The sequence below is a fragment of the Acanthaster planci genome, linkage group LG01 (assembly GCF_054643075.1).
Source record: "Acanthaster planci isolate LZ-2023a linkage group LG01, COTS_SCS, whole genome shotgun sequence".
Lineage (NCBI taxonomy): Eukaryota > Metazoa > Echinodermata > Asteroidea > Valvatida > Acanthasteridae > Acanthaster > Acanthaster planci.
In genome coordinates, this window is record NC_141777.1 from 1,647,481 (window position 1) to 1,791,659 (window position 144,179).

At 41.0% G+C, this 144,179-nt stretch overlaps 4 protein-coding genes across 6 annotated transcripts in view; 2 read left to right on the forward strand and 2 right to left on the reverse strand.

Moving 5' to 3' along the window:
- Nucleotides 1-450: 450 nt before the first annotated feature.
- On the reverse strand, nucleotides 451-67,191 carry LOC110977639 (uncharacterized). Its single transcript, XM_087133548.1, has 73 exons — nucleotides 65,534-67,191; nucleotides 64,233-64,312; nucleotides 62,142-62,276; nucleotides 60,862-61,005; nucleotides 59,062-59,295; nucleotides 58,613-58,756; nucleotides 56,317-56,463; nucleotides 55,529-55,765; nucleotides 54,637-54,780; nucleotides 53,991-54,128; nucleotides 53,313-53,531; nucleotides 52,332-52,604; nucleotides 51,568-51,840; nucleotides 50,977-51,249; nucleotides 49,982-50,254; nucleotides 49,388-49,660; nucleotides 48,396-48,668; nucleotides 47,810-48,082; nucleotides 46,815-47,087; nucleotides 46,221-46,493; nucleotides 45,226-45,498; nucleotides 44,632-44,904; nucleotides 43,637-43,909; nucleotides 43,051-43,323; nucleotides 42,056-42,328; nucleotides 41,064-41,336; nucleotides 40,471-40,743; nucleotides 39,477-39,749; nucleotides 38,365-38,637; nucleotides 35,674-35,922; nucleotides 35,150-35,404; nucleotides 34,071-34,319; nucleotides 33,392-33,634; nucleotides 32,764-33,006; nucleotides 31,218-31,460; nucleotides 30,199-30,438; nucleotides 29,390-29,632; nucleotides 28,371-28,613; nucleotides 27,969-28,208; nucleotides 27,040-27,279; nucleotides 26,317-26,556; nucleotides 24,619-24,867; nucleotides 23,975-24,217; nucleotides 23,300-23,545; nucleotides 22,595-22,837; nucleotides 21,777-22,016; nucleotides 20,918-21,163; nucleotides 20,128-20,370; nucleotides 19,337-19,573; nucleotides 18,369-18,611; nucleotides 18,001-18,237; nucleotides 17,469-17,714; nucleotides 16,791-17,027; nucleotides 16,272-16,514; nucleotides 15,757-16,005; nucleotides 14,969-15,211; nucleotides 14,346-14,591; nucleotides 13,393-13,629; nucleotides 12,748-12,990; nucleotides 11,709-11,951; nucleotides 10,718-10,975; nucleotides 9,833-10,078; nucleotides 9,021-9,263; nucleotides 8,488-8,736; nucleotides 7,947-8,053; nucleotides 6,948-7,179; nucleotides 5,579-5,692; nucleotides 5,311-5,430; nucleotides 4,958-5,085; nucleotides 4,337-4,556; nucleotides 3,983-4,058; nucleotides 2,330-2,690; nucleotides 451-1,641 (listed from the first exon to the last, which is right to left on the reverse strand). Exons 2-73 carry the CDS (start codon nucleotides 64,291-64,293, stop codon nucleotides 1,543-1,545), a joined length of 16,512 nt encoding a protein of 5,503 aa, XP_086989674.1. The 5' UTR covers nucleotides 64,294-64,312; nucleotides 65,534-67,191; the 3' UTR covers nucleotides 451-1,542.
- A 76-nt stretch (nucleotides 67,192-67,267) lies between these two features.
- On the forward strand, nucleotides 67,268-74,718 carry tbcb (tubulin folding cofactor B). Its single transcript, XM_022231960.2, has 6 exons — nucleotides 67,268-67,482; nucleotides 69,681-69,824; nucleotides 70,297-70,396; nucleotides 71,632-71,835; nucleotides 72,961-73,033; nucleotides 73,270-74,718. Exons 1-6 carry the CDS (start codon nucleotides 67,363-67,365, stop codon nucleotides 73,388-73,390), a joined length of 762 nt encoding a protein of 253 aa, XP_022087652.2. The 5' UTR covers nucleotides 67,268-67,362; the 3' UTR covers nucleotides 73,391-74,718.
- Nucleotides 74,069-81,815, reverse strand: LOC110977661 (uncharacterized). 3 transcript variants are annotated; one of them, XM_087133554.1, is made up of 8 exons: nucleotides 81,177-81,815; nucleotides 78,641-78,848; nucleotides 77,669-77,775; nucleotides 77,390-77,427; nucleotides 77,125-77,185; nucleotides 76,611-76,708; nucleotides 76,068-76,188; nucleotides 74,069-75,239 (listed from the first exon to the last, which is right to left on the reverse strand). In XM_087133554.1, the coding sequence occupies exons 1-8, from the start codon at nucleotides 81,490-81,492 to the stop codon at nucleotides 75,136-75,138; spliced, it is 1,053 nt and encodes a 350-aa protein (XP_086989680.1). In that variant the 5' UTR covers nucleotides 81,493-81,815; the 3' UTR covers nucleotides 74,069-75,135. The 3 variants fall into 3 exon arrangements, with proteins under 3 accessions (XP_086989680.1, XP_086989684.1, XP_022087651.2); XM_087133558.1 differs by having other exon boundaries at nucleotides 78,641-78,776; nucleotides 81,177-81,814; XM_022231959.2 differs by having other exon boundaries at nucleotides 78,641-78,815; nucleotides 81,177-81,813.
- Nucleotides 81,816-84,979: 3,164 nt separating this feature from the next.
- LOC110990385 (uncharacterized) overlaps nucleotides 84,980-144,179 on the forward strand; it is a 63,253-nt gene continuing 4,053 nt past the window's right edge. The window contains 58 exon segments of the mRNA XM_087136912.1: nucleotides 84,980-85,297; nucleotides 88,060-88,148; nucleotides 91,024-91,158; nucleotides 91,711-91,854; nucleotides 92,338-92,571; nucleotides 93,109-93,252; nucleotides 94,479-94,625; nucleotides 95,114-95,350; nucleotides 95,847-95,990; nucleotides 96,499-96,636; nucleotides 97,078-97,296; nucleotides 98,051-98,323; nucleotides 98,643-98,915; nucleotides 99,235-99,507; nucleotides 99,915-100,187; nucleotides 100,879-101,127; nucleotides 101,400-101,654; nucleotides 102,576-102,824; nucleotides 103,265-103,507; nucleotides 104,433-104,675; nucleotides 105,381-105,623; nucleotides 106,422-106,661; nucleotides 107,249-107,491; nucleotides 107,853-108,095; nucleotides 108,512-108,751; nucleotides 109,384-109,623; nucleotides 110,110-110,349; nucleotides 111,823-112,071; nucleotides 112,475-112,717; nucleotides 113,135-113,380; nucleotides 113,838-114,080; nucleotides 114,679-114,918; nucleotides 115,529-115,774; nucleotides 116,021-116,263; nucleotides 116,770-117,006; nucleotides 118,885-119,127; nucleotides 119,259-119,495; nucleotides 119,778-119,870; nucleotides 129,043-129,195; nucleotides 129,631-129,867; nucleotides 130,145-130,387; nucleotides 130,648-130,896; nucleotides 131,441-131,683; nucleotides 132,061-132,306; nucleotides 132,805-133,047; nucleotides 133,497-133,699; nucleotides 133,701-133,734; nucleotides 134,139-134,381; nucleotides 135,131-135,373; nucleotides 137,185-137,442; nucleotides 138,213-138,458; nucleotides 139,047-139,289; nucleotides 139,833-140,081; nucleotides 140,494-140,600; nucleotides 141,382-141,613; nucleotides 143,049-143,162; nucleotides 143,323-143,442; nucleotides 143,669-143,796. Coding sequence (XP_086993038.1) covers nucleotides 88,088-88,148; nucleotides 91,024-91,158; nucleotides 91,711-91,854; nucleotides 92,338-92,571; nucleotides 93,109-93,252; nucleotides 94,479-94,625; nucleotides 95,114-95,350; nucleotides 95,847-95,990; nucleotides 96,499-96,636; nucleotides 97,078-97,296; nucleotides 98,051-98,323; nucleotides 98,643-98,915; nucleotides 99,235-99,507; nucleotides 99,915-100,187; nucleotides 100,879-101,127; nucleotides 101,400-101,654; nucleotides 102,576-102,824; nucleotides 103,265-103,507; nucleotides 104,433-104,675; nucleotides 105,381-105,623; nucleotides 106,422-106,661; nucleotides 107,249-107,491; nucleotides 107,853-108,095; nucleotides 108,512-108,751; nucleotides 109,384-109,623; nucleotides 110,110-110,349; nucleotides 111,823-112,071; nucleotides 112,475-112,717; nucleotides 113,135-113,380; nucleotides 113,838-114,080; nucleotides 114,679-114,918; nucleotides 115,529-115,774; nucleotides 116,021-116,263; nucleotides 116,770-117,006; nucleotides 118,885-119,127; nucleotides 119,259-119,495; nucleotides 119,778-119,870; nucleotides 129,043-129,195; nucleotides 129,631-129,867; nucleotides 130,145-130,387; nucleotides 130,648-130,896; nucleotides 131,441-131,683; nucleotides 132,061-132,306; nucleotides 132,805-133,047; nucleotides 133,497-133,699; nucleotides 133,701-133,734; nucleotides 134,139-134,381; nucleotides 135,131-135,373; nucleotides 137,185-137,442; nucleotides 138,213-138,458; nucleotides 139,047-139,289; nucleotides 139,833-140,081; nucleotides 140,494-140,600; nucleotides 141,382-141,613; nucleotides 143,049-143,162; nucleotides 143,323-143,442; nucleotides 143,669-143,796 — 12,177 coding nt within the window. The 5' untranslated portion in view covers nucleotides 84,980-85,297; nucleotides 88,060-88,087.

Sequence of the window (144,179 nt, forward strand, 5' to 3'; positions counted from 1 at the left end):
TTTGACACAAGTAAAAAAGTGTGAGTCTCCATTTTCATATTCAACGTTTTAAAAATCGATTTTTAAAAACTTCGGCTTGTACACTTGTTTGCCGGTCTTGGTCTTTCTCACTAAACAAAAGCCGAGTCTTTGGTTTTGCACGTCCAGCTTTGCCTGCGCAATTAAATCTCGTTGCAATTCGCAACCATTAGCGATTAACCACGCTGTGTGTGCAGCGACTAATTTAGTGTATTCAAATTGAGTGGCGAAAGTTAGAGTCATTTGATATTAGGAAAATGTTGAAAAATTTATCTAATTTCTCCCCTGGCGCCTCCAGTATTTTCCCGGTGGTGAAAAGTCCCGGGGAAAAGTCCCGCTTTTGTGTGTTCGGGGCTCCGCGAGGGCTGGGTTGGGAAGTTGGGTCACGGGGTGTAATACCATAATTATTTCAAACACTCAGAGAGAGTAAGCTTTAGGTATTGCAATGCGTATTATCCCCTTTTATTTCTTTCATTTCTAAACAAGGTTGAAGCTTTCCTTCTTCATTTTCTTATTTCAAAAATTCAAAAACTAAATCAAATTATGTGCTTTGAATTTGATTTTAGTTTTCAAGTGTTTTTATACATTCTTAAACTTCCATGATGATGATCTGAAGCATACACCTTTGTTAGCTCAATAACCTATAAAACAATTCATATATACAAACCATTTAGCGAGCAGGATATGTGGAATACAATGTGAAGAGTTTGATAGTAATTAAAAATATGTTATCCTAAAACAGACAAACAAAACAAAATAAAACAACAAAACGTTCGTCTCTGCACAACATTTCGGAGATACTTTTTCGGTTTACATGTCTAGATGGCGTTATCCCAACATCTATTACTTATCACCAAATGTAAACCCTAACTTATTAGAAGTTATCGATATCAAAATGCCTCAGCTTGGAGGACTCTACCAAGAGTTCTAAAAAACAACATCAAAGAAAGTGAACTTCAGCTATGTCCTTTAGAGAGACAGTATTAAAGCAAAATTCTGTTAGAAATTAGTTTTACATCTCAGATATTAAACATACTCAACCAGAAATCATTAACGTTAACAATTAAAACACATCTACTCAAAATGCTGCCAGGACAGTTCAAACAAATGTTTAGAGACATGGAGTAATGCCAGGGATACCTTTTCGAATACAAAATAAGTTAACTGACACGTTTTAGCATGTGTCAAAAAGCTGGCTTCATCTACATTGCTAGAAACTGACGGAAGACGAATGTTAAAATACTTTTGAGTGCTAATGAAATGAATGGAATGCTAAGTTATTTTTTGACATGTTCGAAACCATTGTAAGATTTAAGCAATAAATCAACTTGTTCTGTACTTTTGTAATCAAAGTGAAGTCAAGTTGGATTTGACTCAAATTTAGCATAGTTAAAATCAAAACTCTGAAAAATGGTCAAACATTTGTGCTAGAATGAATTTTGTTCAGCTACAGCCCCCATGAGCATATCTTGACAATAATATCAGACATCAAATCATCATGAATATTAAAAAGGTTGGTTTCATCTACAAGTTATTCAGGACCGTGGTTGAACTCATGGCAGCTTCTTGGCCCGTTACTACGTAAGGTCTGATGAACATGGAGGATTGTTGGCCATTTGGAACCTGAAGGTGTAATGAATGACAAATGTAAATGCAATCATCCCTCTAGGCTGCTTGTACTTATGCTGTGTTCTAATCTTGTGTTAGCAGATTCAACAACTTGTTAACGTAGCTGTGTATGTACAAGGCGGGGAATTTTACGTAACCAGTGACCAAATTTTGAAGTGGATATCAACGCTTTCGATCAAATTTTTTTATGTGCTGCACAGAACTAGCTGCTGAAAACAGTTGCAGCACCAGACGTGTGGAACAAAACAACAAAAAGAATCAACAAAAGGAAATAGAAACTGCAAAGTGCAGCAATACCATTGCTTGTTAACTGATGCAATGGTTTTTATGTTAATCCCAAACTTTTAAGGTACGGATTTAAATGAGTAGTGGCCCGCACTATGAAAATGAGTCACAAGTCATGAAAGCCACTTTTGAGTAACAGCCCTTTAAAGAATCTTGTATAATGGAAATCAATAGAAAATGTCAACGTTTTTCACCGATAAAGTTTCCTCAGGATGCCCAAAACAAGTCGGACATCTGAACAAAGACATGTGGTTGCTCTTTGTAATGCAAGCTGACACCGAGATTCTGAAAAGTGGCTTTTTGACTCGAAGTGGATCATATATATCTGCCAATTTTTCACTGAGGTTATAATTTATCCCTCTGAACGCAAACTTTATTCTAAAACTTTTCTACTTACATCATCTCTACTGCGTCTGTAGCAACCAGCACCAGCATCCAAACGGGTGGACTGCAAGGCAAAGCTTGTGGAGACATGACTACCTCTAGGGTGATGGGGTGGCTCATCAGTGGAGGGTGACGAGGATCTCCAGGGAAGCACAGGCTGAGACACTTTGAGAAATGAGTCCCGTCCCTCCACATCACCTGCGTGCTTGGGCCCCTTCGTCTCCTCTAGGTGTTTGTGGAAGAAGATGCAGCAGGAGATGAACACACCAACCAGGATCAGGAGGAGTATCCCGGCAACCGTTACCATGGCAATGACCAATGGTGACCAAGCATTGTGAATCTCACAGCGGCTGCCAGAGTACACACTCTCACATCTACATTGGAATAAAAAGGTGAGACATTGCCTGTAGCCAGGGTACATCTCTACATGCATCTCAGACTTCATGTCATTTATGTCGGGTGACTTATCAAACTAAAGGCTTGCCTAAGCTTAGTATCCAAAATTCATCCAAACCAAAATGCTACTGCTATCTAAAAAATCAGCCAAAGCCCTTGTTCAACTAACTGGACACCTAATGGGAGCCAAATGGACACCCAATGGACACCAGATGGACACCCTATGGTAACCAAATGGACACCTAATGGAAACCAAAGGACACTCAGTGGAAACCAAATTGTACGGTGGCAGATCTCCACCAGGAATACACTTTTTATTTTACGGCATTATAACGCCCTAATACGGCGTTATGACGCCCTAGTTTATGCCGTATAGGGCATAGTAACGCCCTAATTTAGGGCTTAATAACACCCTAATTTTAGGCGTAATAATGCCCTATTAAGTCGATATAACGCCCTATTATAAAACGTAATAACACCCTAGTATAGCGTTATAACGCCCTATTTTAAGGTGTAATAACACCCTATCATGGCATTACAATGCCCAATTGGGGCGTAATAGCGTTCTGCTCCCTGCAGACAAAGGTGCTTTTATCACATACCTTGCAAGATTCGAACTGTCCAAGGATGGCCACAGTAACTACAAATACTAGGCGCCATAAGCAGAGCCACATGTGTTATTGCATGGACGCCGTAGAGCGTTATTACATCGTAATAGGGCGTTATAATGCCACAATAGGGCGTTATTAGAGCTTAAAATAGTGCGTTATTACGCCATAAAATAAAAAAGCGTACTGGCGGAGATCAGCCACCGTAAAATGAACACCCAATGAAAACCAAATGGACACCCAATGGAAACCAAATGTGTGCATTCGAGCCAGCTAGTCGTGTTAGCACGAGTATACTCCTAAGCACTCGAATGGCTGGAGTACGACCCAAAGGTTAGGGCGAGCATAGTCTCGCTATAGGGAGAGTACACTCCTGCACTCGAGTGTAATGGACACACATCCTACTTGTGTTAACAAGTGTAACTGCGCAAACACACTGAAGGAGTATACTAGTGTTAACGAGTAGCTCGCTTGAACGTACCCTACGGAAACCAAAAGAAAACTGCCAACCAGTTTGGGCTCAACATACGAATACAAATTCGAATTAAGCAAACGTCCAAGGCAATGTCATTTGCCAAATTTATTCTACCAAAACCCAACCAAATCTAACTTTGCCCTTCCTTCCTCATCAATGCTCAACAATATAAAACCCACAGCCTTACATGCACGTGCTCTCATATGTCACAGGATCTGGTGAACAGGTGCCGCCATTCTTACAATAACCAGCTGGACATACATCTAGAACATCAAAGAAAAGACATTCAGTGAATTTCCTCCATGGTATAGGTAGATTTTTCCGCTGCGTGAAAATCCGTTTCAGAATTTATCTGGAAATAAATGGAGGGGAAGTAGTGAGATTGTTCTCACCTGGGTTTGAGATGGAATCGGGATCATCATAATTTCTCCTACCTGTTTACATTGCAAAGAAAAGGTCCCGCCCTCCATTACTCTCTCTTAACCTGTGAAATTCACAATATGGACACGCTATGACTATGATCTAACACAATGTGACTTACGCCTAGCAACAGACAGGGACGACAGTCTGATATAGAGGGTGCTGCTTGCAATCTCGCCGTCTGCAGCAATACTCGCTCTCATTTGGTTGGTAACCACATCTTCGGTCACGTTGGTGTCCTCAGTGAAGACAAGGACGTATTGGACCCTGATACTACCACTGGACATGCTAACAACATGAGATTCGATGTAGGAGCTCTCGTCTGCAAAGATACTGTCCAGCTACGGTGGAGAAAAATACAAGTAAATTATTGGAAGGATGAAGTCATATAGTGTATATCATTTAGTGGAAGGGGCCAGTGAAAAGCCCAGAAAATGTGGACTTCTAACTCATTGTTAGGTGGTTCCTGATTTCTGAGGGAATGATTTCAGGATACAAATTTTCTATATTGTTTATATTTTTACATTATTATACTTTTGATATTCCTAGAGGGAAGTGTTTGGTAAAGACAAGCCATGTGCAGTAAAGAAATGGCTTTCGTTTTCGCTACATGCGAAAATTTTATTCTGATTCTCTGATATTTTCTGAGCAGACGTTTTAGAAAATTACGACTTAAACTCAATAATATCATTTTCCGTCCACTGTGGAAGAAATAAAAACAAGGCACAACTCTCTGCCTTACCACACCGATGACATCTCCAGCTATTCTCTGGTACTGGTCCGATGTTGGGTCTTCAAGATCCCGGGTAAATATAGCCTCTGAACTACCAATGCGCGTGATGGCAAATGACCCACTGAATTCCGATGTGGCTGAATAATAAATTACGGTGGAAAATCATTGGCAAATGAATATCCGACGGAGGAGATCCATTCTACTGATGCAAAGAGAGACTGAGGGATTTAACAGCAGAATCGTACAAATATCCAATGGCATCATTGATAGGAAAATCACTCCAGAAGGTCAGATCTTTGAGAACAGATCACAATTAGACAATTGTTTATTGCATGACACTTGGCCATCAAGCACATGCTCACCTAGGCAGGTGTCTCCAACAAGAAAGAAGCCGGCTTGACATCCACACAAGTAGCTTCCTTGCAAGTTGATACAGATGCGGTCAGCAGCACACGGGTTGTTCTCCACACATTCATTGATGTCTAGCAATGCGATAATTTAAGGATTTTGATTAGGAAAGAAACCTGGCACAGCAAATTTTGCCAGTCTACATTGCCTCCCTCGTGTGTGCCCTCAATAATCAAAACTTAACAACGCTGACTAGCTATTGACACCAAGGATTATGCATACCTGTTTCACAGTAGTCTCCTGTCCAGAATAACGTACACATGCAAACGAAGGAGTTTTCTTGCGGGACACAACTGCCTCCATTCTGACAAGACGTCTGCTGACATGTGGTCAAACCTGATGCAGTAAATAAAAGTGAGAATATACTAAAATAATTCCGGAGTCATAAACCATCATTCAGCACTTGGGTTGAAAATGAAGCTTGTTAGCTGATATAACTTTTCTTGCATTAAAATGGCAGTTTTGATTAAAAACAAAGGCTTAGATAATACTTTGGCCCTTTTTTGGTATTTAAGACTTTTTTCAGTCAAAACCAGTCACTTCCTGTCCATTTTTATCGTTATCTTATCTAAAAAGAATCTGCTGTACGTGTTATACATTGAACGTAACAAAGTGTGCAAAAACAGTATGGCGATTCTTGGTTTATAATGATATCATCCAGCAATATTGCACCACAGACTGTTCACATCTACAGGTATATGGTTAGCCTGTATACCAGCACTGCTCATTCTTGCAGTTATACGCCAGCTCAGCCATTCAGCATGAAATCAGAGGACATTAATAAAATGGTTCTAGCTACAGCACTGCTCATTCTTGCAGTACTTCACCAGCTCAGCCATCCAGCATGAAATCAGAGGACATTAAAATGGTTCAAGCTACAGCACTGCTCATTCTTGCAGTACTTCACCAGCTCAGCCATCCAGCATGAAATCAGAGGACATTAAAATGGTTCAAGCTACAGCACTGCTCATTCTTGCAGTACTTCACCAGCTCAGTCATCCAGCGTGAAATCAGAGGACATTAAAATGGTTCAAGCTACAGCACTGCTCTTTCTGGCAGTACTTTACCAGCTCGGCCATCCAGCATGAAATCAGAGGACATTAAAATGGTTCAAGCTACAGCACTGCTCATTCTTGCAGTACTTCACCAGCTCAGCCATCCAGCATGAAATTAGAGGACATTAAAAGTGTTTCTAGCTTAACACTGCAGGTTGACAACTACCTCATGAACGGGGCTGCTTTAACTTTGCATGTTCTGTAAAATAAGGACAGAGAAGGACTAATCATACAAACCTGAGATAGTTTACCCATTCCTGTGTTGGTCAACAGCCCATCAGGTGGCTTATATTAAATGGCTGATAAAACACCAACCAGCTTCCAAAGGCCCAACCAGTCTTATATATACTTGAGACCAGTCAAACACACGTCTATTACCTTTAATATAGTGTTCCTTTCTGCGTCTAATATCCACATTTTAAAACTGAAAAAAAAACTTCGCAATTGAGACAGACCTAGAATCTGAAAAAATATGAATTGTGAAAATTTACACAAGAATTGTAATTCCTATTTGATAGAAACTGGACGGTACTTACTCAGCATGAATGTGCCTGGATCAATCTGGTTACCGGTATCAAACTGGTTCTCAAGTGGTCCAAGAGCAGCATAAAAAGCATCTGATATTTGGGTATCATTTGGCGCAGGGGAGCCAGCGAAGTAAATAACAAACTCTATGAGAGCTTTGTCACTGGTTTCAACCGAGCTGCCGGTGACAGTTATGCCGACAAAGTCATCGCTGACTGAACTGGTCCTGAAAAGTCTATCCATCTGATGAAAGAATGAGGGGCATTTTGAAACTCCAAATCACCTCAAAGAAAGCTATGGGGACTCAAATCCTTCTTACTCAGATGCAGCATATAGTAAATAAAATCAACTTCCATGAGCAAGATATCATCAATTTCGTCATTACATTAATGATGCAAGGGGCAGACAACTTCAAAACTCCATTTTTCATTTTCGCAAAGATAAACCGAAACGACTACAACTTGGACACGTACAAAACGCACTGACGGGAAAGGCATATATAACTAGGTCAATTAATTTTGCATTTTTGAAAAGCGACAGACATCTTTTCAGCTCGAAAACCCTTGAACAAAGGGACATACATGTATAGGAAAACCTGAATTTTCGTTTTCACAAAGAGGGTCTTACCAGTAATAAATACTGGCCAATTAAACATTGTTTTATTCTAATTATTGGACTCAAAAGTTTACCTTCCAAAAATTATGTGGAATTCTTTACTATATCGAGTTGTTACAAATAACTTTTTTAACATTGAAACTCTTCCTGTGATCATCAAAAATTATTTTTTGTCGAAATCCATGTCCCCCCCAGAAAATTATTTGACGATCCGGGTGTTTGTCCATGAGCATCTGGAGCAGAATAATAGACCACTACTCGTCATGAGTATTTTGCTAATCTGTTTCCACGTGCACCGGGAGCACAGCCTCAAAATGATGTCTACATCTCCTTTATTTCTTTTTTTGTCATTGGTGAGGTGGTATTTTCCGTTCAGAGCTCTATCTGATACTAACATCACTTCTGAGCCCAGGTAGTGTAGTCTGGACATCGTTAGCCATAAATGGGCTGGTCATGGAGCCAATCCTTATCAATGCTACACTACCCGTGGTCTCATATGTTGCTGTCAAGAAAACAAAAAAAGATAATACAGTCATTAACAGCAAATTTCAGCGCACAGAAGGGAGGCAGAGCTGTTTCAGTTTCAAACATATATTGAACATTCCCAGGTTTTCATCACTTGAAGTTTACCACATCTATATCAAGTCCCCTAATCTTGTTTTCAATTTATCACTTGAAATTGAATTGGCTAAATGGCCGATGATCTAATAACAAATTTTCACAGCACGTCGGGTAGATTTTTATTTGAAAATTGATGGAAAAATGTGATGTTTTATGAAAACATTAGTAAAACTTCATTCAGTTATCCTGTAGGGGATTTAAATTCTGGTTAATGATTCACTGACACAATGTCTGCAGACCATAAAACTTATATCACCTGGAAATCTTTTACCAAATGAAACAAAATTTCTCGCCAAGATAAAACGGTCAACTTACGGAGTGTTTCTTGCACGACCACGGAGAATGAGCACGTGTCTGTGTTCCCAGACATGTCTGTTGCTGTATATGTGACTTGAGTTGAACCAGTTTCAAACTCATCGCCCGGATTTCGGTTAGATGTCAGAGTAAAGTTATTGGTATCGTTTGCCGTTGGTGACGTCCAGTAGACAGCAGCTACGTCACTGGTGGACAGGACGTAGACAGTTTGGCCAGATGGACAGTCCATAATGACTGGGTCCCCACGATCTGTAAATAAACAGGATTATCTCAACAGAATGCAAATTCGTGTTTATCTTTCGTTTAAGAAACAGCAGTATCCGAAGACTGCATCATCAAAATCAGTAAAGCAGAAATTTGAAATTTGGAGTTGTTTGTGACCGTGGAAACCTCACTATCTAAGATACAGTTAATATTACATACAAGCACAATGCAATAGTGCCAACAGCAATGAACCATCCAATTTAAATGTGCCCTACACTCCAGGAGGATCCGAGGTTAAAATATCTTAGGGCTCAGATAAAAACATTTACCTTCCACAGTAATGACAAAGACACACTGGGCAGACTGACTGGCCGAGTCGTAGGCTGTGAAGGTGACAGTGGTGTCACCGATTGGGAACTGAGTGCCAGGACCGTGACTACCAAACAGCATTGGGCTGCTGCGGTCATCAGTGGGGTTTGGATAAGAGAAGCTGACTGTGGCGTAGGACTGACCAGGATCAGTCGGCACCACAGTGCTGGAGGGGCAAGAGATGAACTCTGGAGGGGCATCATCTGAAGATTTCAACCAAACAAAAGCTACATGAAGACACCCATCTGTATTTCAGGCCATCAATGTTTGGGATTTGATTGGCCATCCAACAGCTGGTTTTTTATGTATACGTGTCTACATCCACGTAACACACTGCTTGCTAAAACAAAAGCCATATACCACGCCAAAATAAAGCCTGAAGTAAATCGACCAGACCAACCAAATCATTTCTCAATTTTCTACTGCACACACTTTGTCCCTGTCCTGGGGCAAAAGTTCAACAAGTCAGGTCTCTTTCTTGTTTTATAGAAAACACAACATGAGAGCTACAACCTTAGCAGCTATCACCCTGTTAAAAATTGGAAATGTGCCAAAACGCTCCATCCGTGGTGGTGGTGATATGTCATTTTTACACCCTAGAAATCAGTGAACGCTACAGTTCTCTCTCTTCAAAACTTCTCATTTGTCAAAATTTAAAGATCTTTGAATTGTTTGATTGTCATTTGCCAGTAATCATCAAAAGTCTAGTTACAAAAAACACGACAGAGACACACATGCAGCCAAAAATATAAATAAATGAAGAATTTCATACTCTCAATGGTAATTTGAAATTCGCAATTAGCCGTGTTTCCGCTGGGATCCGTGGCAGTGTAGATGACGTCATACATCCCCACATTCAGCATTTCTCCCGGGGCATGGTTATCATTGGCTTGCAAGGTGAACTCCCTTGAATTATCTGAGGCTGTGGGCGGAGTCCAACTGACAACTATGGGGGCATTATTTATGGTGACCCCATTAATGTTTGCAGGGCACCCTACAATCACCGGATCTTCTTGATCTACGAAAAGAACAGAAAGAGACACACGTTTTCTTTCATCAGAAACCTTGTAACATATTCGGCCCAGCGAATCTATGGACAAAATGCTGTGATGGTACCAATACAGAAGAATATACCTACAGCTGTCAATACAAGCTGATATGCCATGAGGGCATTTACAGCATAAAATTCAGTGGCAACATTTCAGAAATCTATTATTGTGAAGTGTGCCTAATTCACAAATACCTGTTAATTTTTGCTTCTGTAGGAAGAACAAACTAGTCTATTAGCGTGGTTTCCCCTTCTTATAAGGAGTTGGTTGGTTAACAATTCACGTCAGGCAAATTAGCTGTCAAAACAGAGCCCACTTATGTCCGTTGTTTTAATCCTAAAATTTGGACTTTTTCAAACTAAGCTAGCTGTTTCATGACTGAACTTTTCCAAACATGATCGTATGACATGTTGAAAAAACTCTTCCAAGCTTGGTCAGAATACGAAATAAAGTTTGGCAATATCATAAAAACTAATGTCACAGGATCTTCCCTTTCCAGGTTCTTTAAGGATTACTGATTGCATAATAATAACTGAAATAGTTAACAGCTACGTCTGAGAAAACGGAAATTAAATTAAGAATACAGAATGAAATATTAGGTCAAATACCTAGCACAGTAATGTTGAATTCACAGAATGCTGTCTGCCCAATGGAGTCCGTTGCTACATATATCACCATCCACATTCCAATAGCGAACTGTCTGCCTGGCATATAGCCACTCTGCTCAATGACAATAGGTGTACTGCGGTCATCTTGGGCCTGAGGCACAGCCCATGTCACCAGAGCGTAGGACTGTGTCATGACGGTGCTGACCACAATGTTGGATGGGCAAGATGTGAAGAGTGGGGGAGAGTCTCCTGAATTGGCTAGGGGTTTGCATCGTAAAGAATTTTAGAATGCGAACTGTGTTACCAAATAAAAATGGGAAAATTAGGAAAAATTTAAGACATCTGATAAATAAAATTAGACTGGCTAAACACTGCGTAAGAAATAAATAAAAGTGCATTCTATGTCCATGATTTCTGTATAATATAATAGACTTAAACAGATAACCAGTGCACAAAATGGACTATTTTTTAAGTTGCAATCTCACTTGGCAGTGAGTTCCGGAATAAATTCAGTTAATTTCAAAGATCATTTATGAAAACAGATTCAACTGCCTCAGCCATGTTGGTTGGCATATAAACACACAGGGATTTCCTCTCTTTTAACGCAGAAGGACATTTAGACATGATCTGATGATTTCTGTTTCCAACGCCAAGTGACGTCTACACTCATCCCTATGCTTGAGTTTTCCCACTGAGTTCATACACATACAAGTTTAAACTAGAATGTGGAAGTTGAGCTTGTATACATGGTTGTAGCAAATTGTTCTGCAAAACTGCGGTTTAAGTTTCAAAACGGTGAATTAAAGATGTCATTTGAAAGGATGTGTTGGCGATATCTTGACATTTCAAACAGTGTTTTTCAGGGGGGGAGCGAAAATAATACTGTGCCTAAGACAAATTTGTTGTTGAATAAGACCATCATCAAGACATTAAAGTCGAAGGCCGTCAGTTTCGTTGTCCCCTCGATAGAGGGAAACATGGTCACACTCACCAATGACAGTGATATTGACATTGCAAGTGGCCATGTTTTCAGCGTCATCCATGGCGGTGAATGCAACAAGGGTTGTGGATCCAACATCGAGCATTGCCAAGTTGTAATTAGTTGATACAGACGGTGGGCCATCATTATCGGTGGCGATTGGCATGCCACTGGTTGGCACAATGACGTTACCAAATGCGTCAGCCATGAATTCCAAAGTGACAGGGCAAAACGTGAACACAGGATCCTCATTATCTGAAAAATGAACCAAAACAGTAGAGTGTTGTAAAAACCAAGCCTGTGAAAGGGTCTAATGATTGTCCTAAACGTAATGCCATGTTTTCATTAATAACAAAATCGACTCATAACAAAGGCTAGTTCTGTAACGATTCTTGGGGGTATTCTTCATCCAGATGCCCAACAGTAGAATGGAAAATACTGAAATCCATGAATGTCCTTGAATGCTACACAAACACTTATGGGAGATAGTACTTACAAAATCATGGACTTGCCCACAAAGGGGAGATTGCAAAGCCTGTGATATGTTGCCACAAAGGACTGGCAACATGGTGTTATGGCCTTGTATCAAATTGAATTGACAAGGCTTTTCTATACTAAATGAAACCGAATCACTGATGGCTATTTATAGTGTTGCAGACATCTAGTGGACTAGATATGCTTGCAGGTGGCCAGTAGTGACGAGTTCTAATCTAATCATGATCGGATTCAGATGAACCAGACGTAGGACAATTTCAGATTTTTTTTATAAATTCTTGCAATAACAGGCAGCTGCTTCTCTGAAGAGCTTTCTCGACACTAAAATCAGATATTTACAGGAAAATGACTGGATCAATTCTGCAAGGTGTGACACCCATTTAAAACTAGAATAAGTATCTGGCATTAGGATATGAAATTAACAACTGGTATAGATACACTATCTGGTACTCGAGGTCAGAGTGGGAAAAATACAAAATACAATTTCTCATGAAAAAGTACCTTTTAAGATTAAAAAAATCCAGCTAACTGTTTATTACTTAAACTGAGAAATTACCGACAACAATTGCACTGAATGAGCAGTTGGCCCTGTTGCCTGCAGCGTCAATGGCCATGTAGGTTACCACAGTGCTTCCTATGGGCAGGACAGCCATGGGTTCGTAGTTGGAGGTTAGGTTGGTCACTCCAACGTTGTCTGAGGCTGTTGGGGCCACCCAGAAGGCAGTACCAGTGGCCATACTCGGTGAGGCAGAGCTAACAACGTTGGAGGAACATCTGCTGAAAACTGGGCTCTCATTATCTGAACAAGAGAAGTTTAATGCAGCGATTAACCCTGACCTCCAAGGTGCTGTGTGAATGATATGAAGCTGCATGTGACATGGTTTCACAAACATGCAACTTTTTACAGTTTTGAATACCTACACTTTAGCTTTAATAACTTTTTAAATTTTGAGGTAAGAGCTGACTTTTGATTTATGAACTTGAGTACCATCAATAATTATAATGACAGACATACACTAACATGTAACAGAGATTAACAATAACTGCTACCTTCAGCAACTGGAACACTTAAACGATTGCTACAAATTTGTGCACATTTAAACGAAAAGTGAATCGATCCGAAGACCACATAATGAGTAACCCAAAACCCGGAACCCCCACAAGTTCAGGGTGCACTGAACACGGGCCTTCATGTCCATACCTATGACAGTTACAAAGAAGTCACAGCTTGCGTTCCTTCCGTCTTTGCCTGTGATGGTATAGATAACCACAGTATGGCCCACCTCAAACCGACTGTTGTTAGCATGGGAAGAGTTGACCGCCACCACAATGCTGCTGTTAAACACAGGCGCAGGCCACGATGCCGTGCTGCTGTTCACACTGGGATCAGTGAACAGGGTCAAATCGGCTGGGCAGGCTATCATCAGCATGTCACTGGCTGAGGTTGGAACAAGAAAGAGATCAATAGAAGGGGCCAATGAGATCAATGATGAACACTATATGAGGAAAGAAGAGGATTAGGGTGTGATGAGGAAAGCAGACAAGATAGATGGAAGTGGATATAACACCATTCCAGTCGGCTAATGCTGCATTCTCACCTCCCATCAACATCACTTCCAGGTCTGAGGGACAGTTAGTGAACTCAGGGAGTTCACTGTCTACCAAGAAATGGAACTTTGCATTTATCATCGGATAATACCTGAAAATGGTGCAGTTTAAACCCTGTCAAATATTACATTTGAAAACGACGCAAAGTTTCTAGAGGCAACTTTTCTGTTTTAATGCAAGCATCAGGATACCTTACATTTCTACACATTAGCCCACAAGCATCACCGCAAGGTTAAACCTTTTAATGATGCATTTTAATGTGTCGTGCCTGAGGCAAAATTTCTTGTAAGAGTTAAGCCCCCGTTAGCGTTATTATAAAGGTTTGCTTTTGTACACTCCACCTGATCAAAAGTAGATGCTAACACTTAAAAAAATCGAGTCAGCTAAAAGTGCCACTAACAGTGTCTGCATCATGTAAATAATGTTGTAAAATCTGTTCTGGAAAGTCTTGCTCCGGACACTCTCAGCTCAGTGCAAAAATAGATGAGCCTTACTGGAAGTAGTCTGTTGGACTACAGAACTTCAAGAGACTGGTAGTTTACTCACCAATGACTATTACTTCAAACTCGCAACGCCCAATGTTATTGTTGGGATCCAAAGCGATGTACAACACTGTTGTTGAGCCAATGGCAAATGAATCACCTGACCGACTGTTGCTGGTTGGCGTGATCACTGCACCGCTGTTGTCAATGGCAACTAGTGTATTCCAGGTGGCAATAGCCATGTCACTTCCTGGATCTGTCGCTACAGTGACATTGTCGGGGCAGTTTTGAAAGACAGGACCCTCTTCATCTAATCAAAGATAAAAAGAACAGCCTCGCAAATTTATGTTTTGCAAGTCTGACAATCTAGATTGTTTTGAAAAGTAACATTTTTGTTACAGTCAGTGAGTCTTCAGAGCACTTTAAAGTAAAAAGGTACCTTTCTACTCAAAAAGCACGAAAAAGTTAAATGAATAAAGATCAACTGTAGAGGAGGTGATATTTCACAACAGTTTGGCTCGTCTGCAAACACCCCTTCAGTGAGGAAAATCTACTGTATAAAGCATTAATGTCGAACCAAGTCACCTTTTCAAGTTACAAAAAAATTATGAATGGGTCAAGTAGAGTTTTCTGGAGTACTGCTTGAGTGATTTGTTCTCCTGGCAATTTAGAGCCTGCGCTCCTCACCGTTAATTGTAATGATAAAAGAGCATGTGTTATTATTGCCGGCGCTGTCAGCAATCCTGTAGGTCACTTCTGTCGGTCCCAGCGAGAAATTGTTCCCAGGCCGGTGAGATGCTTCAAAGAAGGTCACATTTACATTGTCAGTGGCCATTGGAACTGTCCAGCTGACAGTGGCTTCACCAACACCGACGCCCGTAGAAAACATCATGTGACTGGGACAATTTACAAACATCGGAGCCTCATTATCTGTGAAGACATAGCAGATGGGGACTACAATTTGGCGATGTTACTTAAAAAGACAACATGGCTCCAAACAAGCTTACTAATATTAAATAAATGTTACTACTTATCATATGACTCTGATATGCATGAAGCTAATAAGACAGAAATTTATTCTGGTTTCTCAGGTTAAATCAACCTCTTTCATCACCAAACAAAATACTGCAACAGTTGCACTAAGTCCACAAACTGACTACATGAGGGAAAGGTTGCAAAGCAAAGAAATATGGTGGTCAACAGGAGTTGCACAACGATTAACACGAGGTTACTCCCTTACCAATAATGATAACTACAACTTGCCTTCTGATATATCTGGAAAACTACAATGAAATTATCTAACATGACCAGAATCAAAGTTTTGAAAGAATGCAAAGTGGATAGATTTGTAAAAGGAATATATCAAATGTCAGGGGTTCAGAAGATTCCGGGGGGGAAATTTCATTAATAACCCTCTGGAGTAAAAGGTCGCCTTGCTGCAAGCAGAGATATTCTGAGATATTGATGATGATTACCTGATACGTAGATGTAGAATCTGCAATCGTTCTGATCGGTGTTCCCCGAGGAGTCTGTAGCAGTATAAGTCACCAGGGTGGTTCCAATAGGAAAGGCAGTGCCTGGTTCCTGGGTCACAATGACAGAGGCCACCTCAACGTTGTCAAGTACCTGGGCTAGTGGCCATGACACATTGGCTGTTGGCTTATTGGGATCGGTGTTGGTGCTCATATTGCCTGGGCAACTGACTATAACAGGAGGCGACAAATCTAAAAGGAGGGACACGTGTAAGCACGACACAAGTTTCTGTGGTTGCCAACATTTTGAAAATGCAAAAATATTATCAAATCTTAACTACTTCTTTCCATATTGGTTGCTCAATTTCTCAGTAGGTCAGATTTTCAAGAAACTGCAAGTAGTCCTTCAGACATTTTGCATTTATTACTGTACTATGAAAAACAAGCCAACACAGTGACCTTCAACTCAAATTGACAGATGGTTCGTGCATCTTGTATATCAAACCAGCCTAACTCACCAATAACGGTGACATTAAAAACACAGGCCACCATGTTGCCTGCCTCATCAGTAGCACTGATCACAATTTCATTGACGCCAACTGGAAACTGGTCTCCAGGAAAAAACTCCTGATCCACCATGAAGACGCCAGAATTGTCAGAGAACATTGGTTCAGTCCAGTTGGCTGTTGCATTAGCACTGTCATTATATAGGTACAGGTCAATGTTGGAGGAACAGTTCAGCAGCACAGGAGCCTCGGAATCTGTTCGGTAACACAAAGAAAATTGTTGTGATAATATTGATACTTTATTGGTAGGCTGTCACAAACTAGGTCTATATAATGTGGAAAATACAAATGGGTCCTATATAGACCAACACATAACTTATTCCGTGCTTCACTGCTATTACCTGGAGTGGGTGAAAAAATGACTTTAAAATTGGAGAAATACAAACTACGAGGGTTGACATAATACAGTCCCAAGTTCGAATTTGAGTTTAATGATTCAATGGATTTGCAGTGTACAATGTCATTGCTAACCATCAACAGATACTGTGAAATTGCAGGTGGCCCTGTTTCCACTCTTGTCCTCAGCGGTGAATATAACAATTGTGTCACTGAAAGGGAACTGGGTTCCAGACAGGTAGTTGCTGGTGACATTCACCGGTCCCCCGGAATTGTCTGTGACTTCTGGCTGGGTGAAGTTGACAACTCGGGACTCGTTATTCATGATAAAGACATCAGAGGGACAATCCAAGAACACTGGCTTTTCTGCATCTGAATGCAATTAATGAGAACGACTTTGTGGTTAAGTTGCATATTGGAAGATGCACAATGTGATTCCTGGACACAGACACATGCATTTGGATCAAAACATTTTCTCAACACGTTTTCTTCGTATTTAAATAGCCTTGTGCCTCTGCATGTGATGTTGGTAGTGAATCGAATGTACCAAGCCTCAAAACAATGAGATGAAAAGTAATGCCTTTGTATGTAAAGACTCGGTTCCTTGCAAAAGACTTGTGGTAATTTTATTACAACAGTGGCAGTCTTAAGGCCATAATTTGTAAGCCTTCGCTGAGGAACTTAATATCCATTCAAGCACAAAACATTTCGGAAATATGTTTTGCTGGAGCGTCCGGGTAGAATATATATTTCAACTGTTGGATGCTTTAGGACGATTATGATTTTGACAGGTTTGTCGTTTTGTTGGCTCACCTACGACTGTCACATTGAAAGAGCAAGAGGCATTGTTTCCTGCACGATCAGCAATGAAGTAGGTAACCACGGTGGTACCAATGGTGAAACGACTGCCATTTTGATGACTGACATTAAACACAACAATCTCCTGATTATCTCGATACTGGGGGACTATCCACGTCAGGTTGGTTGAATTCATCCATTGGTCAGTCAGCCCAGAGACATCTGGAGGACATATGATCATCGGCATCTCAACGTCGGTTGCTGGATGTAGAAGAAACATAACCAACACCTGCTACAATCGTACATTGAAATCTTTGGAAGGGAAGGAATGCAACTTTTTTTTCTGAATCTTAATTTTTTATCTTTTCAATCTAAAATCTCTTAAAGATGAGCGAGACATGATTTTATTCTCTTCCGATGTAATTCTAGAAAGATTTGCCATGAATTCACTCTAAACACGTTTACTGATATAAACCCAAATAAAATTCTCGTTCAGCGCATTTCTGAACCAGAGCACCAAGTTAACCACTGAATAAATCAAACTTACGATAGACAATGGCAGTGAATGTGCAGCTTGCTGAATTTCCAGACAGGTCAGACGCTGTGGCAGTGATATAAGTGGTACCCAGAGGAAACTCCGAGTTAAGCTGATGGGTGAAGTTCAGAGTAACCATGCCTGAGTTATCAGTGGCCGTTGGCATTGTCCAGTTGAGGCGAACATTTGTGCCGTTGTCTGCAAAGGCCTCAATGTTTGGTGGACAGGTGACTTGTGGATCTTCAAAGTCTGAAAATGAAGCAATGCACTCTTATTTTCCAGTGTAACCTACTAACTTTTCATCATGGAAATCTATACCAAAATTATATTGTGGTAAAGTAATGGCAGAACAAAAACACATAATATCAAATATCACATACCACTGACATAAACAGTGAACTGGCAAGTCTCCAAATTGCCTGATGAGTCCGAAGCATTGTACTTGATGACAGTGGAACCGATTGGGTACATGCTGTTGTCATTACTGTCATTGGTCAGTGTCACCATGCCAGAATTATCCACTGCCACTGGTTTAGTCCACTCCACAAATGCCATATTGGAACCCTGACTGGTATTGGTATAAATATCTGATGAACAGTTGATGATCTGGGGGTTCTCTTCGTCTGCAAAGTGGAAAAAGAAAGTGTTCACTTGTGGCAGAGACTGAAGTGACAATTATCTGTACTCTAAGAACACTAAAGGCTGCAGAATCTCCCACATGTAAATGTAAAGTTCAAACGAAAAAATGTGGAAAGTCTCGAGGGTACACTGGAGCAGCCACCTCATACGTTTCAGGCCAACAGCTGAATTCTTTTCTGATTTTAGCTGCAAACTATAATTCATTGAAGGAGTGTAATGTTTTCAGAGCGAACCCAAAGGTTTATATTTGACACTTCGTTGTTCAACACTTCTCTTTGAAAATTCTTACCCATCCTCTTAGACATTGGACAGCCCAGGTCCAGCGTTTAGTCCATCTCAAGTTCTCACGCACATTATACATATATCTCCTACCTTCCACTCTCAAGTTAAGTCACAAGGTATTCAAGTAAACCATGACGAAGGTGATACTTTCTTAACATCCTTTATCTCTTTTGTAGTATGATTTGATTTCTCATGGGGTCAGTTGAACACTGCCACTGTTTTCTGGATATCATTTACATCCATAAACTGATTTCATACACGTCTTCTTTTATTTGGTCTTGATTGCATTATTGCATGAATTATCGCAGAATGGCTGCCGCTTATAAGCAATTTCTTATTCACTAAATGTCACAACAAACCACTGGACAACCTACATTACTGTTTTAAAAACTGAATTATTAAGGCATAGAGTGCCTGACTTTCATACCTTCAATGGTGACAGTGAATTGGCAGACAGCTTCATTGCCAGCTGCATCTCGAGCATAGAACTCAATAGTGGTGTTACCCACATCAAGTTCATCACCGGGCTGGAGGGTAGAGTTGCTGTACGTCACTTTGACGTTATCAGTAGCCACAGGAGTAATGAAGAAGGTGCCCACGTACCGGCCGGGCAAAGTGGAATTGGTGACATTCAAAGGACAATCAAACACTGGGCTCTCGTCATCTGGAATAAATATGAACACAGGAAAGCATTATCAGAAGGTAAATTATCAAACAATCATCGGTAAAGGAACTGGCACAGCAGTTTAACTGCGTACTTCCTGAGAAGGAAGTAGCCTACATATAAATAACACCAAGCATTTTACCATTTTTGGTAGTAAATCTACACAGACACCCCCAAACCTCAGAAATCTGCAAGACATCCCTTTTATAGCAACTTAGCAATTTTAACAATGCTCATTTTCACTTTCAATTCAAATGGTCTTCTGAATCAGCTTTTAAGCCCTTTCCATCAAGACTGTAAGACCCCAGTCCCTTCATGTTCAGATAGGTCAATTTTGCAACTGTAAATTTAACCACCGGGTTACTGCGCCATCAACATTTGACCACATTTTGAAAATGTTTTCACAAAAATGTCAACTAATGTTTACCACTGCATTTTTTTATATCTCAACAAATATGAAATTATGACATGCCTCTTAAAAGTAAATCATCTAGAAATTTCATTTAAACATTTGCTCTAGGTAGAAAAAATACTGCTATTAAATGGATGCCTACCAGTGACTGTTACATTGAAGGCACACATGGCAAAATTCGATGAACTGTCGTTAACAAGGTAGACTACTTTGGTTGGTCCAACCGGAAATATCGAGGGGGGAGAGTGAGACTGGTCAATGTTGAAAGACCCAGAATTGTCAGACACTGTGGGCTCAGTCCAAGAAATATTGGCAGTGGGCTGGCCTGGAGCTGTCGTCTCGTTGACATCACCAGGGCAATTCATAATTATAGGCACTTGCGTGTCTGTTGGGTGAGGAAATAAATGTCCAAATGTTCTCATTATGTCAGCTCGATTGTCAAAGATGAGGACGGAAGGCAGTATCTTGCATGCAAAATAGGCAAACCTTTCCTTTCAGTAACATACGTGTAATGGAACACAACATACAGGTAAAGTTATTTATTTGGCAAACACACTGTCCACTTCAACCAATAACTCCTTCAATAGTTATAACACTCCGTCTCCAGCAGGAACAGTAGCTATAGAGTACCGAAGTGAATACGTCACACGCACAATTAGTGTGTAAAAGGCATTAGCGCGAGAACCTGCGCGTGAACCAACACGCACGCGTACTCCATTTGTTTGCACTGCACTTTCTGATTCACAGTGACGTCACACTTTGGTACTCTATTCCAATTTACAAATTTGGAGTGTGACAATGATCTTATCAAGTAAAATAACCTCAAGTTTAGGATTTAAGGAGACAAACACCCTGATGCTCACGTCGGGATGTATATGTGCTAAAGATATGCAGGATGTATTCAATAAAGTCTAAATCAACTTTATATTTACCTAGAACCGTGACATTGAAGCTACAGGAATCATTGTTTCCAGCAACATCATAGACTGTGTAAACCACCACTTTGGTTCCAAGGTAGAACAAACTGCCATTTGCCTTAGATACGTTCACTGATACCACTCTCTGATTGTCCATGTATGGTGGTGGGGGCCATGTTACAGTGGTGGAATTGGTGCCATTATCGGCGGGAACCATTACATCTGAAGGGCAGGAGATCATTGGTGGGTTGGTATCCGTAGCTGAAATATTCACAGACAGAGAAAAAATGATTAAATAGATGTATGACCAGTAGAACTGGGTCTCTGCATATTCAACTGAACCAAAGACTCATAAAACAAACTGAACTATTTGGTCCACACAAATACTTCCATCCACATAAGATAACAGCAATGCAGGATGACTTGCAGTCTTGAGTACTCTTTCTGATAGCCGAGAGGCATGAACCTGTCTGAGCAAGCTTTCTGGACACATTCTTCTGAACAGATGGGACAGTTTGAAGACAAAGCCAACAGGAGAATTTAGTAGAATGGACTGGCTGAACTGATTTATTGATTAATATGAATCAGTGATCATATAAACAGCGCCATTGTAGAAGACTTTTCTCTGCTTGCTGAGCACTGTCGGAACTAAACAAGGAGACCATCTTGTTTAATGTGAATTCAACCGTTTGATGTGTCTTTAAGCAGAAAATGGAAGTACACTGAAATTGAGGTGGGGGTGTGAATCTCGAGACCAAATTCGTAAAAAGTGAACCTTTGTTAGGGCAACAAAGTGGCATTCTGCAGTCTGTATACCTAGAAATAAATTTTCCACATTAAACCCAATATTTATTTTAAAAAACTGTTCACTTACAATTCACTTGGATGATAAAAGAACAGTTATCAGAATTGCCAGACGGATCCACAGCTGTGTAGATCACAAGGTACGTGCCATTTGCAAACTTATCCCCAGGGTTGAAGTTTGAGGAGAGAGTTACATCACCGGAATTGTCTAAAACTTTTGGTTGTGTCCACTTGACAGATATGTTTGTGCCCTGGGGTGTGTAGATGTCAATGTCTGTTGGGCACATCGTCAGCATAGGATCTTCCACATCTACAAGAAAAAATAACATATTTACTACTGTAAATGTTCCACATATTACCAGCCAAAATACAGGAGTAGTTAAAACCTAGTTTCCTTGTATTTGTAATGACTGCAAACGGCACTTGTGATGTGAAAACACAGACAGTCGCAGATGTAGTTTGATAAGACGCCATTGTCCCAAACAAAACAAATTGTTATCTAAAGGTTCTAAGCGAAGGCAATTCAGAGAGATATCATTACTTGCCAATAATGTGCAATTTGTGTTTGTTTATACACGCTTGGTCTGACAACTGAATGCTGTCAGGAAAGCTGAACATGATCTGACCTTGCTGACTACCTGTGCCTAAGACTACACAATTGGGTAATGTTGCATGTCTTTATCTCTTTGCTCAGGGAAACTAACCTTAAGACAGAGAGTTACGTTGTGACTGCCAGCCACCTGGCAGGTTATCACAGGATCTTTGAGAGCCTGAAATGTAGATTTCTTTTAATAAATGACAGAATGCCACTCTCGCCAACAGGCTTCCCTTTGTGAAGTAGGCATATCAACGGAGGCTACATTAGAAAAGCTCAGACTGAATACCAACCCCGGACAACGATCTGGAATGTACACTGGTCCGTGTTACCAGCCTCATCTAAAGCAATGTAGGTGGTGGTCATTTTTCCTATGTCGAATACATTGCCTGGTCTGATGGCTGCGGTTAGTGTCACAGTGCCAGAGTTGTCTGTGGCTGTGGGTTCGTCCCAGAAAGCTTGAGCACTGGATGTACCAGCCGTTGCATTGACGATGACATCAGCAGGACAGCTTTTAATGTCTGGGTCTTCTTCATCTACCAGTAATTAAGAAAAGCAAAGTGGTACAAACAGATGACTGACACTTTCACATCATAAAGATTCACAAACTTCCAACTTCAGAGACAGTCCTCAATCCTTCACCTGTTGGAGGACTGTTAGGGTTAAACTACCTTTAAACTTTTAAAACTTGGGACAAGCCATGAACAAGAAAGGATTGTTTGTTTTAAGGCAGGTTCACAATCTATCTGGGCTTTTCATTTGACTGGTATGACGTAAACTGATTAATTAGATGAATGATTTATACAGCCTTTGCATACTGCAGACATCTCTTGGATGTTCTTATTACTCAATGCGGTACTAGTGAATGCAACAATTAAAGCACATTAACCCATTTGTACTCCTGCGGAGTAACTAACAGGCACCTCCAAGATGCCTGCCAAGCTCAGACTGAAAACTGGATTTTAATGTGATGTAATAGTTCTTATCCGTGTACCAACCTACAACAGTGATCTCAAACCGACAAGTGTCATTAAACCCAGCAGCGTCGTACGCAATGTACACAACCTGAAGGGTATCACCAAGACCCACAACTGTCCCAGGGGCAGAACTGTTAGTGACACTGATGACAGCAACATTGTCGTTAGCATCAGGTTCAGTCCAGACAACCGTAGCATTGGCAGCACCAGCATCGGTGGGACTCTCAATATCAGAGGGACAACTGCTGAACATTGGAGGTTGGTTGTCTGGAAAAAAACATGCCGGTCGGAACATCTCGAAATGGGATTTCAAGCATCTCGCCAAATTTTGTATGAATGACAAGGAAGATACTGTATTTCAGGCCTCATTCACATATTAAGACAATATACTTATTGTAACTGCACAATTCCGTGGTCACAGCTAAGCCAAGAAATTGGTTCAGATCTTTAAGAGATGCTGACACTGCATGAGGCGAAGTTTGATGCGCAAGGTAAGAGTTGATTTGAAACCAACATATAATGGTTAGCACTTCTATTTAACTGAATATAAATGCTGGGTTTTTATAGGTACACTTATTTCCTGGATTATATCTGTCACATTGATGGAGTATACAACTGAAAGTTGAACAGATCATTAATGAGAAACCATTACTAAATTACATAATACCCCCCAAATAGGCCGACATCTTTGCTTACCCAGGACTGTGACGAGGAACTCGCAGGTGTCATTCAGTCCACTGCTATCCTCGACAAAGTAAGTGACGGTTGTATTTCCCACCGAGTAAAAATGACCAGGGGAAGGAGTTTGTGTGACAGAATAGACGTCATTTTCCATGACAACGGGATCATCCCAGCTGACATTCATGGTTCCATTTGAATTCAGTTCAGTGAACGTTACTATGTCGCCAGAGCAGTTGGTGAGAACAGGTGCCTCAGTATCTAAGCATTATCAGAAATTTTCAGATGTTACTGCATGTTTATTTCATGTTGAGACAAGAAAGAAAAATGCAAGCAACTAGTTCTGAAAAAAGAGGCTCAGTATTTTCACAGTTTCAAATTGAAAGGATGCTGCAGTCTAATGCTATAGATACAGAAAATGGTTTGAAATTGACTTCACTTACTGGGCAAATTATTGAGTTTGTTGAAAACAATACCTAAACCTTATGGATTGAACACAGTTTCTCATCAATCTCTGAGTGCGGTTTTTGGCATGAAAGTCACTGACAATGGGAGAGGAAAAGACCTTGCAATACTACAATATTCACTGTCCTCAGCCTGGTAAAGTCATGCAAACACCTGCCTACACTATTTACCTGTATAATCGCACCCATAAATCTTACCTACAACAGTCACCGTGAAGTTACAACTTCCTTTGTTACCAGCAAGATCTGAAGCTCTGTAACTGACAGTGACAGAACCGATGTAGAATACCGACCCATTTGGATGTGACATATCAAGAGCTGTCACGCCAACATTGTCGTTGATGACAATGGGCGGCCACGTGACAACAGTAAAGTTCACACCAGGGTCAGCTGACACTGTGGTGTCATTGGGACACTGGACAACCATCGGGGACACTCTGTCGCTAGCTGCGGGAAAACAGAATGATTAAACTTTAGTTTTGCAACAATCCATCGAGACGAGAAGTATGCAGCACAAAATCTACACTATCATAGGTCAATTGACACAGACAAGTAGTAACAGGAGGCGTTAACAGACATTCATAAAATAATACCAAAGACAGTTAAGCCAGTCCTACTGGCTGAGAGCCCATCATGGTTTATATAGTACTGGCTGGCTGATCTTAAACACTTTTCTGACACTACATAAAAAATTATATTCTTATGAAACCTGGTCCCTTGTATTGGTTGAACGTTCACAATTTTCAATTATGTATGCACAATCCTACCAATGTGTCCACACTTTCGGAGTACCGACTTCACACTGCGTTAGCTTATTGCAATCTATGCCACCCCGTGCAGTACTTGCCACACGCACCTATCTCCATATACTTTCCATCTTGTACTCACAAGAGCATTGTACAAAATGGGTCCGTGCCAAGTACCCAGGTACTCGAAACCCCACCGTTGATTACAGGTACCTGATTCCATTTTGTCCAACTTATTACCCAAAACTACTTTGGTGAAATTTTGATCAAGAAGGTTAGAAAGGCATGCACTCTTTTCTACGCATTACTTGCAGGAAAACTATTGGGAGAAATTTAAATAAAACATCTTTGAGATCGCGCACCAACAGTTCCCCATCATCTGCATTTGAGATGGCGATCTTTACACTATTATGACACTCAGGGAAAGAGATGCCCTTTGTTTAATACCAACAATTCCCACAGCAGCTTCGTAGTGAAAAGTGGGCGTGGACGAGTTGCAAAAACTTACTTCCAGCTTTTGCTCTGATCTTTACAATAACTATGGGTACCCCGATACCTGCCAGTTATGGGAATCGGGTACCTAGTTCCCAAACTGCACACTACTAGTACAAAACCATGTCTGGTGGGGGATGAGTTGACAAAAATTAAAGTATGACAAAATTGTAGAACACTTACAAGTTTCATTTTACAAACAACAAATACAATTCTCAGATTTATTTGTTTTTCTTTAATTTTTAAATATTGACCAAGGAAAGGTTGAGGAGGTCATTTAAATACAGAGGTGGGTCTCCTCACAGTTTGATCGGGCAGTAAAACCCTGAGCTGTACAACATTTGAGCATTTGTTTCGGTGTCGGTGTAAGCATTCTCATGAAATATTAATCTTTCTTACTACATGGAATTCTGCTAATACCACAAGTCTGCGTAAATGTACGTGCCCAAGGAGTGGCTCATGGTATTGAAAAAGACCTCGTCACTAACTATGAATACTATAGTGGAAAGAGGATTTTTTTTAATGTATACAAAAACAGGGATTGTTTCAAGGTACTGGTACTCATTTTGTGATTTGCTATAAACTAAAAAGTGACGTTTTTAACCTAAAACGTTTACAAGTAGCTTTTAAAAGACCACCCAAAGCATTCGTTACTTACGATATACAGTGATACTGAAGTTACAGCTGACCATGTTTCCAGATGGATCCTTCGCTGTGTAAATCACAGTGTGAGTGCCATTCATGAATCCATCCCCTGGTCTGTGAGTGGATGTGACTGTTACCGACCCAGAGTTGTCTTCGGCCGTGGGTGGAGTCCAGGTGATACTTACATTCATACCTGGATCTGCGAAGGCTTCCACGTTGGTAGGGCACATCAGCAGTCGAGGAGACTCTACATCTATGGTGCCAACAAAGGGATTTATGAAGATGAAATTACTTGAGCAATCTAGTTGCCAAAGTTACACCAAAGTGATGAAAGTTCAATCCAGCTGTGCTAGAAATCAAGCCAGTTTGATTAGGATTTTCTAAATACATTTGGCACAGTTGCTCCTCTTAATTTGACCTCCTTTGTTAGCTCTTAACTTCTTTGCAATAGAGGAGGCCTGACCAGATTAAGTCCTGCCCACCTTAGATGAGACTGTTCAGTTTTTATTCAGTTTTTAATCAGCTAGGGTTAAGGAGCTTCGACATGATCAAAGCTGCCTGGAGCTATCAATCAAGTCAGCGGGGAAAATGGCCCGTATCAGAGCAGAGAATGATCTAACTATTCTGAGTGGCCCACTGGTTTCGATTGACTGCAGGTATCTTTGGCTTTCCTTACTAAATTTGTAATATGGACACAACTTCCTGCTGGTAAGGAGACTGTTTTCATAAAATGTACCTTGGACGGTTACAGTGAAAGTGCAAGTGTCAGTGTTCCCTGTCTCGTCCAAGCAGGCTATGATCACTGTGGTGTCGTCAATGCTGTATTCATCATCCAACTTGGACGTGGTAACAGTCACAGATCCGGCGTTGTCTATGCAGACAGGTGTGGGTAAACTGTAGGTTGCTACTGGTCTACCTCTAGTTGTGTTTAGAGTGACATCCATGGGGCAGTTTGTGATGTTAGGCATCTCATTGTCTGCAGAAGAGAAAAAGGGGGGAAAAGACTTTTTACTGACACCTTCAACTGTGGAAAGGGACACTGGGGTTTCATTTTGGCTTGAGAAAACAGTTGTGGCAAAACAGAAATAGTGGCAAACAGAATTTTTGACAGTTAGTTGAAGTTTCTGCTCTGCCCAAATTTAACTGTGATAACTTGTGGAAGGTATTATTTTTGGCTCATACTTTAGACATTCAAACAAGAAGGCTAGTACACTGGAAAACTTTTGATATAGAGCCAAGCTCCACAAAGTCCAAGCCCAAGAGTCACTTATAAAGTGCTTGTATGATATTTCTTAATGAAAGTTTGGAATCCTTAAACAGTCTGTACTTTTTGACAATTCAGGACATGCAGCTACGGCAGGGCATACACAAGAAGCAAAGTTCAACACAGTCCAATTCCTTCACTGACTTCTTGCACTCTCTATGATGTGCACAAAAGAATGAGGTACTGGTGAGTAAAGGCACATCCGCTAGAGGCAAGTTGAGGTGCATTTGACATCTAATCCTGTTAGCCATGCCTATGCTTAAAGATAACCACACTGTAACATGCTACGCTTCATCCAAAGCAACGTGTTGAAAACATTCCAAATACTACTACCACAGTCACATTTGTATCAGAGGTGACTCACGTAAGATTTCAATCATAGATTGGACTGCATTGATTACCTTCAACAATGATCTCAAACACACAGGTGTTATTATTTCCAGCAGCATCGTAAACAACGTATGTCACTTCATGAACCCCTAGGGATAGACTGCCACCTCGTTGCTGGGTGGAACTGTTCCTTGTCACGGCCACGTTATCTGTAGCAACAGGAAACATCCACTCCTGCATGGACGTGGCTTGTCCGGGATCTACCTCAATTGTCACGCTTGAACAGGTGCTGAACATTGGGGCCTCAGTGTCTGAAAAAAAATGGAATGTAGGATATGTTCACATTAATGATACGGTGAATATACCATCTCAAGATAGGGTCTGATCAACAGATATCAAAGGTTACGTGACTGCCAGGTTTCTCAAGCTTGATCACTTGGCAAAAGCGAGCATTTGGTTACCGTACATCATACCTTTGACAGTGACAATAAACGAGCAGTTGACAGTGTTTCCAGAGCTGTCGCTGACAGAGTAGATTACGGTAGTGTTGCCCACAGGGAACACGTCTCCTGGGTTGAGGTTACTTTCATTAATGGCAATGGCCACATTGTCAGAGAAAGTTGGTTCTTGCCAGTAGACAACAGAAGAAGGCAGGCTTGGATCAGTACCATTGACAAGGTCTGCTGGACAGTTTGACACGGTAGGGGCTTCGTTGTCTGAAAAGAAACCAATTTTACAGACAAGTTGACAGTTGATGGCAGTTACTTTGGCTGTCAAAGAAACGTCAAGAAAAGTCAAAGGTCAAGCAGTAAGCAATCATTCTGATGCCTATCACATTAAACACCCCCAATGTTTAATATTATCACATAGGGTGCTTAAACTTGTTATCGCCTATTCAAACCAAACGTATTAATATTAAATGTTTTTGTACAGCGCTTCTAGTTTAGATCAAAGTGCTTTCCATTGTTATTACCCCTGCTCACTGGGCCAATTAAACATTCCAACTACCATCTCAGCTTCCTGGGCAGTATACTGTTCGATGCTGCCATTTTGGCGCAAAGCGGCTAAATCAACCACAATAACCATCTCTACCCAATTACTCCTGGGCAATGATTTTAAAAGTGCTTTGGCCAAGGGCACACGGACCATGATCGAAGGCTGGATTTGAGCCCACCACCTGCAGCTTTACCCGCGGACTATGAATCTGATGCTGTTAACCACCAGGCCACAGGCACTCCACAAGATCATGGACACTCCAAATGTGTGCTTTGGGGAGTAAAATAGTTTTCATGTAACCTGTAATCACCTTTCTGTGAGCTGAGTATAAATGTTTCAAGCTTTTCACACACTTCTGGAGAAAAAGAACTGAAATATAGCAAACAAATTTGTCTTTCTGAGATTTTGTAGAAAGGGGGGGGCATGGCCCTGTTGGCCCCCTAGATCTGTCAGCTTGTGAGCCTTTGCCTCACAGATTCAATCCAACTTTAATTACCTTGAACAGTTACAATGAAAGAGCAGTTCCTGACATTCCCGGCAGCATCACTGGCAGTATAGGTTACGGTAGTGTTACCAAATGGGAAAACATCCCCTGGACTGTGAGAATTGCCACGGCTGACCACGCCCACGTTGTCAGAGAAGGACGGTTCCCGCCAGTAAACAAAAGCCGAACTCTGGTTGGCCATGGTACTATTGACCACATCAGCTGGGCAATTCATGACATTTGGGGCTTCGTTATCTGAGAAGACAGAGGAAATATTAAACAGAAACATTTCTCTGAATTCCAAGATTCAGCTCTGGTGGATCCAAAACTTGCCAAGAAACCCCGCTGCATGAATTAGCATAAACACGCTTCAGAAAGTGCAGTAAAAGGAAAATTCGAATATTGCAACTGACTATGTGCCTCTGAGACAGATTGATACAACTATGAAGTATACGACATTCTACTTTCACGTGACAATTTTTAACACCTCACCTTCTAAAGGAATAAGGACTGAAATTACTGACATCATTTGTTTCTGACGTAACAACATTAACAACATCTTCCACTGCACAGTAATTCCTCTAATATTTTAAACTGTCATTCTCATGTACATTTTATTCATGCACGAAGCAGAAGCTTAAACATCTCAAACAACACACCAGAAATTTCAGATCATCATGACAATGCTGGTCATGATGAAACTACGAAGTATAGTAAAGACATCTTCCTGCTCCACTTTGTGGCAGATAAGTCTACACAGCCCGATCCCCACCCTTCCATTGAATTAATTTGCTCGAGCGACGAACTAGCTAGCGGCTCACCTTCAACACTGACAATAAACGAGCAGTTGGCCACATTCCCAGCTTTGTCACTGACTGAGTAGGTAACCGTGATGTTACCAAGGGGAAAAACATCCCCTGGACGGTGGGAGCTTTCATTACTGACGATGCCAACATTGTCAGTGAATATAGGTTCTTGCCAGAAGACATTGGAAGAATTCTGATGAGCATCGGTGCTGTTGACAACATAAACAGGGCATAATAACTCTGGAGGTTCATCATCTGGGAAAAAAAAATTCACACAGCACTAATATTGTGGCTGAATAAAGAGAGAATTACCGTACGTGTCTTGAACAAGATGTTTTGACAAGCTCTTGATTTGAATGGAATATGAGCGTACATATGCAGCATACAATCTTTAAAAGTAGTCCATCATGAGTCCAGTCACAAGTCCCTTCACCATGCCAGTCATAAGTATAACAGGCCAAAAGAATATTTTTGTCACAGCTCATGTGAATAGCTTGTGAATTGGCTGTAGGGTGAATGGCTTACATGGACTTGTGATGGGAGAGGGACTTGCATGGACTTCTGATGAACTCAAATACAACACCGGTATTTATCACTTTGACCTGGAAACTTAGCAATCACTTTGAACCTTTGATGAAAGTAGCCCAACTGGACTTTAAATCGACAGATGAATATCTCAGTATAACAAGGCAACAGAATGCAGCTTGTGTGGAATAGTGGAATTTAATCACAGATAAATAACAAACTGGAAAAACCAAATCTTTTGAAAAAAATCGTTTTAACAGACACAAATCAGAATATAACATCACTTGGTGGTTGCAAACACGTAAATTTCAAGTGGAAAAGGGTTTGGCATTGATGTTATGAACCTTAATCTCGATACTGGCTCAAGTAAACAAATCATGTGTAAAAGAGAAACAAAACATTTACAATCGGCTCTTGGTCTAATATGAGCTTACATAGGACCTGACTCCAGTTTTATCCCTGCTTTTAGACAACTATCGAAGTACCAATGGGACATATGCAGACCTCACCTTCCACAGTGACACTAAATAAGCAGTTGTTGGTGTTACCAGCACTGTCACTGGCAATGTAGATTACTGTGGTGTTCCCCACAGGAAAGACATCGCCTGGGCTGTGGGAGCTATAGTTAGCAACCACCCCAACATTGTCTGTGATCGTTGGCTCTTGCCAGTAGACAACAGATGAATTCAGTCCAGCGTCGGTACTGTTGATGATATCAGCAGGACAGGCTTTAAAACTTGGAGGTTCATCATCTGCAGAGACCAATGCACAGACACAATAAACAGAATGAAAAAATGTAAGATTTACACGTACGTTTCTAGGAACACATGGAATATCCAAACCAAACCTAAAAATTACGGGGCAACAGTGTGAAGTCGAGCCTCGTTAATAAGAACACTGTTAATACAAGATTCTGTAAATAACTAGGAACTGTTGGGGTCCTAATCCTTTGTTTTGTTCACTGTTTTCATTCCTCATACTACAAGGTTCCTGTTAAAACAAAGTAATTTGCCAAGTTCAAAGGACCCTTTTATTAACGAGGTTTGACTGTACATACTTCCCATGTTTCTGCATGTCTCGAGGAATAGGTCATAATTTGCAGCTGAAATGTCCTAACGAACTAAGTTTTGAGAGTTTCTTCTATTTTAAACCCTGACATGCTGTGAACGCAACATGGTCATTACACAGTGATGATTTTGAATTACACGTTCAAAACGCCGTATCAATTTCTACCAGTGTAGAAGCGATTAACAGTACTACTCGACCATCAGCACAGAGTACAATCAACAAGTGCTTCTATTTGTAGCTAGTCATGTTTTATCGTCTTAAACTAATACACTCCTTCTGATCTTGTCGGTGCATAGGATGCCACCATAATTCAGAACCCTCCCTCTGTTTATGGACTCACTGATGCCGAGTCCATCAACCCTCAATTCGGTCAAACATTTAATTATTCGATTGTACCAAAACGGAAAATTGAACGGAAAAAGGTGGCATTTTGTTGGGAAAATACATGCAACTGCCTTTGCTCCAGTCATTTTTAGTGTATTTTAGAATGTAATTTTTCGACAAAACAACAAGTTTTGTTTTTATTAGTTCATTGGCTTTAGCCCTCAACATCCAATTTCAATATAAATGTTCCCAGTTATATTCAAGAAAAAATCAATTATTTAAATATTGCAATAATCAGCACAACCCTCAAATCAATCTCATTCACTTTATTCCCAATATCTTCATCTCACTGCAGCTGTTACAGCTGAAAATAAATTGGTTATAATTTATTGCCTTGGGGTTGCTTAGTACATGTACTCAAAGCTTTGAATTGAAACTGGTGCTAAATGCACAGTTGAGGTCAAAGATGGGGGCAAGGTTTGCAAAATTAGCAGCTGTGAGTCTGAGTTTCAAGATTTTGGTAAAGCTACAAAAGAACAAAAAATGGCGGCTCTCTTATTAAGGGCATCAAGGTTAACTTGTTATATTTAATGACATCGATTAATAGTCTTCTCAAAGTAACTTTTGACATGGAATTTAACATTTAGCTTCAAGTCAACTCACCAATGACAGTGACAACAAACGAGCAGTTGGCGGTGTTCTGTGCTTCATCACTGACTGAGATGGTCACAGTGACGTTCCCCAGGCCAAAAGTGTCACCCGAGTTGTGGCTGCTGACTATGTTATCAATACCAACATTGTCCCTGTAATCCAGTGTGGCCCATGTGACATTTTTGGTGGCTTTGCCAGGAGCTGTTCCAGTACGGATCACTTCGGTACAATTTACAAATGTTGGCACCTCATTGTCTGAAAAAAGCAAGATGAAACTGATCTTCAAGATCACTAAACTTGATTGCTATAATTGGCAAGAGGTTCTGACATGAATCAAGAATTTCATTAGCTCCATCTAGAATGGGTGTTGTTGGTACGTTTGTTCACATTGGGTCTGCTGTTAAAAAGCAAAACTTAAAAATCAACCTCCTGGACATGACCTTTTAGCTCTTAAGGCTTCCCCCCAGGTGCATCTCTTGAATTAACTGGGCCAAAGAATGGATGCTTCTGTTCAGTTATAGGAGTGTCATGAACAGCTGAAAGCATGGGAGACAAATTGAATGCTTGCAAATGATGGTATGACCAGGTATACGTGTGATGAAGTGTATATGAACTAAATATTGTGAAATGTTAGGCTTACCTTCAATAGTTACCAGGAATGAGCAGTGTGCTACATTACCAGATATGTCGGTGACATTGTATGTGACGGTGGTGTTTCCTACTCCAAAAGGGTCCCCTGGGCTATGTGTACTTGTGTTAAAAGACAATCCATCATTGTCCCTGAATGTAGGCTCTTGCCAGTACACTGTGGCGTTACTCAAGCCAGGGTCAGTTGAATTGATGATATCAGCTGGACAACGGGACACAGTGGGGGGTTCCACGTCTTTGAAAATTAAAAAAACCAAGATTTCCATTTTTTGTCAAGTTTTTTTTTATGACATTTATCCTCGAAAAGATATAAATTATGCACATTACAAGCCGTAACTACTGTCCAAACGTTAATGATTAAGCAAGCAAGTGGCTAAGGGCTTAGCTTCATCTGACTCAAATTAAGCTTTTGAAATGTTCTGCCACATGCTCTCAGAAAACCGCATGTACCATGCTTAACTTCAGTCAATGCAACCGTAAAATGAAAAACAGTGGTTTATTTGTACTTTGTTTTTAATCGTTATTACATCTCAAGAATGGTGGGGAGAGCTAGCAAATATCACCTATGTTTATTATCACCCCCACTTTTATCTACAGAAATGTACCAATATTGAGGCCTTGATGCCATAATCAAGCTAATTCGAGCTTAGGGTTTCGACTTTTGCACTGACCAATGATAGTAACGTAGAATTCACAAATTCCAGTATTTCCAGCAGGGTCGGTAGCTGTGTAAGTGATGGTATTATTCCTGATTGGAAGTGCAGCTGGACTTGTGTGGGAGGAGTCCACTGACATGACTGCCACATTGTCTGTCGCCTTAGGGGCCACCCAACTATAGTTGGCCGTGTTGCTGTTAGGGTCCGTGGTGATGGGGCTTACAGGGGACTGAGGGCAGACAGTGAATTTGGGATCTTCTTCATCTGGAAGACAAACATACCAAAACACAAAGATACGCAGTCGAATGTTGATCTGATGTATTTTTTTTCTGGGAGAGAGCAACAATTTTTTTTTGGGGGGGGGAGGAAATGTGACCTTTCTTTTTAGTAACCTCTGAGGACTATTTGGAAGGGTAATGATAAACGCTAGGAATGAATTATTAAAACTATTAAAACAACTTCTTTTCATCATCTATCCGAAAATGCCAGGGCGTTGCCTCTGTTATGCCCCCATCCTCCAATGAACATGATGCAAAATTACATACAATTAATGTGCCGTTAACACCCCTGGTATCTGTATAAAATCAGAGTACATGGACCCTTCTTGTCTGACACATACAGAAACTGTGAAGGTAGTTGAATTTTATACCACGATATTTGCAATGAACAAGCTTATTGAGGTTTGAGATGTTCGTCCATTTTTTCCATACATTTTAACATCCGTCGCATATACTAAATAACAATTGGGTCAAAATAGGGAACTTTTAGACACGTCGTCCCTCTTGAAAGTTATTCCATAAGAAATACCTCAAACTTGCAATTTGACTAGACACCGTATGCTGATTAGATGGTTGGGCAGAATTTTGTCTCAAAACCGAGCAGTCTATTATTGAATATTTTAAGTGATGATTAAATATCTAATTCTCAATCCATTTCAAATTTTGCAATGCGTAAAAGAACGTAAAATTGCGGGACTTTCCTCAGTAGGGAGAATAAGCATTTCATCCTTATTTTCAGAGATATTTGATTTTGTAAAAAAATAAAGCACGCGTTATCTGCAGCACAATGTACAACATCAACTTGTATTGACCTACCATGAACAACCACTGTGAAGACGCAGGGCACTGCACGATTTCCTGAAGAATCCGTTGCATTGTAGCGGATAGACGTCTCACCATAAGAAAAGTCGGTAGGAAGCATCAGTTGTGGATCAGAGACAGGGACAATTACCTCACCAGAATTATCCTCAACAATTGGTATGGCAAAGTTGACAAGAATTCTATCTTGTCCTTGTGCAAGTGTAAACACCAGTCTGTCCGGGCAAGTGAGAAACACAGGATCACCGATGTCTGCCAACCCCAAAAGACAAGGAGACAAACTGTAAGCCCTGACTTTCAATTCAAATTTGTTGTCATAATAACACTGAAAACTGAAGAACTAGAGAGGAAAAATTTAATGTCTGTTTGAATGGAAAGAAAAAGCTTTGTGGGGGGTAGTAGCTTTACACACATCCAATTGTCGCTGGTAAAAAGGTACATGTATATCTAAAGCTTAAAATATAGCCACAACATATCTTAAAATCAACGATTGAATTGTAAAAAAGGAAACCTTTACTCACCATTGACTGTCACATTGAAGATGCACACGGCAGAATTGTTTGAGGTATCAATGAATATATATTTGACTTCAGTAATTGTACCCGCAGTGAAGTTATCACCCGGGTTATGTGATGCTAATATTGTTATATTTTCGGCGGGATCACTGTTGTCAGTTGCATTTGGTGGAGTCCATGTCGAGCTGAATGTTGCCTCAGTTGTCTCATTCACTACATTTTGTGGGCAAAACTCAATAACAGGAGCCTCGGCATCTATGAAGTAGGAAAATAGCATATACATGTACTAGATCAAGGCTCAATTAGCATGGTGTGGCAAATAAGCTTGATAATGTGGGCTACTGAAGTCAAGTGAGCACTACATAATTAAAACAGCAATGTAACAATTTTCGGTAGACTTGCCATTATGACTTGGAGGCTTCGTTGCGGATATTGTTATTCCCAAGATCCTGAGCAAATTTTTCACCTTTTGTCAACAATATACCCACTGATGTTTCAGCACTTGTAAAAAGTGAAAAACGGTTGTGCGCATGTTCCACTTTTGCAGCCAGGTCAAACAAAATACATAATTCATTAGTAATGACCCAGTTAAGGAGGGCCTCAAAAATATATGATTTTTTTTTAAATATTTACATTTGGGGTGGTTACTTTTGCAGAAGATCAATCATAAGAGTTCTTCTGATGCAAGGGATTTCGAAACAGAAAAATATTGGTATGACAGGCGCGAAATTTGAGCTACATGATTAATTAAAGTAAGTTTTCATAAACTCAAGCACCAAGTCAAGTTAAAGATCAAGTTCCACTGTATGACCTTTTCAAATCATGTATCTTCATAATGACAAACCTCACACAGAGGAAAAAACACGTACTAGAATAATTTACGTTTTGTAGCCGAAGGGGGCGAACTCTGCTGTTTATTGGCCCATTTGGCCATACGCGATTCTAGACCGCAGCTCAAGGAATATACGCAATGACCTAAGTATACCCTCTATTAAAGTAACTGATAACTTCCGAAAGAAATTGTTTCAAACAGAACAGCATCAATCATAGAGTGCAATCATAGATTACAACACATAATACCAAGAAAAAATCTAAATTACCAAACATTTCAGAAATATTTTGTTTGATAACTGGGCTCCGTTTCTATTCCCCTCTGAAACTATGAAAAGATATCAGTTAAACTATATGTTGTAACTGCGCATATTATTTATCTAGAGAGTTATGTATTTATCCACAAATAGCCAATAAAGGCAATGTTTACAAGCATCTCGTTCACTTTAATCATGGTCAAGCCTACTGTTCTGATAGAGTGTATAATAAATAATTTTTTGTTTACTTCTGACTTCGTGGAATATACAATAGCTGTAGCGCAACAATCTGCAAGTGTCCACTGCTACAGCGTGTGGTCATGCCGTAGAATGTCCGATTTGTATTACACAGAGCGAAAACAAGTGTAGGTTTGTCAATACACACTCAACGGTGCATGAGCTAAAGGACCATTCTTCACCATGCATGACACTGGGATTTCCTCGGGAAAACTTATTTCCTATCAGTTTGAGGCTCATAAAAATCACCTTGAAACTGATCACAAAGTGTAAGAAATAAAAAAAATACCCCCTACCTTTTTGGAGGGCCGCTCACACAACAGGACAGGTCAATATGTTCGATTCGACCACCGTGTCCCTTCTCTTATTTTATGTATTTTTGAGTCAAAACCCTCGCCTTTTCTAAACATTTTAGTCATCCAGTCCATCAAAAGATGGCTTATACGCACAACCGTATAAGCTTTGGAAACAGCGGTGATACCGTACCGATTGTTGAGAAAATCTGTAACAGTTATTTTTATGTGCAACTAATTGGTACATGCCATGGAGTCAATTGATCAGTGTTTCATCTGTACAAATTTGATAAACAATAGTAGCAGAATCTTTGTCACGGTGAAGCTTGTAACCCGTGTCAATAAATTGCCATTTCTTGGGATTTTTTGGACAAATGTTTAAAGCTACGATTGTAATACCTCTGTTTTGAGAACTGAAGTTTCACTGGTACAAAAGGATTACATGATTGAGCATAGAAAAACAATATTACACTCACACTTGGATAGGACCAATTTATATCACACGGTAATATTGCAGACTAGTCCCTGCCAACAAACGCAGGGACCACTGACAATAATTCAAGAATGATTTTCAAAGTAGGGGAGCCTGTTAAATCATCAGGCATCAGCCATTAGAGGACCTGCCAAAAGTGGGAGGACGACCTCTGAGTTGAAAAAGTGGAAGTAAGGGAAGTGCTGACACCAACGTCTACTAACCAGACACTAGAATTTCTGCTGTTTTTACCAATATAAAATTGATTATAACTTGGAGGAATGAAATAGTAAAGTCTAGTGAGAGCAGCCAACTGGAACATGATACCATGCTGTCTGTAGGATACATTTCTGACAGCAGCTGCAGTCCACCTGAAGTCTGTTAGAATACTGCACAGACCGAGACACCCATCTTTTCTGTTAAATTTCAAACCTTCAGAAGACGACACTATTGTAAGGATTTTGGGGAGAGTAATTTGCTGTAACGACGGACATGATGTTTTCACACTTGAGAATGTATTTTTCTCACAGGGGTTTCAAGCTGATTCAAGCTGATTTCGCCAACCAACGGGAAAAATATGAAATTAAATAAATTAAGAAATACCAACCTATTATTGTGATTGAAAAGTTACAAATGCCCTGATTTCCTGCCATATCGGTAGCATTGCATGTCACTGTTGTTGGACCAAGGGCATATGTTCCATTGGATTCCACAACATTGCCTGAATTATCCTTGCATGTGATGTTGCTGGAATCAAACACGTCCACGTTATCAGTGGCTGATGGCAGTGGCGACCAAATGACCATGGCAGTTGACAGTCCCGCGTCGGTAGTCATGGAGGGGATGCTGCTAGGACAGGTGACATTGGGCGCTTCAGTATCTGCGAATACATACAAAAGTCAAACTATCTTTAATGTTGACAATCTGAGCAATCCTTTGATTACACCTATGAATCTCTTCAGAACTAAGAAAAGGGCGATGCTTCAAAAACTTCAGACGTAACACACGTTCATATAATTCCATTTAATTATATCAATAAATGCGGAACCACGGATTTGAGGCACAAATGCCTTTGTTGAAAGCAAAATGGCGGCATTCTTGTAGCTAGGTATTACCAATGTACAATACCAGGGATGATAATAAACGTTAATAACTTTCGCCAATTCGTACCTTCAGACATGCACTTTCGCATAAACCTACCTATTATTGTGATTGAAAAGTTACAAAAGCCCTGATTTCCTGCCATATCGGTAGCATTGCATGTCACTGTTGTTGGACCAAGACCTCTTGTGAGATATCACACAAGGGAGATGCTATTGCTGAGTTGTTCCTGCACCTCAGTGCCATTGGAATCTCTTCTGTTTTGATTTGTATAATTTCCAAGAATATAATATGTTGATTCATATTAGACCTTGAATGCTACTTTTTGTCTTCATTTCAATGAGTGTTTGTCCACGTGCATATATCAATAGACACATCCATTAAGCCTCCCCCATTGTTTTTTGACCAATCACAGCCTTGAGTTCTGTCCAACATGAGTGCACAAAAGTCAAACATGCTTCCACGAATGTATGATGAACACATCCGGAACATGTCTTGGGGCATTGGAGAAGAGCACATACTGAGTGCTCACATGCGTAATGGGCGGGGCTTATTGGAATGGTTTATCTCTGTGTAAGGTGACACGATATTCATATAAAAAGGAATGCACCAACTAACCTATCACTGTAATTGAAAAGTTACAAAAGCCCTGATTTCCTGCCATATCGGTAGCATTGCATGTCACTGTTGTTGGACCAAGTGCATAGGTTCCATTGGAATCCACAACATTGCCTACATCGTCTTCACATGTGATGTTGCTGAAATCAAACACGTCCACGTTATCAGTGGCTGATGGCAGTGGCGACCAAATGACCATGGCAGTTGACAGTCCCATGTCTGTACTCATGGAAGGGATGCTGCTTGGACAGGTGACGTTGGGCGCTTCAGTGTCTGCGAGTACATACCAAAGTCAAATGTGTCTTAAATATTAATCTGAGTAGTCCTTTGAATAGACCAGAGTCAGTCTAGAGTATTACAACATATGGGGACAGTGACCTTCCTTACTGATTACAAATTTTTATCCAACTTCAAATTTATATATCTCCAGTTGACAGCAAGGAATTTTAATGCTCATTGGTACAAATGTGTTTTAGAACGTCTAGCTCATGTGTGCGATCAATTTTTTAGGAGATTGTTTTTTATAATTGAAACTTTTTATTAGTGTTTTTGTTCCATATGTTGCAACGTTGAAAAAACACCCCTTACAGAAACCATACCATCCATTACAGCTTGCTAGAACAAGCCTTGAGATTGGTCAGATTGAGCGAGATTGTGACGTAATAGGCTGTCCAAATATGACGATACTCAAGACTGTAGGTGGATCCGTTCCAAATATCAATAGGTCGATGCTTGAACAGTTTCAGGAGCAACACATGTGAACATATTTATATTCAAATATAATCAATAAATGCGGCATCCCAAAGTAGACACATATACCTTTGTTAAAAGCGAAATAGCGACATGTTTGGGGGTATTACAAAAATATCAAAAATTCCAAACCGAGGTATAACATTTAGAATACAATTGATGTAAATATTAAAGGATAAATATGATCACATTTATAACTTTCACCAATTCATATCTTCAGACATACACCTACGCACCAACCTACCTATTATTGTGATTGAAAAATTACAAAAGCCCTGATTTCCTGCCATATCGGTAGCATTGCATGTCACTGTTGTTGAACCAAGTGCATATGTTCCATTGGATTCCACAACATTGCCTGCATCGTCTTTGCATGTGATGTTGCTGGAATCAAACACGTCCACGTTATCCGTAGCTGATGGCAGTGGCGACCAAGTGACCATGGCAGTTGACAGTCCCGTGTCGGTACTCATGGAGGGGATGCTGCTAGGACAGGTGACATTGGGCGCTTCAGTGTCTGCGAGTACATACCAAAGTCAAACTATCTTTAATGTTGACAATCTGAGCAATCCTTTGATTATATTTATGGATCTTTTCAGAATTAAGAAAAGGGTGGTGCTTCAAAAACTTCAAAATTAACACACACTCCTATTATTCCATTTAATTATATCAATATATGCGGAACACGGATTTCAGGCACAAATGCCTTTGTTGAAAGCAAAATGGCGACATTCTCGTAGCTAGCTATTACCAATCGTACAATACCAGGGATGATAATAAACGTTAATAGCTTTCACCAATTCGTACCTTCAGACTTGCACTTTTGCATAAACCTACCTATTATTGTGATTGAGAAGTTACAAATGCCCTGATTTCCTGCCATATCGGTAGCATTGCATGTCACTGTTGTTGGACCAAGGGCATATGTTCCATTGGATTCCACCACATTGCCTGAATTATCCTTGCATGTGATGTTGCTGGAATCAAACACGTCCACGTTATCAGTAGCTGATGGCAGCGACGACCAGAGGACGATGGCAGTTGACAGTCCCATGTCTGTACTCATGGAAGGGATGCTGCTAGGACAGGTGACGTTGGGCGCTTCAGTGTCTGCGAGTCATACAAAAGTCAAATATGTGTTAAATGTTCATCTGAGCTGTCCTTTGATTAAACCAGAGTCAGTCTAGAGTATTACAACATGTGGGCACAGTCACCTTCCTTAGTGATAGAACATTTTTCCCACTTTAATTTTATAGATCTCAATTTGCCAACAAGGAATTTTAAAGCTTATTGGAACAAATGCGTTTTAGAATGTGCAGTACATGTGTGTGGTCAGGTTTTTTGCAAATTGTTTTATCACTGAAATTTTTCATAAGTGTTTCGTTCCATTTGCTGCAACGTTTAAAAAAGCACCCCATACATGGAAACCATACAATCCATTACAGCTTGCTAGAACAAGCCTTGAGATTGGTCAGATTGAGCGAGATTGTGACGTAATAGGCTGTCCAAATATGATGATACTCAAGACTGTAGGTGGATCCGTTCCAAATATCAATAGGTCGATGCTTGAACGGTTTCAGAAGCAACATATGTGCATACATTTCTATCTAAATATATTAATAAATGCAGCATCCCAAAGTAGACACAAAAACCTTTGTTAAAAAAACAAAATTTCGACATCTTTGAGGGTATTACAAAAATATGCAATATTTCCAACCCAGGTATAACATTTAAAATACAAGTGAGGTAAACAATAAAGGATAAATATGATTACATCAGTAGCTTTCACCAATTCAAATCTTCAGACAAACACTAACGCACCAACCTACCTATTATTGTGATTGAAAAATTACAAAAGCCCTGATTTCCTGCCATATCGGTAGCATTGCATGTCACTGTTGTTGAACCAAGTGCATATGTTCCATTGGATTCCACAACATTGCCTGCATCGTCTTTGCATGTGATGTTGCTGGAATCAAACACGTCCACGTTATCAGTGGCTGATGGCAGTGGCGACCAAATGACCATGGCAGTTGACAGTCCCGCGTCGGTAGTCATGGAGGGGATGCTGCTAGGACAGGTGACGTTGGGCGCTTCAGTGTCTGCGAGTTCATACCAAAGTCAAATGTGTCTTAAATATTAATCTCAGTAGTCCTTTGAATAGACCAGAGTCAGTCTGGAGTATTACAACATATGGGGACAGTGACCTTCCTTACTGATTACAAATTTTTATCCAACTTCAAATTTATATATCTCCAGTTGACAGCAAGGAATTTTAATGCTCATTGGTACAAATGTGTTTTAGAACGTCTAGCTCATGTGTGCGATCAATTTTTTTTGGAGATTGTTTTTTATAATCGAAACTTTTTATTAGTGTTTTTGTTCCATATGCTGCAACGTTGAAAAAACACCCCTTACAGAAACCACACCATCCATTACAGCTTGCTAGAACAAGCCTTGAGATTGGTCAGATTGAGCGAGATTGTGACGTAATAGGCTGTCCAAATATGATGATACTCAAGACTGTAGGTGGATCCGTTCCAAATATCAATAGGTCGATGTTTGAACAGTTTCAGGAGCAACACATGTGAACATATTTATATTCAAATATAATCAATAAATGCGGCATCTCAAAGTAGACACATATACCTTTGTTAAAAGCGAAATAGCGACATGTTTGGGGGTATTACAAAAATATCAAAAATTCCAAACCGAGGTATAACATTTAGAATACAATTGATGTAAATATTAAAGGATAAATATGATCACATTAATAACTTTCACCAATTCATATCTTCAGACATACACTTACGCACCAACCTACCTATTATTGTGATTGAAAAATTACAAAAGCCCTGATTTCCTGCCATATCGGTAGCATTGCATGTCACTGTTGTTGAACCAAGTGCATATGTTCCATTGGATTCCACAACATTGCCTGCATCGTCTTTGCATGTGATGTTGCTGGAATCAAACACGTCCACGTTATCCGTCGCTGATGGCAGTGGCGACCAAGTGACCACGGCAGTTGACAGTCCCGTGTCGGTACTCATGGAGGGGATGCTGCTAGGACAGGTGACATTGGGCGCTTCAGTGTCTGCGAGTACATACCAAAGTCAAACTATCTTTAATGTTGACAATCTGAGCAATCCTTTGATTATATTTATGGATCTTTTCAGAATTAAGAAAAGGGTGGTGCTTCAAAAACTTCAAAATTAACACACATTCCTATTATTCCATTTCAATAAATGCGGAACCACGGATTTCAGGCACAAATGCCTTTGTTGAAAGCAAAATGGCGACATTCTCGTAGCTAGCTATTACCAATCGTACAATACCAGGGATGATAATAAACGTTAATAGCTTTCACCAATTCGTACCTTCAGACTTGCACTTTTGCATAAACCTACCTATTATTGTGATTGAGAAGTTACAAATGCCCTGATTTCCTGCCATATCGGTAGCATTGCATGTCACTGTTGTTGGACCAAGGGCATATGTTCCATTGGATTCCACAACATTGCCTGCATCGTCTTTACATGTGATGTTGCTGGAATCAAACACGTCCACGTTATCAGTAGCTGATGGCAGTGGCGACCAAATGACCATGGCAGTTGACAAACCCATGTCGGTACTCATGGAAGGGATGCTGCTTGGACAGGTGACGTTGGGCGCTTCAGTGTCTGCGAGTACATACCAAAGTCAAATGTGTCTTAAATATTAATCTGAGTAGTCCTTTGAATAGACCAGAGTCAGTCTGGAGTATTACAACATATGGGGACAGTGACCTTCCTTACTGATTACAAATTTTTATCCAACTTCAAATTTATATATCTCCAGTTGACAGCAAGGAATTTTAATGCTCATTGGTACAAATGTGTTTTAGAACGTCTAGCTCATGTGTGCGATCAATTTTTTTTGGAGATTGTTTTTTATAATCGAAACTTTTTATTAGTGTTTTTGTTCCATATGCTGCAACGTTGAAAAAACACCCCTTACAGAAACCACACCATCCATTACAGCTTGCTAGAACAAGCCTTGAGATTGGTCAGATTGAGCGAGATTGTGACGTAATAGGCTGTCCAAATATGATGATACTCAAGACTGTAGGTGGATCCGTTCCAAATATCAATAGGTCGATGCTTGAACAGTTTCAGGAGCAACACATGTGAACATATTTATATTCAAATATAATCAATAAATGCGGCATCCCAAAGTAGACACATATACCTTTGTTAAAAGCGAAATAGCGACATGTTTGGGGGTATTACAAAAATATCAAAAATTCCAAACCGAGGTATAACATTTAGAATACAATTGATGTAAATATTAAAGGATAAATATGATCACATTAATAACTTTCACCAATTCATATCTTCAGACATACACTTACGCACCAACCTACCTATTATTGTGATTGAAAAATTACAAAAGCCCTGATTTCCTGCCATATCGGTAGCATTGCATGTCACTGTTGTTGGACCAAGTGCATATGTTCCATTGGATTCCACAACATTGCCTGCATCGTCTTTGCATGTGATGTTGCTGGAATCAAACACGTCCACGTTATCCGTAGCTGATGGCAGTGGCGACCAAGTGACCATGGCAGTTGACAGTCCCGTGTCGGTACTCATGGAGGGGATGCTGCTAGGACAGGTGACATTGGGCGCTTCAGTGTCTGCGAGTACATACCAAAGTCAAACTATCTTTAATGTTGACAATCTGAGCAATCCTTTGATTATATTTATGGATCTTTTCAGAATTAAGAAAAGGGTGGTGCTTCAAAAACTTCAAAATTAACACACATTCCTATTATTCCATTTAATTATATCAATAAATGCGGAACCACGGATTTCAGGCACAAATGCCTTTGTTGAAAGCAAAATGGCGACATTCTCGTAGCTAGCTATTACCAATCGTACAATACCAGGGATGATAATAAACGTTAATAGCTTTCACCAATTCGTACCTTCAGACTTGCACTTTTGCATAAACCTACCTATTATTGTGATTGAGAAGTTACAAATGCCCTGATTTCCTGCCATATCGGTAGCATTGCATGTCACTGTTGTTGGACCAAGGGCATATGTTCCATTGGATTCCACAACATTGCCTGCATCGTCTTTACATGTGATGTTGCTGGAATCAAACACGTCCACGTTATCAGTAGCTGATGGCAGTGGCGACCAAATGACCATGGCAGTTGACAAACCCATGTCGGTACTCATGGAAGGGATGCTGCTTGGACAGGTGACGTTGGGCGCTTCAGTGTCTGCGAGTACATACCAAAGTCAAATGTGTCTTAAATATTAATCTCAGTAGTCCTTTGAATAGACCAGAGTCAGTCTGGAGTATTACAACATATGGGGACAGTGACCTTCCTTACTGATTACAAATTTTTATCCAACTTCAAATTTATATATCTCCAGTTGACAGCAAGGAATTTTAATGCTCATTGGTACAAATGTGTTTTAGAACGTCTAGCTCATGTGTGCGATCAATTTTTTTTGGAGATTGTTTTTTATAATCGAAACTTTTTATTAGTGTTTTTGTTCCATATGCTGCAACGTTGAAAAAACACCCCTTACAGAAACCACACCATCCATTACAGCTTGCTAGAACAAGCCTTGAGATTGGTCAGATTGAGCGAGATTGTGACGTAATAGGCTGTCCAAATATGATGATACTCAAGACTGTAGGTGGATCCGTTCCAAATATCAATAGGTCGATGCTTGAACAGTTTCAGGAGCAACACATGTGAACATATTTATATTCAAATATAATCAATAAATGCGGCATCCCAAAGTAGACACATATACCTTTGTTAAAAGCGAAATAGCGACATGTTTGGGGGTATTACAAAAATATCAAAAATTCCAAACCGAGGTATAACATTTAGAATACAATTGATGTAAATATTAAAGGATAAATATGATCACATTAATAACTTTCACCAATTCATATCTTCAGACATACACTTACGCACCAACCTACCTATTATTGTGATTGAAAAATTACAAAAGCCCTGATTTCCTGCCATATCGGTAGCATTGCATGTCACTGTTGTTGGACCAAGTGCATATGTTCCATTGGATTCCACAACATTGCCTGCATCGTCTTTGCATGTGATGTTGCTGGAATCAAACACGTCCACGTTATCCGTAGCTGATGGCAGTGGCGACCAAGTGACCATGGCAGTTGACAGTCCCGTGTCGGTACTCATGGAGGGGATGCTGCTAGGACAGGTGACATTGGGCGCTTCAGTGTCTGCGAGTACATACCACAGTCAAACTATCTTTAATGTTGACAATCTGAGCAATCCTTTGATTATATTTATGGATCTTTTCAGAATTAAGAAAAGGGTGGTGCTTCAAAAACTTCAAAATTAACACACATTCCTATTATTCCATTTAATTATATCAATATATGCGGAACCACGGATTTCAGGCACAAATGCCTTTGTTGAAAGCAAAATGGCGACATTCTCGTAGCTAGCTATTACCAATCGTACAATACCAGGGATGATAATAAACATTAATAGCTTTCACCAATTCGTACCTTCAGACTTGCACTTTTGCATAAACCTACCTATTATTGTGATTGAGAAGTTACAAATGCCCTGATTTCCTGCCATATCGGTAGCATTGCATGTCACTGTTGTTGGACCAAGGGCATATGTTCCATTGGATTCCACAACATTGCCTGCATCGTCTTTACATGTGATGTTGCTGGAATCAAACACGTCCACGTTATCAGTAGCTGATGGCAGTGGCGACCAAATGACCATGGCAGTTGACAAACCCATGTCGGTACTCATGGAAGGGATGCTGCTTGGACAGGTGACGTTGGGCGCTTCAGTGTCTGCGAGTACATACCAAAGTCAAATGTGTCTTAAATATTAATCTCAGTAGTCCTTTGAATAGACCAGAGTCAGTCTGGAGTATTACAACATATGGGGACAGTGACCTTCCTTACTGATTACAAATTTTTATCCAACTTCAAATTTATATATCTCCAGTTGACAGCAAGGAATTTTAATGCTCATTGGTACAAATGTGTTTTAGAACGTCTAGCTCATGTGTGCGATCAATTTTTTTTGGAGATTGTTTTTTATAATCGAAACTTTTTATTAGTGTTTTTGTTCCATATGCTGCAACGTTGAAAAAACACCCCTTACAGAAACCACACCATCCATTACAGCTTGCTAGAACAAGCCTTGAGATTGGTCAGATTGAGCGAGATTGTGACGTAATAGGCTGTCCAAATATGATGATACTCAAGACTGTAGGTGGATCCGTTCCAAATATCAATAGGTCGATGCTTGAACAGTTTCAGGAGCAACACATGTGAACATATTTATATTCAAATATAATCAATAAATGCGGCATCCCAAAGTAGACACATATACCTTTGTTAAAAGCGAAATAGCGACAAGTTTGGGGATATTACAAAAATATCAAAAATTCCAAACCGAGGTATAACATTTAGAATACAATTGATGTAAATATTAAAGGATAAATATGATCACATTAATAACTTTCACCAATTCATATCTTCAGACATACACTTACGCACCAACCTACCTATTATTGTGATTGAAAAATTACAAAAGCCCTGATTTCCTGCCATATCGGTAGCATTGCATGTCACTGTTGTTGGACCAAGTGCATATGTTCCATTGGATTCCACGACATTGCCTGCATCGTCTTTGCATGTGATGTTGCTGGAATCAAACACGTCCACGTTATCCGTAGCTGATGGCAGTGGCGACCAAGTGACCATGGCAGTTGACAGTCCCGTGTCGGTACTCATGGAGGGGATGCTGCTAGGACAGGTGACATTGGGCGCTTCAGTGTCTGCGAGTACATACCAAAGTCAAACTATCTTTAATGTTGACAATCTGAGCAATCCTTTGATTATATTTATGGATCTTTTCAGAATTAAGAAAAGGGTGGTGCTTCAAAAACTTCAAAATTAACACACATTCCTATTATTCCATTTCAATAAATGCGGAACCACGGATTTCAGGCACAAATGCCTTTGTTGAAAGCAAAATGGCGACATTCTCGTAGCTAGCTATTACCAATCGTACAATACCAGGGATGATAATAAACGTTAATAGCTTTCACCAATTCGTACCTTCAGACTTGCACTTTTGCATAAACCTACCTATTATTGTGATTGAGAAGTTACAAATGCCCTGATTTCCTGCCATATCGGTAGCATTGCATGTCACTGTTGTTGGACCAAGGGCATATGTTCCATTGGATTCCACCACATTGCCTGAATTATCCTTGCATGTGATGTTGCTGGAATCAAACACGTCCACGTTATCAGTAGCTGATGGCAGCGGCGACCAGAGGACGATGGCAGTTGACAGTCCCATGTCTGTACTCATGGAAGGGATGCTGCTAGGACAGGTGACGTTGGGCGCTTCAGTGTCTGCGAGTCATACAAAAGTCAAATATGTCTTAAATGTTCATCTGAGCTGTCCTTTGATTAAACCAGAGTCAGTCTAGAGTATTACAACATGTGGGCACAGTCACCTTCCTTAGTGATAGAACATTTTTCCCACTTTAATTTTATAGATCTCAATTTGCCAACAAGGAATTTTAAAGCTTATTGGAACAAATGCGTTTTAGAATGTGCAGTACATGTGTGTGGTCAGGTTTTTTGCAAATTGTTTTATCACTGAAATTTTTCATAAGTGTTTCGTTCCATTTGCTGCAACGTTTAAAAAAGCACCCCATACATGGAAACCAAACAATCCATTACAGCTTGCTAGAACAAGCCTTGAGATTGGTCAGATTGAGCGAGATTGTGACGTAATAGGCTGTCCAAATATGATGATACTCAAGACTGTAGGTGGATCCGTTCCAAATATCAATAGGTCGATGCTTCAACGGTTTCAGAAGCAACATATGTGCATACATTTCTATCTAAATATATTAATAAATGCAGCATCCCAAAGTAGACACAAAAACCTTTGTTAAAAAAACAAAATTTCGACATCTTTGAGGGTATTACAAAAATATGCAATATTTCCAACCCAGGTATAACATTTAAAATACAAGTGAGGTAAACAATAAAGGATAAATATGATTACATCAGTAGCTTTCACCAATTCAAATCTTCAGACAAACACTAACGCACCAACCTACCTATTATTGTGATTGAAAAATTACAAAAGCCCTGATTTCCTGCCATATCGGTAGCATTGCATGTCACTGTTGTTGGACCAAGTGCATATGTTCCATTGGATTCCACAACATTGCCTGCATCGTCTTTGCATGTGATGTTGCTGGAATCAAACACGTCCACGTTATCCGTAGCTGATGGCAGTGGCGACCAAGTGACCATGGCAGTTGACAGTCCCGTGTCGGTACTCATGGAGGGGATGCTGCTAGGACAGGTGACATTGGGCGCTTCAGTGTCTGCGAGTACATACCAAAGTCAAACTATCTTTAATGTTGACAATCTGAGCAATCCTTTGATTATATTTATGGATCTTTTCAGAATTAAGAAAAGGGGGGTGCTTCAAAAACTTCAAAATTAACACACATTCCTATTATTCCATTTAATTATATCAATATATGCGGAACCACGGATTTCAGGCACAAATGCCTTTGTTGAAAGCAAAATGGCGACATTCTCGTAGCTAGCTATTACCAATCGTACAATACCAGGGATGATAATAAACGTTAATAGCTTTCACCAATTCGTACCTTCAGACTTGCACTTTTGCATAAACCTACCTATTATTGTGATTGAGAAGTTACAAATGCCCTGATTTCCTGCCATATCGGTAGCATTGCATGTCACTGTTGTTGGACCAAGGGCATATGTTCCATTGGATTCCACAACATTGCCTGCATCGTCTTTACATGTGATGTTGCTGGAATCAAACACTTCCACGTTATCAGTAGCTGATGGCAGTGGCGACCAAATGACCATGGCAGTTGACAAACCCATGTCGGTACTCATGGAAGGGATGCTGCTTGGACAGGTGACGTTGGGCGCTTCAGTGTCTGCGAGTTCATACCAAAGTCAAATGTGTCTTAAATATTAATCTCAGTAGTCCTTTGAATAGACCAGAGTCAGTCTGGAGTATTACAACATATGGGGACAGTGACCTTCCTTACTGATTACAAATTTTTATCCAACTTCAAATTTATATATCTCCAGTTGACAGCAAGGAATTTTAATGCTCATTGGTACAAATGTGTTTTAGAACGTCTAGCTCATGTGTGCGATCAATTTTTTTTGGAGATTGTTTTTTATAATCGAAACTTTTTATTAGTGTTTTTGTTCCATATGCTGCAACGTTGAAAAAACACCCCTTACAGAAACCATACCATCCATTACAGCTTGCTAGAACAAGCCTTGAGATTGGTCAGATTGAGCGAGATTGTGACGTAATAGGCTGTCCAAATATGATGATACTCAAGACTGTAGGTGGATCCGTTCCAAATATCAATAGGTCGATGCTTGAACAGTTTCAGGAGCAACACATGTGAACATATTTATATTCAAATATAATCAATAAATGCGGCATCTCAAAGTAGACACATATACCTTTGTTAAAAGCGAAATAGCGACATGTTTGGGGGTATTACAAAAATATCAAAAATTCCAAACCGAGGTATAACATTTAGAATACAATTGATGTAAATATTAAAGGATAAATATGATCACATTAATAACTTTCACCAATTCATATCTTCAGACATACACTTACGCACCAACCTACCTATTATTGTGATTGAAAAATTACAAAAGCCCTGATTTCCTGCCATATCGGTAGCATTGCATGTCACTGTTGTTGAACCAAGTGCATATGTTCCATTGGATTCCACAACATTGCCTGCATCGTCTTTGCATGTGATGTTGCTGGAATCAAACACGTCCACGTTATCCGTAGCTGATGGCAGTGGCGACCAAGTGACCATGGCAGTTGACAGTCCCGTGTCGGTACTCATGGAGGGGATGCTGCTAGGACAGGTGACATTGGGCGCTTCAGTGTCTGCGAGTACATACCAAAGTCAAACTATCTTTAATGTTGACAATCTGAGCAATCCTTTGATTATATTTATGGATCTTTTCAGAATTAAGAAAAGGGTGGTGCTTCAAAAACTTCAAAATTAACACACATTCCTATTCCATTTAATTATATCAATAAATGCGGAACCACGGATTTCAGGCACAAATGCCTTTGTTGAAAGCAAAATGGCGACATTCTCGTAGCTAGCTATTACCAATCGTACAATACCAGGGATGATAATAAACGTTAATAGCTTTCACCAATTCGTACCTTCAGACTTGCACTTTTGCATAAACCTACCTATTATTGTGATTGAGAAGTTACAAATGCCCTGATTTCCTGCCATATCGGTAGCATTGCATGTCACTGTTGTTGGACCAAGGGCATATGTTCCATTGGATTCCACCACATTGCCTGAATTATCCTTGCATGTGATGTTGCTGGAATCAAACACGTCCACGTTATCAGTAGCTGATGGCAGCGACGACCAGAGGACGATGGCAGTTGACAGTCCCGCGTCGGTAGTCATGGAGGGGATGCTGCTAGGACAGGTGATATTTGGTGGTTCAGTGTCTGCAAAACAGTACACGGCTTGCTCAGCGTTTTTCAGACATCTCAATAAAAAGAGCTTTTTAATGTAAATGAAAAAACACCCCTTACAGAAACCATACCATCCATTACAGCTTGCTAGAACAAGCCTTGAGATTGGTCAGATTGAGCGAGATTGTGACGTAATAGGCTGTCCAAATATGATGATACTCAAGACTGTAGGTGGATCCGTTCCAAATATCAATAGGTCGATGCTTGAACAGTTTCAGGAGCAACACATGTGAACATATTTCTGTTCAAATATAATCAATAAATGCAGCATCCCAAAGTAGACACATATACCTTTGTAAAAGCGAAATAGTGACATGTTTGGGGTATTACAAAAATATCAAAAATTCCAAACCGAGGTATAACATTTAAAATACAATTGATGTAAATATTAAAGGATAAATATGATCACATTAATAACTTTCACCAATTCATATCTTCAGACATACACTTACGCACCAACCTACCTATTATTGTGATTGAAAAATTACAAAAGCCCTGATTTCCTGCCATATCGGTAGCATTGCATGTCACTGTTGTTGGACCGAGTGCATATGTTCCATTGGATTCCACAAGATTGCCACCATCGTCTTTGCATGTGATGTTGCTGGAATCAAACACGTCCATGTTATCAGTAGCTGATGGCAGTGGCGACCAAGTGACCACGGCAGTTGACAGTCCCACGTCTGTACTCATGGAAGGGACACTGTTTGGACAAGTCACTTCAGGCGCTTCAATGTCTACGAGTACATACAAAGTCAATACATATGTCAAATGTTGAATATCTCAGCACTTATTTGATTGAACCTATTGATCCCTTCAGAAATTCGAATAGGGCGATATTTCAATAATTTTAGGTGTACATGGGCGTGTATTTGTTTTTGAATAAAGCCATAAAAGTTGTCTCTATTCATTAAAAACACACTGCACAATTGTTACCAATGAATCGCTGATGTCTCTGAAGATATTACAAAAAAAAATGTGTGGTTTGAAACTGACTAAGATCATTTACAATAATATTAATGATAATAAACATGATCACGGTGATAACTTTCCCAGATTAATACCTAACATAGACATCCCAAAGTAACTCGAAACTACAAACCGTCAGCCAAAGTTTGCAAACTTTATTTTATAGGCCTACAAAAATACTGAATCCCTTTTGGTCATTTTTACTATTGTCGTAAGGTAGGGCCAACTTATAATCACCAAATGTTGTTTCTGTCGGATGCATCTTTCATGTTCATGTGAATGAGAGTGAAAGTGCTTCCAGTGCTGATTACCTGCTTATTCTGTGTACAGCGCTCTTATATGTATGTCAACTCTGATGAAAATTCACAAGTCACTGTCGTTGCAGGTGACATATCCGTCCTCAAAATGAGAAGATTTCAAGTTTACGTTTCTTCTACTGTTTATTGTTTCTTTGTATCAAAAAAGAAATTCCCTACCTATGAAAGTGATCTCTATGTCGTCGACGGCAGTGTCTGCACGGAATCCAGTTGTACCTGTGACTTCAAGTGCTATTCGAAATGTGGAAGGCGGGTCAGTCAAAGGTATCACAGCTTGTAGCCAAGTAGTACCGTCTGTTTGCTGACCACTGAGTGAAAAGACTGAATAACCTTCAGTCACGTTGCCACTCTCTGTTGTCACATACGCGGTAAGGTTGCCTGAATGACAAAAAAGTCTAAAATTATGTTTTTCGGCACTGACCTCACAAAATACAACTTTTATTTTGATGGACTGATAAAATGACTATCTGTACTTTGGAGCTTCACAAATTAAGACGATATAAGGGAGGTTTTGTAAAAACTTGTCAAGATGAAGCGTATTTCATTTCATTTTCCAAATGATCTGATGAATTCAAATACATCCACAGTCGAACACAGATAAGAAGAGCACTGTTAATATAAGGTCACATTTATAACAAAGACAATTTTAGGTCTAAAGCCTTTGTTTTCTCTTTATTTTCATTAGTGACAATACAAGGTAACTATTATAACAAAGAAATTTGTAAAATTCAAAGGCCCTTTTTGTAACAGTGTTCCACTGTACTTGTTTCTGCAGTATGGCAACTAAAAATGTTGGGATGAAGTCAAGACAACAAACAACTCCAATTAGGTAATCACCTATGTCTGTCCCATACATGTTGTACCAGAAACTGATGACGATCCTGCTTCCGTTGAAAGTGGATACCACGGGACTGATCACAATAGCGCTACCGCTACCACCATTACCCTCAAAGTATAAGTAAGTTCCATCTTCATCTGCTTGTAAACAAAAAGATGCTGATCAGTGGTTCTTTAATGTTTCAGCGAGAATAGAAACAAAGAGAGCTTGGGTCACTGAAGTACCAGGAAATGCAATTTTTCTTGAGTGCTTGAAAAGACACTTTTGGGTTTCCAATTTCCTTGTTTTGAGTTACTTTTTTGCTATTTTTAAAGACATTTGAAGCTTTTCCTATCATGTGTTCATGCTAGTTTCCCTATCCTGAGTAGAACTGTGACGTAACTCAAAAAAAATTTCTTAACACACGGAGGAAAGGTGAATAAAAGGGTCCAAGAAAAACTTATCGCCATTTATTGAACTGAATAAGAATTCTTGACGCTATATTTTAGATTCTGTGCTAGTTTCAGGGAAACGTCTGCTAAATAAAACATCATTTGCGAAAGACCTGGGCTGTTGTACTGAGAAATTACGTAGTCTGATGTATAACCAGAGTTGTGATTCATTTGACAAAGTCTTCACTCCTTGTATGAAGAAATTCTAGCTTACTGCCAAGGGTGTGATCAAAACTGGGTCCAGTTGAAGATGAATATGTTTGTCCCCGCTCCAAAGCCAAATTAACGTCATCATCAGTAGACTGTGTCCATCCACAATAGCCTTGCTCGAAGTTGCAATTGAAGCTAAGATCGGTATCTTTCGTAAATAAAACAAACGTCAGTACCATTACTGTTATTTATGAAATAACTTTTCTTTTATGCTTGCAGCAACCGATAGCTCTTCTATTTCGGAATGGTTTGTTATGAGTGATCCACAAAAATGCAAAAAAAAAATTCCTAATGCCCTATGAATCCAGTGGTCACCATATAACTTTAAGTTGTGTCCAATACAGGTGACTGTGTACCATAATTTCTGTCATTTTCACGAATACCTGATATAGTATGAAGAACATTATGATTGGTTCCAAGACAGTCAATTGGTTGTTTTTAAATACAACAAAAACAGAGCTAAGAAGTTGCCCAAGAAACCAAGGCCCATCTGAATCAGAACAAACTGTTTTCTCTTTGTTTACTCGGTTTAATATTTAAATGTTATGGCAGGGATCTGCCCGGGCCAAACCTAACTTTGTTAGGACCAGGCTAACAGCTGTCAGAGTGTAGCTGATCTCCCCGATCCTTCCCGGATGAGAGACTACTCAGAGCAACCTCAAGGCAAGGGAGCAGATCCATTTTGGTGGAAATATATATTTGGTGGAAATGCTCCATTACACTTTTAATTATCATAAAATGCTCTCACTTTCTACAATCCTACAATTTTTACTGTAGTCTGTCATGCATGCTGGAATCCTACCATGCTTACCATACTACACCTTCAAAAATCATTTGAATCCGTGGCATTTCTTTTCATCTAAGCGATCTTTTAAAAAGATTAAAATTTAATTTACCTCTAGTACAAGGCCCCGGAGATATTGCAACATCGTCGATTGCAATATCGCTTTGATCAGCACTCCCTGCAACAGCCTCCAATGCTACCATGAAATCAGATGTTTGGTTGGTGGCATCTACCAAAGCCTCTATCCATACTCGCTGGCCAGTTTGTTGCCCAGTTACGGAGAAGGCTGGAGTTTGAGTACCTAAATTGGTACTCTGACCAGCAGGAATCACATACGCATGCAGGGATGCTGCAAAGAAGTCATGTTTTTCACGAGTAACTATCAAAGCTCTCTTGTGCCATCAGTGCCGGCACAAGAATACATTTTTATATATAAATGAAAAGTGCATTTTTCCACATTTATTTTTAGATCTCAGTAACATGAATTTGAAAGTCTCAACAGACTAGCTTGAAAATACATGTTTGTATATCGTTAAAACAATCTTTAAAATAAAAATCATCAAATAACTTGGAAAAATATCTTCACTAGTTGAACTGTATACTTGAAAGCACTGCTGGGATTTTCTTGTAATCCGCTTGCAGTGTCTGTTTTCACTAGAGAAAGTACACAGGAAGGGTGATTTCCAAAACTTTTCATAGACAAAGCAGTCAAAAAGGCAATACGGTAGTATTTTGAAATGGCACTTTTACAAGGTGTTTGCTGAAGAATGGGGTCTAGGATCCGTCACAAAAAACAAACATCACAGGGGACAGTAACTGATTTTCTGCTGATACTAAGTAAGCATGAATTTGTTTTTAAAACAAGTCCTGAATAGTTTCTTGAGCCATCGACTTCCTTACCTATGTCACGACCATACATGTTGTACCAGAAACTGAAACACCAGGAATCTTGTGTGAGGGAACCAGAAATATTCGGACTGAGAAGTACAGCCTTGTCGTTAACTGATGGTCCGTTGCCCTCCGCATAATAGAACAATCCGGTTGCATCTAAAGAGAAAACAACTCTCGAAAAGAAGTACATGCACGTAATTTCAATGTCTGATAATAAAGTTCACTAAATCAAATATCATGAATGGTTGAGACATGAAATAAGAAACATACAGAGAATTTGTCTGTTCCATTCAGATGATGTAGTTGTCACAAACTGCTACTTTTATAGTAGGCCCATACGTGATTTGTGTGTTCTCAGGTGGATTTAAGGTGAACATCTGAAATCCAGAGTTTGAATCCTAAAGTCATGGAAATGTAACTTTAGGGACTTTTATAAAACTCTGACAAGTGTCGGACCCTGTATAATTTGGGAAAATTACTGTTTTTAGGTCCGACAGAAAAAAATGGGTTTTTTTTTAGGTTTGGACTTTCCCACGGCAGCTTGAAGCACACTTCCTTCCGGCGGCAAAGTCTTGCCCGGATACAAGCCGTAGGATGTCCGGGTGTCGGGTTCTCTCCCGGAAACCGCGATCACGCTGGTCAACGTGGCCCAAGGAGGGGACCAGATTGGTCAACTCTGAGGTGTCCACGTCTCCCCTTGGAATGTCGTCCACCATGGCACTTTTTAATTGGCTAGTTCCAAATTACCTCATTTGTCTTAATTTTTGGGCCAATCGCAAGAGCTACTAGCACCTGTGCGAACGCGTGATTCGGTAGGACTATTTAACCCCCCTCTCGTGGCTGTGTCTTCAGAGCGTACTAAGACCTAGGTGCGAGTTCTATCCGAAAGTGCCCCCTGCACTTTTTTTTTTTTGCCGTCCAGTTAGGAAGGAGAGCCGACTCCACAAAAGCGACTTTCTGTCACGTTCCTAACGTTCTCGCATCATTTTGCCGCGTGCTCTGTCGATAAAGAGTACGAAGTCCCCAGGTCACGCTTCGGAGAGCCGACCCGGTTCTCCACCCGGCCCGCTTCTCACCCCCTTTTCCTGTATGGGAATGCCCTTGGGAACGCCACGTCACCTACCCGGACTCGCGGAGACTCGCCCCGGCACTGCGGACATTGGCCACCCAAGCAAGATCAAGTCCTGGAAAGAAGAACCAGCTAAGCCCTTCCCTTTGTTTGACATTGTATAATTTATTATACCTTGTAAACCACACATGACTGTATTTGATATTTTTTTTGTTCCTTGTGTACATACTCCAGTGAGTTTCGCCGTATAGTTTTCCCACCCGAAATCTTTCAGACTCTTTCCCAAGTTTGCGAGCAATTGTTACAGATCTCTTTGTTCACTTTTTTTCCTCTCAGTTGAGACTCTTTTTTCGGAGCCGTTTCTTTTGTGTGTGCTGGTTCAAATTTGCCCGTTCTTCTTATCTCTTTTCACTGGAGTATTACGCATTGAAAGTTGACATGAATTCTGTAACCCTTTTGCTTGATATCCTTGTATATGAATCACATAAGGTGTGCAAATAACAATACTTGTGCCCAGAATGAGGACCAACTGAACTCCTGCTATCTGCGTGATTTTTTTTCCTTGTGAGCAAATTTCCGACTTTTTATCGAACCGGCATAGGCCCTCAGACAATACTTGAGGTAAACCTGTGACACAAGTAACAACATGGAGGAAGGAAAAAGTGTCACAGTGAGGCACATGACACCAAGTTTTTAAACTTGTGATTATACAGCGTTTCCACATAAAAAGTATACTACGATAAACATTACTGTAATGGCAAAACTTCTTTATATAATGGGACAGAAAAATATAATTCTAGAAAGGACAGAATGTCCTCTTTGCAATGGTATTATAGCTTGTGACGTTATTGACACGGATGAGTAACGCCTGTATAATTCCTACTTGTCTTCGTTTGTACTTTACGTCAGTCGTACACTTGTTCCAGAGATCTTCCCTGCGTGTACATGTACTTCCTTACCCCCAAGAGGTGTTTCATGCAACGAGACCAACCTACTTGGGCATTAGATTAAAACAGAAACTCAAAATCCTTCCTTTTTATCGACAAATTTCACTATAATTGCGGCACGCAAGGAACCACTACATATATTTCAATGTTTCCTTGATTTAAAAGAACTCTCTATTTTTCCTGTCAAAATTAAATACACCATGCCTGTAAAACACGGTAGGAATAAATTTTCAGTCAGTTTTAAAATTTCTAAATGAGTCCCAAACCACATCACTTATTAATAGCTCACCTCCAATAGTGTGGTCAAATCTTGGTCCCGTGTGACCTGTACGAGTTCTTTCACGTTCCAGCGCCCAGTTATAGTCATCATCAGTGGACTGTGTCCAACCACAGGGACCGTCATCGAAACTGCAGTTGAAGGACGTGCTTTGCGCTATACAAGGAATTAAAGCTATCCTAAATTAAGACATGTCTTCAGTAAGTGGTATGATCTATCTATCATGATAGTTACGTGTTAGCCCTTTCATCTCTTGATTAAATATCCCATCAATTTTTAGTGGAAACACTACAATGACTACTTTGTGTTACTTTATTTAGCTAAGCTGCCATGGCATGCCCCGTACCAACTAAAGAATGAAAGTGGATAATTAGGATTCATTGTGGATTAGGCTTAAAGAGCTCCAAGAATTCATTAATAGAGTCGGAAATGAAATACCCTCCAAAATGGATTCCACTCACTTGGGCAGTCAGTCAACCAAAGTTCAACGTCATCAATTGCCATGTCGCTCGTAGCAAAGCCGATAGTTGCCAACTCCACAGCCACTGTGAAATTTGATGTTTGGTTAGAAACGTCGACTTGAGCGCGTAGCCATGCATGCTGGCCGGTCTGTTGACCCGAAATGCTAAACAAGGGTTGTTTGGATGAAACATTGTGGCCATCATCGGTTGGATACGCATAGACAGACAGGGATCCTGAACAGAAAGAAAGTACATCAGCTAAAAGAACATTGACAAAATGAGAAACTATAACACATCACATTTTCTTGAAATCTGTTTCACTGAATTCTCAATCAATCCGTAAAACAGTGTGCCTGATGTTACATTTATAAATGTTATTTTGTTAGACGAAATCAACCTCCTCCTCCATGTCGTATTATTGTGTGGTTCATCCTAACATGGAGGTAACATGGGTTGATGTGCTGCAATAAAACCAAGAACATCTGTCAATATTAACAACCAATAATTTCTATCACCATTCAGAGAAATATAGTCATATTTTCCCGTTCCCATCGTGCGGATTCAGAATTACCATATTGCAAGATCCTATAGGATAATTCATCACCCAACATGCCCCACATCAGCTTGAAAAAAATATCTTTCACAAACGGAGGAAGTGACCGTAGCCACGCTTTCGGGGGGGATTCCCAAGGGGGAGCTGTGCAATGTCGATCTAGCCACGAAGGAAGGAATATTCATGTTTTTAAGCCTAATGTTAGTCCCAGTTATTAGTGCTTAGAATTGTCTGGAGCTTGACCTACTAGTTGGACATGATAGAGAATATCTGACAAATGCCTGATAACACATTTCAACTCAAAAACAAACCCCAAAAGGGTTAAACAATCATACAGCTAGTAAATAAACAGTGGCACACAAGCAAAATATTCACCAGTTCACGTCTCAGTAGACCTACATTCCATTTCTAATTACATGATTTACCCGGCTACAATATTTTGACGGGCACACGCTCAGTATTCGTTTTTTTGACTTGGAAATTCCAATAGGGTTTGTCAGTCTACCTCTAGCTCTCTGACCAGGCCCCGCCTCCACAACAGGGGCCTCCCTGCTAGGGCCCCATTGATTAATAATGGAGATCAATAAGGGCGTTGTGTGGATACCAAACCCCTTTGGTTAGGGAAAAGGACCATGGGGACCTGCGACGGTCACGTGACTACCGCTCTCAAGCATGCTCACTGGAAAGTGGCGCGGCGCCATTATCATAATGTGCACTCATTTTCCATCGGGCTGGGAGCATAAAGGGAGTTTGTTTGGCGAATGAAATTATAGGACTGTGTAAAAGTAAAACATGACACAGCTGAGAAAATCCCATTGAGTTAGGCCCCCAAGCTAGGCCTATATCAAAAAAGCTGGAAGAACGCCCTCTCTGGTCAGCTAGTCGTCACTCATCATTTTGCAAATTAACATTAATCATTTTCCGTAACACAGAAATGAATGTCCCAGTTTAAATAGAAAGGAATTCAGCCCATCCAAATATTAACTCTCGAATAATGTAGTTGCATGTTGCTTGTCCCTAACTAACCGATTGTTTGTTTCCGGCGTTCGAGCGGCCGACCCACGAACAACAAGGACAACTCCAGAACGTAAGCAACCATGAGCTAATGTGAAGAGAACAGATGAGTTTTCAGTCCCCCCCTAAATTTGTCAAAGGAACTGATGTTGCAGATGTTCTTATTCCTCCGTGATGTACCGTAGCTCGAAAGAAATACAATAATATTCATGACGTCAGATGACGTAACTCACCTGTGCCTTTTCCAAACATGTTGTACCAGAACATAAAGCAGTACACCTGGTCCATAATGTAAGCCACTTCTGGACTCAGTAAAACTGCGTCCGGACCATTGTTTCTGTCGGAAGCCTCTCGGTATAAGTAGGTTCCTGAAGTGTCTGCAATTTAAAGCAATATATGCAAAGGTTAAATCTGCTCCTCTCCACCTTGCAAGGGGGACTCCATGAAAGTACTGCACAATAAAACCAAGCCTGGCGTTCAAGCTACCTATCTTCAGACAAAAACAAAGACGATAACTTCAAATTTCATATGATGCAAGATACGGGACGGAGAGCACCCTCCCCCTTTTGTGTTGGTCATTGTTTGATCAGAATTCTTTACAGACATGGGGTTTTAGGTAACAGTATTCTAAGGTGTAGGATTGAACATGTATAGAGGGCACCCTCCGTCTCATATCTTGCTGGGTATATCCAATTTCGCTTGCTTCCAGTTGGCATTTGGAAAAGTAGGAGTGAATTACCAAGTAGTCTTCGCGCCCCGATATGAGATTTCTCTTCTTTTGTTCTCTTTGGTCTTGAAAACCAAGCTTTACTGAAAAGTAAGATCTTCTTTTGTTCGAGGCAATTCTACAAATTCAATCTCATTGCATCCCCCAGCAGAGGCCTAAACTTGAAAACGATGACGCAATGAACTCTAGTTGCTGCGCCGGGATATCAATTTGAAACTGCGACGCGCAAGTAGCAGGGCGATGGGAGCCAAAGAACTGACTGACCGCGGAGAAATAGTAAGTCGGACAAAAAATTGCACGTGGCCCTTTTAATCATCCATAAAGTGACATCTTCAGATCTTGAGACGGTGGTGGAGGCAAAATGTTTCAAAGTGCAGACTGCTTCAAATCACTTGAAAAGTCTCAAAAGAGCCACACGTCTTGGTACAGAACTGCGTGTGTTGTGTTTTTGCATATATGCATAAAAATTTGCGACAGATCGTTACTTTCTACAATGAAAGCAAGATTTCACAGAATTAAGGTTATTGACCTGAAATTACTAACAGTTCGGTTTTTAACTTTAGGAATGAACGAAAGTTCAGCACATTTCCACTTGACAGGGACTTTGCCAAGTTCAAATAGTCCTTTGGAATACAAGGGAAACATACATTGGGTATTTTGTGGATTATTTATATGCAATGAACTGTTCACGTGTAGCTACGTGTCGCCAGAAGCTATGACCTAAAAAAATAAGAACACCGAAAAAACACAAAAGGGGGCGAGCACAGCCATAGCTTACTAACTTACCACCGATCGTATGATCGTATCTTGGACCTGTATTGTCAGTCGGTGTTCCCCTAGAGTCTAGCACCAAGTCGTAGCTATCAATAGTTGATTGTGTCCAACCACATAAATTGCTGCCCTCAAAGGTGCAATTGAATTCTGTTGGAATGAAGTTCCAAAAAATAAGATCAGCATAAGATTACGAAAGAGACAAAATCACGAGTAAGCATCAAATCGAGCGATAGTCGATCAGTATGGCTCACGTTCCGTGGGGGGGGGGAAGTTTCCACAAGCCAGCCTCTCGCAAGGGGCAAGAGGGCTAAAGAATTCTCACGGGGGTAATTGCCCCATACTGCTTCCTATTCCCTGCGGATAGTTTCTCGATGGCACAAAGTGTGCCTGAAGCATTTGGGCTTTCCCGGCCCCAATTAAAACAAATACACAGAGATGGTGAGATCAAGAAAATTTGTTAAAAGAGAGACGTAGAGAGGGGGTGGGGATATCTGGGTTTAAAATGAGATAATGCCAGTTCGTGCTGACCTCACATACTGAAAAGTTTCAAAATTGTTCAAGAAACGACCGTTACCTCTTATTTGATCATTGGGGCAGAGTGAATATTTGGTGAACGTCAATCCGATTTTCTATTTCCCGCTCGGGAAAAATGCTCAAAAATTATTTTGACATCTTTTTTCAATCTAATCATTTCCTAAAGTGCCCATCCCGAGTTTGCTTCGGTTTAGGCAGTGTTTTTCAATATGTGACATAATTCTGTGTTTTTAAGAAGTCATCAGTTCTGCTCTAAAGTTTCGGTTTGGGGCCAAATTTACCACCTTCATACGTGGGTCCATTTCATTTTGCCCATTAACTGACCCCTTTTGAGACCGTCCCCCGAACGAGATCGACGCCCATTAATGTACAACAGTTCGTCTTAAAGCTATCTACACACCGTCCTTTCCATACTTAAAACATGCCAGAATATTTATGATGACTTTCACTGTACTGGCCGAATATAAGTCGCAGACTTAATTTTCAGAGCCTTGAACAGGCAGTGAACAGAAAGAATGTCACTGTTTTCACGAAAAGACGGGAATACCAAAAATACCATTGTTTTTGATCTTGATTTCTTTCATTTTTTTTACTTCACCATTTTGACATTCTTCCACGGGCAAAATATTACTAATGTCAAAAAATTCTCAAAATATGCAGGGCCTGACATTTTGATCCTAGCAGAATCTTTCTCAAAGGTAAAAAAATTCTGGCATTATTGATGCTAGGGGCAGACATCTGCATTTTGCGTTAATAAAGGGATTCAAACATGCCTGCCCCTACGAATACGTTCAAAACAGAGAGGTTTTTATTATTGTGTAGCTGTATGGTATAACACGCAGTGGCGTAGCTAGGATTTTACTGGTGAGGGGCACAAAGGGGCACCGGCATCTTATGGGGGCACCAGCTTTGAGGGGTGTGGTTTTGGGGGGCAAGTTTTTGTTAGCCTTGTTCAGTATCCACCCCCCCCCCACGTGGATACACCAGTGATAAAACGTACTGCCCGGTAATAAGGCAACCCGGTCAACTGAGATTTTCGTTTTCACGAAGAGATACACATCTTGGTATACATGAATGGCTGTGAGCGTGTAAGCATGCGCGCACCCTCCCTAGAAGTATGGAATAAAACATGGAACAGAAGGGACAGTTGGAATGTAGGAAAAAGAAACTCACTTTTTTAAAAAATTAATTTTGGCTAAGTAACCATTGTATTCATTCTAATTATTGGGTTCATGCAATGGTTAACTTCTGAAAGAATCCTTTGAAGGTTTCCTTAGTTTTTGCAGTTTTAGAATAGGGGAGACATCTCTTGCTATTATCTCAAAACGCGATCTTCACAATCCACATGAACGTGTCTCTTCGAGAAAATATAGAAACACTAAAATGCAAAACATTTTGGTTTCAACTCAGTTAAGACACACATGTCATTCTTTTTAATGAGCATGTTCTGTCAAGTACACTATATTCAGTGGTACCGAATGTTCACCACTATCGCACTGTAGTTACATAACGCCCCAATCTCCTCACTCATCCCATTTTTTACAATCTTGCAATTGTGAAATGTCTTACCTTGTCCCGTGGCAACTGCCGTTAAGACAAAAGCCAGGAAAATCCAGCCCAGAGAATACATTCTCCACGTTTTGCTGGAACTGGATAAGAGAAAAGTGAGCAATAAGTGAGATTACTATGGTTCTGAACTGACTGTACTAAGGGGGCTTGTTACCACTGACAAGGTAGTAACCAACCGATAATGTATCCCCAACCAATTTATTTTATTTTGGATGTTTCTGATGAGCTCTCTTTCATTATAATTTTTATTGGTTTTTGATGTCTAACTGGATGCTATTTGCCCAATGTTTTTCATTTTCCATTATTCTTGTATTTGCATATTCTGACTTTCTCAGTTTTTTTTAGATAAACGATTATATTCCTATTCGTGCCTGATCTTTAACGGGAGAGGGGGAGTGTTTATTGTCTTTTTAGAGGGGGGTATCACGAGCTACTCTTCATTTTGTTTAAGCTTTTTCGTGAGTTATTCTTAGCTGTTATAAAGTTTACTGTATCCCAGGAACAGAATGTGCGACAGGGGCCGAAAATACACAAATTTAATCCATATTAAGATGCCTCTCAATCCGTGGGCATATAAGCCCAAGGACCATTTTTGCAGACTAGTTTTGGCCGGCCCCTACTTATGAGTAATGAGCTAATGGGACAACGAATGAAACACTGTATCACCAGAAATTAAAGATCAGTCCAGTCTACAGCAATGGCAGCAAGGTCATTCAACGTCCATTTCTTAAACTTTCACTCCCTCTGTGATTGCCGTGGTGTATTGATATCCCGCTGCGGTGAATGTGTTGGCATGTCTGAAGTCTTATTTAGCCTGTCATTTATGTGTCGTTCGGATGAGATGTTGCGAGATCTTTGAATTTCTTTTTCAACAAAATAAAATCTTGGTTTTCACAAAGTTAGGTTTCCAGTAAAAGTAAATCATGTGTGAGTCGAGAATATCCAACTTCAGATTTTGGTGCCTTTTATGTTATATGTTTATAGAAGAAAACAATATCAATGAGACAAAATATGGTAAGCACCTATAGTAGGCTACAATTTGGGAGACATCGTTTCTATAGTAAAAGAATCCATGCACAAACATTGATTGACTCCCTATATGCACAAATTAATGAGTGTAATGATACAGATAAAAATTAGCGACACCTCCCTTTGATGAATCCTTAATTGTGCCAAATGCCAGTTTTTAACTACAACCCTCCAATGTGCCTCAAAGTCCACAAGGATGTCCTAAGAAATTTTGTTTGCACTCGATTTCATCGTGCCTTGCTATTCTTAAAATTGTGTACGGCAAACAGTACCTCTAAAATGAAAGTTTGTTGCAATCCAGCTCAGTGTGGTACGTCATAATCGTCAGCACTGGATGACACAGATGGCTCCAGTGGAAGTTTCAAGCCTGTGGAAAGGGCATCTTATAGAACAAAATACACATTCCCTTAGATTTTACAGGTCTCGTTAGCAGTACTGAAGGATCCTGGCTCGCTTCCGTCTGAAAAGATTCTAAGTCACGCTGTAGCGAAAACGCCCAACATGGCGTTACGTCATATTCTATAGCTGATTATCAATAACACAATTGGGCTTTGCTCCTGACCTCAAGCAATTCTTTTCAGGTAATAGCAGTGCCCTGCATTTCCGCGTCAGTGGTCCAAGATGCACGACAGCAAGTCGGACCACCAGTTAAGCTTTCCTTTGTGTCCAGGAATCTGGGATTCACTTTATAAGCAAGCATGAATGGCAGGTGGTCACCGAAACAGTCATTTGCATGCACGTCTCCTTGCTCAACCATATAGTCCAGCCCATTCCTGTATCATATTGCCACGAATAAACCCCGTCTATCCCGAATACATATAAGAAAATCTTTCACTGAACTACCAAAATCATCCTGAGGCAGGTGATTTATTCAAAAGATAGCATTTGCTGCGATTCAGCTTAAAAATCATTGGTAATTTGTGGCCATATATACAGCTAAAGCTGATCCTGGTAATCGGTGAAAGATCGTTACTAGAAAACGAGAAGGGCCCCCACCGAGTGTCGATGGGGTATGGTCTGAGAAAAATTTCAATTATTTTTTTAAATACTTATTTCACGTTTGTTCGTATTAAATTCTAATGAAAAAGGCATAGTTGTGAATAGTTCTAGATGATTCTAAAGTTATTCATTTATTTTTGACAAAATCGCTGCAATCTGGTTAGATTCTACACTAAATTGAAATCATTCAGCTGAACTCAGTCTGAGTCAGCTTTCAATTCGTGTTTGGTTCTCTTTTTGTGGTTTTAATCTTATTCTTTACAACAGCGAATCGTTGCTGCTAATTTCTGCCGATACCATCAAGAATTTTTATTCGGGATAGATATTCGTGGTACTATTATTCAGGAATGCAAGAACCCAATAACCGAAAGTCCAACGCATATATCGTGTCACGATTTTGGTCCCGGTGGTCCCTGACACATGGTCTATGTAACAGACGATAGCTTCCTGCCAGTTCGCACGGATCGCACGTTGGAGAAAAACGGGCGGCAAAACTCAGACGGGTTGAGTTGGTGCGCATGATTTCAATTATATCTTTTGGGTGTACCCACATAAACAAACTGTCCGCCGAGCTCATTGATAAAAGTTATTCACCCAAATTATTCTTTATTAGAGAGCTGTGAGAGCCATGAAATTGGGGGATTGAGGAGGTATTTGACTAAACCTCTGGCCTGGAATTAGGGCTTCTCATTCTGATCGATTTCGGAGCCAACCAGTTTAGGAAATTGGCTATCCTTCCTTAGGGGGGCTTGAATGAGAATTTTTCAAAGAAGTCATTGGTCAACCCGCCAAAAAATTGAAAGGAAAATAACAGACATGTTAATCATCTTTGGGTATGGGGATTAATCACTGTCTACACAGGGTAAAATGGGGCTCGATTTACTCAGTGTCTGTGGGTATGTCCGTCCGTTGTTTGAAATGGCGCCACCTTTTGACTGTGCTCTGCTGGTCCTCTTCGCAATGGTCGGGTCCCCTACTTCGTTAACATATTTCTAATGGTAAACTAGCATAGTATCAAGTGTCGCGATGTGACCCGCGAAAGAGACACTGTGCGAGCGCTACTGTACTGGAAACAGACTCATGTGTTCATTTCGCGAGAAAAATGGCCCAAGAGTTTTCTGTTGTTACCTCAAGCTATGTCAATTTACAAATCACAAGCACTCTTAACAATTTCCCATCGGAGAAGCGATTTCAAAAGGATGTAACTATCGGGGCACTGAAGGTGAGTTAAAATTGACTATAGGCCCTACCGGAATTCCGCGGAAAACCCCGTCTGACAGTAAACAAAACACCTTGCTGGAAAACGTACCAGAAAACACCAGAATTTCAGTAAACTTGGGAGAAATAGGCCTACCTGGACAGTAAAATCTACCGGAAAATACAGAAAACACCAGGAAAAACTGCCACCCACCAAAGAATCAACACCAAAAACAACTATATGTCCAGAAAACGAAAGAGTTCGATGTAGGCTTAGGCCTACATGTACATGTACTCATATAAGCCTAGCTACGGACAACCGTGGAGACCTCCATGGGGCAACAGAGTGTGATGCCCTGTGCACAAACAATAGTAGGGCGTATGAGAATTTTCTTTGCTAAATTTCACTTTATAGGACATGTTATAACTTTCTGACATCTGTTATAACATTTTAAGGGAAACTTAGTGTTGTCCGTAAATGGAAGTTGGAACCCTTTCCCTGGAAAACACTCCAAATAACCAGAAAACATCAGGATAATACCAAAGCTATAAAACTAGTAGGCCCTAGGCCTATAGAATTGGCGCTTGGCCTATATGGATCCGTAAGACAAACTGACTATTCCTGATTAAAGTATAGCAGCCCTACATGGATGCCTAGCTCCAGAGCGGTGTGTGGGTTCATCGTCGCCGATGAACCCCATAGTTCTGACTGGGCGCTACAATGTTGGATACTACTTACCACTAAATACCAGTGATAACTGATTGATCGTACGTCCCCAGCATTTGAGTAGCCTACCCACAAAACAGTGAATGTACAAAACATCACATGCTGCAGATCTGGTATTTTCCCTTTTTTACTGTCATTTTCCCTATTTTTCCTCTGTTTGCCGGCATTATTTCTGTGTTTTCTGGTATTTTGTGGTGTTTTATTTTTTTGGTGTTTTCCTGTGTGTAGTATTACCGTTATGTCATTGACGGCACAGCATGGCGGTAGCACTAGCCTGACTAGCAATCATGTCAGTTCAACATGGTCAAGTTGCATCAAAGGTGTAAATACATTCTTTTTTCTTTAACCAGGTACCCAGTGTTCTCCACGGCCAAAAATTTTGGCAGGGCAGCAGACAAAATTACGAGCGCAAAGCCCTTACGGTGTGGGGTCGGGGGTCTGCTTAAGGGCCCCGGACAATTTTGGATTCTAGATGCTCTGTGGTGTATTCTGGTGCAATTTCCAGTCCACTTTCGTCTTTAATTTGGCCCCAAATCTGATTGCATTTACAACATGAAATATCGGTCATGATATTCTTCAAGAGGAATTTCTTCATCGAAAGATTTGATGACAAAATTATTTTAATTTCTGGAGCATTTTTAGCAGAACCTCATGTTAGTGACTCGAGACATGCTTGAGATGAGCAGAGCATGCGGTTTTCTCAATGATCAGATGACTGTGAAAAGGTAGCGCAAAAACAAGCCTCAAAATGCGCCCTTGAATAAAAAAGGATAAAGGAAATATGTTCAGGCAAAGATAACTTTACAATTTCCAGCTCAGGTCATAAAAATGAAGCAACCCCTCCATCAGAGCAGAGCGTTGAGGCCGCTCAGGCATAGCACGGTCCTTCCACTGGTGCTCGCGCACACTCCGCAAAGCAATGTTGAGCCGCGGTTATCAGTCACATACACTGCATGTACATGTACACGCCTGCGCAATAACATGTACGTGTACATGTACAAAACATATGCGATGGTTTTTCGGGACACGAGGTTGACCATGCATAACGGTAGGCAGCCAGCAATCACCATTGTCAGTATACCATAAGCGTCTGCGGTAAACTCTAACACAATCCACAAACTGCAGTAAACGTCTTTTTTATTAAAATCTTGAGAAAGTAGACATTTGGGGAAAAATACACTACTCAAAAATAGTGGGGAAGCACAAATTTTAGCAGGGCGGCAAAATTTTAGCGGGGCGGCCCAAAATTTTGGCAGGGTGGTCCTCCCTGCTGAAACAGCCTGTGGAGAACACTGGGTACCTGTTTTTTGTAACACTATCGGGCATCCTGCGAGTGATGGTGAGATTTTGCAAGATACTTGGACCAGACTCTTTCAAGTGATATTGTATTGTACAGAAAGCACTTGACCAGTTCCCCAATCATGCTCTCAGCTGACTTTGTCCATGAATGTCTAATGATCTTGTGGCTTGTTCCTTTGTCTGGCATGTAACCCCAGAGCAAGTTGGAGCTGGTGACTGGCTCAGCGTCCTCAGCCATGGAACTCCAACTCTTCAACAAAGAGGGTCAGCTAGTGGTGGTTATGAACGACAATGACAAAATGTTAGGTTTCTATCCCGTGGAAGACGGCATGAGGATCCATGTAAGTAGTTAAAATTACTGGACAATTACAAGTTCACTTGTAAAATCCAACCGAGCCCCCCCTCCCCCCTCCCCCCGAAAAAGAAATCCAGTCAAAATCTCCTCTGAATTCTTTCCATTACAACTTAACCCAGCCTGACACAAATCTGACCCATTTTGTCCATGTATCCCTCTTTGCATGAAGGTGAGAATTGGATAATCCTTGGTTCTGTCAGGCCAGATTAAATGAACACACAAAAAAGAAATGTAAACCTAGGCTCACCTAAACAAAGCCTTTAGCATTTAGCAGCAAACAGGCCAATTCTATCCTTCCTAACCTTGCTAAGCTCAGCCTAGTCAAACCCAACGTAGCCGAAAACCACTGCTACAGATGGGAATAAAGAAGTAACAAAATCTTGAGAACTAAATGCCTTCAAAGCACAACAGTGTACATGTACACTTATGTTACTTAACTTTCACCATTTCCATGTTAGGTGCAAGACAGCGATCCAAACAGGTTACGAGGGGAATTTGAAGATCTCTCCAAAGTTGAAAAGTATGAGATCACAGATGAAGATTACGCCAAAAGAACTGGTTAGTGCAATGGGCGAGAAAAACAGGAGCATTGACTTGATTGAGTAACTTCCGTGAGTGGGAACATAAAATTTACCATTGTATTAATGATTGCTTTTGTTTAGGTGAGATCGAAATCTTCTTGTGGGATCTTCTTTACATCTGTCCTTGTGCAGTGGTGTGGCATGTGTCCTTGCTGAAAGGAATTCGAGCCTTTTTTACACTGGTTGTGTCTCTGTTCAGAAGTTGTTGTGCATTGGCATTCATAGTTGGGTCCATTTCAAATCCATCACAAGTCTCGCACAAGCCATCTAGTTGCACGTCACATCGTGAGCTGTTCAGATGAATGAAGAGAAGCATTCCTTTATCATTGTTCACCTTGCTTTTTGTGACTTTTCTTTAACCTTAACCTACCCCTACCACACAGAATTAAACAGTAGTAAAGTGTTCAATTCTGTGGGGATAGGTCTGGTATTCCCAGACAGCTGGCTTTTGCATTGGGTTTGGCATACCTCAGAAAAACAAAGCCCAACAGCCTCTGTGCACAAAGTCCCATATTGGTGTTTAAGTTTGTGTGATCGGGGAAGGTTAGGTCCAGTAACCCTTGGGCTGATAGGGTTAATGGAGGGACTTGTTGAGGGGTTTGCAGCTAAGAACTTCTGACTGAATTGCCTGAATACTAAAATTCTGGCATTGAGGAGACAGTTGACATTTTCAACATCAGCTCCGTCTGGAAAGAGGCGAACATACTTTTTATCAACATCAAATTCATTGTTAGTCCAGGTTTTTCATTCAGTCATAAAAATAGTTTTTGTATGGGGTGATTCACATACAGTGGGCCACCAAGAGGTTGCTTCAGCCATTTTTTCAAGTTGGTGGTGGTAAAAGCATGGCTGTTTTGTTACAATTTGCATTTCAGCAATTAGCATAGACATATACATGTATGTCAGTAAACAACTTGGGGGAATTTTTATAGATTCGGACATTCCATACCAAAGAGAGAAGAAAGAATTAGGTAAATCTGCTCTCTTGAATCAAGAATCTTCTTCCCGGACCCCCCAAAATTGGGTATACTCTAAGCTCTGGCGGTCAGCTAACTAATAGCATTTGTCAACCATTTCCCACAATGCTGTATAAAAAATGACCATTCTGTGGCAACCTCACGGTTGTGCCTCACTTGAATTGAAAAGATTTCATGGTTATTCATTTGCATGACTTGTACTTGTGTGATGATTATGCATGGACCTGCCTCTTAGATTCCGTTCTGGCCTTCAAGAAGAAGCACAAAATTGGCCAGTTCAAGGAAGTCGACCCTGAGGAGGCTTCCAGGCATGCAGCCCTTAAGGAGGCCAAGGAAGCAGAGGAAGAGAGGATAGCGGGAGCAATCGAAGTTGGGGCCAGGTGTGAGGTCAACATGCCCAGTGCCCCACCCGTCAAGAGAGGGACAGTCATGTTTGTTGGTGAGTTAATGATAATAATATGATGTATCTGTGTAGTTCATTCCAGTGCCTGCCGGTCTCTCGTTGCACTTGACAGCATATCCCTGCTCACTGGACCCAAAGACAAATCCCATAAGCCATCTCACCTCCCTGGGTGTATTCAACCATTCATGCAACCATTTCAGATGTTACCAGGTTAATCAATCACAAATGACCTCCACCCTCACAGGTGTACATTTATAGTATCCCTGGGTGGAGAGAGGTAATTGAAGATAAAGTGCGTAAAGATAAAGGTAACAGGTGCGTTGATTTCAAACAGTTTCTAATGTTCATGCGGCACATGCACAAGTTGTGCCCCAACAGAAATCAGGTGCAGATGCTCAACGTGGCCTACATCAAGCACTTATGAACACGTTTGCGGACATCCTTGCTACTTAAATTGAATAGCTTCATGTTCATGATTTAGCTAATGAGCAGTGTCACCCTGTAATGGTTACTATTCATTAAGCAAATGGCAAATCAGAGAAATTGGCAATAAGTGAGCGGCAAGATTGAGCGACGGCCTTTCGTCAAGCACTGGTCCATTTTCCCCGGTAACCTGTGCACTAATTGAACCGTGGTTGACAAGTGCACATGTAATTATCACTCAAGCTTGACTCAAACTCAAACTTTGATGTCAGTAATGACCTATCACAGTGGATTTATGTCAGTGTAGGTTGTGAAATTGTCAAATACAAAATGGATGCAGGACAGGCAAAATCCGAGACAAAACTCAATATACATTATCCCATTGGGTTTCCAAAGAGGCTTGACTAACTTGCAAACAGCGTCAGGTCAGATGCTGTTAATCATGAGTTTGCATTGAGTGAGGCATGCAGAAACTCAAATTCATATAGAAGCATTAAAAAGAAACTCATGGTTAGCTACTAACAAAAAAATTACAGAATAAATTGTATTTGTCTGAAAATTGATGAGGTCTTGTTCAAAAAGGACTATTGTTTAGTGTGAAAATCTCAACATTTTCCCCTTGGTTTGCAGTGTTGGGTAATTTGCTGGTATTGTCACATAAAATAAATTCCAATTTTATTTCGTGTTTGTCTTCAACATTGCATAAATGTGAGAATGAAGTGTTTTTGTTGGATGCAGGGAAAACAGATTTCAAGCCAGGGTTCTGGATTGGTGTTAAGTATGATGAACCACTAGGGAAGAATGATGGAAGGTCAGTTGATTCACTGAGTACATGTACATCTATGGTGTATTCAAATGTAAAAGATTCTGTATTCAAATGTAAATGATTTTACATTCCAATGTAAAAGAATTTATCTTCAAATGTAAAAGTGAGGAGGTTGTAAATGTACCATTTCAAATGGTTAACATGGCTTTGATGAAATCTTAAAAACAGAAACTCATTGTGGGGGATTTGTTCTATTTATAGTGATATTATTTCCGCTATAGTGTCCAAGGCAAGAGGTACTTTGAGTGTCGGCCCAAATATGGTGGCTTTGTCAAACCGCAGTTTGTGACAGTGGGGGATTTCCCGGAGGAAGATCTGGACTTGGACGATGATGAGATGTGAACACCGAACACCAACTGAAAGAGGTGAAACTGAAGCACCTTGAAGCCTGCGGAGGTACACAGTAATCTTGTCTTATTTGTGAGCACAACCGCGAGTGGGAGGCAAGCTAAGGCGTACATGTAATAATCAGTTGTTTGGTGCCCCGTCTTCTGTGCACATGGTTTTCTTCCAACACAGAATGCCAAGGGTCTAAACTGCATGACTCCTTTTATTAATTGATGGCATTTTCAAGTGGACCAGTCTCAGATTTTCTGAAATTCAGGAACTTATTCTTTTTCCTGAATCTGTGTGTTCCTGAATGTTTTTTCCAAAAATGCGAAATTAAAACGAATAGAAAGCACATTTATTTCTGTTTATATTTTCACTGCTGCCTCCCCCAAAAAGTTTTAAAAACCCTCATTTTTTTGAACCATTCATTGCCTGCAAAGAAAACAAGAGAATTGTGCACTAGGCAATGCTAAGCGACAATATGCCGAGCAATATCTTCAGCACATTTCTCCTTCAATTAGCACCAAAATTGGCAGCTGAGAATCTTACACTGGGTTAGGCGTTGCAAAATATCTCTAGAGTTAATCTTATGCTCTTTGCACCAGTCATACGTAATTGAGCTCATCCTGGCTGGGTTTGGGATTTGAATCAGCGTTGGGATAAACATGATAAGTTACCAAAGTCTAAAGATTTCAATGTATTCTTTCCACTTGTTTAAACTTTATTTTTAACCTGTCATATGTTTTATGCACTTAACAGAAAAATTATAATTTTCGTCTTATTTAATATCTTTGTCTATGGTATTTGTGCCTGTATGTAAATTTTTATAACTTAAAGTGGAAGGAAACTCAACAGACAATGGTTTACCAGTGGAAAGGAAAACAGAAACGCTAAGTGGATCGTGACGTTGGGGAACTCTCTTGTCGGCAGTGTTGATTTGGTCACATTGAACTGTCACATGTAGGTTGACATCAAGAAATCGAGTCCGTGGGATTTGTACCTGCCACCAAACATGGGATACTTGTACTGGCCCTTGGTTAACCAAGCCATGGCAGCTTTCGTTGACGGCCGTGCAAGTTGTCAGTATCCTTGATTAGTGGACGTTAGTTTGAAGTCATAATCCTAAGTGATGAGTGATCATGGCACAGTGCGTCATGAAGTAACAATAAGAAGAGCTTTCGATCTGAAAAAATGCCACTCCGGCTTGAGTATAGTTTCTATGTTCAACCTCTTTTTCTGTGTGTAAAGAATAAACCTGGTTGCTTTACCTTGGTTTATTTGACAGTTCAAAACGCAAGCAGCCAGATCACTTTGTGTCGAAGTAGAAATTCCCAGTAACTCAACAAATAATAATAATAATAATAATAAAGCATTTATAAGGCGCACTATATCTGCAAAGAATTCAGAGGCGCCGGTCTAGGTGGAAAAATGAAAAACTCAATTGTGCATTCATGGTGAAAAAGCTTGTGAGAAGAAGAAGAGAAATAGTGCAAAATAAAACTGCTTATGGATTTTCGTCTACTGTATACTCGTACAATTTATCTGTTCTTAATGTAATTGCTATCATTAACCCTAACCCTCCTCAATCCTTCACCTGTTGGAGGACTGAGGAGTGTTAGGGTTATAAATTTGACAGAAGAAAATGGCATATCCATACCAGCACACTAATGCCAGTCCCAACAAAACGTCTGTTCGTTGTACATGTACGGAGCGTGGATGCCTAAATTGTGCCAATTTGCTTGGTCAACTCGTCAATGTCACAGGCAAATTTCATCGCCCGTAAGCTTTGAGGCCAGCTCCCTCTCTTTGGCCAGTGCTTCCCGTGTTAGCTTGTGGTCGTGACCCAGAGCCAATCTGTACTCTGTTGAGAGAGGAGCATCGTTGGAAACACATCAAGACACTGTGTCCTGGCGATGGTAATATTAATCACGCAGTACTTGATACAGGGTGTCAGGAGTGTATCAATCACTGATTTGTGGAGGTTTTGGGAGCTAATATCCCACATACAGGTAATAGACTTCCTTGGTTTTACCTCCATGGCTGTTCTCAGGAAATCTTAATACATGTAGTACATGTACATGTTTTAGAGGCCAGAGTATCGTTGGAGTAACGTCCAATCAGCGTACAGCGAGAATGGATATTCTGCTGCAGTTTGTGCTTCAGTTTTTCCAGCTCCACATTTGAAAGTGATCAACTTTGGACAGCTTGGAAATGGACGACTCAGTTTGCACCGTATACGCGCAAAGACTGGTAGCTATATACACGATTACCTAAGTGTCTGAAGTGTTCGTCGATCACTTATAATTGTGTGATTGATGTCACCTTAGACTTGTCACGCCCAAGAACATTGTCGGTGATATCTCTCAACTTCAGTCTTGCGGATGACACTTCCTAAGAAGCACGCGTGCATTTACAAACCAATGTACATGTACCATACATGCCATCCGTATTTTGGGTTTGTCTTGAGCAGAAGCACCCCCTCATCAGTTGAAAAGAGCTATGTTGGTCGAGAGTGTATATTTTGTTGGTAGCGCCTCGACCGTAACGCGTGCATCTTACATTCGTTCATGAACCAGCGAAGTGCAGTTCCGACCAGAGGAAGCTAGTAAAACGGTGCCCTCTGTTGCCAGCTCAGGTCTCATATACCTTAACACGTGCAATTTTTTTTTTTTGTACACCTGTTCTTTACCTCTGACGATGTTATGTATGATGGGCAAGACTTCCTTTCGGATACACAGTCTGATTGGAAAAGGTAGCTCCACTTGTTCCTGACGACTTCGTCTCTGAATCACCTCCAGATGCCCTTTATACTGAGAGATGAACGATGTTGAAATAATTGACGCGTAAACGTGTGAAGTTGAGCCAGACTGGGACTGCCTTCTTGGGAAAGATTTTTGTTGCTAGGTTACTTTGGGTCGTGTTGATTTGACGCCAGTACAACGTTTTGATTCCATCAGTTATTTGTGGTACCGTGACGCAACATGCATGAATCATCAAAACTATAGAACAAAATATGTGAAAGACCTCTTCAATCAAAATGACGCATGTGGGGGGAAAGTTGTTGTTTCAAAAAAATAATATTTCGAGTGAAACAGGCATGAAACAACTGTGTTTTACTGTGTGACCACTCTACAATAATGCAACTGTATTTCTATTGGTGTAAAGAGTTGTTGAATAATAAGTTCTTTTCGTACAAGTTACTATAATTACTGCTTTTAAAGAGACTACGTACCTTCTCCATCGACTGTAACTTGGCTCCAGCTTTCATCTTAGATTTCATCTGCCACTTCATAAGGTTGGTGACCACGGTTGCTGTTGCAACCAAGGAGTCTACTCGATACATACAAAGGTGTCAATACTTTAGTATCATCGTTGGAATAGATGATTTGTTTTCGTTCATCTCTTAATAATTTAGCAAGTGACTGATTAGAAGTTTTCCTCCAGGAGAAACTGTATCATTTTTTTGACAGTTTTCTCCCTTTTTTTTCAATGTTTGTTCTGTTGGGTCACAGGTTTTAAGCATAAGACCTTTTTATAATATTGGAGTTCGGGTGGGGGGGGAAGTCTCTTGCAGAACACATCCCGTTTTCCAGACACGAGACGGTTATGTTGTCTCAACTCGGCTGCATTTTATACGGCTAAACTAATTAGACCACGGCGAAAAAGCTTACGGAACGCAAAACCTTTATTTTAAATAGAACCTAGGGTACAGTTCTTTTTGTCTTGGATCGTTACAAGAGCATTACCTCGTTTAACACCGCCTTCAGCTGCAACACTTGTATCAGTTGACGCTGCTGCTGTAGGGGCCTGAAGGAAACAAGAAAGAGCTTTGCCGCATGGAATTATACGAGCCCGGTATCTCAAAGTTTCCAGATTGATCGGACCAATTATGGCATATTCCAGTAAATGAAAAATATAGTGGTAGTGTCTCACAGAACAATGATAGAGATTTGCACTTTCGCATGGGGAGAACTAGTATTCTTTGATCAAGAATAAGCGCAACATGCATACCTTGTCTTTAAATCCGTGCTGTCTTTCCTTGGATTGTGCTGAGGGAATTTAAGAAAATGCACCTTAGGAAATTAATTATTTACTTGAAACAAGTAGGTGGCTTTTAGAGCTGAGTTGCAGTTATGTAATGGAGAGACCATTCACGCCAATAAGAGGATTACTATAGTGACAATGAAATGCTGTTACTGCGGTTCACTGAATTCAGACTGGGGTCTTGGGGCTTGAAAGGATCGCCACAACATCAACAGTGCTCTGACAGTTTTTACACCTAGGAGTTACCTCCCATAGTGGAATCCTTTCCCTTGTCCTGATGTTCTTGCAATGGAGACGTCTGGTGGTTGGTTTTGGAATCGCTGGTACCTGCAGAGTCTTGGTCAATAATGATACTGGACAAAGATAAAATAGAAATTTAATGTAAAAAATCATGTTTTATTTGGAAATTGGAACGCCTTGCTTAATTGTTCTAAATTGTTTGGAAACCTGCAACTGGCGTGACCTAATCCGCAGTTTGGGGAAACATTTTTTGGAGAAGCCGATGGTGAATACTACAGACTAATAAGAGCAAGTGTGTGGAGTCACTGCATCTTTGAAAATGAAATAATTTAATTCATTCATCATGGCTGCGGATGAACCTTAATTGGTTGTGCGCATGTGCAGTGAGCGGCGGATTCATTGAAGAAGTTACGACACCCCGCTGTACGCAGCTTCGGGGCCTTGCTATTTTGGAGAACTCTGCGTGTGGTGCAGAATGATCACGGACGTTGTTGTATAGTTGACGTGATATTATTAAAGCAAGTTTCACAATGATGCATGTGAATATGGAAAACTTGCATTCGCCTATGTGTAAGAACAGTCACATGCGTATAGTCAGCTTTTTGTTTTCTCCTCGCAAACCCATGTTTATGTTCACGTTAAATGATAGGTCTACAGTTACTGGTTTTGGCGCTGGTAAGAGTTGATTCGGGAACATTCTCTTAATACCTGCACAATATTCAAGGCTTTTATAAGTTTTATTCACTGTCCTGGTTATTTATTATCCTGCTTTGCTTTTATCAGCTGAGATTTTGTTCTTGATAATCATCCCGTTGCATGTTGCTTCCTTACTCTGCACCTCTCGTTTTGAAGCAAGTCAATGTGGACAGTCAGTGGTGTCTGGCGCCAAACCACCCTTTTCGGACAATTTGCAAATATTTCTGCGGATTATATCTACAAACTGTATGTCTATTGTCGTTCTTCTGTTGAAGTTAATACCTTGGGTCGTTATCATCCTCTCTGCCAATAGGCATCAAGCTTTCATCCTTTGCAGCAATAGACTGGTACCGGCCCTTGGCGGAAGATGGAATGGCAGACAAGGGCTTTCCGAACGAGTCCGTCTGCTTCAGTTCGGCTACGAGAGATATCTTGCTCGCGTCATACTTGGTTAATCCTATCAGTTTAGATGAACAAATCTGTAAAATACCTGAAGTTGTAGCATTATGTAACAGAATTGAATTATTGATTTGTTTAAAAATTGTTCTACTTCTTATTATTTTTGCTTGGTTACACCATTTTCAAAAGGATTCACAATATACGGACTTACTCGACTTTTTGGTGGGATTTGGAACCAAAGGGCACTGTGGAGGATGCCCCCGTCACCTCTGTGATAGTCATTGATGGCAGTGATACGGTACTGTATCGCATAAGATACTTGTATTATATATATGCCTACCTTTTCATTACGCCAAAAAGGTCTCCAGCTTCTGGTCAGGAGCTGGCTCCAGAAGTGACATAGGGACTATGTTTTATACATGGATGCCATTATACACTTGAGACAATTATTACACATTGGGAGTAACGTTTAATATTTGAAAGTGCTATTGTGATGAGGCCAGCTTTTATTAGTCTCAGAAAATTCTGAGGGGGAAAGAGCTGTGCATAGTTCACGGCATTTGGGTCCAATTCCCGTGTACAATTAATGGAAAGAGAGCAAACTCTATTTTGAGGTTATTTGATTGCAAGTCTTAGTGATATCAAATATCAGGATTCGGATTTTTAAAGGTAGATTTGGGGTAAACAAAAACAGGAGAGAAAAGGTGACACGAAAATGAAGACTAAAGAACCACTGGTGAGCTCTATCATTACGAAAAACTCTGTGTTAGAATCACAGATCCAAGAGTGACCCGTACACGGAGGAAGGAATCTCTTAACCGAAAGCAAAGGCGAGGCCGTTTGAGTTAAACGCACAATCACCCTTCAAGTTCATTCCAACAACTTGAGGCCACGTCGCCTTAAATTTTCACAGTCACTGAAGACTTTGATTCAAGTAAATAAATTTTCAGTACATGAACTTCGCTCTTTGAATCTTGACAATCCAGGCTGGAAAAACTTTTCGTTTGACGCCCTCTTCTGACAGCGAAAAATACCGCAGTGGGCACAGCATCGCAACATTGACAACCGAATGAAAACGTGCTGTGAAAGAATGCCCGATCCGAATAGTCTGCTTCCGGACTATAACATTCAAAGCGTTTTACGACTTTCAGATAAGAGCAGTGGCGTATCCAGCGAAGGGAAGGGGAAAAACTCCGCCCCCCGGATTTTTTTAAAGCAAATAATACTTCATAAAGTAATCGGAATATTCATTGATCAAACATTAGCCCTAAGAAAACATCACCATGAAATAAAAAGAAGAATTTCGGGACCGCAAGTAAGGCTTTCGATTTTTTTTCTCCCCAGCATCATGTCGAATGAACCCGAAGCCGCATTCTCTTTTGAATCCCCCCCCCCACACACACACACACCAGTGTGTATTTGCCTGCAACTGGGGACCCCCTATTGTTCCTCTTTTGTTTGTACTTCAACTTTTTTAGAAGACCACCCATATGTTTTGTACACAGTTGTCAATCGGGAACCCTCTGTCAATCGGGGACCTTATTGTCCTCCATTGTTCAAGGTCCCCAATTGAATGCAGAAACAAACTCACACACACCAAAAGCTGGATACGCCGCTGGATAAGAGACAAACTTTCTTCCCTCCTGGTCCGAAATTAGGCATGCAAAATCTTTCATTATTATTGAACAAGGGTTTCCAACTGTAGTACATCATGGTGAAGCCGGGGATACGACACAATCTCTTATTTGTTCGTACCTCACTACCGAAAACACATTTGAATTACACAGAGGCAGGAATCTAGTTGGTCCAGCAGTTTCGTTAGCTTTTGGAGATTGTTTCTTTAATGAATAAAAAATTGTTTTTTATTAGTTTGCCGAAGCACAGATCTATACGGCGACATGCTCCCGGACCAGCCTTTGGACTTTTTTTTGGGGGGGGGGCTTAAAAGAAAGTCTTCTGTGGGCAAACTTTTTTTCACAAAAGACGCATTTAGCCTAAAATCACTTTAATTTTTGAAATTTTGATTTTGCCCATTTCAATATTGATATCTGATCCCGACATTTTGTGGAATTATTTTATCAAAATATGCTGAATCAGCCGAATCGCGGTGATCTCTGTCAGTCAAAAATCATCTGAATGGCATTTTTAGTTTTACAAAGGGACAAGGGATTGTTTTACACATGAAGAGCAAATTCACCCCACCGAAGTTTTTTTTTCCCTTTTTTTTTCCCATTTTCACGGAAAAGACTAACTCAGTTTATCACAGACGTAACAGTTTCGCACCTTGTGTGCACAGTTTTCAGCAAAGGACGAATTTTAGGTGAATAAATAATCCAAATAAGGATTAGAAAGCACAATATCCGGCATTTTAATGTATTATTTATAAACAATGCAGGACACGTACGGTCAACAGCCCTACCTGCCTGCTGGAATTGTTCCTGCACTTGGATGAGTTTGGGCTGAGCTTTCTCACGCCTGGTCAGAGTGTTGGTATCTTCCATGCCACTTTCTCTGGATCTCGATGATTTCGAGATACTCGCTCCTTTTGGTTCGAAAGCTTGTTGCGGTGCATTGGAACGAAGCTCCTGTTGTTGTGATGCTCTTGCTGGGGATTCGACGGGTGAGTTGGCATCATCAGTGGACACTATGCCTGTGCAAAGGGATCTTGGGGTCGGTGATTTGGTGATGTCCTCGACTCCAGGGCTTTCTTCGGTGACACCTTTGGCCAAATCCATACCAATCGAGACTAAAAACGGCCGTCTTCAGCAGTAGGATGTCTCTTTCTACCCACACATTTTCATTATAATTTATGAACAATCAATGTGACTTGGCAAACCGGGATCAGGCCTACTATTATTTTGTATACAGGGGGCTGAAGTTGAGATATATGTAAGTCGACTTTGCCCTGCCTGGCACAGTTTTGTGGGCTTGTGTCTGAGAACTATAAATCACGACAGCGCTCACTTTAACAACCTATTTACAAGGTCAGGAACATCATTAAGTGTATCGATAGCTTTCACTTTACCCCAGACATTATTCATATTCTTGTACGTTGTAAAATGTCACCAGGTAGGCCGCGTCGATCGGTTCCAACGCTGTCTTGCCATAGAATAAAAAAAAAACATGTACTGGACATAGACCATTGATCTCCATTTATCACCAGCGATGCGTGCGCACCCAAGGCAAGTACGTCTGCACGCGCTGCCAACATCTTTTAGGGTTGTTTCCCCTGGGTTGCTTCGAATAACGCGCGCTCAACCTCGACTCCATGAGCTGCGTGCGCGTTCCCTCACTAACCCTGGTCGTGTTGAATACAAAACGACGCTGACTGACTATTCAGGTTGAATATACATCAACGTAAGGCAGAGTTGTAATGACTCGAGACAATGGCTCGACTCGAGTCCGACTCGAGTCGCATTTTTGGGTGACTCGACTCTCTGCCGTAAAATGACTCGACTCGAGTCACAAAAATCAGTGACTCGTTACAACTCTGCATTGTACACATGTACATACATACATCAGCATATGTTTGCATGGATGCATGGTTTGAACATTGTACGGTGGCTATTGCAACCAAGGGCCAATTTTATGGAGCTGCTTAAGCATAAAGTTTGCCCAAGTGTTAAAAACCGTTACTCAATAAAATAATGTTGCTGGCCTAAACTCTATCTGATGTATGTTGGCTGTGAATGGTATTTAGTTGTACAATTTGGTTAGCAAGACAAATACGGAGAGCTTGGGTCGATGACCTTATTTACTGAGCAACGGTTTTTTGCACTTAAGCAAATGTTTGCTTTTGTGTCTCTATGAAATTGACACCTGGTGAGGCAAATCTCCAGGGCTTTCTCTTGGGATAAGCAACTACTGAAACCTGCAGAGTGATTTTATTGAGTGCAGTTTTTTCACACTTAGCAAATGTTGTGCTATGCTCCTCATTAATAAATTCAAAACAGCAAACAAATTTCTGTCTCTTGATGTTTATCTATTATGTGTCCAAATGTTTGTGACTGAAATTGAATCGGGCAAAATAATTGACTCGACTCGACTTCTTGGTGTGATGACTCGACTCGACTCTCTGCTGTGAAATGACTTGACTCGACTTGAGTCACAAAAATCAGTGACTCGTTACTTGTTACGTAGCGGCGCAAGATGGGGAACTTCACCATGAATACGCGTAAAACGTTGTTATCACATTGGGCGCCATTCTGGTTGGACTACGACTGCGCAGTGCATGTTAATGCGCAGGCAGGCGCCACGACAGGCACGCACACACATGAACGTTCACACTCGAATGGCGCCTAATGTGATAACACCTTTATGGCCGAAATACCCATCTTGCGCCGCTAAGCGGCGCTATATAATCTTTGGTTACAACTCTGACGTAAAGTCAATCGCACGTGTATTTCAAAAGCGGCACGCTCACGCCCACATATTCAGTCTTCTCCACGCCACGCACGTGTAAATCTGCGTTGCACGTTGACACACTGACTAATGTCCTAATTTAAACATCCCAAATTGTAGGACATTTAAATTTCATGCTCCTTCGCTACGCTTATCTGCATGAAAAGCAGTTTCATTCTTTTGAGACAACCTCAATAAATCAAAGAACAAACACAATCAATTTTGATCTCAGAATTTATTAAAACGTGGGAGTGTGGCCATGTTTCAGGTGCCCTCTGCAAATAAGACAAAGAAAAGAAACTGACAGTCACCTCGAAAAAGACTACGATCAGCGCCAACCTTGCTGCATGAATCATTTTGTAGTTGATGAGAGAACGATCGTTTTTAACGTTTACGACTTCCGAGTTCCTTCAAGGCAGCCTCCTCTGCGATTTGAACCTTCTTTTGCTCGTCGGCGTTCTGGTTCGTTTTCCCTCCTTTCTCCAACCGCTGAATCGTCAACCAACCGGCTTTGCTGGCGTTTGCCATTTTTATTTGCTTTTTCCTTTCCGCTACCCCCTCTTCAGCTTCCTGTATATAGTCAATTGCCTTTTGTACATCGGCCTTTTGAAATAAGGTGAGCTTGATTCTATCTAAAACAACTTCTATTTGCCCAAAGAAAGCAAATTGAGCAATATTGCCAGGTCTGGAGAGCTCCTGCGCTTCAAGCTTGTTTTTAAGTTCTTTCAATGCCGAATCGTCTTTGGAATGATTTGCAGCGAAAATTGATTCAAACTTCGTATCAAAATAGTCTTAAAATTTTCGAAACCAAACCTCGGCGTTCAATGTGCCTGTTTGAGGTTCGTCTGACGACATTGCTTACTTAACGCGCACACAGAAGAGCTAGAACGTGTGGTCGATACTCGACGTGAAGCGTAGGTATGAAAGTGAAAGGCCCGGCAATGTGCACCCCTCATAATTAGTATACGCTTGGAATCACAACGATGGAAATAGCTTCATTGAATCAAGCACAAGGGAGTGGAATGAGCCAACACCACAGCATTCCATCCAAAGGTGGTGTTCACCTTTCGGTATTTCAGCCGCTCAGACAAACAAAACTAAATTTATACAATGTACCAGGGGTTAGGTTGCGCACGCAAGACATGGTGGGAACCAAGATGACGTGCGCCAACTGAACTCGTTTTCGGTTCGGTCAGAGAGGAGAGAGCGATTATATCATAGACAAGTGAATCGGGATCATTCAGACCAAAATCGTAGTGACATTGTGAGTTGGGCTTAATTTCAGTCAGGTTCTCGCATTCCCGAATTCATCACTATCTGCCTGTGCTATTCAGAAACCTCCATAGGAGGAAACTCGCACATGGCGCCCGCAAGAAGCAAGAAGGTGCAGATAAATCTTGATGTGGGCCTATAAAGAAAACTGTGTACAAGTTTTAAAAAAATACACGTACAGAACACGTATGGCTCGGACAGGGCAGTTTTTTTTTATAAATTCGGCACCTTCCGCTCAGGACTTTGAGATACCCAGGGTCGGTGACTCGAAGATCTTGCTGTGGTGGTCTGGGAATGAGCCCACCAGCCAGGCTTTACGAGTAGGTGGGATGAAGAACTAGTGGCTTTTTGTGCAGTCATTGCCTTTAATGAGCTCTTTCTTCTGGAGTTATTTTAAGAATAAATAGCCCGGTTGTTTACAACATTTTGTGCTTTGTTTGAACACTTTGAAGTGCGTGAGTCGCAACTCCTGTGTCCAAGTTCTTCAATGCTCTGGCATGCACGCGGGGCATCATATCCCTGTCTCTTGGCGTAAATGCAGGCGTCGGTGCCTTGATCCATAAAGAAGTTGCTGGTCAGGGGAAAAAAGGACCGATTGTGTTCTTGATAATCTGCAATAGAAAATTATGCAACGTGTTTCGTTGGGCGTCGCTTTTGGGTAACTTGAGTCTTTTCAGATGAAAGCACACCAGCGATCATTTATCAGTGCTGCTAGTAACCAGACCTGTAAAATCTAAGGGCATGTGTATATCGTTCTACGAGATGCAATTTCCAAAAGCTTGAAATCCCTGCTGGAGCCACATGTTGATGACGATTATGACACTGCACATCTGAGCTGGAATATAGCACACTTTCATCATTTAGGAGGTACTGTTTGTCATGTAGAGTTGTAAGAGTAGCAAACTAATACAAATTTGTGTAGTTTTCCTGGTAGCAGGTCCTATCTTCTCTCGGTGCTTGTCCGAGAGCCTGTGAAAAAACTTCACAAGCTTACCCACGACCGAACCTACGATCTCCTGCTTACTGCTGCAGACGCATTAACCACTCGACCACTGAGCTTGCTGCGGTTGCCTTGCCGGCCTGAGTCAGACTTTATAAAATATATCTATATACGTCGCGTAAGGCCACAACCTGTAGTTAAATAAGGCGTACGTAATCTCGTTTCACTTTTGTTAATTCCAATTTCTGTAGTAAGCGCTTTCTGATTAGGCTATACAAAATTTGATTTTCCAGGGAAAACAGGTTTGAAAGTGAATCTTCAGACAGTTTGTTGACAACGTAACTTTGTAAAAAAAAATGTGGCGGCTGGATTCTTACAGAAGAGTGAGCTTCGTAGGTTGTAAAAAGCTGATTAAACGCATTGGTTCAAGAAATACGCGTAGATACCAGCTATTCAATCATACATCATTCACAATCATCAAAACCAATGATTGCGGGAACAGGGATATCCTACACACTGACTTACAATGAAAGACCGACGTCATTAACTTTTCCAATACTCTTGAAAGTAAACACACAGAACGCAAAATAGGTTTCCACTGTACTTTTAAACAAAAACGAAATTATGCACAGGTGAAACTGCATCTTTTGGAAAAGGCAGCAGAGATTCCAGTGGAGAATAAGTCTTTTTGATATTGAAGGACTCCGCACGCAGCCCATGGAGTTAAGGTTGGACTGGTGGTCTATAGTCTGCAAAAGTGGGGCAAACAATGGAGAATGAGGAAGGATTCCGAAACGGAGGTATCCAAGTGGAAAGAATACTTAGGGGTTAGGCTTAATGTTTTCAAGCTTTTCCTTACAAGTGAGAGTCCTACAGGATAATAGTTGTCAAATACGGACTTTACTAATTTTTCTCTAAAGTGGAATATCAGCCATGCATAAGAGATTGGCCTAAAATGTTAAATTCATTAGGGAAAACATTTAAGTATTTGTACTTGCTTTAAGATACTTGGAATTCCTATGACCAGTCTTGTAGGGTTTATGTACAAAGTGTCAAGTCCATGTTTCTAACTGTGTATGTACTGCTTCCGTGATGTTATTCAAGAAGACACTGTTAATTTGGCTATATTCATAATAGTATTAATATAACAACATTCGCATAATTATAAAATCTAATAATGAAAACTATCTGTTCGTTATCTCGTTGTCCTAGTTAGACCCAGGCTATTGCAAGTTATTATAAAAAAATCTCTAACAAAATACTATACTCAGTAATGAAACGACGGCAACATCGGGGTTAATCCACACACCTTGGATAATGTGGTCATTTAAAATTATACATCCCTTTAAAAGTAAAAAGAAAAAATCAAGTATCACGGTTTATTACGTGAGGGATGGTGTGACCCTACGATGTTCAATTGGTACGCCTAATTATGTATTTTAGGATCACTTTCCTTGGCAATTCAGAAAATGTGAGGAAATTTCCCCAAATAAGCAAGAATCAACTCCAGGAAATAATTCTCACGATAGATTTCTGATAAAAAGATTCAAGAATTGACAATTAAAAATTCAATTGCCCTAGGAAAGAGTATTTCATTTCGTTACAATGGTTAGTAAAAATACAGACACAATAATGGCATTAACCTAGACCCGCCGGAATATATATAAAATCATATTGAAATCGGAGGATTCAGGTCTGTTAGGGCTGTGTAATTATGGTTGGTAATGCACTGGATTGACGACAGTGATTTGTTCATGAAATTAATAATAATGTAAGCAATATACATAAAATATACAATATACATACAAAATACTTAAAATATACATTAGAATGAGTATCGACACGGACGGGTATAGATAAATGCATGTAGGTAGGAATAGGTGGGAATGAAAAGTGTTTTGATGAAAGGGAAATAGGTACGTGGGTACTATGCAACCCTGCTCTCTCTTCAGAGTCATTTTCATAGCGAAATTAACTCTAGCCAGAAAAAGGCAGCAAGTCGAATTACAGGTACGCCGTGGCGAAGTACAAAGCGTTAGCTTACAAAACTGTACCTATACATTCAGCACGAGAAAACAGCCCTGCAATTTTTTTCCTTCTCAAATTAATAAGAATATTCTTGCAGCATTACAGAGAGTTTGCGATGACCATCAGAGCGAGAGTTCAGAATAGTCCAAACAGAAGTAACAGTAAAATTTTGTAATCATATTCGGTAAGAGTAACACTGGCAGAATACGTGACGGATTCAATGCAAAGTTAGAATTGTCTCAAGTCTGACCACCTCAATAAGGTGAAATGGGACACAATCAAGGAACGCATTTACAAAGACTGCATGCTAAGCATGATTATAATGACCTTTCGCAGGCCCTTTACCTTACGTATGTGCATGCGTGACATAAAAATTGTGCTGTTTTGTTTTTTGTTTTGAAATCGAAAAATCCAAGAAATGAAAAAACGCAGGTAAAGAAACGAAAATCCCAGCTCTCTTTGTGTTGAAGTGTACCGTATGCCCCAAGCGTCCAGTCTGTCCTTGTGAAATCTTCGTATTCAGTCAGATTTCTAAATATTCAAGGTGAAAGACTAGATTTTCACTACATTACAGAAACGTAGAGAGTCCCCTTCAGTATATATACAGTCAATTTGGAACCATAAATAATTATCCCATTTTTGTCCGTTTTCTTTTACCCAGTCCCCTCACCCCCATCAAAAGTCTAAGGATGTATTCTTTGGGCTGGGTTTTCCTGGTTTTTGGCTTAACAACAGGTGTCACAGGACAAGGTAAGACATTTCAGGATTGCAAGATTGTACAAAATGCGCGAGTAAGGAGATTACCCTAATAGTAGAGGGCGTAATGAAACTAGTGCGTTAGTGACTGAACATTCAGAACCACTCGACCCTATTCAAGTGGAGGCCATTTTTCTTATCTTGTTCCCCAAATCTGTTTTATATTTTGCAAACTGCTGATTATGGCACCAGACTGTTTTATACTTCAATGCGTTCCAAGCCACCCTTTTAATAATTTTCAGAATCTGGCAATGTAGAATTCTATGTGTTCAGTCATGAAATAGAAATGATTCATTAGGGTAGACAGGTGCAAATTTCTCATCAAATTTCATTTTACTGCTTTATTTGTACTCTCAACATTCCCAAAAGAAGAGTTAACTTCGCTTTCAAATTCAATATGGCCGGCCACGTGAATGAAGTCAATTGTGTACTCGATAAAACATGCTTGTTGAAACAAATTTTTGTATAAACCAAAATTATATAATCGAAAATCAGATATCAATATGCCCTTCCGCCAGGAACGAAGCAGCCTTCAAATGTTTGGACCACCATCCCTAATCGCCAGAGTGACTGTCATTTATTGAACTATATTGAATTTTTTTTAGCGTATCTTGGTAGAGTCAGGCACGAACCATGGGATTCACAGCATTTAAAGAACACCTCCAAGGAAATCATGTCTTCTCTGATTTTTTTCTCTTGAAATATATATCAAAGCATCCAAAGCGAACGCAGGATCATTTGTCCTCACAGCTCAACTGTAACAAGCTTAAATGGGCTATTTAGCTGATCATGGCAAGATGCGAGTTCTGAATGTTTTTGGAGAAAACGAGATACTGTGCACGATATGGGGGCCGATGGGTAACACCCCCCCCCCATGTCCAATCCCTACCCTATACACTCTCGACTACTGTTACCTAACACATCCCCCTAGAAGTCTGTAAAGAAGTCCTGAGATTCTGATCGAACAATGACCAACACAAAGGGCGGAGGGGATCTCTCCGCCGCATATCTTGCATAATATGGAAAACGAGGGGAACCCTCGCCCTGTGTTAGTAGTGGATAAACCTTGTGCATGCCGAACAATGGCTACATGCATTGTTTGGCATGCACAAGGGTTCATCCACAGCAAACACACGATGAAGGTTCCCCTCATTGTCTCTGTTTTCTCCGAATGACACTCGCCCCCTGCAAGAGCCTGACCATTTAAAGGGGATGGGCCGTGCTGAGAAGATTTCTTGTAAAACATGAATCAGCACATAAAACAAACATATATCAAGAAAACACATCTGAATAGTTTCAAAATTCGCGGAAATATGTTAAAAATTATAGTTTTCACGACCCTATTTCACTCCCTTCTGGGAGCAAAAGCTAAACAACAGCCATCGGGTACCGAAAGTCGTCTAAAGAAATTCCCAAGGATCGTGACGTCGTAACTGAGTACCTTCTCCAGAGCAATCAGAAGGTACTCAGCTACCAAAAGCTCGGCAATCACATATTTCAGAGCACTGATTCGATATTTTATTCTCGTCGATATTCTGATTACGGTGCTATGCAGCCCTTCCACATTTCTCTAATGTACTTTATCTGGCGACTGATTACTGTTACGTAACGACGCGTAGACAGTGTACATGTATTTATGTAGAAGCGTTAGCAGGTGCAATCATTTTCAAGATTTTCAATCATGTCAGACTGAAGCTCCGATAATTCCAGCGTTAATGCTTTTTCCGATCACAGCAATCTGTTGTCATATTCGTCTTATTCATTTTGACAAAAAAGTGACATTGAAGGAGCTGATCAGGCACAAGAAATATTGCCTTGTCGGATCGAACCAGAATACATTCAGGAATAGATTTTGCAACTTGAGGCTGTTGGCCACGGGCATGGCGGCGACCCGGAGGATGACAACAAAACACTAACTGGTCATGATTCTTTCATGCACTATTTAAAAAAAATTTTTTTTTTAAACTCAATTGTCCTACCATTGGCTATTCGATAGCTGTATAGTGGAAGTATTTTTTTGTCCATAGTTATAGGCCAGCCTACTTCGTCAAACTTGGTGTTCCATTTCGACATATGTTTTTTTCACCGTGCACTGCAAGTCACTTGCTTGGCATCGCAACGGGTCGCGTGCTTGACGACCGTGCGGCATTATTTGCACCGGAAAATAGTCCACGTGCGCCAGTGCAATATATGTAGTTCCAGTTTACCTCGTAAGTAATGGGTGTGCATGTACATGTACATGTCAGTACTGGTACTGGAATTTTGAGTCCTCGTAAATATCTGAATGTGTGCCATCCGGAAATCTAACCTGCAAACGCTGGTGTGAAAAGTCGCTTGGGAATCTACAAAACTGAAGCGATACAAAACAAAATGAACGCAACGCGTCAAGTTAGTTGTCCAATAGCTCTCCCTTGTGTTAAGAGAAGGGAATAGGAAACAAGACCAAATGTAATTGACTTGACACGTACGATTTACGTACCCGACTATGCGCCAGAGCAGAGAATATTATTCTTGCGCAGACCGATCAATTTTCTTGCCGGAGCTATGGATTCTTGTCTGGAAAGTCGAGCCCGTCCAATGACGTCACATTTTTGCAAAGATTTGTCTGCTGCCCTCATCGACCGAATTCGGTAAGTTTTTGCGAAGAGCCCAGGCGGAGACTGAAAAAATGTACACGGAAAGCGCCAATTTTTGATGATTTAATGACATAAAAGAGGGGTTAATCCAACTTATTGTATATAAGACGGTAGGAAACTATCATATAACGTCAACTTAAAACTTCATGGCCCATCCCTTTTAAGCCAAAGGGGGTAACTATACATGTATGTAACTTTATAGCCCATTCATTACACCCTATTCTTTCCAACAGGATTTAACTGCACCTTTGAGGGCAACAATCTATGCGGCTGGACACAATCAACTATCGACAGCTACGACTTGGTTCTCGACTCTGGGGGAACAGCTTCAGGCAATACAGGTCCAAGATACGATCATACAAGCGGTGGTAAGTTTGTTAGATGGCTCTGTTTTCTTGGATTTACCCAGTGATTGTTTTTGCAACAGTTTCTGGCTACATGTATTGCATTAAACAATTCGCAAAATGTATTATGTTTCCCTATGTTCCAAAGGAAAACTGCAATCCTGTTTTGACACGATGACGGGTATTCCCAAGGACGAGGTAGACTACTTTTAATCCCCGTCTACTTTTTTCTCCTAAGGGCAATAGAAACATGCAGAATTGGAATTTGAACAATCGAAATGTATTCTATACTTAAAACGGAGAGTAAAAACTGTACTTTTTTTTAAATGCAGCGCATGCATTTTACTCTTTGGATAAGGAACATAGACATTGTAATGCGGTCCTTGTAAATATGTCTTATAAGTGTCCTTTGCACGTGCTCTTCATTTTTCCTTTTTGCCCTAAGATAGGTTTTAAGTTTGTAGCCTGGACGCGGCCATTCCTCGTAACAACACATTTTACTCAGTGTAATGGATTTCCTCTGTGGAAGGTGGGAACGAGCAGATTTAACCTTTGCACCTTGCTTGAAATTTGCAGACACATCAGGAACCTACTTACACCGAGAGGCTAACGACAGACAAAATGGCCCCGACGCAGTTTTACTGAGTCCAGAAGTGGCCTACATTATGGACCAGGTGTACTGCTTCGTGTTCTGGTACAATATGTTTGGAACAGATACAGGTGAGTGGCTTTGTCTGAGCATGGTCTGAGGTAGTGAACCCAATATATTTCTTCCAAGCTCCACATACCACGTGCGTGGTGGTCTTAAGAGGACATGGTGGAAAAATATACTGTCAGCGAAGGGACACGTATTTTATTGAAATGAACAACCAGTTTTGTTGTGCGAACAATAACAAATGTTGTCGCGAGGAACAAAATTGTTGAGGGAACAGGGAGACAGGGGAGAAACTATACTTCCATGGAAATTACCTCCTGAAAAAGAGCCTGACCTTGCCACTGGATGAGAGGTCATGTTTTTCATTCGATGAACCGGGACAAGGACAACTTCTAAAGGTGCAACATAATGCACAATGTTTTAGGAACTGATTTGAGTACATGAATTTGAGGGAAGTTAGGAAATTTGACGCGCCATTTAAGTTTGAAAGTTTCCTGGTTTGTCGATGCCTCTTCTTACTGATTCTGGGATATACTTATTCTTTCCAGGATCCCTGTCTGTCTATGCATATCCAACCGACGATGGCCACGATGTTTCATCCAAACAACCCTTGTTTAGCATTTCGGGTCAACAGACCGGCCAGCATGCATGGCTGCGTGCTCAAGTCGACGTCTCCAACCAAACGTCAAATTTCACAGTGGCTGTGGAGTTGACAACTACCAGTTCGGCTAAGAGCGATATTGCGATTGATGACGTTGAACTTTGGTTGACTGACTGCCCAAGTGAGTGGAATTCCATTTTGGAGGATATTTCATTTCTGACCCTATTAATGAATTCTTGGAGCTCTTTACGTCTAAGCCATTGTGAATCTTAATTATCCCTTTCACGGGTTTTGCCCTTACCCAACGTATATATTGATAAACACCGTAAGCTCAATGCTTGTCCGAGACCTTGCAAAAAAATTCACAAGCTTACTCGGATGGGACGCAAACCCACGAACTCCTGCTTACCACTGCACGTGCACTAGCACTGTGCACAAGCACTGAGCATAGAGTGTTTATCAATATCTACGTTGGTAGGGCAAAAACCGGTCATATAATTAACACCTCCCCAACGCAAAAAAAAAGAAACATCTTAATTATCTGCTTTCATTCTTTAGTCAGTACAAGGCATGTCACTGTAGCATTCCCGCTTAAAATTGACGCATGTGAGGTGTAATCAACACTAAAAATGCTATAAGACGTAACTTTGATAATGGACCGATCGTAGCACATATTGGAGACATGTTAAAAGTATGGTACATTTGATTCCTGGTATAGTGCAAAGCACGTCCTTCAACTGCAGTTTTGACGATGGTCCCTGTGGTTGGATACAGTCAACTGATGATGACTATAACTGGGCGCTGGAACGTGAAAGAACTCGTACAGATCACACGGGACCAAGATTTGATCATACTACCGGAGGTAAGCTGTTATTAAATTTGAGAATTTTAAATTGAACCAAATTGTTTTAATCCTAAAATATATAAGTGTGCATGTTGCATTTGATTCTGAATGAAAACAATCATGGCAAAGTTGAACGATCTGTTCATTGCATGTGGGAATTTTAGTGTAATTCTCCGAATTAAAGGCAGAATTTCCAGTTCCTTAGTTAATCTAATGCCTGTAGCTATGTGGTCTTGTAAGTAGCACTGCTAGAGTTGAAGAAATTATGTGAATGACCTTAATTTGATAGCATGTACCCATTGCAAAGTAATCATTAATTTCGTGCAACTTCGGTGAGCCTGAATTGGCAAGGTAGAGAAGATGCGATGCATAAAGAATGAAAACGTTCCATGTATTTTTGAAAGTTATTTTCTACTCTCCATGACTAAAATGCACCCAGCATCGTCTATGAAATACAAGTAGCTCAGTTATGACTCGGCCAAGCCCTGGCGTGTGGTTTGGGAAAGGCGTACCTCTGGATTCAAAGATTTAAAAGCATGAACATACTAGAAACGCTTTTAGCATTATGATGAAGAAAAAAGTTGCACAATCGTTTTGAAAAAGTAAAATCCATATTTCGACTCCTGGACTCTTAACCTTGATGACTACGCTGCTGTTTCCAAGTGCAGAGGCAATATTAGTGCAAGTATGGGTAGAGAAGTAGGGAAGGGAAGATCTTAGTGGTAAATGGGCCATTGACGTCAAGTGCAAATTAAAACAAAACGGAGTGTATATAGATCAGAGTCGCGTGCTTCATTGTGACTTTTATTGCGTGTGAGATTTTAAAAGTAATCCCTGATTTGTGTCACTTACGAGGATACTATGTTGAAAAAATATCTTTTTGTGAGAAAGGACTGACGTTCCATGTAGGCCCTACTTATCTGTTAATATTTCCATTTTCATAAAGGTGTTGTAGGCCGACATTTGCACAGCTTTAGGATTCAAACTCTGGAAATCAAGTGTTCACCTTTATACTATCCTGAGAATGTGCAAATCAAACTAAGCGCTAGGCATTTAAAGTATAGACCCACCATGACAGTTGGAAAGTTTATAAACACTGCGTCATTTTTATATAATGAATTAAATAGACTACATATTTGTTTACATGTTTCCATTTTGTCTTTTGTAATGTTGGATTTATTGTCCTTTTTCATCGGACTCTGACATCGAATGTAATTCTATTTTGAAATTTGTTTTCTCTTTAGATGCAACAGGCTTGTTCTATTATATCGAGGGCAACGATCCATCACTTAACGACAAGGCTGTACTTCTCAGTCCCGTTATTTCGGGCTCCCTCACACAAGATTCCTGGTGTTTAAGTTTCTGGTACAACATGTATGGTCGTGATATAGGTAAGGAGACAGATGGTCCTGGAAACTGGTCAGGACTCATCCTCAATACCCTTTCATACTTACACTTCGCATCATCAGAAAAACAGTTACTGTCCCAAATTGTGGCGTATGTTTTTTATTGCCGACCCCAGACCTCATTTCCTCAAAGTGTCATTTAAAAAATACGCAATTGGCCTTTAGAGTGCTTTCTCTGTTATATTTGGTCGCAAATCACCTCCCCTTTCCCTCTGAGTGAAAAAAACGAACGCTGCATGGGAAGCTTACAAAAGCCGACAAGTGCCATCCAGTATCACTTTTCAAAACTTTGTTTCGTTTTACAAGATACAATTTTCGAGTTATTTTTATATTGGATAGATTTTTTTCGAAGTTCATACGAGATCTGAAATTGAACTTGGAAAATATACTCCGTTATTTGTAAATGTACTAATGTACTTGATAGCACAAGAGGGCTTTGATAGTTACTCGTGAAAAACATGACTTCTTTGCAGCATCCCTGCATGCGTATGTGATTCCTGCTGGTCAGAGTACCAATTTAGGTACTCAAACTCCAGCGTTCTCCGTAACTGGGCAACAAACTGGCCAGCGATTATGGATAGAGGCATTGGTAGATGCCACCAACCAAACATCTGATTTCATAGTAGCATTGGAGGCTGTTGCAGGGAGCACCAAACTGACTGATATTGCAATCGACGATGTCACAATATCTCCAGAGCTTTGCATGTCAGGTACATTTAATTTTCTCCGGATCTTTAAAGAAAAACCGTGATTTTGAAGACTTTGAACGGTAGATCGTAGGAGTCTAGCATGCATGACAAAATTGTAGCATTCAGAACACAAGGATTAATGTCCAGATGTTGACCAGTTGACAACAGATGAAAAGTAAGGGCATTCAGACGGGTCATATCTTTTAGGATAAGTAGTTTTATAAAAACGTCTCACCTCTGTTTTTTATCTGCGCTGAAACCATGTACATGTACGTCTTTTACCGTCTTTGAACCAATCTCAATAATCCTCAACCTGCTTTGGGTATTCGTAAATTGAAAATTACATAGAAATTGTGGCACAGGACCACCTATATTGGCAACAGCTTCAAATTATGGTGTCTCCTAGACTTTTGACTCGATCAATTGAAACAACTAAGTCCAGTACTGGTGAGTTAGGTGACCTCAAAGATCACACTAATACCTCTAATGGTGCTGGCGTTTGTTTTATTTACGAAAGATACCGATCTTAGCTTCAGTTGCAACTTCGAGCAAGGCTATTGTGGATGGACACAGTCTACTGATGATGACGTTAATTTGGCTTTGGAGCGGGGACAAACATATTCATCTTCAACTGGACCCAGTTTTGATCACACCCTTGGCAGTAAGCTAGAATTTCTTCATACAAGGAGTGAAGACTTTGTCAAATGAATCACCACTCTGGTTATACATCAGACTACGTAATTTCTCAGTACAACAGCCCAGGTCTTTCGCAAATGATGTTTTATTTAGCAGACGTTTCCCTTAAACTAGCACAGAATCTAAAATATAGCGTCAAGAATTCTTATTCAGTTCAATAAATGGCGATAAGTTTTTCTTGGACCCTTTTATTCACCTTTCCTCTGTGTGTTAAGAAATTCTTTTTTGAGTTACGTCACAGATCTACTCAGGATAGGGAAACTAGCATGAACACATGATAGGAAAAGCTTCAAATGTCTTTAAAAATAGCAAAAAAGTAACTCAAAACAAGGAAATTGGAAACCCAAAAGTGTCTTTTCAAGCACTCAAGAAAAATTGCATTTCCTGGTACTTCAGTGACCCAAGCTCTCTTTGTTTCTGTTCTCGCTGAAACATTAAAAACCACTGATCAGCATCTTTTTGTCTACAAGCAGATGCAGATGGAACTTACTTATACTTTGAGGGTAATGGTGGTAGCGGCAGCGCTGTTGTGATCAGTCCCGTGGTATCTACTTTCAACGGAAGCAGGATCGTCGTCAGTTTCTGGTACAACATGTATGGGACAGACATAGGTGATTACCTAATTGGAGTTGTTTGTTGTCTTGACTTCATCCCAACATTTTTAGTTGCCATACTGCAGAAACAAGTACAGTGGAACACTGTTACAACAAGGGCCTTGGGACTTTACAAATTTCTTGTATTGTCACTAATGAAAATAAAGAGGAAACAAAGGCTTTGGACCTAAAATTGTCTTTGTTATAAATATGACCTTAAATTAACAGTGCTCTTGTTATCTGTGTTCGATTGTATATGTATTTGTATTCATCAGATCATTTGGAAAATGAAATGTAATACGCTTCATCATGACAAGTTTTTACAAAACCTCCCTTAAATCGTCTTAATTTGTGAACCTCTAAAGTACAGTTAGTCATTTTATCCATCCATCAAAATAAAAGTTGTATTTTGTGAGGTCAGTGCCCAAAAAAATGATTTTAGACTTTTTTGTCATTTAGGCAACCTTACCGTGTATGTGACTACAGAGAGTGGCAACCTGACTGAAGGCTATTCAGTATTTTCACTCAGTGGTCAGCAAACAGACGGTACTACTTGGCTACAAGCTGTGATACCTTTGACTGACCCGCCTTCCACATTTCGAAAAGCACTTGAAGTCACAGGTACAACTGGAGTCCGTGCAGACACTGCCGTCGACGACATAGAGATCACTTTCATAGGTAGGGAGTTTCTTTTTTGATACAAAAACAAAAAAAGTAGAAGAAACCTAAACTTGAAATCTTCTCATTTTGAGGACGGATATGTCGCCTGCAACGACAGTGACTTGTGAATTTTCATCAGAGTTGACATACATGTAAGAGCGCTGTACACAGAATAAGCAGGTAATCAGCACTGGAAAAACTTTCACTCTCATTCACATGAACATGAAAGATGCATCCGACAGAAATAACATTTGGTGATTATAAGTTGGCCCTACCTTACGACAATAGTAAAAATGAAAGTGTCGCAGTCACCAAAAGGGATTCAGTATTTCTGTCCTAGTTGGAAAGCAAATCACTGTCAGAAAGTAGGCCTACAAAATAAAGTTTTCAAACTTTGGCTGAGTTTGTAGTTTCAAGTTACTTTGGGTTGTCTATGTAAGGTATTGATCTGGGAAAGTAATCACCGTGATCATGTTTATTGTTTATTATCATTATCATTATTGTAAATGTTATTAGTCAGTTTCAAACCGTACATATTTTTTTGTAATATCTTCAGAGACAGCGATTTATTGGTAACAATTCTACAATGTGTTTTTAATGAATAGAGACAGTTTTTTATGGCTATATTCAAAAACAAATAAACGCCCATGTACACCTAAAATTATTAAAACATCGCCTTATTCGAATTTCTGAAGGGATCAATAGGTTCAATCAAATAAGTGCTGAGATATTCAACATTTGACATATGTATTGACTTTGTATGTACTCGTAGACATTGAAGCGCCTGAAGTGACTTGTCCAAACAGTGTCCCTTCCATGAGTACAGACATGGGACTGTCAACTGCCGTGGTAATTTGGTCGCCACTGCCATCAGCTACTGATAACGTGGACGTGTTCGACTCCAGCAACATCACATGTAAAGACAAAGATGGCAATGTTGTGGAATCCAATGGAACATATGCCCTTGGTCCAACAACAGTGACATGCAATGCTACCGACATGGCAGGAAATCGGGGCATTTGTAACTTTTCAATCACAATAATAGGTAGGTTTATGCGAAAGCGCATGTCTGAAGGTACGAATTGGTGAAAGTTGTTAACGTTTATTATCATCCCTGGTATTGTACATTGCTATACCTAGCTACGAGAATGTCGCCATTTTGCTTTCAACAAAAACGGTTTTGCCTCGAATCCGTGGCTCCACATTTATTGAAATAATTAAATGGAATTATATGAACGTGTGTTACTTTTGAAGTTGTTGAAGCATCGCCCTTTTCTTAATTCTGAAGAGATCTATAAGTGTAATCAAAGGACTACTCAGAGTGTCAACATTAAAGATAGTCTGACTTTTGTTTGTACTTGCAGATACCAAAGCGCCCAATGTCACGTGTCCTAACAGCATCCCCTCCATGAGTACAGACACGGGACTGTCAACTGCCATGGTAATTTGGTCGCCACTGCCATCCGCTACTGATAACGTGGACGTGTTTGATTCCAGCAACATCACCTGTAAAGACGATGCAGGCAATGTTGTGGTATCCAATGGAACATATGCACTTGGTCCAACAACAGTGACATGCAACGCTACCGATATGGCAGGAAATCGGGGCTTTTGTAACTTTTCAATCACAATAATAGGTAGGTTTATGCCAAGTGCAAGTCTGAAATTACGAATTGGTGAAAGTTATCAACGTTCAATTTATTATCATCCCTGGTACTGTACATTGGTAATAAATACGAGAATGTCGCCATTTTCCTTTCAACAAGGGCATTTGTGCCTCGATTCCGTGGTTCCGTATTTATTGATGTAATTAAATGGAATTATATGAACGTGTCTTTCTTCTGAAGTTGTTGAAGCATCGCCCTGTTTTAATTCTGATGAGATCCATAGGTGTAATCAAAGGACTACTCAGAGTGTCAACATTAAAGATAGTCTGACTTTTGTTTGTACTTGCAGATACCGAAGCGCCCAATGTCACGTGTCCTAACAGCATCCCCTCCATGAGTACAGACACTGGACTGTCAACTGCCATGGTAATTTGGTCGCCACTGCCATCCGCTACTGATAACGTGGACGTGTTTGATTCCAGCAACATCACCTGTAAAGACGATGCAGGCAATGTTGTGGAATCCAATGGAACATATGCACTTGGTCCAACAACAGTGACATGCAACGCTACCGATATGGCAGGAAATCGGGGCTTTTGTAACTTTTCAATTACAGTGATAGGTAGGTTTATTCGTAACTCTTTGCCTGTGTAAAGTTATGGGAAAAGTTATCACTAGGATCGTATTCATTTTCCTATTATAATCATCATTTATGGAAATAGTGGTAGTATAAACTATCCAAATTTTGTGTCTACCTTTAAAGATATCTTTGGCAGTAACGAAGGCATCATCGTGTTTATGGCCCTAACAGTCCCAAATCCTAATTCAACATGAGTTACGTACGCCCTGCGGATGTAAAATTAATATTCGGCGTAGTTTTTATGGGTATAACTGAATGCAGATATGTGCACATGTATTCTGAAACTGTTCAAGCATCGCCAAGCTTAACTCCTGAATTCATAGATTCAATCAAATGAGTGCTGAGGTATTCAACATTTATGATATACGTTCCCTTTTTTGTACTCGCAGATACCGAAGCGCCTAATGTCACCTGTCCTAGCAGCATCCCTTCCATGAGTACAGACATGGGACTGTCAACTGCTGTGGTCATTTGGTCGCCACTGCCATCCGCTACTGATAACGTGGACGTGTTCGATTCCAGCAACATCACCTGTAAAGACGATGCAGGCAATGTTGTGGAATCCAATGGAACATATGCACTTGGTCCAACAACAGTGACATGCAATGCTACCGATATGGCAGGAAATCAGGGCTTTTGTAACTTTTCGATCACAGTAATAGGTTGGTGTTTCCTAATTACGCAGTTATCTCATATTTTCCCCGTTGTTTGATAAATCTGCTTAAATATTCTATAAACCCCTGTGAGAAAAGTACATTTCCAAGTGTGTGAAAACATCATATCCCTCATTCCATTTGTTGTGGCATATTTTTTGCCCGAATTCCTTAAAATATTTGCTCACCTGAAGGTCTGAAATTTAATATAAAAGGTGAGTGTCTTGATCTACGCAGAAAGGAAAATATAAAGAGTAACAGACTGCAGATGGACTGCAGATTTTCTCGACGAGGGTTACAAACTTCACTGTGACAAAGATTTTGCTGATTTTTTTATCAAATTAATACAGGTGAAACACCTTGATCAGTTGACTCCATGGCATGTACCAATTAGTCGCACATAAAGACAGCTGTAACAGATAACTTCAACAATTGGTACGGTAAATGGTTGACAAAAGGTGAAAAGGCTGTTCTTGGGATTAACATCATCCCTAACACACATCCAAGCCATTATGGCAGGTCTACTGAAAATTGTTATATTGCTGTCATATATAACGTTGTGCTCATAACTTCAGTGCCCACAACATCAAGCTTATTGTGCCACGCCTTGCTACTTAATTGAACTGTGCTATTTTCCCACTTCATAGATGCCCTTGCGGCTTGATCTAGTACATGTATATGCTATTTTCCTACTTCATAGATGCTGAGGCTCCTGTTATTGACTATTGCCCACAAAGTGTGGTGAATGAGACATCTGAGGCAACATTCAGCTCGATATGGACTCCACCAAATGCAACTGACAATAGTGATCCTGCCAAAAATTTAACAATATTATCATCACATAACCCGGGTGATAACTTCACTGCGGGTACAATTACTGAAGTCGAATATATATTCATTGATACCTCAAACAATTCTGCCGTGTGCATCTTCAATGTGACACTCAGTGGTGAGTAAAGGTTTCCTTTTTTACAATTCAATCGTTGATTTTAAGAAAATATGTTGTGGCTATATTTTTAAGCTTTAGATATACATGTACCTTTTTACCAGCGACAATTGGATGTGTGTAAAGCTACTACCCCCCACAAAGCTTTTCTTCCCATTCAAACAGACATTAAATTTTTCCTCTCTAGTTCTTCAGTTTTCAGTGTTATTATGACAACACATTTGAATTGAAAGTCAGGGCTTTCAGTTTGTCTCCTTGTCTTTTGGGGTTGGCAGACATCGGTGATCCTGTGTTTCTCACTTGCCCGGACAGACTGGTGTTTACACTTGCACAAGGACAAGATAGAATTCTTGTCAACTTTGCCATACCAATTGTTGAGGATAATTCTGGTGAGGTAGTTGTCCCTGTCTCTGATCCACAACTGATGCTTCCTACCGACTTTTCTTATGGTGAGACGTCTATCCGCTACAATGCAACGGATTCTTCAGGAAATCGTGCAGTGCCCTGCGTCTTCACTGTGGCTGTACAGGGTATGAAGTCAATACAAAGAATTTTGATGTTGTACATTGTGCTGCAAATAACGCATGCATCAATTATTTCACTCTTTTATGTTATAGCTAAAGATTCATACATTCTTTCATTCTTTATACGAATACGTATCTTTCAATGCCGAAATGTTTCCGTAGAATGCCTTTAGTTTTACCAAAGACCCAAAATCTTAGCTTCCGTAAGTGCTGCAAAATTTTAATGGACTGAAAACTTGATACTTAACAATCACTGTTAAACCCTTCAGTACTTAGATTGCTGTGTTTTGAGACAAAATTTAACCCAACCATCTAATCAGAATACAGTGTCTAGTCTAATTGAACGTTTGGTACAGCTCATTTTGGGATATTTCTTGTGGAATCACTTCCAAGAGAGAGGACACGTCTAAAAGGTTCCTTATTTTGATGCAATTGTATTTAGTATGCGACGGATGTTAAAATGTATGAAAAAATTGACAAACATCAACAATTCATAAACATGAATTCAACAATTCATGTTCATTGCAAATATCGTTGTATAAAATTGAACTATCTTCACAGTTTCTGTATGTATTGGACAATAAGGGTCCATGTATTCTGGTTTTATAGAGATACCATGGTGTATTTTGTACTGGGCACATTGGCAGTTTGGGGGAGCATAGCAGAGACGATGCCCTCTGCAATAAAACAGCATTATTAGAAAGATAGTGAAAATAAGTAGTTTAGTTTTATTAATCCATTCCCTAGAATCTAAATTCTGCCCTTTTAAATAGTCAAAAAAGGTAAATAAAAAAGAAAGTTCAAATTTCTCCCCCCCCCAAAAAAAAACTCTACCCTCCCCCAGAAGAAATAATTGTGCCCTCTCCCAGAAAAAAAATACATCGGATCGACTGCGTATCTTTGTGTTTTGGTATGTTTGTCTTCCAGATGAAGAAGATCCCAAATTCACTGTCTGCCCTCAGTCCCCTGTAAGCCCCATCACCACGGACCCTAACAGCAACACGGCCAACTATAGTTGGGTGGCCCCTAAGGCGACAGATAATGTGGCAGTCATGTCAGTGGACTCCTCCCACACAAGTCCAGCTGCACTTCCAATCAGGAATAATACCATCACTTACACAGCTACCGACCCTGCTGGAAACACTGGGGTTTGTGAATTCTACGTTACTATCATTGGTCAGTGCAAAAGGCTAACACTAAGCTCGATTTAGCTTGGTTATGGCATCAAGAACTCAATATTGGTACATTTATGTAGATAAAATTGGGGGTGATAATAAACGCATGTAATATTTGCCAGCTCTCCTCACCATTCGAATGTGTTCCTTTGAATGTCAAAAGGGTAATGATAAATCACAAAATACAAATAAATCACAAGTTTTCATTTTATAGTTGCAGTGTTAACTAATTCAAGCACGGTACACCCCGGTTTACTGAGAGCAGTTTGCAGATCATTCCGAAAGCTTAATTTGAGTCAGATAAAGCTAAGCCCTTGGCCGTCCGCTGGCTTATTGGACAGTAGTTATGGCTTGCAATGTGCCTGATTTGTGTCTTTTCGGTGGAAAATTCCATAAAAACATTTTAAAAAAATAAAAGCTCTGCATTGTTTATTTTAACAGACGTGGAACCCCCCGCTGTGTCCCGTTGTCCAGCTGATATCATCAATTCAACTGACCGTGGTTCGAGTAACGCCACAGTGTACTGGCAAGAGCCTATATTCTCAGACAATGATGGATTGTTTACCAACACAAGTACACATAGCCCAGGGGACCCTTTTGGAGTAGGGAACACCACCGTCACATACAATGTCACCGATGTATCTGGTAACTTGGCAAACTGCTCATTCCTGGTAACTATTAAAGGTATGGCTAACATTCCAACATATTCAGTTCAAACGCACTTCATTACATCTATATCGGGTTAAACCGTCATTTGAATGCAATCAGACTGTTAACCAATGTTCCAAGCTACACAAACAGTACTGCAAAGGTTATATATTACAAGCCTTACTTGATGGTGGTACCTTTTTACTGAACAGAATAATATCCCATTCGTTGCCTGTAAATTTCTGTCCAAACTCTCCCCTGGGTCAAATGCTGCGTGTGCCACTGAGTTGATTATCCTGTGAAAATTATTGATGGACCATTCTATAAATTCAGAGTCCAAACATTTGACATTTTTGTGTCCCTGTTACCTGACCTGTGTAATTTGACATAGAGATGTCACTGGAATTTATTTCAAACTAATTCTATTTTTGGCAGGTAATTGCTTTAATTTATTGCTCTTGGAAATCGGAGAACTGAACTTGCAAAATCCTGTGTCAGATGTGACGGGGACACGAAAAAAATTGGACCCCTAATTTATTTTCACCCTGATACTGGAAATTGTATCCAGGCAGTGGGATGGTTGCCTCCCCCACAACGTGCCTTGTGGGAAAAGAACCGGCACACGCGAATCTGCAGCCATGCACATACTTGTGGCTAGCACCTGTCGTAGGAGTTGGGCTGTGTCATCACGTGTCCTCACCAGTGTGTGTTTTAGTCCTTAAACTAGCATTCCAATCCCCAATATTTGTCAAATCTATGCAAACAATCTTTGTTGTCGTGGTATCTAATACCAGACCCAATGTGAACAAACGCACTGTCGGAGATAATTCGCACATGTCCATTCTGGATGGAGCTGATAAAAGTCTTCAATAATTTCGGGACTTCTTGTCATATGTAGTGTCAAATTAAGTAATTTGGAAGATCAATTTCATCTGTTCTAGCTTTTTTTCTTTTTCCACAGATAATGAGGTGCCTACATTCGTAAATTGCACCGAAGTGATACTGACTGGCACAGATCCAGGCAAAGCCACCAAAAATGTCACATGGGCCACACTGGATTACAGGGACAATGTTGGCATTGATAACATAGTCAGCAGCCACAAATCGGGTGACACCTTTGGCCTGGGGAACGTCACTGTGACCATCTCAGTCAGTGATGAAGCACAGAACACCGCCAACTGCTCGTTTGTTGTCACTGTCATTGGTGAGTTGACTTGAAGCTAAATGTTAAATTCCATGTCCAAAGTTACTTTGAGAAGACCATTGATCGATGTCATTGAATATAACAAGTTAACCTTGATGCTCTTAATGAGAGAGCCCTCATTCTTTGATCTTGTTTTAGCTTTACAAAAATCTTGAAACTCGGACTCACAGCTGCCAATTTTACAAACCTTGCCCCCATCTGTGACCTCAACTCTGCAATTAGCATCAGTTTCATTTCAAAGCTTTGAGTACATATACTTACCAACACAAAGTAAGAAGTGTCGGAAGAGCAAAATATGCAAATCATTTTTTATCCATTCATTTTTGTTAATGGGGAGGACAGCACCCGACATCTCAAGTGTAAGACTTGGGGAGGAGATATAAAGAAACATGGGAAGTATGTACATGTACAGTCAAACCTCGTTAATGAGAGGTCTTTTGGACTTGGCAAATTACCTTGTTTTAACAGGAACCCTGTCTTATGAGGAAAGAAATAAGTGAAAAAACAAAGGATTAGGACCCCAACAATTCCTAGTTATATGCAGAATCTTGTATTAACAGTGCTCTCATTAATTAACAAAGTTCGTCTGCACACAGTTGCTTTTTTTCTGGTTGGGTTAGGATATTCCCTGTGTTCTTAGAAACTTACGTGTAAATTTACATTTTTTTCATTCTGTTTATTGTGTCTGTGCATTGGTCTCTGCAGATGATGAACCTCCAAGTTTTAAAGCCTGTCCTGCTGATATCATCAACAGTACCGACGCTGGACTGAATTCATCTGTTGTCTACTGGCAAGAGCCAACGATCACAGACAATGTTGGGGTGGTTGCTAACTATAGATCCCACAGCCCAGGCGATGTCTTTCCTGTGGGGAACACCACAGTAATCTACAATGCCAGTGACAGTGCTGGTAACACGAACAACTGCTTATTTAGTGTCACTGTGGAAGGTGAGCTCTGCATATGTCCCATTGGTACTTCGATAGTTGTCTAAAAGCAGGGATAAAACTGGAGTCAGGTCCTATGTAAGCTCATATTAGACCAAGAGCCGATTGTAAATGTTTTGTTTCTCTTTTACACATGATTTGTTTACTTGAGCCAGTATCGAGATTAAGGTTCATAACATCAGTGCCAAACCCTTTTCAACTTGAAATTGACGTATTTGCAACCACCAAGTGGTGTTGTATTCTGATTTGTGTCAGTCAAAATGATTTTTTCCAGAAATTTGGTTTTTCCAGTTTGTTGTTTATATATGATTAAATTCCACTATTCGAAAAAAGCTACATTCTGTTGCCACATTGTTATAGTGAAATGATTCATTTGTCAATTTAAAGTCCAGTTAGGTTAATTTTATCAAAGGTGCAAAGTGATTACTAAGTTTCTAGGTCAAAGCCATACATACCGGTGTTGTATTTGAGTTCATCAGAAGTCCATGCAAGTCCCTCTTCCATCACAAGTCCATGTAAGCCATTCACTTTACAGCCAATTCACAAGCTATTCACATGAGCTGTGACAAAAGTATTCTTTTGGCCTGTTATACTTATGACTGGCATGGTGAAGGGACTTGTGACTGGACTCATGATGGACTACTTTTAAAGATTGTATGCTGCATATGTACGCTCATACTCTATTCAAATCAAAATCAAGAGCTTGTCAACACATCTTGTTCAAGACACGTACGGTAATTCTCTCTTTATTCAGCCAATAATATATATATAATATTAGAGCTGTGTGAACTTTTTTTCCAGATGATGAGCCTCCAGATTTAGTGTGCCCTGTTTATGTTGTCAACAGCACTGATGCTAATCAGAATTCTTCCATTGTCTTCTGGCAAGAACCTAGATTCACTGACAATGTTGGCATCGTCAGTAATGAAAGCTCCCACCGTCCAGGGGATGTTTTTCCCCTCGGTAACGTCACGGTTACCTACTCAGTCAGTGACAAAGCTGGGAATGTGGCCAACTGCTCGTTTATTGTCAGTGTTGAAGGTGAGCCGCTAGCTAGTTCGTCGCTCGAGCAAATTAATTCAATGGAAGGGTGGGGATCGGGCAGTGTAGACTTATCCGCCACAAAGTGGAGCAGGATGATGTGTTCACTATACTTCGTAGTTTCATCATGACCGGCATTGTCATGATGATCTGAAATTTCTGGTGTTGTTTAAGCTTCTGCTTCGTGCATGAATGGAATGAAATGTACATGAGAATGCAATGGAAAACGCATCATTGACCCAGTCGTTGTACATAATTATTTAAAAATGTTAGAGGGATTACTGTGCAGCGGAAGATGTTGTTACCTTGGCAAAAATTATGTCAATTGTTTTAATCCTCATTTCTCTTTATAGTGAAGTTGATAAATTTGACCATGTGAAAAATCATGTATACTTCACAGAAAAGTCGTACCAGTCTGTCTTCAGAGGCGTGTACAGAAGGGGGTGTAGATCCTTTGGATTTCCTTTTACTGCACTTTCTGAAGCATGTTCATGCTAATTCATGCAGGTGGAAGCTTTGAATCCACGGTAGCTAAATCTTGGAATTCAGAGAAATTTTTCTGTTTGATATCTCCTCTGTCTTCTCAGATAACGAAGCCCCAAATGTCATGAATTGCCCAGCTGATGTGGTCAATAGTACCATGGCCAACCAGAGTTCGGCTTTTGTTTACTGGCGGGAACCGTCCTTCTCTGACAATGTGGGCGTGTTCAGCCGTGACAATTCTCACAGTCCAGGGAATGTTTTCACATTTGGTAACACTACCGTAACCTATACTGCCAGTGATGCTGCCGGGAATGTCAGGAACTGCTCTTTCATTGTAATTGTTCAAGGTAATTAAAGTTTGATTGAAATTGTGAGACAGGGCTCATAAGGGGAAATTCGGGGGCGGGAAACAAGGCCATGCCCACCCCCTTCTAAAATCATTTGCTTTGTTTCACTTGTTTTTCTTCCCAAAGTGTGTAAAAAGCGAAAGGCCATTAAGGTTATCTGAAAAAAGTTCAAATTGTTTTTAGCTCCCCCCCCAAAAAAAAAGTTCGGCCACTTGATGTTTCTGTATCTGCCCTTGAAGACTCACTGTGCTCTGATTGAATAGGTGATGGCAAATTTAAGCATCCTGACCTTTAACAGATGGGATATATTTCCTTGGCAGCATCAGCTCTCAACTTGTCTGTGGAATTGGTTTATTTTCAGACAACGAAGCCCCTACTGTGTCAAACTGTCCAGAAGACCTAGTTAGTGATACTGATCCTGCCCTGGCTTCCTCCATTGTCTACTGGCAAGAACCAACCTTCTCCGACAATGTGGCCATAGTTGGTAACGAAAGTAGCCACAACCCAGGAGATGTGTTCTCTGTGGGTAACACAACCGTAATCTACTCCGTCAGCGACAGCTCCGGAAACACTCTCAACTGCTCGTTTTTTGTCACTGTCAAAGGTATGATGGACATGTCAGCTAGTCGATGTGAACTGTTTAGGCTTATACCTGCCAATTTTGTAGGTAAAGATGGCAGCATTGCACACAGTATTTAAGCAGTTGGCAAACGTAACTGTGAATAATGATTGAAAAATGAGAAGATGACACATGAAGTGACCATTATTCCATTCCATAAAGAATTCACAGTTTATTTTGCGTAGAAATAAGCATTGTGGTGTATTTTACATTGTGTAATGTATGGTGTCCTATAACAGAAATCTTGGCTTTGCAAAGTGACCAATCTTGAGAAACCTAGCAGTCACGTAGCCTTTGATATCTGTTGATCAGACCCTCTCTTGGAATGGTATTTTCCGCTGCAAAAAATATTCACAGTGTCATTACATGTAAACATGTCCTGTGCTATAATTTTCTTTCAGACACTGAGGCCCCAATGTTCAGCACCTGTTCAAGTGTGACAATTGAGGTAGATCCCGGACAAGCCACGTCCATGCAGGAGTGGATGTTTCCTGTTGCTACAGATAACGTGGCCGTGACAAGGAACAGTTCCACCCAGCAACGAGGTGGCAGTCTATCCCTAGGGGTTCATGAAGTGACATACGTTGTTTACGATGCTGCAGGAAATAATAACACCTGTGTGTTTGAGATCATTGTTGAAGGTAATCAATGCAGTCCAATCAATGATTGAAATCTTACTTGAGTCACCTCTGATACAAATGTATATGGTAGTAGTATTTGGAATGTTTTCAACACGTTGCTTTGGATGAAGCGTAGCATGTTACAGTGTGGTTATCTTTAAGCATAGGCATGGCTAACAGGATTAGACGTCAAATGCACCTCAACTTGCCTCTAGCTGGCCTGTCGCAAATCCCTAATTTGTTTTGTACACATCAAACAGAACCCAGGACGTCAGTGGAGGAACTGTATGGACTGTGTGTTTAACGTTGATGATCTTTGCCTCTGTGCATGACCTGCCCTAGCAGCATGTCCTGAATTGTTGAAAATACAGACTGTTAAAAGATGCCAAGCTTCATTGAGAAATATCATACAAGTACTTTCAAATGAATCTGGGGCTTTGAATTTGTGGAGGTTGGCTGTATATCAAAAGTTTTCCAGTGTACCTAGCCTTCTTGTTTGAATGTCTAAAGTTTGAGCCAAAAAAAATACCTTCCACAAATTATCAAAGTTTTGCCACAACTGTTTTCCCAAGCCAAAATGAAACCCCAGTGTCCCTTTCCACGGTTGAAGGTGTCAGTAAAAAGTCTTGTTCCCCCTTTTTTCTCTTCTGCAGACAATGAGATGCCTAACATTACAAACTGCCCCATGGATGTCACTCTAAACACAACTAGAGGCAGACCAGTAGTAACCTACAGTTTCCCCACACCTGTCTGCATAGACAACGCCGGATCTGTGACTGTTACCACGTCCAAGTTGGATGATGAATACAGCATTGACGACACCACAGTGATCATAGCCTGCTTGGACGAGGCAGGGAACACTGACACTTGCACCTTTACTGTAACCGTCCAAGGTACATTTTATGAAAACAATCTCCTTTCCAGCAGGAAGTTTTGTCCATATTACAAATTAAGTAAGGAAAGCCAGAGATACCTGTAGTCAATCGAAACCAGTGGGCCACTCAGAATAGTAAGATCATTTTCTGCTCTGATACGGGCCATTTTCCCCACTGACTTGATTGATAGCTCCAGGCAGCTTTGATCATGTCGAAGCTCCTTAACCCTAGCTGATTAAAAAGTGAATAAAAACTGAACAGTCTAAACTAAGGTGGGCAGGACTCAATCTGGCCAGGCCTCCTCTATTGCAAAGAAGTTAAGAGCTAACAAAGGAGGTCAAATTAAGAGGACCAACTGTGCCAAATGTATTTAGAAAATCCTAATCAAACTGGCTTGATTTCTAGCACAGCTGGATTGAACTTTCATCACTTTGGTGTAACTTTGGCAACCAGATTGCTCAAGTAATTTTGTCCTTGTCATAAATCCTTTTGTTGGCACCACAGATGTAGAGTCTCCTCGACTGCTGATGTGCCCTACCAACGTGGAAGCCTTTGCAGATCCAGGTATGAATGTAAGTATCTCCTGGACTCCACCCACGGCCGAAGACAACTCTGGGTGGGTAACAGTCTCATCCACTCACAGACCGGGGGATGGATTCATGAATGGCACGCACACTGTGATTTACACTGCGAAGGACCCATCTGGAAACATGGTCAGCTGTAACTTCAGTATCACTGTATATGGTAAGTAACGAATGCTTTGGGCGGTCTTTTAAAAGCTACTTGTAAACGTTTTAGGTTGAAAACGTCACTTTTTAGTTTATAGCAAATCACAAAATGAGTACCAGTACCTTGAAGCAATCCCTGTTTTTGTATACATTCCGAAAATTCCTCTTTCCACTATAGTATTCATAGTTAGTGACGAGGTCTTTTTCAATACCATGAGCCACTCCTTGGGCACGTACGCAGACTTGTGGTATTAGCAGAATTCCATGTAGTAACAAAGATTAATATTTTATGGGAATGCTTACACCGATACAAATGCTCAAATGTTGCACAGCTCAGGGTTTTACTGCCCGATCAAACTGTGAGGAGACCCACCTCCGTATTTAGATAACCTCCTCAACCTTTCCTTGGTCAATATTTAAAAATTTAAGAAAAACAAATAAATCTGAGAATTGTATTTGTTGTTTGTAATATGAAACTTGTAAGTGTTCTACAATTTTGTCATACTTTAATTTTTGTCAACTCATCCCCCACCAGACATGGTTTTGTACTAGTAGTGTGCAGTTTGGGAACTAGGTACCCGATTCCCATAACTGGCAGGTTTCATTTTTAGAGTTTGCAGTTTTGGAATCAGGTATCCTTGTACCCATAGTTATTGTGAAGATCATAGCAAAAGGTGGAAGTACGTTTTTGCAACTCGTCCACGCCCACTCTTCACTACGAAGCTGCTGTGGGAATTGTCCGTATTAAACAAAGGGCATCTCTTTCCCTGAGTATCACAATAGTGTAAAGATCGTCATCTCAAATGCAGATGATGAGGAATTGTTGGTACGCGATCTCAAAAGATGTTTTATTTCAATTTTTTCCCAATAGTTTTCCTGCAATTAATGCATAGAAAAGGGTGCAGGCCTTTCTAAACTTCTTGATCAAAATTTCACCAAAGTAGTTTTGGGTAATAAGTTGGACAAAATGGAATAAGGTACCTGTAATCAGCAGTGGGGTTTCGAGTACCCAGGTACTTGGCACGGCCCCATTTTGTACAATGCTCTTGTGAGTACAAGATGGAAAGTATATGGAGATAGGTGCGTGTGGCAAGTACTGTACGGGGTGGTATAGATTGCAATAAGCTAACGCAGTGTGAAGTCGGTATTCCGAAAGTGTGGACACATTGGTAGGATTGTGCACACATAATTGAAAATTGTGAACGTTCAACCAATACAAGGGACCAGGTTTCATAAGAATATAATTTTTTATGTAGTGTCAGAAAAGTGTTTAAGATCAGCCAGCCAGTACTATATAAACCATGATGGGCTCTCAACCTGTAGGACTGGCTTAACTGTCTTTGGTATTATTTTATGAATGTCTGTTAACGCCTCCTGTTACTACTTGTCTGTGTAAATTGACCTATGATAGTGTAGATTTTGTGCTGCATACTTCTCGTCTCGATGGATTGTTGCAACACTGAAGTTTAATCATTCTGTTTTCCCACAGCTAGCGACAAAGTTGCCCCAATGGTTGTCCAGTGTCCCAATGACACCACAGTGTCAGCTGACCCTGGTGTAAACTTTACTGTTGTCACGTGGCCGCCCATTGTCATCAACGACAATGTTGGCGTGACAGCTCTTGATATGTCACATCCAAATGGGTCGGTATTCTACATCGGCTCTGTCACTGTCAGTTACAGAGCTTCAGATCTTGCTGGTAACAAAGGAAGTTGTAACTTCACGGTGACTGTTGTAGGTAAGATTTATGGGTGCGATTATACAGGTAAAGAGGGCAGGTATTTGTTTGTACGACTTTACCAGGCTGAGGACAGTGAATATTGTAGTATTGCAAGGTCTTTCCTTCTTCCATTGTCACTGACTTTCATGCCAAAAACCGCACTCAGAGATTGATGAGAAACTGTGTTCAATCCATAAAGTTTAGGTACTGTTTTAAACAAACTCAATTATCTGCTCAGTTAGTGAAGTCAATTTCAAACCATTTTCTGTATCTACAGCATTTAGACTGCAGCATCCTTTCAATTAGAAACTACGTGAAAATACTGAGCCTCTTTTTCAGAACTAGTTGCTTGCATTTTTCTTTCTTGTCTGAACATAAAACAAACAAGCAGTAATATCTGAATAAATTTGATAATACTTAGATACTGAGGCACCTGTTCTCACCAACTGCTCTGGCGACATAGTAACATTCACTGAGCTGAATTCAAATGGAACCATCAGTGTCAGCTGGGATGATCCCGTTGTCATGGAAAATGATGTCTACTCCGTCACACAAACTCCTTCCCCTGGTCATTTTTACTCGGTGGGAAATACAACCGTCACTTACTTTGTCGAGGATAGCAGTGGTCTCAATGACACCTGCGAGTTCCTTGTCACAGTTCTAGGTAAGCAATGATGTCGGACTATTTTGAGGGTATTATGTAATTCAGTCATGGTTTCCCATGAATGATATCTTGCAACTGCTCAACTTTTTGTTGTATATTGCATCCATGTGATAGAGATAACCCAGGAAATAAGTGCATCAATGAAGACCCTGCATTTACGCGCAGTTAAATAAAAGTGATGACCATTTCGCATGTACATTATGTTGGTTTTAAATCAACTCTTACCTTGCGCATCAAGCATCGCCTCATACAAAGTCAGAATCTCCCGATGATCTGAACCAATGTCATGGCTTGTTATGACCACAGAATTGTACTTTTATAATCACATTGTTGTTTTTGAAATGCAGTACCTGCATGGTCATTTATACAAAATGTGGCTTGAAAAAAAGATGTTCCGACCGGCATGTTTTTTCCCAGACAACCAACCTCCAATGTTCAGCAATTGTCCCTCTGATATGGAGAGTCCCACCGATGCTGGTGCTGCCAATGCTACCGTTGTCTGGACTGAACCAGATGCTAACGACAATGTTGCTGTCATAAGTGTCACTAACAGTTCTGCTCCTGGGACAGTTGTGGGTCTTGGTGATACCCTTCAGGTTGTGTACATTGCGTACGACGCTGCTGGGCTTAATGACACTTGTCTGTTTGAGATCACTGTTGTAGGTGGGTACATTGATGAGAAACATCACGTTGAGTATAAGATGCAGTTTTCAGTCTTAGCGTGGCAGCCATCTGTGATGGGCCTGTCGTTACTTCACAGGGATATATAGGCATGAGTTAATTGGCCTTTATTTAGTGCATTCACTGATAATTCAGTGAATGATGAAAACACCAAAAAGATGTCCACAGTATACAAAAGCAGTATAGATAATTCATCTAATTAATCAGTTCACTTCATACCAGCCAAACGAAAAGCCCAGATAAATCGTGAACCTGTCCTAAAACAACAATCCTTCCCTGGCAATGAATTTTCCTTAAATGTTAAAAGTTACTTTGAAATACAAAAGGTAGTAAAAATACGTCTCTCATTCAGGTTGAATATTTGTGAATCTTCCCAATTTATGATGTGAAAGTGTCAGTCATCTGTTTGTACCACTTTGCTTTTCTTAATTACTGGTAGATGAAGAAGACCCAGACATTAAAAGCTGTCCTGCTGATGTCATCGTCAATGCAACGGCTGGTACATCCAGTGCTAAAGTTTTCTGGGACGAACCCACAGCCACAGACAACTCTGGCACCGTGACGTTAACCGCAGCTATTAGTCCAGGCAATGTATTCGACATAGGAAAAATGACCACCACCTACATTGCTTTAGATGAGGCTGGTAACACAGACCAGTGTACATTCCAGATCATTGTCCAAGGTGTGCAGTTCAGTGTAACATTGTTAATTTATTCTACACTGATATGCTTGATTACTACGCAAAGAGGTCAGTTGCCCGCAGTTGCATTCGGCCACTTATTACCAAAAAAAATTTACATTTTAAGCTTTCAAAAGAGCCTATGATCTGGTGGCAGGCAGCACCATGTAACTCTCTGTCTGTAAATTAATTTGCCTCAGCAGAGAGAGGCAGACAGTATTAGTATTGCCCAATGATATGCAGTCATAGGGAAGGCAAGCACACACACAGTTGGTCAGTAGGGTTTGATCGTGTTCAGCTTTCCCGACTCCATTCAGTTGTCAGATCAAGCTCATATAAACACAAACAAAATTGCACATTATTGGCAAGTAATGATGTCTGTCTGGATTGCCTTCACGAAATACTTTTAGGTAGCATTTTGTTTCAGTTTGGGAAAATGATGTCCTCATCACCTCAATTCTGCGACTGTCTTTGTCTTCAGGTCATGTGCACTACTGACAATTATTATAAACAAAAGGAAACCAGCCTTTATGTATTCCTGTACGTTGGCTGGCAATGTTAGGTACATTTACGGTAACAAATATGTTCGGTTTTCTTGTAGATGTGGAAGATCCTATGCTAACGACGTGCCCAACAGACATTAACATCTACACACCCCCGGGCACAAACATATCTATCACGTGGACACAACCAAGAGTTGTAGACAATTCTGGTGATGTAACTCTCTCCTCAAACTTCAACCCTGGGGATACGTTTGCGAATGGCACGTACATTGTGATCTACACAGCTGTGGATCCGTCTGGCAATTCTGATAACTGTTCTTTTATCATCCAAGTGAATTGTAAGTGAACAGTTTTTTAAAATAAATATTGGGTTTAATGTGGAAACTTTATTTCTAGGTATACAGACTGCAGAATACCACTTTGTTGCCCTAACAAAGGTTCACTTTTTACGAATTTGGTCTCGAGATTCACACCCCACCTCAATTTTAGTGTACTTCCATTGTCTGCTTAAAGACACACCAAATGGTTGAATTCACATTAAACAAGAGGTCCTTATTCAGTTCCTACAGTGCTCAGCAAGCAGGGAAAAGCCTTCTACAATGGCGCTGTTTATATGATCACTGATTCATATTGACCAATAAATCTGTTCAGCCAGTCCATTCTAATAAATTCTCCTGTTGGCTCTGTCTTCAAACTGTCCCATCTGTGCAGAAGAATGTGTCCAGAAAGCTTGTTCAGACAGGTTCATGCCTCTCGGCTATCAGAAAGAGTACTCAAGACTGCAAGTCATCCTGCATTGCTGTTATCTTATGTGGATGGAAGTATTTGTGTGGCCCAAACAGTTCAGTTTGTTTTATGTGTCTTTAGTTCAGTTGAATATGCAGAGACCAAGTTCTACAGGTCATACATCTATTTAATCATTTTTTTCTCTGTCTGTGAATATTTCAGCTACGGATACCAACCCACCAATGATCTCCTGCCCTTCAGATGTAATGGTTCCCGCCGATAATGGCACCAATTCCACCACTGTAACATGGCCCCCACCACCATACATGGACAATCACAGAGTGGTATCAGTGAACGTATCTAAGGCAAATGGCAGTTTGTTCTACCTTGGAACCAAAGTGGTGGTTTACACAGTCTATGATGTTGCTGGAAACAATGATTCCTGTAGCTTCAATGTCACGGTTCTAGGTAAATATTAAGTTGATTTAGACTTTATTGAATACATCCTGCATATCTTTAGCAAATATACATCACGACGTGAGCATCAGGGTGTTTGTCTCCTTAAATCCTAAACTTGAGGTTATTTTACACATATGTTACTGAAAGAAAAGGTTCACCTTCTTTGCTTACAAGAAACGTCTTCCCTCCTCAAGCATTGATGTGGAACTGACAAAAGGAGGAGAACTTTTATTCATTTCTGTTCTCTCCCCACAGACATGCAAATTCCTATTATTATGAATTGCCCTGGTGATGTCAACGAGACGACAGCTCCAGGCCAGCCCACTGTCAATATCTCTTGGACTGAGCCAACAGTGTCTGACAATTCTGGGTCTTTCAACATTGACCAGTCTCACTCTCCCCCCTCGATATTTCCCGTTGGACCAACCAAAGTAGTCTACCTTGTTAACGACAGTTCATCGAATTTAGCCATGTGTGCCTTCAATGTAACAGTCACTGGTAGGCATCCATTCAATAGCAGTATATTTCTTCCCTAAAAGCAAATTTTTAATAGAATGTTTTAGACATTTTCGAGGTAAGAGGCATTTCATTATTTCATTTTTGTTGAAATAAAGAAAATGCTGTGCTGAAGTTGATATTGTGAAAACTTCCCCAAAGTTTGGTCGGGTGTCGATTGTTCGACAACCCGGGGGGTTGTTTTTGTAGTTGCATCATTTACCTATCTGCACTAGGGACATGGGGTGTACAGTCCTGAAGGAAAGGGCTTTAAACTGATTCAGAAGACCGTTGGAATTGAAGGTGAAAATGAGCATGGTTAACATTGGGATGGCTTGCAGATGCCTGGGGCTTGGGCTTTACAGCTCAAAGTGCCGAAATGCTCAGTGTGATTTACATGTACTTCTCATAAAGTGCACAGTTAACTGCAGTGGGTAGTTCCTTTGCTGATGATTGTAAATCACTGTTGAATAGACCTACTCACAATAGTTTATTTGATTTCTTTGCAGATGACGAGAGCCCAGTGTTTAATTGTCCTTTGAATGTCACCAATTCCACTTTGCCCGGCCGGTACGTGGGCACCTTCTTCATTACTCTTGTGGCTACTGATAACGTCAAAGTGACGTACAGCAACTCCACCCACCAGCCTGGTGATGAACTTGATGTGGGTAACACCACTATTGAGTTCTATGCTCGAGATGCAGCTGGCAATGAAGCTGTCTGCCAATTCACTGTCACCATCAAAGGTATTGTAACGAAATGATTCTTTGGCATTCCATAGTTCTGTTTGACTTGGCGCGCCATACATCTTGTGGTGCATACTATTTTTAGAAACTCGTATATAAACCACGCGCGTCGCGTTGCAGAGCTAGAGCTTGTAGAGACGCCGACCCGAGACGAGCTGGGTGGAGAGCATGCTGTTGTGGGAGACTACGCTTCAGTACCGACGGCCAGTTGGAATAATCTCCATAGCCATTTAAAACACGAGCTAAACACACGCTTCAGTACCGACGGCCAGTTGGGGCAGGCTGAGGCCACAGACGTGTGTCTGGCTCGTGTTTTAAATGGCTATGGAGATTATTCCGTAGTAACTTTTGTTAAGTTTTGTTATTTCCGCAAGTATGGAACAGTTCAGATCCTTCGTTACTCTCTATTGTGATCGAGATTCGTATGTCTTATCAACAATTGCGATTTGAAGACAATTAGTGTCAGAATGTCAACGTGGGCTGGTTGTTGTTCTTTTGGGACTTATCAAAGACTCCAAGCACAAGGATATATGTAAGATTCCCCAACTTTAATTTCCTGAAGTTGTTTTTGGAAAAAATGTCATTACAGAGTAGGTTTTGTTGACACTGTGTCGTCTAAGGAATTCCCTTCCCGTAAGTTATTCCCTTCCCTTAAAGAATCCAATCCCCTTGAACTCCTTTCCAACTCATTACCCCTTAAATCCCGAGGACTGACAACTGCCTCACTGGTCTGGAGAGTGGAGCTCTCAGGAGGATCGATATCTGCCTTCAGGAGAGCCAAGGGGGTCGTCTTAGGAATTCCCTTCCTTTAAGGAATTCCCTTTCCTTAAAACCTCCTTGCCTTGGGTAATCCACTTTGTTTTAGGAACTCCTTTCCCTTTGCTGTTCACCCCTAATATATCATTAATTAAGGTCAATCGAGTCTAATTAAAAAGAAATAACAGAAATTTTCTCAGGAGAGGAGTTGGTGTGCCCTCGCCTGTTATTTATTTAGTACTTGTCATTCCATTTCCGTCCTGTACGTTGTCCGTTTGGGAACAGTGTTACGTGCGGCGACAGAGTCTCCAAACGAATTATCGCCCCAGGACAATCTGAACTGCCGCTCGTCCGGACGTGTTCTTATAGACTGTCACGGTCTTCGACACGGAGCTCGGGTGTCGCCACGGTGTCGAAGTCAGTTGCTCGGTGCCTTAATAATTCAGGTTTTAAAACAGTAGCGAGGTTTGTTAGGACATTCAGTGAATGAGAAATTGCTTATCAGCGGCAGTCATTCTGATATAATTCATGCAATGATGCAATCAAGATCAAACAAAAGAAGACGTGTATGAAATCACATTATATATGTGTATGATTTTAGGAAAACAATGACATAGTTGTAGATGAGTCCATAAGAAGTCAAATCACTAGATGAAAGAGATTAGGAATAATAAAGTAGTATTACCTTCATCATGGTTTGCTTGAATAACTTGTGACTTGACTTGAGACCGGGAGGGTGGGAGGTGTATGTATGAGGTGTGCGAGAACTTGAGATGAACTCAATACAGGATTTGGGCTTTCCAAAGTCTGGGGATGAGAAAGAATTTTCAAAGAGAAGTGTTGAACAAGGAAGTGACAAATTTGAACCGTTAGCTTGGCTCTGAACACTGCACACCTTGCATTGATCCATGATGGTTCGCAGCTGAAATCGTAAACGGATTCTCCTGTTGGCCTAAAATGTTTGAGGTGGCTGCTCCAGTGTACCCTCAAGACTTTCCACTTTTTCGATTGGACTTTACAGTAACATTTGATAGATTTTGTAGCTTTCATTGTGTTCATAGAATACAGGTAATAGCCATTTCAATTTCTTACAGAAGTGAAGTCTTCTTTTTTTCTTTGCAGACGACGAGAACCCCCAGATCATCAACTGTTCATCAGATATTTATACCAATACCAGTCAGGGTTCCAATATGGCATTTGTGGAGTGGACTAAACCAGTGGCAGTGGATAATTCTGGCATGGTGACACTGACCAATGACAGTAATGATAGCACCATGTACCCAATCGGTTCCACTGTCATCAAGTACAATGCTTCGGACTCATCAGGCAATTTGGAGACTTGCCAGTTCACTGTTTTTGTCAGTGGTATGTGATATTTGATATTATGTGTTTTTGTTCTGCCATTACTTTACCACAAACTAATTTTGGTATAGATTTTCATGATGAAAAGTTAGTAGGTTACACTGGAAAATAAGAGTGCATTGCTTCATTTTCAGACTTTGAAGATCCACAAGTCACCTGTCCACCAAACATTGAGGCCTTTGCAGACAACGGCACAAATGTTCGCCTCAACTGGACAATGCCAACGGCCACTGATAACTCAGGCGTGGTTACTCTGAACTTCACCCATCAGCTTAACTCGGAGTTTCCTGTGGGTACCACTTATATCACTGCCACAGCGTCTGACCTGCCTGGAAATTCAGCAAGCTGCACATTCACTGCCACTATCTATCGTAAGTTTGTTTTATTCAGTGGTTAACTTGGTGCTCTGGTTCAGAAATGTGCTGAAGGAGAATTTTATTTGGGTTTACATCTGTGAGTGTTCAGAGTGAATTTATGGCCAATCTTTCTAGAATTACATCGGAATAGAATAAAATCATGTCTCGCTCATCTTAAAGAGATTTCAGATTGAAAAGATAAAAAAGTAAGCCTCAGAAAAAAGTTGCCTTCCTTCCCTTCCAAAGATTTCAATGTACGATTGTAGCAGGTGTTGGTTATGTTTCTTCCACATGCAGCAACCGACGTTGAGATGCCGATGATCATATGTCCTCCACATGTTTCTGGGCTAACTGACCAATGGATGAATTCAACTAACCTGACGTGGATATGTAGAGGATAGAGAAATTAGGCACCCCCCAAAATTGAAATGGACCAGTCCTAAAGTTACTTAGTGGCCCTACCCCTGGACTTATGGTAGAACCCAAAGGACAGGATGTTGGCTCTGTTGACTGTGCTGGTCACTTGAGGCAGACCATTGCTTAAGTGAACACCACAATCAGCAAGTGTCCTTTTCTGCCCTTTGTCCACAGGTATGTTTCAAGTTCAATTCTTGTTTTATTGATTCTTTTCTACATTATTTTGAGTTCTTTGTGTTATGTCAAGTATAGCTGTTTATGATAATAGTTTGGTATATAAAGCTACAACTTTATTGCCCTTATTCTTGTATTTGTTTGGCAATGGACTAGTTGATGTTGGATCCAAAGTATATAAGGTTTTGGACTCTACACACATGTAGAAGAACTTGCCATACATTGCTATTAAAATGTAGATGAAGTTTGTACCATTTTTATTCTGGAGAATGTCCCGACTTGAAACACTGGATCAGAGTCGGCCTTACATGTATTCTGATCTGGGGTGAACGTTCGACAGTAGATGTATTTCATTGTAACAAAGTTTTCCTGAAAGTTAATCATCTTGAAACAATTGTTGCAACTGAGTTAGTAAGAAGCAGAAGAAATTGGAAGATAGGAGACAGTAAAACTTATGAACCTCGTGTCACACCTGTATTATACATGTACTGGATAATGTGTAGAGAATGCACAGCAGTGACCACATGGCAGGGTCATTGACTCTAGCCACAGTGGCATGGACTCCCACATGGACTGTGGTGACTCATCACTGTATAACCACATTAGCCTGGGATAGTTTATTGGCCCAGCTCAGTAGGACAGATGTGTGTTTTTTTTACTTATGAGAGACAAGTCTCAGGCTAGGGAACTAGGTCGGTGCACATGTGGGCTTTGTCCCAAGGAATGTTGTTTATGTAAAACTTTATAGAGGCAGGATATGGGCCATGTGAGTTTGAAGTGTTGTTTCCTGGACCCTGCACTGACAAGAACACAATGCCATAGGAAGTGTGACAAATGCACTAAAAGGAACACTCCTAGTGAGTAAATCTAGGTGAATTATATATCCTTGACATAAATTCATGTCTCTGTTTAATTCAAAGTATGAGAATTGTTAGAATTAAACACTTGAGGCAGACCATTGCTTAAGTGAACACCACAATCAGCAAGTGTCCTTTTCTGCCCTTTGTCCACAGTCAAAGATATTTATTCCAGTTTTATCTACTGACACCCCCCCACCCAACGGGGGTACTACATTTTTGGAGGCACGAGAGGGATAGACGTGTCCGGTGCCACCCTTTGCGTTCAACCGGACAACATGCGTCTATCCAACAATACGGGTTCTACCCTAGCTGCGGCTGTTTGATGATGAGCCAGTAACCGGGAGGGACATAGACAGCTGGTGGGAAGACGAGTCGACTGAGCGTGTGCAGCACTGAAGAGAGGAGAGGGATCGCCTTACCTGGATCGCCTTGCACTATTGAACAGGAACTGCAACTCCAGTGACGTCATCAACTCATCCGTGCTGTCCAATATCCCAAGATGGAAACGCTCGAAATTGTTGGACGGCTGACCACCTGCCTCGGCAGTCTTTCTGTTGAGCAACTCCTCCTGGTGTGCCAGCAACTCAAAGTGGATATTGGAGATGCAGCGGCACAGACGAACGGCCGCCTCCGACTAGCCCGGAAAGTGATCAGCCATCTCAATAGTGATGACATCCAGGACCAGGAAGATGGTGGTCTGGAAATTCTACAAGAGCTGGAGAAGTTCATCGAGGGACTGATGCCCCCTGAACCGCCCACCACAGCCCCATCAGCTTCGACATCAAAATCGTCAAAGATGGAGTCAGCCGAAGCCGAAACGACAACACCGGTAGACAAGCCCGAAGTGAACACCGACATTGTGAGTTTGATCCGGCGGGAATTCAAAATCTCGGGACAAATCGGGGAACCAGGCCAAAAGGATCGCCTGACTTTCGCTAGCCTCGCAAACCAGATTGAAACAGGGCGAGAGAAAGGCTATTCGGACAGGGACATTGTGCATGCCGTCATTCGCGCCATTGTTCCAGGGTCCGAACTCCGTGGCTACCTTGAGGGAAGAAACAAGATCTCACTCCCAAGCCTGAGACGAATCATTCGTTCTCACTACCAGGAACGGGAGGCAACCGAATTGTTCAAGGAGTTATCCCAGCTCACACAAGGTGCGAAGGAGACGCCACAGGCGTTTCTACTCCGAGCATTCAACATTCGACAGAAGGTGATCTTCGCCAGCCAAGAAGTCGAGTCGAAACTGCGCTACGAGCCGCAGTTAGTCCGGGAGATGTTTCGTCACACCCTACTAACCGGTCTACGTAGCGAGGCCATTAAAACAGAGCTCCGCCCCTATCTTGATGACCCTGAGACATCAGATGAGGTCTTGTTTGAGAAAATGAATGTTTTCTCTAGTCTGGAAAATGAGAGGCGGGCCAAGCTCAATCAGGCCAGATTCACAGCAGTACAGGAAGTTGATGTGGAGGAGCCAAAGCGGAAGGAAAGTCCGAAGCCAGGCATTCTGATGACGGAAATTGCTGCCCTCAGAGCTGGCATCGCTGATTTGGCCCCCCTCAAGGGTCAAGTTGCCGCACTTCAGCAACAACTGCAGCAGAAACAAGAACCCCGTCAAGGAGACCGCCAGCGTCCCAAACCCCGCCGAGGCTGTGAGAAATGCTCCCGGGAACAACAAAGTGACACCTGCGATCACTGTTATCACTGCGGGTCCTCAGAGCACTTTGCACGTGGATGCAAACAAAGGAGGAGATCCAAGCCGCAGGGAAACGACAGAGGGTTGCTCCCAGGGGACAGGGAGTAGCCCCAGCAGCGGGAATGTCCCAACAACCACAAAACCCTACAAGAGTTAATCAACTGGCGTGCCAAGTGACTACCAGGAGGGCACGAGTCAGGAATCTGGTTGGAAAGAAGTGTGTTGTCCAGTGTACCATCAATGATGTTCCAACAACAGTTCTTTGGGATACAGGTGCCCAAGTATCGATACTCAGTCTCTCCTGGGTAAAAAGCAACCTAAAGGACACTCCGGTCCGACCCATCTCGGAGCTTCTTGACTGTCCTGAGGGGTTAGACTTGAGGGCTGCCAATGGAACCCCCATCCCTTTCTTGGGATGGATTGATGTTAACCTTGTCCTACTACCAGAGAAGTCCAACAATACCTCCATCCAGTTTCCTGCTCTTGTAACTGAAGACCTCCTCCAGAACCCTATCATCGGTTTCAATGTGATCGAAGAGGCAGTTAAGTCCTATGGAAGCGGTGCCAATGATCTCCTGCTGGGGGCCATGACCACCTTGAGACGGGACCGAGCCAAAGTGCTTGTGCAAGTCATACAGATGCCAGAACAAGAAACACTGTGTACCGTGAGGACTGGCAAACGGAACACAGTCATACCCAAGCAGAGTCTGGTAGGGGTTAGATGTGTAGTCCATGCTGGTCTTCAAGGCAAGGCGACGGCACTGTTTGAACCAGATATGGAACAGCGATGGCCAGAAGGTCTTGTAGTTGAAGAATCTGTGGTGGATGTAGCAGCAGGTTCATCCTGCTCTGTAGGGATTCGGGTTAGAAATTGCACCAACCGTGACATCACTCTTCCACGCCGGAGTCAACTCGGCAGTATTGACTTAATCCAGTCAGTATACTCAGTAGATCCGTCCACCTTCTCGGAGTGGAGAGAAAAGCCAGGACCTCAGCAACAGATCAACTCAGTTTCTGATAACACCCTAGCTGCAGATGATTGGATACCTCCGGTGGATCTGAGCCATCTCCCACCCTCTCAGATGGCTGCAGTTGAAAAGATCTTAAGAGAAGAGTCTGCTGCTTTCGCCAGGGACGACACAGACCTTGGGTGTATCAGAGACTTGCAGATGAAAATTAAACTTCACAATGAGGAGCCAGTCTGCAAGACATACAACTCCATCCCAAGACCGATGTATCAAGAGGTTCGTACATACCTGTCAGATCTTATCACCCGTGGGTGGATATCCAAGTCCACGTCATCATACTCATCACCAGTAGTCTGCGTGAGAAAAAAAGATGGCGCCCTTCGGCTTTGTGTCGATTATCGCAGCCTCAACCGGAAAACGGTCCCGGATCGCCAGCCAATCCCAAGGATCCAAGATGTGCTCAATGGGCTAGGTGGAAATAAGTGGTTCTCCACCCTAGATCAAGGAAAGGCTTACCATCAGGGATTTGTGTCTGCAGAAAGCCGCCACCTAACTGCCTTCATCACGCCATGGGGTTTGTACGAATGGGTTAGAATCCCATTCGGGCTTACCAATGCCCCTGCAGTGTTCCAACGTTATATGGAGAAGTGCCTGGATGGGATCAATTGGGACATTGCTATGACCTACCTGGATGATGTGCTGGTCCTAGGTGAGAACTTCCAGAGCCACTTGGAGAACCTGCGGACGGTCTTGAGACGCCTTAAAGAAAATGGGGTCAAGCTCAGGCCGAAGAAATGCAGCCTGTTTCAGCAAGAAGTCCGCTATCTGGGCCGACTGGTATCCAGTGAAGGTCATCGCTTGGACCCCGCAGATGTTGCCGCGGTGAAGTCCTTGAGTGAAAGGAAGCCAACAACAGTTGGAGATGTGAGGAAGCTACTGGGACTCTTGGGATACTATCGAGGCTACATACAAGGCTTCTCTACCATCGCCAAGCCACTATATGCCCTGCTCAAGCCTGACCAACAGTCGCAGCCAAAAGGTGGTCAGAAAACAGCAAGGATGAAGAACCAAACTGGACATCCACTCTCCAAGACCAGAATAGAATGGACAACCCAACATCAATAAATACTAGAGAAACTCTTGGGATTCCTTGTCACCCCTCCAGTAATGGCATTCCCTGATTACAGCGAGCCCTTTATTCTCCATACAGACGCTTCTCAAGATGGACTGGGGGCAGTGCTGTACCAGAGACAACAGGGAAAGCTTCGAGTTATCGCCTATGGATCCCGCACACTAACACCTGCCGAACAGAATTATCATTATCACTCAGGCAAGCTTGAGTTCCTTGCACTCAAATGGGCTATCTGTGAGAAGTTTCACGACTACTTGTATTACTCCCCACCTTTCACGGTTTACACAGACAACAATCCTCTGACGTACGTTCTGTCATCGGCTCGTCTGAATGCAACAGGTCAACGATGGGTTGCCGAACTTGCGGACTTTCATTTCACCATTAAGTACCGCCCAGGAAAGAACAACGCCGATGCCGACACTCTGTCGAGGCTTCCACTTGACATGGATCACTACATGAAGGACTGTACCAGGGAAGTCTCCAGGGACGACATTGATGCCACGATTGAAGCCATAGAGGCCCAGGGAAATGGCGACACAGTCTGGGCTACTGCAGTATCTGCCCAGATGGAACTCCAAAGCGTGCCCCCTCCATCTTCCAACAGCGTCTTGTTAACCAAAGGTGATGTCCAGCGGGCACAGAGTGAAGATCCATGTGTAGCTAAGGCAATAAACTACCTTCAGAAGGGGCATCGACCCACGAAAACGATGATGGCTAAAGACCTACCAGACACCGTTGCCCTACTTCGTGAGTGGAAACATCTGAAGCTAGACAAAGGAGTACTCTACCGCCGGATCAACGGCCGCTCCCAGATGGTCATTCCAGCTAAGTTAAGGCTGCGTGTTTACCAAGAACTTCACAACAACATGGGTCATTTGGGTTCAGGACGAGTCCTCCAGCTCATCAGGGATCGATTCTTCTGGCCTCACATGCAGCGAGATGTGGAGCACTACTGTACTCGAGTCTGCAGGTGTCTAAAGGACAAGCCCCCTGCTCGCCATAACAAAGAGTCCTTGGGCACTATCACCACAACTGCCCCCTTTGAAGTTATCTCCGTCGACTTTCTGCACCTGGAACGTAGCAAGGGTGGGTTCGAGTACATCCTGGTGCTAATTGACAACTTCACACGGTTCGCCGTTGCTTACGCTACCCGAGATAAGTCTGCGAAGACCGTAGCAGATAAAATCTTCAATGATTTTATTCCTCGGTTTGGCTACCCATCAAAGATCCACCACGACCAGGGAGGAGAGTTTGAGAACAAGCTTTTCCGGAGACTACAAGAGCTGGCAGGGATCAGGATTTCCAGAACCACCCCATACCATCCCGAAGGGAATGGTCAGTGTGAGAGGCTAAACAGAACGCTACTAGGGATGCTAAGGACCCTAACAGAGGAACAAAAGTCTAACTGGAAAGACTCACTGCAGAAGGTTGTGCATGCCTACAACTGCACTAGCAACACAGCAACCGGGTTCTCTCCCTTTTTCCTGTTATACGGCAGATCACCTCGATTGCCCATAGACATCGCATTTGGGTTGGATCGACAAGAAGGTCCCGCAGCTGAAGATCATAACCTCTTCGTGAGCCGCTGGAAGACACAGATGAAAGAGGCTTATGCCCTGGCAGCCCGCAACTCAGCAAAGTCCAGTGATCGAAATAAAAGATATCATGAGCTGAAGGTCCATAGCTCTGTCCTTCAGCCTGGTGACAGAGTGCTTGTCCGCAACTTAAGACGCCATCCAGGTCCAGGCAAACTGCGGTCATACTGGGAGGATGAAGTATATGTGGTGAAACGGCGGAGAGGGGAGGATTCTCCGGTCTACGAGGTGATGGCTGAGCAAGGTAGTACCAAATCCCGGGTCATCCACCGCAACCTCCTCTTGCCCTGTGACAGTCTGCAACAGGAGGATGCCCCCCAGCAGACTCCTCAACCAGCACGAACAAAGAGAGCCCGGAAACGGCCACCTGACCCACACCAGCGCTTTGATGATGCCGATGAGAGTTCTGATGATGAGCCCAACCTGGTGATGGTCACTCCGACAGGTCAGCTAGATCAAGCTGATGTCAACCAGGAACTCAATCCAGAAGCTGCGCCCTTTGTTCGGGCCCCAACTGAGCTTGATGTGGCTACGCCACATGCTCCAGCTGGTCTTGACTCTGCAACACACGATGCAGCTCCTGACAGTGACCATGCAGTTCCAGACATCCAGCCAACAACTACGCTACAGCCAGAGAACCCCGACACCACAGCAGATGATGCTACTCCTTCCACTGAGGGCCTTGCCGATCCTGAGGACTATACCCACCCGGAGGTCCAAGAAAGACCAACACGCAATCGGCATCCACCCAGAATATTTGAGTATGACCAGCTGGGAATTCCAGCTACTCACAGCATGCATCCACAGGTAGATGCAGTTTCACTTGCCCCACCACAGATGTACCCCATGCAGGCACCGAACCCCCCTGTTCCTGTTATGTCGATGTGGGTCAACCCATACAGTCATCAAGCTCCGCCATTAATGCCCACAACGTGGATGAGGAACTACCCGTACGCACCACCTTGGACCATCCCTGGAGTACAGTAATGCTGTTCAGTTTCCAGATCTATGAACACCCACATAGCTGAGACCAGTGAAGAGGAAAAACCACTGCGCAGTGTGTAGAAGGACCGTGAGCTGCCACTCCTGGGTACCTCTATGTGAGTACAGAACCACCGAGGTGCCATGCTGTGATGCTGGGTCCAAGGATTTATAGCTTCATTGGTATCTTCATCCGATGTTCCACGGGGCACCAGTTCTTGTCCATTCTACCACGGTTCCACAGACCCAGAGAGATGAGCACGATGGACGTCATGACCCCATCAACCTCTCCCTCTACCAGGTTGCTGCGTGGGAAGGAACCAGCAAGCAACTGCAGAGCCGCCAGCTCTAGGAATGGACGCTAATGAACTGTTCCTTGGATGAACTGTCTAATCTGAGATGACTGTTTTGTTATTTATTGCCAAATGTTAGGGACAACCTTTCTTTTTGCAGGGGAGAGTGTAGAGGATAGAGAAATTAGGCACCCCCCAAAATTGAAATGGACCAGTCCTAAAGTTACTTAGTGGCCCTACCCCTGGACTTATGGTAGAACCCAAAGGACAGGATGTTGGCTCTGTTGACTGTGCTGGTCACTTGAGGCAGACCATTGCTTAAGTGAACACCACAATCAGCAAGTGTCCTTTTCTGCCCTTTGTCCACAGGTATGTTTCAAGTTCAATTCTTGTTTTATTGATTCTTTTCTACATTATTTTGAGTTCTTTGTGTTATGTCAAGTATAGCTGTTTATGATAATAGTTTGGTATATAAAGCTACAACTTTATTGCCCTTATTCTTGTATTTGTTTGGCAATGGACTAGTTGATGTTGGATCCAAAGTATATAAGGTTTTGGACTCTACACACATGTAGAAGAACTTGCCATACATTGCTATTAAAATGTAGATGAAGTTTGTACCATTTTTATTCTGGAGAATGTCCCGACTTGAAACACTGGATCAGAGTCGGCCTTACATGTATTCTGATCTGGGGTGAACGTTCGACAGTAGATGTATTTCATTGTAACAAAGTTTTCCTGAAAGTTAATCATCTTGAAACAATTGTTGCAACTGAGTTAGTAAGAAGCAGAAGAAATTGGAAGATAGGAGACAGTAAAACTTATGAACCTCGTGTCACACCTGTATTATACATGTACTGGATAATGTGTAGAGAATGCACAGCAGTGACCACATGGCAGGGTCATTGACTCTAGCCACAGTGGCATGGACTCCCACATGGACTGTGGTGACTCATCACTGTATAACCACATTAGCCTGGGATAGTTTATTGGCCCAGCTCAGTAGGACAGATGTGTGTTTTTTTACTTATGAGAGACAAGTCTCAGGCTAGGGAACTAGGTCGGTGCACATGTGGGCTTTGTCCCAAGGAATGTTGTTTATGTAAAACTTTATAGAGGCAGGATATGGGCCATGTGAGTTTGAAGTGTTGTTTCCTGGACCCTGCACTGACAAGAACACAATGCCATAGGAAGTGTGACAAATGCACTAAAAGGAACACTCCTAGTGAGTAAATCTAGGTGAATTATATATCCTTGACATAAATTCATGTCTCTGTTTAATTCAAAGTATGAGAATTGTTAGAATTAAACACTTGAGGCAGACCATTGCTTAAGTGAACACCACAATCAGCAAGTGTCCTTTTCTGCCCTTTGTCCACAGTCAAAGATATTTATTCCAGTTTTATCTACTGACACCCCCCCACCCAACGGGGGTACTACAGATAGTCCCCCAGAATCGAGATAATCAGGAGATTGTTGTGTTTAATGTTAGTCATCAAAATGGCAGTCGTTTCACCATTGGTACCACCGTGGTTACCTACTTCATTGCTGATCGTGCAGGAAACAATGCCTCTTGCTCTTTCAATGTGACAGTCGTAGGTGAGCCAACAAAACGACAAACCTGTCTAAATCATAATCGTCCTCAAGCATCCAACAGTTGAAATACTTATTCTACCCGGACGCTCCACCAAAACATATTTCCGAAATGTTTTGTGCTTGAATGGATAAGTTCCTCGAGAAGACTTACAAATCATGGCCTTAAGACTGCCACTGTTGTAATAAAATTACCACAAGTCTTTTGCAAGGAACCGAGTCTTTACATACAAAGGCATTACTTTTCATCTCATTGTTTTGAGGCTTGGTACATTCGATTCACTACCAACATCACATGCAGAGGCACAAGGCTATTTAAATATGAAGAAAACGTGTTGAGAAAATGTTTTGATCCAAATGCATGTCTGTGTCCAGGAATCACATTGTGCATCTTCAAATATGCAACTTAACCACAAAATCGTTCTCATTAATTGCATTCAGATGCAGAAAAGCCAGTGTTCTTGGATTGTCCCTCTGATGTCTTTATCATGAATAACGAGTCCCGAGTTGTCAACTTCACCCAGCCAGAAGTCACAGACAATTCTGGGGGACCGGTGAATGTCACCAGCAACTACCCGTCTGGAACCCAGTTCCCTTTCAGTGACACAATTGTTATATTCACCGCTGAGGACAAGAGTGGAAACAGGGCCACCTGCAATTTCACAGTATCTGTTGATGGTTAGCAATGACATTGTACACTGCAAATCCATTGAATCATTAAACTCAAATTCGAACTTGGGCCTATATTATGTTAACCCTCGTAGTTTGTATTCCTCCAAGTTTAAAGTCATTTTTTTCATCCACTCCAGGTAGTAGCAGTGAATCACGGAATAAGTCATGTTTTAGTCCATATAGGACCCATTTGTATTTTCCACATCATATAGACCTAGTTTGTGACAGCCTACCAATAAAGTATCAATATTATCACAACAATTTTCTTTGTGTTACCGAACAGATTCCGAGGCTCCTGTGCTACTAAACTGTTCCTCCAACATTGACCTATACCTATATAATGACAGTGCTAATGCAACAGCCAACTGGACTGAACCAATGTTCTCTGACAATTCTGGCGTCTTCATGGTGGATCAGGAGTTTTTTCCTGGAGACCAGTTTCCAGTTGGCGTCAATGAAGTTGTGATCAATGCTACTGATGAGGCAGGCAACATGGTGGCCTGTGTTTTTAATGTCACCGTTATTGGTGAGTTAGGCTGGTTTGATATACAAGATGCACGAACCATCAGTCAATTTGAGTTGAAGGTTTTTCATAGTACAGTAATAAATGCAAAATGTCTGAAGGACTACTTGCAGTTTCTTGAAAATGTAACCTACTGAAAAATTGAGCAACCAATATGGAAAAAGTAATTAGGATTTGATAATATTTTTGTATTTTCAAAATGTTGGCAAGCACAGAGACTTTTAGAATGATTGTGTCGTGCTTACACGTGTCCCTTCCTATAGATTTGTCGCCTCCTGTTATAGTCAGTTGCCCAGGCAATATGAGCACCAACACTGATCCCAATAAGCCAACAGCCAATGTGTCATGGCCACTAGCCCAGGTACTTGACAACGTTGAGGTGGCCTCTGTCATTGTGACCCAGGAACCAGGCACTGCCTTTCCTATTGGAACCACCCTGGTGACTTATACTGCTACAGACTCCTCGGGGAACACCGATCAGAACGATTGCAGATTCTACATCCACGTATCAGGTAATCATCATCAATATCTCAGAATATCTCTGCTTGCAGCAAGGCGACCTTTTACTCCAGAGGGTTATTAATGAAATTTTCCCCCCGGAATCTTCTGAACCCCTGACATTTGATATATTCCTTTTACAAATCTATCCACTTTGCATTCTTTCAAAACTTTGATTCTGGTCATGTCAGATAATTTCATTTGTAATTTTCCAGATATATCAGAAGGCAAGTTGTAGTTATCATTATTGGTAAGGGAGTAGCCTCGTGTTAATCGTTGTGCAACTCCTGTTGACCACCATATTTCTTTGCTTTGCAACCTTTACCTCATGTAATCAGTCTATGGACTTAGTGCAACTGTTGCAGTATTTTGCTTGGTGATGAAAGAGGTTGATTTAACCTGAGAAACCAGAAAAAATTTTTGTCTCGTAACCTTTATGCATATCAGAGTCATATGATAGCAGTAACATTTGTTTAATATTAGTAAGCTTGTTTGGAGCCATGTTGTCTTTTTAGTAACATCCCCAAATTGTAATCCCCATCTGCTATGTCTTCACAGATAATGAGGCTCCGATGTTTGTAAATTGTCCCAGTCACATGATGTTTTCTACGGACGTCGGTGTTGGTGAAGCCACCGTCAGCTGGACAGTTCCAATGGCCACTGACAATGTAAATGTGACCTTCTTTGAAGCATCTCACCGGCCTGGGGACAATTTCTCGCTGGGACCGACAGAAGTGACCTACAGGATTGCTGACAGCGCCGGCAATAATAACACATGCTCTTTTATCATTACAATTAACGGTGAGGATTGCAGGCTCTAAATTGCCAGGAGAACAAATCACTCAAGCAATACTCCAGAAAACTCTACTTGACCCATTCATAATTTTTTTGTAACTTGAAAAGTGAACTTGGTTTGACATTAATGCTTTATACAGTAGATTTTCCTCACTGAAGGGGTGTTTGCAGACGAGCCAAACTGTTGTGAAATATCACCTCCTCTACAGTTGATCTTTATTCATTTAACTTTTTCGTGCTTTTTGAGTAGAAAGGTACATTTTTACTTGAAAGTGTTCTCAAGACCCACAGACTGTAACAAAAATGTTACTTTTCAAAACAATCTAGATTGTCAGACTTGCAAAACATAAATTTGCGAGGCTGTTCTTTTTATCTTTGATTAGATGAAGAGGGTCCTGTCTTTCAAAACTGCCCCGACAATGTCACTGCAGCGACAGATCCACGAAGTGACATGGCTATTGCCACCTGGAATACACTAGTTGCCATTGACAACAGCGGTGCAGTGATCACGCCAACCAGCAACAGTCGGTCAGGTGATTCATTTGCCATTGGCTCAACAACAGTGTTGTACATCGCTTTGGATCCCAACAATAACATTGGGCGTTGCGAGTTTGAAGTAATAGTCATTGGTGAGTAAACTACCTGTATCTTGAAGTTCAGTATTCCAATAGACTAGCTACTCTGAATGAGGCTCATCCATTTTTGCACTGAGCTGAGAGTGTCCAGAGCAAGACTTTCCGAACAGAATGTAAAACATTGTTTACATGATGCAGACATGGTCAGTGGCACTTTTGGCTTACTCGATTTTTTAAGTGTTGGCGTCTACTTTTGAGCAGGTGGAGTGTACAAAAGCGAACCTTTATAATAATGCTAACGGGGGCTTAACTCTTACAAGAAAATTTGCCTCAGGTACGACACATTAAAATGCACCATTAAAAGGTTCAACCTTGTGGTGATGTTTGTGGGCTAATGTGTAGAAATGTAAGATATCCTAATGCTTGTATTAAGACAGCAAAGTTGGCTCTAGAAACTTTGCGTCGTTTTCAAATGTAATATTTGAGAGGGTTTAAACTGCACCATTTTCAGGTGTTATCCAATGATAAATGCAAAGTTCCATTTCTTGATAGACAATGAACTCCCTGAGTTCACTAACTGTCCATCTGACCTGGAAGTGATGTTGATGGGAGGTGAGAATTCAACACTGGCCAACTGGACGGAACCAATTGCCAAGGACAACTCGGGCTCCGTCAACGTCTCGTTGCTGTCCCAGTTGCCGTCAGAGTTCCTGATTGGGAGAACCCTTGTCATCTACACGGCCACCGATCCATCTGCGAACACTGCCAGTTGTTCGTTCAATGTCATTGTCTTCTGTGAGTGTGAATCCTGACTGTATTAAGTTGTAAGCCCCGTATTCACCTCCCTCAGCCCGGTTAGGCCACACCCCCAGCTCTCTTATCCTCTCCTACCTTCCATATCCTATGTGTCTTGAACCCTGTCCAGTTTTTTATCGTTTGCTTGTGTGATTCTTCCTTTCAGTCTCCCTCTACTTTCTGTTCCAAAATTATTAAGGACACATTTTTCATTCGAATCGTAAACCTTCTTCCAAGAGACGTGAAATTTTGGAAGTAAGCAATTTCCAAAAGTTCTAGCTCTAGCTATGCGTGACATTACACTCCTTTTCTTCTGAACGGTGTCATATCCACTTTTATCTTTTTGTACCCTGTCCTCATCACACCCTAATCCTCTTCGTTCCTCATACAGCGTGCATCATTGACTTCTTTTACCCTTTCTATTGATCTCTTTCTTGTTCCCACCTCAGCCAGTGACATGCTGATGATAGCCTGCCCAGCCGATGTGATCCTGTTCACTGATCCCAGTGTGAACAGCAGCACGGCATCGTGGCCTGCGCCTGTGTTTAACAGCAGCATTGTGGTGGCGGTCAACTCTTCCCATGCTAACAACAGTCGGTTTGAGGTGGGCCATGCTGTGGTTACTTACACCATCGCAGGCAAGGACGGAAGGAAATGCAAGTTGTGACTTCTTTGTAACTGTCATAGGTATGGACGTAAAGGCCACTGTTCTGTACACCCCAAACTTGTGAAGGTTCCCTGTTAATATATATTGTGTGTATGCTCTTTGAATGGATTCACTTTTCATTTAAATGTGCACAAATTGTAACAATCTTTCAATAGTTCCGGTTGCTAAAGGTAGCAGTTAGTGTTAATGTCTGTTACATTTCTGTTTGTCATCATGTGGAAGGTACTTGGCTGAGTAGTTTATAAATCAAAGGTCAGCTCCTACCTCACAATTTGAAAAGTTAATAATTTAAAAGCCAAAGTGCATTTATGCAAAACTGTAGAAAGTGGCGTGTTTGTTAAACCATGTCACATGCAGCTTCATATCGTTCACACAGCACCTTGGAGGTCAGGGTTAATCGCTGCATTGAACTTCTCTTGTTCAGATAATGAGAGCCCAGTTTTCAGCAGATGTTCCTCCAACTTTGTTAGCTCTGCCTCATCGAGCATGGCCACTGGTACTGCCTTCTGGGTGGCCCCAACAGCCTCAGACAATGTTGGAGTGACCAAACTAACCTCCAACTACGAACCCATGGCTGTCCTGCCCATAGGAATCACTGTGGTGACCTACATAGCCATTGACGCTGCAGGCAACAGGGCCAACTGCTCATTCAATGCAACTATCCTTGGTAATTTCTCCGTTTAATTGGAAAAAGTTTGCTGGATTATTTATCTTAAAAGCTCATTTTCATGAGAATTTGTATGTCGTATTTTCCCACACTATAAGTACACATATTGTGTCTATACTATACCTGTCAATTCATTTACACCAGGTAAATTAAAATCACACCCTACACAGTTTATCCAGTCATTTTCCTGTAAATATCTGATTTTCGCGTCGAGAAAGCTCTTCAGAAAAGCAGCTGCTTGGTATTCAATCTTGACAAGCAAGAATTTATACAAAAATCTGAAATTGTCCTAGGTCTGGTTCAGCTGTGTCTGATCATAATTAGATTAGAGTTTTCATTATTGGCTACTTTAGGTACAAGCAAATCTAGTCCACTATCATGACTGTAACACTAAATAGCGATCAGTGATTTGGTTTCATTGAGCAAACTTAATATAATTGGATTAAAAAAAATTACATGGCTATAACGCTATGGTGCCAATCCTGTGTGGCAAAATATTACAGGCTATGCAATCTCCCCTTTATTGGCAAGTCCATAATTTCGTAAATACTATGTCCCATAAGTCTTAGCTTTCAAAGATATTCATGGATTTCAGTGTTTTCCATTCCATCTGGATGGAGAATTCCCAAGAATTTTTTACATAACTTGTGTTCGTGATGAAAACATGCCGACTTTACATTTAGGACAAACAGGATACCCTTTCACAGGCTTGGTTTTTACAACACTCTACTATTTTGGTCAATTTTTAGATAATGAAGATCCCGTGTTCACATTTTGCCCTGTCACTTTGGAATTCATGGCTGACGCATTTGGTAACGTCATTGTGCCAACCAGTGGCATGCCAATCGCTACCGATAATGATGGCCCACTGTCTGTGTCAACTAATTACAACTTGGCAATGCTCGATGTTGGATCCACAACCCTTGTTGCATTCACCGCCATGGATGACGCTGAAAACATGGCCACTTGCAATGTCAATATCACTGTCATTGGTGAGTATCATTATGTTGCCTCTTAGACAAGAGAACAAGGAAACTGACGGTCCTCAACTTTGATCACTTGCCGATGGTCTTATTCTACAACAGATTTATCTTAGGCACAGTATTATTTTCGCTCACTCCCCCCCCGAAAAAAACTGTTTAAAATGTCAATATACCGCCAACACAGTCCTTTTAAATAGCATTTCTTCAATATGTTGTTTTTTGGAAACTTAAAACTGGTTTGCAGAACAACTTGCTACGTTGCCCAATCGTGTATGCACGCCAACTGCCACAGTCTACAGGGTGTTTCCAAAAAAAGAACACATTAGAAAATTGTCTTCAAAATAAACGTTTTATTAGTTTTCAGAAATCTTTTATCATGTATCGGTAGACAAGGATTCTTGTTGTTGTGTTTACCATCACATCCATTATCAGCTGTTTTTCATGAGTGAGCACAGGCCATTTACCTTTTTCAACTTGAAATTGGCTTGCACACAGAGTTGAAGGAGTTAAAACAGAGTTACAGATCATGGTTGCAAAGTTTGGGCCTGTGCTTTGTTTTTCCTAAGTTCCCAAACAAATTGCATTAAATGTTTGCCCTCTACACCCCATGGCGCACACGCCCATAATCTGTGGACCTTTTTGGACCTCCATTTTATTCTCGAAACCAAAGTCAGTGGTCCATGGAAAAGAACACTCGACACATGAATTTCCAATGATCTGAATGTGCACTTTGTCGTGATAGAATGTTGCGTAAGAGGGTTTCATCCTTCTGGCTAATTCCGAGGGTCAACTTTTGAGGTTGATGTTTTGGGGCAAAATACATCAATGATAAGACGTGCTGTTTACGACATGAGGAGACCTGAAGTGTGTGAGAGGAGAAATGGAGGCCACGTAGAGGACTAAGATAAGCACATGTGACATGAAATCCTCATGAACTTGCATTCTTGCGTGGTGAAAGATTCATTGCTATATGCACAATTGCCTTTTTATACCATGCTGTTGTCATTTTGCTAATAAAGACAATTCTGGATTAAAATTTTGAGGAGGGCAAAGGGCTAAAGGAATTTGTTTGGGAACTTTGGGGAAAGAGAGCACAGGCCCAAACTTTGCAACCAGGGACTGTAATTGACCTTTCACCTCTGTGTGCAAGCCAATTTAAAGTTGAAAAAAGTAAATTGCCGGTGCTCACTCATGCAGAACGGCTGATAATTGATGTGATGGCAAACAAAGCAAGAAACCGAAGGTCTATTGATCCATAATAAAAGATTTCTGGAAACTAATAGAACTTCCAATTTGCGGACGATTTTCTAAATGTATACTTTTTGAAACACCCTGTGGTTTCAGCCTGTTTATAATCTATGCACTCAGTGGGAAAACTCAAGCATGGGGATGAGTGTAGACGTCACACGGCATTGCAAACAGAAACCATCAGAACTAAACGCCCTATGTTATTATAGACGTAATCCCTCTGTGTTTGCATATCAACCAACATGACTGAAGCAGTTAAATCTGTTATCATTTGATCTATGAAATTAACTCAATTTACTCCGGAACCGATCGCCAAATGATATTGCATATTAAAATAGTCCGTTATATTTTTTTTTCTCCAAGAAGTCTATTATGATGTTATCCTGAAATCATTTACTTTGTAGAATGCAGTTTTGCTCCTTTCTTAGTGCAGTGTTTGGCCAGTCTAATTTCTTTTGTCAAGTGTCTTATTTTCTCTCATAACTTTACCCATTTTATTGTAGTACCACAGTGAGTATTCTAAAGCTCTGTAGGATGCAAACCCCTTACAAAAGCCAACTATTTTTTTCTAGCTAATTCAGGAGACTCTCCCCCAGTCTTCATATCTTGCCCATCCAACATTGTGGTCAGCACCGTCATGACACAGTCCTACGCTCTGGTGACATGGGCTGTGCCTCAGGCCCAAGATGACCGCAGTACACCTATTGTCATTGAGCAGAGTGGCTATATGCCAGGCAGACAGTTCGCTATTGGAATGTGGATGGTGATATACGTAGCAACGGACTCCATCGGGCAGACAGCATTCTGTGAATTCAACATTACTGTGCTAGGTATAAAATCCTAAAAGAGCCTGGAAGGGGTAGATATGCCAACATGTTTTTCTGATTTTTGCCACACTGCAATTTTCATTCTGGCCAGTGTTTGAAAAGTTTTTTCAACAAAATCTACATAAGGATCAGTTTTGATACCAGTCATTTGAAAATTGGGCATCCATTTGTTCAAGACAGGGAAGCCAGCTTACCTTTGTTACTGGCTATTCCAGATCATGCAGGGGACACGTGTATGAGGCAATGAAAACTGAATCACAATGACAGCCAAACCTTTCGTCAGATTGACTTCACAAATGCACTCATAATGGATAAATCAACATAAATGCCTTTTTTACAAAGGTTCAGACTGAAGATCGACGACTACAATGGTCTTAAAAAGCCCAACTTTGAGGATTAAAATGCCCCGTGTAAACTGCAGGCTTTATGACAGCCAGTTTGCCTGATATGGCGCTTTACCCGACCAACTGTCTTCATAAAAGGGAGGTCACATGCATTAATACACACTGGTTCGTACTCTGTACAAAGGTAACATAAACTGAGATTTGTGACTTTTTTGCCACAATAAGGCACTTTTCCAAATTTCTGATTTCCAAACCGGTGCCATGTTTGGTAGCAAAGTCCTCTTGGCATGTCAACTTGTATTGGTAGCCATAGACAATTTCTCTGGTATAAGTGCTGTCACGGCATTTTGTCCATAGATTTGCTGGGCCTAATATGTCTCAAGGTTTCTGATGAAAGAAATGGTGCCCCTTTTCCTGTTCTTGTTATAGATCAAGAAGATCCGGTGATCATAGGGTGTCCTGCAAACATTAATGAGGTCACCATGAATAATGCCCCCATAGTTGTCAGTTGGACTCCGCCCACAGCCTCAGATAATTCAGGGGAGTTCACCTTGCAAGCCAACGATAACCATGCCCCGGGAGAAATGCTGAATGTGGGGATGTATGACGTCATCTATACTGCTATAGATCCCAGCGGAAATGTGGCTAATTGCGAATTTGAAGTAATCATTGAGAGTATGTAATTTTTCACTCGTTTATATTTGTGTTCATGTGTGTCTTTATCGGCTTTTGTAACAGGAAGGTTGATGATTAGAGCCTACAAAGAAATAACCAGCAAAGTATTCAAAGTTCTTTTATTTTAAAATGCATTTATGTGCTACATTCACATTCTGACAAGTGATAACTTTTGAAGAAAGAGATTTCTTGGGTATAAGATTAAAAAATCCCCACCAAGTACAGAATGGTTTGCACATTACCAATCTCAAGCAGTGGAATTGCTGCCAAAGTTGTAGCTGTCGTGTTGCTGAAGAAACAAAAAACTGTACTTAAGAACTTTTGACCGATGCTACGGACTCGGTGTGCGCAGTAGAAAATGGAGAAGTCGTTTGGTTGGCCTGGATGAAAATCCACGTCAGGCCTTATTTTGTCGCAGTGGCTCATGGCTGTTGTTTTTAGCAGTAAGTGTGCTATGTTGCTTTAGGCATCAAGGTATCATTGTATCCCTCGGCCATCACGTTGGGCAACCAAATGCATCCCAAACGTTGACAGCGTCAAATACAACTGGGTGTCTTCAAACAGCTTTTGTTCGGTTGTATTCTTCAGACGATGCCCCTCCAGAGTTCATCTCTTGCCCCTCCAGCACTGTGGTGCCGACTGATCCTGGTCAGCCTTACGCCACGGTCAGCTTCTCTTATCCAAACCCCACTGATGACCGCAGCAGCCCAATGCTGTTTGGTAGTCACGGTCCTGGCACTCAGTTCCCAATCGGTGACACCACTGTCACCTTCACAGCCTACGACTCGGCCAGTCAGTCTGCCCAGTGTGTTTTTGTCATTACTGTGGAAGGTAAAATGTTTGGTACTTCACATATCTGAGCCCTGAGGATGCGTTTAATCCCGGACCCTCTTAGAGTGTGGGGAAAATTACATGTACTTTGAAATAGACTGATTGCGCCCTCTAAATCACTTCACCTGGAGTGGGTATCACTTCCATAGCAAAGTGTGTTTAGAGTGTTGTTTTTCATTATAGTACCCCGCACATCAGTAGTCTGAGAACGGTACATACCATTGGCTTTATTCTTGGTAAATGAGTATGAAACACTTTGCCTTTGGTGGACGCCATGGTTGTTGATATTTATACCCACTCCAGGTCATGTGACTTAGCGGGTGCAATCGGTCGATTGGAGACTGTTAGCACTAATGCTTTATGATGAAGATGTAATTTTAACTATATCTTAAATTGTTTATGACTTCAAGGTCACAGACACGTCCCAATTCTGATTTACCAAGTTTTGCCCAGGCTGTTTCGTAGGATGCTAATACTCTTTCTTTAAACGAAGGAGAAAACATAAATTTTGTAGTCTGGAGACATATTCCTGTTTATTTACAGATCGTGGGGACCCAGTCATTATAGACTGTCCATCTGGCCAAACTATCTACGTCCTGTCCACCAGTGATGTAGCTGCTGTCTTCTGGACGCCACCGACAGCAAACGACACCAATAACTTTACTCTGACGTCTAACCGAAATCCGGGAGATGAGTTTGAAACTGGTTCAACTCAAGTCACATATACAGCAACAGACGTTTCTGGTAACACAGACACCTGCTCTTTCTCCGTGGTCGTGCAAGAAACACTCCGTAAGTTGATCACTTTGATCTTGTGAGACAATTTGTTTAATTTTGATCAAATATTTCCCAAGTAATTTCAGTTTTATTTACTATTTAATGAGACTTGCGCGTTCAAAACATTACTTTTGTTTCTATCGATTTTTAAATATGAAACAATTACCTGAAAAAAAATATTTTAACATTTTGTTATCAACCATTTGGCCAATTCAATTTGAAGTGATAAAAAGGAAATAGGATCCAGCGGACTTATTATAAATATTGTGAACTTCAAATGATAAAAACCTGGGAATGTTTAACGCATACTTCCGACTGAAATGGCTCTACCATCATTCTCTACACTGTACTTTGCTGTTCCAGCGTAAACACATCACCATTGACCATTGCATGTGATAGTAGCATTTGTCTTTTGCTTTCTTGACAGCAACATATGATACCACAGGCAGTGTGAATTTGGTAAGGATTGGCTCCATAGCCAGCCCATTTGCTGCCAGTGATGTCCAAACAAGACTTCCTGCCCTCAGAGATGATGTGAGTAGTGGATAAAGCAATGTGCATAAAAAATCTGGCTTATCAGCAATAAAAATGAAACAAGGGAGGAGACGGAGACGGCATGTTGAGGCCATGCTCCCAGTGCTCGTGTGAACAGAGTGGCAAAATTATTTATTATTCAAAATGATTCCTTTCCAGACGCTTTATAGACACGCCTTCAAATCTTCACCATTTTCAGAGGGGTGGGCACATGGATTTTGAAGAAAAAAGTTGTTGAGATTATCGCAAGAAAAGTTTTCTCCCATTTTAAAAGTGTAATAACTACTTCTTTGCTAAAGTGCAAGAACTTTTACTTTGCAACAACTCCATACAGTATAAAAGAAAGCCTTCACATGGTTTATTGATAGGTAACCTTTTACATGAACCCTGTGATTAAAATGAACACCGAGGATAATTGGCCAAAATTTATTGGTAAAATTCTGAGATAGGTCAGCCAGAAGGGTTTACTTTTCCACTGCCGTGCTTTCCACCCCCCCCCCCCCGCTGTGAGATGGCCGAAAGTAAACCAACTCTTTCAGTGCAGTTATGATGTTTTTGCCTATTTAAAGCGAAATAGTGAAAAAAATCAGAATCAAAACATTTTTCTTTTGACATGCTGGGCCGTTTATAGAGAAAGCATATTGGTTAGCCATGAATTTACCTCAAATGAGAAGTTGATTTTATTCATACTTTTTCTGCTTCTGAATATGAAGGATTTAAGTCCCCATAGCTTTATTTGAGGTGATTTGGAGTTTCAAAATGCCTCTCGTTCTTTCATCAGATGGATAGACTTTTCAGGACCAGTTCAGTCAGCGGTGACTTTGTCGGCATTACTGTCACCGGCAGCTCGGTTGAAACCAGTGACAAAGCTCTCATAGAGTTTGTTATTTACTTCGCTGGTTCCCCTGCGCCCAATGATACCCAAATAGCAGACGCATTTTACGCTGCTCTTGGACCGCTTGAGAACCAGTTTGATACCAGTAACCAGATTGATCCAGGCACATTCATGCTGAGTAAGTACCGTACAATTTCTATCAAGTAGCAATTACAGTTACTCGTCAATATATTCTCTATTCATTTACTCTCAGATCTAGGTTTGTGCTAATTTGCAACTTTTTCAATTTTGAAATACTCGATTTTGAAAACAGGTAAGAACACTATGGTAAGGGAATAGATTGTACTTGACTGGTCTTAAGAGTGCTTAAACTGGTTGGGCCATTGGAAGGTGGCTAGTATTTAGACCAGCCACTTAAGACCAATAGGAATGGGTAAACTGTCTCGGGTGTTAATATTTAGTAATTGATAGACTGTATTTAGTGGTGCGTAGTACAAACTTAGACATGGTGAAAATGCATTGTCTTTATTGTACAGAGCAGGCACCTTTCAAGCGACCAAGTACATGAGATAGTTGTCAACCTGCAGTGTTGTGCTAGAAACATTTTAATTTCCTCTGATTTCATGCTGGATGGCTCAGCCAGTGAAGTACTGCAAGAATGAGCAGTGCTGTAGCTTGAACCATTTTAATGTCCTCTGATTTCATGCTGAATGGCTGAGCTGGTGATGTACTGCCAGAAAGATGCAGTGCTGTAGCTTGAACCATTTTAATGTCCTCTGATTTCACGCTGGATGGCCGAGCTGGTGAAGTACTGCACGAATGAGCAGTGCTGTAGCTTGAACCATTTTAATGTCCTCTGATTTCATGCTGGATGGCCGAGCTGGTGAAGTACTGCAAGAATGAGCAGTGCTGTAGCTTGAACCATTTTAATGTCCTCTGATTTCACGCTGGATGGCCGAGCTGGTGATGTACTGCCAGAAAGAGCAGTGCTGTAGCTTGAACCATTTTAATGTCCTCTGATTTCATGCTGGATGGCCGAGCTGGTGAAGTACTGCACGAATGAGCAGTGCTGTAGCTTGAACCATTTTAATGTCCTCTGATTTCATGCTGGATGGCCGAGCTGGTGAAGTACTGCAAGAATGAGCAGTGCTGTAGCTAGAACCATTTTATTAATGTCCTCTGATTTCATGTTGAATGGCTGAGCTGGCGTATAACTGCAAGAATGAGCAGTGCTGGTATACAGGCTAACCATATACCTGTAGATGTGAACAGTCTGTGGTGCAATATTGCTGGATGATATCATTATAAACCAAGAATCGCCATACTGTTTTTGCACACTTTGTTAATACATTCAATGCGTAACACAGCAGATTCTTTTTTAGATAAGATAACGATAAAAATGGACAGCAAGTGACTGGTTTTGACTGGAAAAAGGTCTTACAAAGGCGAAAGTTTTTCTAAGCCTTTTTTCATAATCATAACTTCAAAGTTGCCGTATAATGGATTAAAACAATAGGCCAGCCAGCAAGCTTCATTTTCAACCCAAGTGCTGAATGACAATCAATGACTCCTGAATGAATTCGGTATAATCTTATTTTCATCCAATCCATCAGGTTTGACCACATGTCAGCAGACATCTTGTCAGAATGGAGGCAGTTGTGTCCCGCAAGAAAACTCCTTCGTTTGCATGTGTACGTTATTCTGGACAGGAGACTACTGTGAGACAGGTATGCATAACCTTGGCGTCAACAGCTAGTCAGCATTACTAAGTTTTGATCACCGTGAAGGCACACATGAGGGAGGCAGTGTAGACAGGCAAAATTTGCTCTCTCAGGTTTTTTCCCAATCAGAATCCTCTGAGTTAAATTTTTTTTATCGCATTGCTAGACATCAATGAATGTGTGGAGAACAACCCGTGTGCTGCTGACCGCATCTGTATCAACTTGCAAGGAAGCTACTTGTGTGGATGTCAAGCCGGCTTCTTTCTTGTTGGAGACACCTGCAGAGGTGAGCATGTGCTTGATGGCCAACTGTCATGCAGTAAACAATTGTCTAATTGTGATCTGTTCTCAAAGATCTGACCTTCTGGAGTGATTTTCCTATCAATGATGCCATTGGATATTTGTAGGATTCTGCTGTTGAATCCCTCAGTCTCTCTTTGCATCAGTAGAATGGATCTCCTCCGTCGGATATTCATTTTTCCAACGATTTTCCACCTTAATTTATTATACAGTCACATCGGAATTCAGGGGGTCATTTGCCATCACGCGCATTGGTAGCTCAGAGGCTATATTTACCCGGGATCTTGAAGACCCAACATCGGACCAATACCAGAGAATAGCTGGAGATGTCATTGGTGTGGTAAGACAGAGTTCTTTATGAATTCCTTCAGTTTTTACACAGTGGAAGGAAATGATATTATTGAGATTTCAGTCGTAATTTGCTGAAACGTCTGCTCAGACAATATCAGAATATCTGAATAAAATGTCTTAAGAAATGAAAATCGAATAAATCCATGCCTCTCCCAAACAATTCACTCTAGGAATATCAAAAATATTATAATAAAAATGTTAAAAATATACAAGATAACAAAACTTGACACAACTTCCTGAAATCTTGTCCTAAAAAGTTCATCAGCCTCTCAGCCACAGATTGGTTAAGCCCAAATTTTCTCAGTTTTTCAGTAACCTCTTCTACCACAATGAATTTGACATTTGTAACCCCATACTTTTAATAGTAACTTT

Bases quoted from the DNA above. Each gene is read 5' to 3' on its own strand.
- tbcb (XM_022231960.2), top strand. From the start codon at position 67,363: ATGGCCCAAGAGTTTTCTGTTGTTACCTCAAGCTATGTCAATTTACAA. The intron at 70,397-71,631 runs GTTAGTGCAATG...CCTGCCTCTTAG, and splicing joins AGATTACGCCAAAAGAACTG to ATTCCGTTCTGGCCTTCAAG. The intron at 71,836-72,960 runs GTGAGTTAATGA...TGTTGGATGCAG, and splicing joins AGGGACAGTCATGTTTGTTG to GGAAAACAGATTTCAAGCCA.
- LOC110977639 (XM_087133548.1), bottom strand. From the start codon at position 64,293: ATGTATTCTCTGGGCTGGATTTTCCTGGCTTTTGTCTTAACGGCAGTT. The intron at 59,296-60,861 runs GTGAGTTACGTC...CTTTCTGTTCAG, and splicing joins CATGTTTGGAAAAGGCACAG to GATCCCTGTCTGTCTATGCG. The intron at 56,464-58,612 runs GTGAGCTATTAA...TTTTCTCTTTAG, and splicing joins ATTTGACCACACTATTGGAG to ATGCAACCGGATTGTTCTAT.
- LOC110977661 (XM_087133554.1), bottom strand. From the start codon at position 81,492: ATGGATTTGGCCAAAGGTGTCACCGAAGAAAGCCCTGGAGTCGAGGAC. The intron at 76,709-77,124 runs GTAATGCTCTTG...TGTATCGAGTAG, and splicing joins TGAAGGCGGTGTTAAACGAG to ACTCCTTGGTTGCAACAGCA. The intron at 75,240-76,067 runs GTAAAGAACAGG...CTCTCTCAACAG, and splicing joins CATACATAACATCGTCAGAG to AGTACAGATTGGCTCTGGGT.